At 47.2% G+C, this 144,179-nt stretch overlaps 1 pseudogene; it reads right to left on the bottom strand.

Moving 5' to 3' along the window:
• Window positions 1–71,961: 71,961 nt before the first annotated feature.
• Window positions 71,962–134,490, bottom strand: LOC142431687 (purine nucleoside phosphorylase pseudogene; annotated as a pseudogene).
• Window positions 134,491–144,179: the final 9,689 nt, after the last annotated feature.

Genomic DNA, 144,179 nt, shown 5'->3' with positions numbered 1-144,179 from the left:
CAGTGAATAAGACTTTTAGGTTGGGATGGGCGGGGGGAGTTGTTCTTTGCAGAGGTGCTTTTTAAGTTAAGATCAGAATGAAGTGAAGGAATAAGTGATGGATTCTCTGGGAAAGGCTGATCCACAGCAGAGACCCTGACAAAGGAGCGCATCCTATACATTCTGACAGAGCCTGCAGGTCTGTGCAGTCAGCTTGGAAGACTGAGGGAGACAGCAGAGAGGAGAGGAGGTCAGAAAGAGCCCCCAAGTCCCATCATACGGGTCCTCAAGCCACAAAAATGACTGGTTTTTACTTGGAGTGAAATGGCAAGACATGGGTCATTTTGAGCTGACTGTCATGACATCTGTCTTCTGGTTGAAATGGTTCCGTCTGCCTACTGCATGAGGAGTCCCAGTGGTGTAGTGGTTAGACACTGGGCGGCGATCAGCGTGGTCAGTAGGTCAAAACCACCAGCAGCTCCACTGGAGAAAGACTGGGCTTTCTATTCTGGGAAACAGTTACGGGCTCAGAAACCCCCAGGTCTTCGCTCTGAATCAGCACTGACGTGATGGCAGTGAGCTTGGGTGGGCTTGCCCAGAGAAAGGGTGGTGAGTGGTGTGGGGCGGCAGCAGGGGGCTCGCTAAGGAAACTATGGTGGTCGCTCTAGGCTTGAGATGGCAATTGTTGTACTTTTATAGTAGTCGCAGCTTCCACTGTAATCTAGTAGTAATAAGGTGGCGTTATCACTTTGGGTCCACTAGCTCAAAGGCTGGAAGTTCAAGTCTGCCCAGAGACACCTCGGAAGCAGGCCCTGGTGCTCTCTTGCTAACAAGCCAGACACTGGAAACCCTGCTGAGCCCAGTTCTGTTCTGACACACGTGGGTGACAGTAAGTCTGAGTGCACCGAACAGCCACCGGCTGATTGGTTACAGGAGCGAGGGCAGAAGTTGCGGTAGTTGGAGTAGTTGGAAGGCGGAGGGAAAGGAGGTCTCTTTCCTCCTACTGCAGCGTTTGCAGGCAGCTCATCTGCATATAGCCATCTGTACAAGGCCTCCCAGGATGCAGTGGGTGTGTCTGAGCAGACCGCTAATGATCCCAGTCAGACACATGTAGCGGATCTCATCCCTCGGCTATACACACGCCAGCCAATCCCTCCATGGACAGACCCTGGTCTAGCTTTGCTGATGTTTATTTCATCTGCCAGAACGTGTTCCTACCCACTCCAGCTGCCCTGCAGTCGGCCCCCTCCCAGATGGCACAGCTGTAAAGCTTGCCCCAGGATGTGGTCAGGGAGGAGCCTGCTCCTCCCTCTCCAACTCCTTCAGCTTCCCTTTCCAAGATCCCTCTTGTCTGGCCACTGGCGCTACAGCTGGTGGTGAGCAAATAAGGGAAGCCCACTCCGGAGAGGGGACCTGAGGCCCCAGCTCAGGAGCAAATTCCATAATCAACTAGACTGAGTCAGTGCTGTGCTTAGGAGGCCACGGCCGATACTAACTATAATTCACATTCCATGGGCATGCATCTCCATAATAAAGCCTGGATGTCAGGCGGCCTGGCCAAGAGCTAACAGACCTGTTTGAACTAGTCTTCTGCCAATGGCAACTCGTCAGAAAAGGAAGCATCTAGCCAACTGTCTAACGGAGATGGGGTCTTTTCAACCAAATGAAGAGTGATCACCTGTACATGGCCATCGGAGCATATTGACTGTTAATACGTAAAAGAGCGGTGAGTCCCTCTTCTTTGGCATTCCGGAAGGAATGGCCCTGTCGATCAGCGGTTCTCAATCTGTGGGTTGTGGCCCCTTTGAGGGGGGTATCGAACGACCCTTTCACAGGAGTCACCCGATTCATAACAGTAGTAAAATTACAGTTATGAAGTAGCATTGAAAATAATATGGTTGGTGGGGGGGGGGTGGTCACCACAACCTGAGGAAGTGTATGACAGGGTCGCGGCCTTAGGAAGGTGGAGAACCACTGCTGTAGACGGAGGGACACACTTCTAGCCCCACCTGGTTCACCCAAGAGGAACCCTCGTGGCACAGAACATCAGGACTGTGGCTGCTTACTACCAGGTCGGGGGTTCAAACTCACCAGCAGCTCAGAGGGAGAATGCGTAGGGAGTCCCTCCCATACAGACTGACAGTCCCAGAAACCCTAGGGAGCAGCTGCACTCTGTCCTATCGGTTACCATGGCATGGAATCGACTCTGTCGTCGTGGGTCCGCCTTTGGAGTGAGGGCAGGACTGCCCCAGCACCATCACACTGCCGCGTGCGGCGCCCCACCCCAGGATGTTGATGTACATGTAAAAATGTTTTGCCCCTTCTGCACAGAATTAAGAGTTACTCACTTATCCATGACCCTGTTTAATCAAAACTGCCATTGAAACACCATTCAGCACAAACCCTATCAGCAAATTTCCAAATACAGATTCCCCTGGTAAAATAGCCCCGTGGTGCCATTTCCTGCTCCAATACGTATTTAGCCCCCCGAGAAGCCCTTTCACTAAGCCAGCAGCCCCAGCACGCACAGCGGCTTAATCGTATATTGTTCTCTGAATACGAACTCTTTACAAATCATATGACATAAAAAGAAAAATAAGTAACATTGTAAAGACAGTAATGAGAACTGTTGAGCTAAAGTGCCTCTTAAAGAAATCCTAATAAATTCCAGAATTTCTAGTCTTCTGGCAAGCTTTCCATTTAGAAGAAAATCACTGATCAATGGCTGCCACGAGCCAGCATTGGGCGCGCATGCCCCCGGAGCAGGGAAACTCATAGACGAAAGATGACATTTAAGGGAAAAAAGCTGACATTGAGTCCATCACTGTCATCACTTCTGCCATAAAGCAGCTTCAAATATTAAAACATTTTTCATCTGTGCTGCATTATTGGCACCAGAAATTGTTTTCTCTCTGTCTGGTGCGCACTTGAACTGCAGCAACGCTCCCCGGAGACTCCAGATTGTTACCAAGGCCTCATAACATATTGGCAGTTGACGTGGTGCTGTTCACGTACACTTGCCACTCACACAGAGCCGCCCCTCCCCCGGCTGCAGGCGCGGGCGCGCTGGCCTGGGGCTCCACTTCAGCGCCCAGACCCCAGAGCTGAGGCTGCTGCCCTGCACCTTGCAGGCATGCCAGTGGCCCGGCTCCAGGTCACTCCCACCTGGCCCCTGCCAAGTGCTCAGCCTGTAGCTGTCCAGACCCACCCGCTGGGGGCCCTCCCTCGTTTTCCTTTTGTCCACCTGGCTGTACTTCTTGCACGCCAGCGTCTGTGTGAGGATGGAAAGAAATACAGTGCTCACAGCTCCCTGACAAGACAGAGGCAGACCGCGCCCTGAGAGATGCACAAGCTCCCCTGGCAGGAGGGTCCACTGCTTGGGGGTGATCCAGCAGAGGGCAGTGTTTGCACTGGGTGACCTGGTCATGCAGAGGGACCAGGGAGGATCACTTTGGGAATATGACTTATTGGGGGGCCCTTCTACCTCCCCCAGCATGGAAACCAGAGGAGGCCAGCATGCACTGAGTTTAAAGAAGAGATGTGACCGGGGTGGGATGGTTAATTTTAGGTGTCAGCTTGCCTGGATTATGGTGCCCAGATGTTTTGTCAAACACTAGTCTAGTGGCTATTATGAAATAATTACATGTCTTTAAATTTGTTCGTCTGTAGCTGAGGAGACTAGCCATCGTCATGTGAGTGAGCTTCATCCAACCAGTTGGAAAGTCTTCAGAGAGAGTAAATTAAAAGGCATCTCCGCTGAGATGTATTCTTGCCTCCAGCCCACAAAGAGATGTTTTTGCCAGGGTTCTCTAGAGAAACAAGCCTAGGGACACGTCCATGTCTATAGAAAGAGATTTATATCAACTTGTAGAGTTGGTGAGCCCAGTCTGGTCCAAGTTCTTCTGGTTCACTTAGGGGCTGATGAACACGAAGCAGGAAGATGAAGCAAGAAGACCACTGGTTTGTGGATGCCAAACTGAATGGATCTGTGGTCCTTAATCCACTTATGGCTCCTTGGATTGACAGATCTTATAACAGGATGTCGATGAGCCAGATGTAGAGTTCAGAATCAGCAGTAGACCCGAGATGGCTTCCACATGTGGTCAGATTGAGAGTAGGCCACATCTTGAATGAACCGAAGGCTGTGACCAGATTAAGGAAATCTATGCCCCCCACAAATGCTTGGCTGCTTCATAGAAGATCCCATCATGGAGTTGACCACATTATGTTAGAGGACATCATGACAGAATCCTGATCCACCTAAGTTGACATAAAACCTAACTATTACATCGCCTTTCACTCTAGGGATCAGGTAATGGGAAAGTCAGAAGTCAGCAGCCAGTACCAGACCTAGGGGGTTGGGACTTGCCAATCCATCCTGATAATTGGACCAAATAGGTAATATCTGATAAATGGAGACAAGATTAAAATTGTCATGAATTTTCTCTTGCTTGGCTATAATCAATGCTCACAGAAGGGGCAGCCGAGCGATCAATGCATTGCATTAGGGAAATCTACTGCTCACGAGCTCTTTAGGGTATTGAAACAAAGATGTTGCTTTGAGGATTAAGGAAGGCCTGCCCCAAGCCATGGTATGGCCCATCGCCTCATACGCATGTGAAGGTTGAACACTGAGTAAAGAGGATCGAAGGAGAATCGATGCATTTGAAGTGTGGCATTGGGGAAGAACAGTGAAAGTCCCATGGACTGCTTAAAGGACAACCCAATCTGTCTAGCAAGAAGTACAGCCAAGGTGCCCCTTAGAGGCACATACTGCCTGGCGAGGCTTCATCTGGTCAGGAAAGACCAGTGCCTGGAGAAGGACATCCATCGTGCACGGTAAAGTAGAGAGGCATTTCCAAAGAGGAAGCGTTGATGAGACCAACACACTGGCAGCAACAATGGGTTCAAACGTGGAAACCATTGTAAGGCTGGTGCATGACAGGACAGGATTTCCTTCTGTTGTTCATAGGTTGCTATGAATTGGAACCGACTCAATGGCCCCGATCAACAACAACCCACCCCCAATCCATTGCCATTGAGTAAATTCTGACTTTACTGACCCTATAGGGCTGAGTAGAACTGCCCCGATAAGGTTTCCAAGGCTGTCATCTTCATGGAAGCAGACTGCCACATCTTTCTCCCACACAGCAAAGGTTTATATTGCTGACCTTTTGATTGGCAGCCACCAATTTAACCACTACACCATCGGGGCTCCTTTAAGATTTGCCAAACTGAATTCCAAATCTACTCTGATTATGTGGATTCCAACTCATAGCAACCCTCGAGGACAGAGGTGCAGAGGCTGGAAATGTTTACACAACCAGACTGTTTCACCTGTCTCCCTCACAGCCTCGGTGGGTTCAAAGCATCAAGCTTTTGCTTAGCAGTTCAATGTGTCATCCTAGGGCTCTCTGAGACTCGCCAGCCCCCACGATTGTGGGAGCCAATTCCATAAAATAAAACTCTCAGTGTGCATGTGTGCATGCGTGTGCATGTGTGTGTTTCTGATTGTGTGAAATGCTGATTCAATTTCTCTTGAGTATCCTGCTTCTAGAACAGGCATACAAATACAAGAGAGGGACAGACATGGAGGGACTGACCAAGGCCCTTTGTGTTACATCTGTCTTTGAGGACAGGGACCTTGAAATTGAAGAGCTTGAGTATTTGTGCGGCTGGTGACTTTCTCAACCAATCGCATGCCCGCATCTTAAAAGTTGACCAGGAGGTACTTTGTATTTTCCTTAGGAGGGATGGAGAACGCATCAAAAGAAGAATGCACACAGTCACTGTACCAAAACAAGAGAACTAGTTGGCATCCCATTTCAGGAGGTAGTATAAGAGCAAGAAGCAAGAAGTCCAAGCTGTACTTACAGCATTAGCCAAAAACAAGGAATTGATAAAAGACCAATGGCAATATTTCAGCAAGCTGATGAAGCGCTGGAAGCACTTATTCATCTGTGGCAGGAAAATTGGAAGACAGCTACTTGACCGATTGACTGGAAGACACCCATAGAGATGTCCATTCGCTGATATCGTATCACATGCAGCAGGACATGGACAGGGAGCTGACAGAGGTTCAGGCCGGACTCAGAAGAGGATGTGGAACGAGGAATATCATTGCCGATGTCAGATGAATATTGGCTGAAATCAGAGAATACCAGAAAAATGATTTTTTTTGGCATTGTATTGACAATGTCAAGGTGTTCGATTGTGTGGATCATAGCAAACTACACTACGGGTAGCCTTGAGAAGAACGGGAAGTACAGAACACTTAACTGCGCTCATGAAGAACTTGTACATGGATCAAGACGCAGTTGTGCACCCCAAACAAGGGACAACTGTATGGTTTAAGATCAGAAAAGGCGTGCATAAGGATTGCATCCTCTCACCGCACTGCATTCTTCTCCACACAATCCATCTTCTCTGGTGATGTTGTCGGCATGTAGATTGAAGACGCGTGCCACATCAGGGTCGGAGGAGGGGTTCTAACACCATGCTCTATGCAGATGACACAGCCATTCGGTTACTGAAAGTGAGGAGGACTTGAGGCACTTGCTAATGAAGACCAAGCATTGCAGCTTTTATGATGGATTACAACTTAATGTAAAGAAGACCAAATCCTCACAGCTGGACCAATGACTAACATCATGATCAATGGAGAAAAGGTTGCAGCTGTCAAGGGTTTTGTCTGGCTTGGATCCACAATCAATGTTCACAGAATAGCAGTCAAGAGATCAAAAGATGCATTGCCTTCAGTAATTCTGCTATGCAGGGGCTCTTTAGCTTATTCAAAAGCAAGACTTTTACATTGAGGACTCAGGTGAGCCTGCCCCAAGCCATGACATTTTCAGTTGCCTCATATGCTTGTGAAAGGTGGACATTGAATAAGGAAGGCCGAAGGAGAATCGATGTGCTTGAATTGTGGCACCTGGGAAGACTATTGAAAGCCCCTGGGCTATTGAAGGATAAACCAATCCATCTTGGATGAAGTACAGCCAGAAGACCCCTTAGAGGCCATGATGGTGAGATTGTTGTCTTACATACTTGGGGCATGTTGCCAAGCAAAGCTGGTGCATGGAGAAGGACGTCATGCTCGATAAAGTGGAGGGGCAGTGAAAGCAGTAAGTCGCTCGAGGAGACAGATTGAAACTGTGGCTGTAGCAAAGAGTTCCAGCATAGGAGCTATTGTGAGGCTGCAGCAGGATTGGGTGGCATTTCACTGTGTCTTGCAGAAAGTCGCTATGAGTCAGCACCTACTCAATGGCACACAACAACAACAGGAGGGACGCCCGGGCCCCAAACAAGATCCTTCCTCCTGACTGCAGCAGCATGTCGGGGCATGACCTGGACAGGCCGATTACTCTGTGTTATGACCTGGACAGGCCGATTACTCTGCATGGGGAGACGGGGCTGGAGAAGGGTGCGTGTGAAGTGTGAAAGGACACCTGGTCTCCTATTGTAACACTCATAGAACTTTGCACCACAGCACCTCAGAGCTCGACCAGGAAGAGAAGCTGCTCTGGACAGTCCAGGTGGGCAGACCTTGCAGACACAGCCCCCTGCCTGGATCTTAATGGGCAGAGTTGATATCTGAATGAGGTACAGTGTCTCGGATCCAATGCTTCTAGGAAGCCTACTACATGCTTCTATCACATTTAAAGTCTGAGAAAAATCCCAAGATTGTAGGGCTGCTTGTTCTATTAACTATCGTAGTAGAATTGGGCATGTTGTCTTAGTGTGTGTGTGTGTGTGTGTGTGTGTGTGTGTGTGTGTAGGAAGACGTCTAGACAGGTAAACGTAGGAAGACATCCGGACAGGTAAATGTGCCCAGGGCTTTAACAGAGGGTGCTGAAGGCAGGCACTCATCAGTTGGTTTGGAGACTGGCTGAGGCCAGAGCCATGGTACAGGTCGCAGAAACACCTGGGCATAAAGATCATAGAATGAGCCTGGGTGCTTGAGCACCAGGGAGGCCAGGGTGGAAACGTTGTGTTGGCCTCCTCGATCAGATAGCTTCTTGTTGATGTCCTCCAACAATGACCTATCCCTGGCCTGGTCTCTCCCTTAGGGATTGCCCCTGCTCCCCAGACTTCAGTGACTTCTACACGCTAATATGTTGTTATTGTGGCGGTTCACCACCCTGGAGACAACCTCCACCCATGACACCCCAATATAACAGAACAACTCTGCCCAGCCTCTGCCATCCCCTGATAAGCTGCACACCGGAGCTCTGAGAGCTATAAGGACTTCATTGGCTGATCTTCAGAAGTTGTCCATCTTTCTTCCTCATCCATCTCAGTCTGGCGACTCCAATGGAATCTGCTCAGCATCATAACAACATGTGGCACCTATTGACCAAAGATTGGTACCTGTGCCTGAGAAGCATTGATGAGAAGTTGAACCTGGGTCTCCCACATGAAAGGTAAGAATTAGTGGAGTAGAGAGGGGGAACCCTGTATTACAGGGGTCTACATATAACCTCCTCCCTGGGGGATGGACAACAGAAAAGTGGGTGAAGGGAGATGTTTGGCAGTATAAAATATGACAAAATAATAATTTATAAATTATCAAGGGTTCATGAGGGAGGGGGAAGCAGGGAAGGAAGGGGCAGGGAAAGAGAGGGGAACAGGAAAGGAGTGGGGGAAATGAGGAGCTGATGCCAGGGGCTTACGTGGAGAGCAAATATTTTGAGAATGATGAGGGTAATGAATGTACAAATGTGCTTTATACAACTGATGTATGTATGGCTTGTGATAAGAGTTGTATGAGACCCCAATAAAATGATTAAAAAACAAACAAACAAACAATAAAAGCAAGGTAAGAATTCTACCCCTGAACCACCAAGGCTTCACAACCGGACAGACACACAGTGCCAACACTGATTCGTGGTAACCCCACATGTACCCCCAAAAGAAAGGTGCTCTATGGGATTTCAGGGCTGATGTCTTCACCAGATCTTTCTTCGGAGACGCCTCTGTGGGTCTAGAACCTCCAGTCTTACAAGTTAGCAGCCGAGACTGCTAGCTGTTTGCACCACCTGGCACGTTGGTGCTGCTATAGGTGCTGTTAGCGCCAGTCCCAGCTCATAAAAATGCCATCCTCACAAACGGTGCTATGGCTGAGGCTCAGTCTGCAGCCGTTGGGTCAGGCCACCTCCTTGTCTTCTTTTCCACTGGCCTCTACTTCCCCAGCCATGATGAGGCCTCTTCCAGGGGCTAGCACGTCAGGTGGGCTTAATGCATACTAGCCACTTTAGGAAAGTGCTGAGCAAACCTCTGTAGAACTTTCCACTGGGCTGCTTTCTAACACATGGTGTAAGCTGGCCTGCCAGCCCTGCCCCTGTAAGCCTGCAGAAGGTTGCTCCCTGGGACCACCTTACTTCTGTTTCTGACTGACACTTTCCCCTAAGTTCCTGACTCTCCCAGAATCCCCAGGAATCAACTAAGAAGAGCCGTCCAAATGCTGAGATGAGACCCACTCCCCCGAGGCAGGTGTGTGGGTTCACTCATCCGGAGGCCAGCCAGCCAAGCAGGAGGGAAGCTGAGGAGCCTCCCCAGCCATCAGAGTCCCCAGGGGCAGAGTCAGGGTGGAGGTGGAAGCGCATTTCCCCAGCCAACTCACCTAGACCAGCCTGCCTGGATCCCCTGGCCTCTTGTACTCACCTGATAGTGGGCCATGCAGAGTTCACCCTGCAGGTGGGCCAGGCTGGGCGTGGCTGAAGCAGAGGAGCAGAACCAGGTGTGCAGGAGGCTGGCGCCTGGCTCCCAAGTCCGCCTGAGCACGTCCTGGCTTCCCTGCTTTTAATAACCACCCCCACAACAGACGAGCAGCGGATAAAAACCTGCCGGCTTTGGCAGTTCTGGCGAGGCTGGATTATCAGGGCATTTAGAAGACAGGGAAGGGAAGGGAAGGGATGGGAAGGGAAGGGAGAGTGCAGGAGACAGGGAGACCACACAGGGAGACAGTGCACAGGGCCGCGTGGCCATCTGCTGTGACTGCACATGCCTCTGGAAGCTGACAGACCCTCCTTTAGCAAGGCCCAGGCCGTCAGATGAGTCAATCAATCAAACACATTCTTATGAAACTTAATCATAGAGGGTCGTGTTAGGGAGTGGGGAACAGATTAAATTACCACGGTATTAGATACGGGAAATGATTTCTGTCAAAACCATCTTTACTGCAATTATAATATGTTAATTATGTATTTCATTAAGTAAGTGGATTAGAGTCTGCACAGATGAAATCATGTGGAGGCTTTGAATCATTTGTGGAGCACAATGGGAGGACTCCCGCAAATGGAAGGCTTTCACACTCGCCATGTGAGTGGCGTGACAGCCTGGTGTCCCACACCTCCATCCCTGGAGTAGGAAGCCCACGGGTCCCTGGGCAGAGAGGGGCACCCAGGGGTGGCCTCCCCGGTGCTGGGGTTAGCAATGAGGTCAGTGTGCTGAGAGCCTGCTCTGGGTCTACCGTGGACAAGACACAACTGAGGGTCTCCTCTGTGCCTGCTGTCGCCTAACATGTCTGGCTAAGCCCTCACAGGTTCACAGCCCAGGGAAGTTGGTGCTGTCGGAAGGCGACCCAGGCAAGGACACAACTTGGTGTCTGTGTATACGTAGACCAAGTCACACCCCATAGATCTGTAAGCAGGGTTTCATCTTGCTGACCTTTGGGGTGGTGGCCGCCAGCCTAGAGGAAGACACAGCAGGTGTTAGGAAGTCCCCGTATTTCAGGTCAACTCATTAAATCCTCCCCTCCTCTCAGGCCCTGCTATTGTGGGAAGCCACAAGGAGAGGACACGGCTGAGGGCAAGCCACTGTCCGCTACGTGCCCCTGTCCACCATTGGTGCGTGGTGCCTTCTGTCCCCCAGAGGTGGACTTCCTTGTCTCAGCCCAATCTCAGAAACTGGTTGGTGCCAAAGCCATTGCCCATCTGAGCTCCCATTGCATCCTTTGCTGGTTTGGGAGGTGCTGGCAGTTCAGTCATAAAGAAAGGGAAATACGCGCTCATGGTTATGTTTCTGAAAGAGGAGGTATGCAGTGCACATAAATTTCCTGGGTCCCTGAGTATTTGGTTCTCGGTAATCACACGAGGGGAGGAAGGAGAGGAGGCCGGCCGGTGGGTCTGCCTAGAGTGCATGGCAGTGCAAGTGACGGGAAAAGGTTGGCTGATTTGATGAAAACCCCATCAGCCTCTCTGGGGAGACATTACTTTCCTCATTATTCCACTGATTGGCCTTATTTCATCTGAGGAACGCTGCACATTCCTTACAGGCCTGGCAAGCCTCTTTAACAATATCCAGGAAAGAGGGGGGGGGGAAATCTACCACCTCCTTAATCGAAACAACAAGGAAATTAACACAAGCCATCGTCCTCCTTGGGGATGGGGGAGAGACACACCCCATCGCTCCCTCTTTTCTTCCCCAGCCACCCACTCTTCTACTTAAAAAAAAATGGAAAAAATGAAAAAACCCAAATGCATGGCTCACATGTCCACACACTGGAGGGCTGGGGAGGAGTTTGTTCTCTGAGATGGCAGCGGCCCTTTCAGAAATTCTCTGCAAAGAACCAAGGCTCAGCCTGGACCCCAGGGCCCCCGGCACAGCAGTCAACCCCCAAGGTGACGGTGTAGCTCAGGGAGGGCGATCTCTTCTGTCCCCATGCCTGTCACCCACCGCAGAGGGTTCTGCTCCCCAACACAACAACACGGAGAACACAAACACACTTGTAGCATTCCGGCTGAGACTGGCATTCTCAATGGCCTGGAGCTTGCCATCACTGCTAATTAAGTGCATTTTTTCATTATTCTGCAGCAAAGAGGTAAGATTTAATGATGCTAAGTTAACAATGGAGGATAATTTAAAGTCGTGACAATAGTTTAATTATTCGCACACATACAAAAGTTAACTTCATAACTTATTTCTTTGTAAGAACAAGTTCATTTAAAATATTTTGAACTGCGCAGGCAATTATCACAGAGACGCTTGCCTCCTTCCTGACTTGGCTGAGACAAAGAGTCAATTCTCCCTGTAAATGCCTCCTGAGACAGGTCTACAGAAAGAGAAGCCGGCCCCACCCCCTAAAAGCAAAACCTCCTGCAATTGGGTTTTGCCCAAAAGTTTCTGAAGATACAGGATTTGGATGGGTGATTCTGTACTACTGTGTCTTATGTTGTTCTACTGGATTAAAAATGAAACACCCAGAGGGTAAGCAGTGTGTTCAGGAGCTGTGGGGGAGTGTTCAGAGTGGGGGGGTGGCGGGAGATGGGGGGAGGGCATGGCTGGACTAAGGCCCAGAGGCGCAGCTTCAAGGGCGCCTAGAAAAATAAAAAGAAGGTGAATAAATTTTAAAAGGAATTTGGGAAAATCCTATGAGTTTCCATGGTTTAGCGATAGTTTAATTCTGATCTGTCAAGCCATTGAACCTTACCAAGATCATTCAAGTACACCCAAATCTTACTTCTGAGGCTTCCAGATAGGGCTAGCACCCTAACAGGAAGCTAGATTCTTGGTTAGGGGGGAGTTACATCTCCACAATTAGTCAGTCTTTCCTGAGCTAATGGATTAGGGAAATTCAGACTTTGACCCAGCGCAGTGCCACGCCTACTTCCTGTCTCTCCCCAGCTCCCCAGCAGCAGTAGACCACCCGCAATCACAATCTGACAACAGCTCCAGGAACTTCCCAATCCCAGAGGAGCCATCCCCAGCCCTACTTAGGCATGCCCCTGCCTAGAACAGAAACAGCTCAAGTTCCTGCTGGGGAAAAAGAAGTGAAAACGGTATGGCGGAGTTTGCAGGTGGCCAAGCACCCAGGTGAAAATTCAGTAGCATCATCAGATACATAGGTAAAGGTTTCAAGCCACCAAATGCATGAATGATTTTGAGCATTTTGATAACAGACTAGGGCCACTCTGGTTAGTCTCTCTTTTTGAAGATTCTTTGCTTCGCATGGTTATCTCACTGGGCAGTTTCATGGAAGGAGAACTCTTGTGAGACTACAAACCTGCCGTAGACTGGTGCGGCAGTTTACCGTGATGTGATGTCACTAAGCAACAGCTGGTAATGCTGTCTGCCATAAATTAGCGATGTCATAAAGGTCCACTTTCTAAAATGATTGCAATTCGTGAAGAGATGTCTATGACAGGACAATAAGGTAGTACTCAGTATTCCTACTTAAAAAACAGAACCATAACGTGGTACTTAATATTCCTACTTAAAAAAAAACAACTTTCAAAACCCGTGGGGTGGGGCCTTTCTTCAGAGAGGGCAATTACTGGTTCAGTGCCTTCCATGCAGGAAATTCAGCTGCAATTCCTGGTCAACTGATTGGATTGTAGTCACCACCCATGAGCCAGTGGAGACTTGCATGTTGCAATGTGCTATAGATTTCAACAGTGTTTTGACCATTGTCCCACACAAACCAGGAAGCAGGTGTGCTCCTCTCAGAAGGCAGCCCTATGGGCTACAAGAGTGCCATCATGGAGCTGGTGCCGCTTCTGGCAGGGTGTGGTTCCCTTGGCCGAGGCCATCACGGGGGGGGGGGGGGCGGGGGGGAGTGGGGGGAGGGCTGACTACAGCTGACAACAGTAACAGCACATTCGTCCACGAAGAAAGGCCGTGCATAGGATTGACTTTCCTATATCTACTCTCAGCTCACTTACAAATAGAAAGGAAGGCGTGGAAAAGACAGTCATTGGAGCTGAAAATGAAATGTCATTGCGGCCTTTGGGAATGTGGTTGTGTTAGTCTGGGTAGTCTAGAGAAACAAATCCATGGACACACATATGTGGATAAGAAAGAAATTTATACACAAGAGCAATTGAACATTGAGAAAATATCCCAGCCCAGTCCAGATCAAGTCCATAAATCTGATATTAGCTCATATTTCTGATATTAATCTATAAAGTCCTCTTCAGACTCACGAAACACATGCAATGACACCGAATGCAGAAGATCACAGGTCAGTGGGTAGAAATTCTTTGGATCCAGTGTCATTGGAAACATCTCAGCACTGGCAGGGGTCTCTCTGTGGCTTCTCCAGCTTCCAAGGTCTGGTTGGGTCCATGTATCTTGTCTTCTGCAATGTCTCCCAGGGAGTAGCAGAGAGAGAGGTCTCTTCCGCCTCCAAGGAGGAAGTACCAGATTTTCCATCATTCTCAGGAGAAGGCCTTGCCCACACAGAAGTCTCATTGGCTATCTCCAGATTGACAGCCTAGACTCCATCCCTACACTCTTACTCCTTAAACTGACAGCAGATTAGGTGACTGCCACAGTGGTGATGATGGTGACCAAGGGCACAATGATTAGTGATGCCTGATTGATGCACAAGTATCTTCCATCATTTGAATAACCAGGTACGTCCTTGCTATTTAAATTGCTACCATATCACGAGCCACTTTATCACTATCCATTGACTGGCTTCTGTTTCATAATTACCACCAACCAACCCTCTTTTGTTTGTGTGTTTAAATTTTGCTTCTTTGTTGTCTGTCTTCCCTCCCCAAATTTGCGCACTGTGAGTGTAGAGACTTTGTCCGGTTCCACAGGGCAGTATGAGCCCAGGACCATGACTCTCCCAGAGTAGACATTAAATCAATATATGCCAAACAAATGTCAATTTGCTTTGTTGATTGTTGGCCATTTTTTTTGCTCCCTTAATCTGGTGGGTAGACACAGCTCCACGGGTGAAGGCTTGCAAAATCATAACTAGGGGCGGATCTCATTTTTGCATTCATCCTTGGCCCCTCCTTGTATTCGGCCCCTGGTTTCTGTTCCTCCCTGCCAATGGAGGGAATGGATTTCCCCACCCATTGACTTTCTGTTTGACCCTAGACTCTCTTTGGCCAATAGACTAAGGCAGAAGGGCAGTGTGCCAATGTGAGTGTTGGTTCCCTCTTGCACTTTTGCCTTCACCGTGGCAGGAGCATGCCAAGCTAGCCTGCTGGCTCCAGGAAGAAACTGACAAACACCTAAACCAGAGACTCTCGGCAGAGCCCAACCAAGAGGGACTGACCCCAGCTGCCATTGTGCGCTATGCAAGACGGGAAAGTTGATACATGATCCTCCTCTGTTTTAGCTGCCCCTGAGATGCTGAGCTAGCCAATTCAACCCAGCCAACCCTCCCCAGGTTCCATGTCAGAATGGCTTCCCTCAGCCCACCGAGAACAGCAGAGGGGGGAAGAAGAGGCACCCAAGTAGACTGCACCCTGACAAACAGTCAGGCGCAGTATGCTGCTTACCAAGACTCTCTCCCTACACAGGCACAGATGCCCGGGTCGCTGAAGGAAAGCCCTGGCCCCTGGGCTCACCACTAAGATGAGAAGACCTGCAAGGAGTCTTTCAACTGTGGTCCTCAGAACTCAACCCCCAGAGAAGGACCGCGTCTATTTGCAATCAAATGGGTAGAAAAGCTGAGCTGCCTGTCAGAGGAGCCATCTCTTGCACTCCACTCACTCCTGTCCCCAGAATGGTCTGAAGGAGACGGGGACTTTGGCCTCACTCAGGCATGCTTCAGACCTCTCCCAGAAGCGATGCAACTTAGATGAAGAATTTGAGTGTTTGCGCCCAAGCCCTTGCCTCCCTACCCTCCTATTTGACTTAGCTAATTGCCTCCTACAGGAAGTAGCCCGTGACAGGAAGAAGAGTAGAATTCTACCTCCAAGGTGGGAGCTTGTTGTAAAACAAGGCTCTTCCCCGCTGTCTTGTAGCACAGTAACTGTCTTCGCGGGGATGAGAGAGACCCTGTGACTTGTGGACTCGTGTTTGAGGAGGCATCTTTCTGTCTCCTCGGACTCCTAGTTAGTGTTTGTCAGGCCCCAGGACGTCTGCCTGGCTGATGCATCCAGAGCTGTTCACTTACAGAGCGTGAGCGGTACTTAGAGAAGTTTGGGCCAGAGAGACTACCAGGAGCACCAGGCAATCTGCTTGGGAAAGACCAGCCATGCACAGCCCCCTGGAGCACATATCACTTCCGCCATGCAGAGAACCCTCAGGAGTCAGGGACCACTTGACCACCACTGTTTGTTTGGTTTATGGTTTGGGGATTGGTTTGGTTTTTCTTTTAGAGACATTTCAGAATAATTTGTCATATTGGTGTCTGAAGGACTTTAACTTTAGCTTTCTGACAGAAGATCAACTCTCCGCCTCCTTCTGCCCCTCAGGACTTAACATCTTCCCTGCTTTACAAACCCCACCGATTGCCGCATTGCCTCCTTCCTTCCCATCAGGCCTCCTCCATGAGGCTCTGTTTGGGAATATTATCATTTTCTTCAAGACTCCAAGCATCTTAAAGTCCAAAGGGCCTTCTCCAGTTCGGTGAAGAGAAGCTATCACAACTCTCTCAGTGATGTCACCATGAATACAACACACCGTGTTGTACCTAAGGCAAAACACAATGCACCCACCCCACAACCCACCCCCTCGCATATCTAATTAGCTGATTGGCCTGCAGCGGGATGCAACGTTGCAAACGGTGTGGGGCCAGGCGGCGCTGCCTAAACAGACTCCAGGGCACCTGACAACCTGGGAGCAAACTGGATGGCAGTCCTTCCACTTATTTCCCCTCCTGAACTAGGGTCTCCTTTATTAAGTATGTAGCTCCTGGCACACATGGGTATATTTTCACATACAATAAAAACCAGTGAGTGTTTTTGTCTGTCCACTAGAATGCAAGCTCAGTTGTACTCATTGATGCAATATTTCGAGTACCTGGGACAAGGCTCCAGCGCTTCATATCAAAATGAAAAACGCACTGCCATTGAGTTCATTCTGATTCCTAGCAATCCTATTGGACTGGGTAGTTGTTGGAGTCTGAGACTGTAACTCTTTATAAGAGTTAAACGTCTCAAATGCCCCCTTCCCCGCTTGGAGTGGCTGGTGGTTTTGAACCACGTAAGTTGTGGTTAGCAGCCCAACACATAGTTTACTATGTCACCAGGGCTCCTCGGAACTTAATAGGCACTTTAAACATGTTGCTAACTGAACAATAGCTGGGAGCAGAGAGAGTCTTCCGACCTGGGGAAACAACCGTCCCAGTCCCTGGATGCCAAGGGTCTGCCGAAGGGATCTCTCCCATCCAACAGTCACTGATGTGGAGACAAAACAAAGCAGGCTTGTCCCAGTATGGCAGGGCCTGCCATCTGTGCCGGTCTTGGTGGACGGGGAGCTGGGAGCAGGTATCGCACAGCTTCCAGGTTGTCTATTGAAAGTGAACGCCTTGGACTCTTGGTTACTTTCCACCTGCAGAAGCACAGGATCTTCATGGAACAGCCATCCCTTCTGGTGTCATGCCCTTGGAGGTGACGTTACCAGGCTAAAAAATTGATTTCCCACATTGCAAAATCATTCGAGAGGTTATCAGTAGGAAAGTCACGTGGTTCGTAGATTTTCTTCTTTTTTCCTTCAGTTTTATAACCAAGTGCAATGTTTGTTTGTTTGTCTTTTTGAGTTAAGCCTATGGAGATGTGAGAACATTAAAGTTTATTCATTGGTGGCTTACCCTAAGAGGCCCCTGGCCCCTGCCTTATGCATGGCCCACATAAGGAAGCCTTCCTCCTACCTCACTGCAGGTAGCCACTGTGCCCCCACTGCCCCCCTGAGTGACCAGGCCAAGGAGTCCTGCATGTAATGACTGCCGATTGAAGTGAAAACAGGCACTTTCCTGCCTGGGGGCAGGGTGGCAAATTGGTAGGAGCATTTTTGAGAGCAATCTGCCTCTAGGTATTGAATTGAAAATATGCTGACACCCTAACCCAGCAATTTTCTTGTAGGAATTTAACACTCTTCCTGGTGTCCAGGCAGACCAGCGTGTGGAAATGCATTACAACAGTGTCCGTGATGCGGTGGGGGGACACCCAGCAATTTGTGATAGTAAGTCAAAAAGTATTGCTACAAAACCTAGAAACCTTTATCAAACAAGGGCATCAGAATGCAAGGCGATTGTTTCCAGATATGCCCTCCATGTGGGTCTCCCTAGTCCTAGTGGCGGTGTGTCCATCTCTCTGCCTTTCCCTGAAGACTCCTGCCCTTCCATTTGCATCACATGGAAATGACAGTTAGGGTAACCTTGTGGAACACACATTGTGTTCCTTTTAAATGTTTTGAGACTGGAGAACAAGACGTTTGAAGGGACAGGATCAGGGCTGTAGGGCAGATGGACTAACTTTTCCAACAAGATTCTCCTAAGGCCACCCGTGCTATCCTCAAAGAGTAACCAGGTGCCTTGTCATAATGGAAACAGACAGAAATTATGGCTGTAATTTACTTGCCCTTTTTCTCCCTACCTAATGCAGGTTTCAGTTTCTTAGCACCCATGAGCACTCTGTGTTCTTATAGAAAAAGTCTATCAAGATGACCCTTGGGAAGCCTAGAAAGGCAGTCTCCATAGCCTTCTGAGCTGACCCCAAATGGCATATCCCTTGACAGCCAGGCACCACCAGCTTTCTTCATCTCATTTGCTTATGCACCCATTCTGTCTTCAGTGATCATGTTGGGAAGGTGAGCATCACAGAATGCTGGGTTATTAGGGAAAAGTGTTATTGCATTGAAGGGATACTTGATTAAATGGACAGTTGAGAAGCAAGTATCTGTCAGAAGAAATGATAACACATATTTATCTTTCAAAAGGAAGGGAAAATCATTTCTTCACCTACCAATATTCAACACTTGCATGGAAGAACAGGTAAATGGGAGATGGCTTTTCACAAGATTTCACTCTCTCTCTCTCAAGATCATTTTATTAGGGGCTCTTACAGCTTTTATAACAATTCATACATCAATTATATCAAATACATTTGTACGTATGTTGTCATCATCATTTTATGAACATTTACTTTTTATTTGAGCCCTTGGTATCAGCTCCTCTTTTTTCCCTCCTTCCCTCACCCTTGTACTATTGAGAAATTATAAATTATTATTATTTTCATATCACCAACCACTGTCTCCCTTCACCCACATTTTTGTTGTTCATCCCCCCAGACCCCAGAGACATGGGGTGTTATGAGTCCATTCTTGTGATCAATTCCCTCCCTCCCCCTTCTCAACCCACCTTCCCTCTACCCTCCTGGTTTTGCTACTCCCATTTCTGATCCTGAGGGGTTTACCTGACCTGGATTTTGTGTGTCATGAGCCCTTATCTGTACCTGTGCATATGCTCCAGTCCAGCCAGAACTGAAAGGCAAGACTGGGGTCATGAGAGTGGAGGGTGAGGAAGCCTCAAAAACCAGAGGAATATTGTGTGGGTTTGGCAGTGCTATACTGCGCCCTGCATGGCTCCTCTCTTCCTGGGGACCATTCTGTCAGGGGATGTCCTATTGTCTACAGAAGGGTTTGGGGTCCCGGCTCCAGCCCCACTCATTCTCAACAATATGTACCTTTTGTTTGGGGTCTTCTGATACCTGTTACCTGATCCAGTCAATACCTCATGATCACACAGGCTGGTGTGCTTCTTCCATGTGGGCTTGTTGTTTCCCTGTTAGATGGCTGCTTGTTTAACTTCAATATCTTTTAATAGCCAGACATCATTAGCTCTCTTCATCACATTTGTTTATGCACCCAATTAGTCTTCAGTGATTGTTTTGGGAAGGTAAGCCTCACAGAATGCCAGACTCAACCTTTCGCTTATCCCTCTGGATTATGAAGACCTGACAGGTTTTGCTTCCTTCCCTCTTTCATTCTCACATCCATTTTGATCATGTCGTCTCATTACCACTGAGCTCATATCAAGTTGCAGAATCAGTAGTAGCCCCCCCTCTCTGAGCAGTTTCCCACAACTGGTCAGAGTTAACCAGTGTTCCAAAGCCACTTTGTTATCCGTAACCCAAGTGATTGTTGACCACCTACTATATGCTCAGTATAATTAGCTATGCAAGATTAACCCAAAATGGTGATATGACACAGAGCGGTGACATGGTCAGAATGTCAAGTAAGAGACACAAGATGTGGAACTCTTGGAAATATAAGAGCCTCCTTTCTTTCAGCACCACTCAGTGCAGAGCAGGTGCCTCAGTCTTGTACCTGCCCCCCGACAGCAGCCAGTGGTTGCGGGGTGGGGTGTGGAAAGGGGTAAGCCAGTGGATATCATGGAAAGGGAGATTTCTGTGGAGCAGAATGCATTCCTAGGCCTACTTGGGGAGCAGTCAGATATAATGTGGTGCTCATGTTTAAACCAAGAAATTCCTGAATGGTATAAGCAGTTGCAGTCAAGCATTTGACCCCTAACCAAATTGTTGGTAATGAGAATTCACCCAGATACATCTTGGGGGAAAGGCTTAACGTTCGACTTCTAGATGCTCCGCCCTGAGAAGCCTGCAGAGCACTGTTCTGCTCTGACACACGTGGGTTTGCCGCACGTCAGAATGGACTCCATGGAACTGGCGTTCTCTCTCTCTCTCTCTCTCTCTCTCTCTCTCTCTCTCTCTCTCTCTCTCTCTCTCTCTCTCTCTCTGGTGTTCTGGATTGGTTTGGTGATGTTTGAATGAATGAGTTAGGACCATATTGGCTAAAGCATAAGATTGGTAGCGTTAAGTCTGACAAGAGAAGATTGAGCCCAATTATGAAGGGCCTTAAGTGGCAATGTTCATAATTTGGACTTACTCTGCAGTAAACCCAGTGGAGGAACCGTGTTGGTGGGCGCGGTGGCTCAGCTCTCCAGCGGCTCTGTGAAGGACAAGACCTGTGCATTTCTTTTACGATTTTGACCTTGGAAGTGTGATGGGCAGTTCTACATGTTGTCTTGTCTCGGAGGTTGGTGCTGTCTAATACGGTCATTCACAATGTCACCCACACCCACGCAATAGGGCACTTCCACATCCAGGTCACGCACCATTCTTAATAATGATTATGATCAATTCCAGGCACGGAATGATATGTGATCGATATAGTTGCAAACGACTTAAATGTAATATTTCTTAGATCAGATGAATGCTAACAACAAAATTGTTTTGTAAAATCTTTCTGCCTTGAATTACATTATCATTAGGAACTGAGAAGAAGCCTTATTTAATTTTGTTCCTTTATCTTTAATTACTGCTTCATTCTCCCCAAAAAAAAGTTATTGATATAGGTTCACAAACACTAATTACCACAATATTGTAGCTAAAATGCCAGAAATCTTGACGAAATCAGCAAGCATAAAAACACTGGCAGCAATGAGCACAGCTGTGTGTCACAGAGCAAGCAGAGGGTGCACAGGAGAGGAAGCAGTGTTGTCATTGGGTAAGAGTGACAGCCCTGCCCAGACCACAGTGAAAGACACAAAAGCAAGGAACTGCCCGCTGGAGTGGAGACAATTGCAATTCACAAGACCCCTTACGCGGTCCAAAAAGCAAATTAACATAGCGCTTTACCTTTGCAGGTCTATTACGACATAGAAGCTCGGCTTATGAGAATGTTTTTGTTGTTATCACTCACGTCAGGAAGGTTTTTATTACAAAGTGATACCTTTATAAATGTCTGCTGGAACACTGCACAAGAAGTTTACCGGCAGCATGAAGTTGTCCCCTCTGACAGTGCCATGTGGTGCGGTTCACTAGTGACATCCCCTGAGTGACACAATGCCTAAGGGGACTTTTTGAGTCAGAATGGGCTTGACCGGTGCTGGCTTGAGTTGAGCTTGGGAGAGTATGGAGATGTGATAGTGGATCAAAGAGGGACATTGTTGGCTGAGACTGGGCAAGATGCGGCAAGCAGCCCGGAGACGGGGCTGCTTGGGACCCAGTAATCCTGGGACCAGAAGAGCTAGCCACTTTGGGGGTTGACTGCACTGGGCACAATCCTATGTGTTTTCTGACCATTGGCTCATGTGGTTGTCACATCCACCCTAGGAGAGAAGTGTATTTTGCCCACCCTTCCCTGTTCCTGGTCAGCCAGATTCTCTGCAGACCTCTGCATGTCCGCTCCGCCCAGCGAACAGGAAAGCACGCCTCTGTGGCCGGGCTCCTTCAGGACATGTGCAGAGAAAGGCCTGCTTTCCCTGCAGAGGCAGCTGTCAGGTGAAGCAGTCTTTGCAGCTGCCCCAGCACAGGGCCGTATTCTTGGCCACTGTCACCAGGGACAGGCAGACGCCCAAGGAACCAGACACTGTCCCTAAGGGGCCACAGCCTGGAAACCAAAGGGAGATGCATTTCAAAGCAGAAGTGGTGTTGGACTTCCCGGGCCTCCATCAACAGAGAGAACCGAATTGGGCTGCACTGGTGACTCCTGTGTCTGGCCGCGTGGTTCTGGGCTTCTTGCAATTACAAGCAGGCAGAGACGAGAATTGTCTATGGTTCAGTATTGCACCCATGCTAGTTGCCCGCCTCGGGCACAGGTTCTCTTCTCCACTGATCCTGAGAGTTGCCCAGGACCCACGAGACACCCTTCTTGGGTGACCAGAACCCCAGTGGGAGATAAATGATCTGTTCCTCAAATGGAGGAAGCGGCCGGACAAGCAAGACTGGGTGTTCTCAATGATGAATGCAGGTAAGTGCTTGCCTACTGGCCAAAGGCTGGGACTTTGAACCTACCCGGAGATGGCTGGAGAGGCAGGTTTGGAAATCTGCTTCTGTAAAGCAAATCCTTGCAAATTCTACGGAGCAATTCTACTCTCCACACGGCGCTGCCATGAGTTGGGATCAACTCAAAGGCAGCTAACAACTACGACAAAACCAAATGTCCAACCACCAGGTGTGGCCAAAAGAGCCCCGATGAAAGCGAAGTGCCAGTCACATCCTTTTCAAATGTGTCCTCGGCAGCCTGGAAGACAGTGCAGGCTGCTGCACAGACAAGAGGCTTTCAAAGAGCTGGTGGGACAACTCCCATTTAAGTTCGATTTCCCACGAACCTTTGGGAATGCCTCAAACTGGTCACAGTAAATATTTCTGGACAAAAGAAGGAATGAACGAAGGAGTGAAGGGCAAGACACAAGGCTAAGCTCCTTGACCCGGTTCAAGTTCTCCCATCCCTTGGTTGAGTGATCTCAGGCAACCCATTCGGTTTGGTCTCTCTGCACCTCTGTTTCCGCAGAACAAAGGGTATGCTATAAGTGATTTGCACTTTGAAGAACCCCCCCTCTTTAATTTAGCTAAGTGTCCACTTTCATGTAGGCTGCTGGCCTCTGCAGCTTGCTGTCCAGGTTCGAGGCCGCGCATGCCCAGGGTTTCCACTAGAGGAGGCCAGCGCGGCCCAGCCCCCTTCCCTCCTCCACCACGGCAGCTGTGGTGGTGTTTTCCCTCCTTGCAACCAGACACCGAATAGTTAACGCACCACCCATCGCCTCTGATTTATGGAGTGGCCTGGTCGACCAGGAAACACAACAGAGACAAGCCTGCTCCCTGGCAGGGGAGGCCCCAGAGAGCAGTAATTCTGCACGCACAAAGGGCGAGTGGCAGCGCGGGCCTCGGTTCTGCCTGCAGCACCCACCCGGCCGCCTGCCGAGCCCATCTGGGGGACAATACCAGGGCCAGCGTTTGTCCCTGCTCTGCGGAGGGACAGGCCAGCCTTGTCACCTCGTCTCTGCCGTGCACCCAGCCCAGGGACCTCAGCTGCCCACCCTTGGCCCTGGGAACTGAAGTGCAGCCCTGCCCCGGTCACCGCTTAGCGGTTCCTTTCAGCATCTGCCAATCTATCAAGATTCAGCTACCGCTGTGAGCCCATCAACGCCATGGCGAGGGGAAAGGACCCTCCCTCGCCAAAGCAATTTATCCTGCCCTGAACTCCGCCTGACCTCTCCGGCGCCACTCAAGTTGCAATGGGGAGCACCTTGGTGGGGATGGGGTTTTGAAAGCCCCCTTTCCATTTAAAAAACACTTTTTTCTTTTAACTCTTTGGCAAAATTCCCCTTTGAAAGAATAACAACAAAAAGATATTTAGGTGATTCCTAAGCCAGTGTAGGGGTGCAATGTTGCCTGGCAAGAGAGCAGATTTTCTGGGGGGCGGGGGGGGGGGGCGGGGGGGGCGGGGGGATACTAAATTTTTTAAAGATTGTTTTTGGCTCCTGGAGAGGCTTGGGAGAAAGAGGACCAGTTCACCCACCAGCTGGCTCCTCCCTTGGAATTAGAAGAGGGCAGTTCCACCCTCAAGGGTAGATCCAACCCGGTCACTCCTGGGGCTGTGTGTGTGTGTGTGTGTGTGCGTGTGTGTGTGTGTGCGCGTGTGTGTGTCCGTGTGACCCTGAGTGGGAGGATACTCTGGGCTGTAATAAGGGTTAGGCAGGGTGTGACTCCCTGGGTAAATTTAAAGTGACCTAAGGGACATAATTACATAAATCTCATCACGAGACAATATACTTTTTATTTGTTTGAATTTTATTTGTATTGGTAAAACTGACCTGAAACTGACACAAGTTTATTAGAAAAAGGACTCTGGGAAAGCAAGTGGGCCGGTCTTCTTATTTAAGATGGATGTGCCAACTTCTAGTATGATTAGAGAAATGGATAACTCACTAACATCTGTGCAAACTACAATAAAAAGGGATTTAGTGTTACCCCAAGGATGGCAGGCGAGGCTGTCTGTCCATTAAACGCTTTATTACAGTGCCAGCAGCTTTTCTCTAATTCAGTTATTCCTGCACCGTGTTCAGCACTCTGACTGCCTGTCAGCCCAGCAGACAGTGCTTGGGGCGGGGAGGTTCTGTGCAAGGTAGGTGACAATCAGATGAGCCACTGAGAAGAGAGGGGCGCCTGACCCTCGTGAAGGATTAACTGCAGAAAGTGAGTGTGATCATGTCACACCATTACTTAGAATTTTCACAGTCAATTTCTGAAAATATGAGATAAGTTCTTAAAGAGGCAGTTTTCTCTGGAGCCCAGCAGACCCGGCAGGGTTTTGTTACATGCGGCATGGCAGGGAGCCTGCAGAGAGAATGGGCCTGCCAGGCTGGGCCAGCGGCTGCATTGTGCCTGCCCCCTTGTGAGCTGCGTGCTGGAGCCAGGCCCTGGGTGCAGTGCTTCCAGGAAGGCGGCCTACGGAAAGATCCCTCCTGGAACTAACAGGCCCTTTCTTCCTCCATCCCCGGGGGGGCTGGTGCCCAGCCACCCCTGGGGACAGACCCATGGTCCTAAGCTGAAGGGTGAGGCTGTAAGGAGCTCTTCAGATCAGTTACCCAAAGGACGAGAGTCTCTGAGGGGCCAGAATACAGTGTCTGGCTCTCCCTTCTCTTTCCCACCTCCTGCAAATACCACTACCAACATCCCGCTGGTCCATCCCCGCACAAGTGCAATCCCATTATAGTCCCAGCGGCATCAGAAGACTGTCGATGCCTTGCTTCTAGATAGATGACCTGAACACAGAGGAGGTAAAATCAAATAAAAAGTAAAACTAAAGAAGTCATGACCACCCAGTCACTGTTTTACTATATTACTGTGGGGTCCCAGGAACCCTAATAAGCCAGCTGTGTTTGCGAACTTCTGAGGTTGTAAACGTCTAAAGGAGCAGAACACCTCATCTTTCTCTTGAGGAAGACTGGTGGATCTTAACTGCTGACCTTGTGGTTACCAGCCTAAGCGGCCAGGCACATGGACTCCAGGGATAGAACAGGACCTAGAGCCCATGCCTTCCAACGCAGACCAGCTGAACCGCTTACAGGCGCTCTGCACAACGTGAGATATTTGTCAACCTGGACTGCAAATGGGTAGGCCAAAAAGTATCGCTACTGGAATTCCGGTTGATACATGTGTGGGTTTATTCCAAACAAGACATATTTCAGCAAGCCCCTGCCATCGGAGGATGGCTGCGGATGGGTTCTCTCAGCCAGCCTGGGTTTCAAAGAAAAGATCTAATCCAATAATGCCTTCCAAGAGGATCTGTTGGGTGGTTAAAATACCAGGGAGAGAGGCCGGCTCAGAAGGTTGCTTTTTGGACTCCAAAGTGGCTAACTTCCACAGAAGCTTCTGAAAGGACACAAAGTGACTGTGGCTGGGGGAGGGGGGGTTATTAGAAAGGAAGTTGCAGAAAATGAACAACTGTGTTGATGAGAAAACTGCTGGGAAAGCGATGCTGTCCCCTCCCCCGCCACTTCCCCCCCTTCAGGATGATGTGCCTGTTAGATCTTCAGAGGTGGGAAGGGCTGTCCTATGAGGCTGTCATTGGGAAACCTGAGCCCGCCTCCTGACAGTGCAGATCACCTCCTCCCCCCTCCCCCCATGAGACTTTCCTCTGCTTCCCAAACTCCAAGAACACAGAAGAGGAACGCAGTGTGGGTCCCGCTGCGGAGCCCCAACTGCTGTTTTGACATGATGTCGCTGTAAGAGCAAACATTGTTTAGGGAAAGGTGGAGGGATGGAAACACCTTCCTCAGAAGAAACCTGCATGGGGGAATGTGTGGAGAAACAATAGCTTCCCCCTCGGCTAGTTTTGTTTAATAAATATTGCTATGATTGTGTAGCAATACTTTTTGACTCGCTGTCGTATATATTTAAATGAGAAAAGTAAACCACAAACCTCTGAGCTTGGTTCTGCTAAAGTAATTTAACATCTGCTGCCACCTGAATCTAATTGAAACAATTCATTATCAAATTTACTGATCTGCTTAATGATTTTGTATTTCTCTTTCAAAATCACCTTCCATTGTCACCAGCCTAGGTAAACGACTCTTCCCACAGAAGCGGGAGCTGAAAGAGCCCTGAACCGACCCCCAGCACACACCTTCATGTTCAAGCGGCGTCACAGAGGCCGAGGGGCGGCGCTCTTACCGAGGTCACAGTGTGGGTCAAGTCGGACTTGAACACGGGCCGCTGGACCCCAGGACGCATATCCCTCTCACGCTCCTGCCACTCCCAGTTAACAGGGAGGAGGGGAAAGGCAGGAAAACTAGAAAGAGGTGGTGAAGAAGGGAAAGATGGGAGGAAACCAGGAGAACAAGGGACAGGAAAAGAAGTGACAAACAGCAAGCTTGCTTTCCAGAAGTGTCCATTTTTTATGTTTTCGCCATGATACCCTGCTACCAAAATACGTCATCGTCACTGAGCAGACTCGTTAAAGGCACCTTGGAAATTTGGACCCTTTAACTAGAATCAGGGCTTAAATAGCAACTTAATTGATGACCCTTCTGGAGGCTGATGGCATTTTTGCTCCAGGTAAGGTCATCTGAGTCTGTCTCCCTCGGCACTGCCCACTCAGAGCGCGTCACCGGAGGCCAGCGTCCCCCTCCACTTCCAAGCCGCGGATTAGTCACTGCTGACGTGGAAAGCCCACAGGTCTGTGGGCACGTTCGATTCCATGGCGGCTTCTGAAAGAGAACTCCTTTATAGCTGCATGTAAAAGAGTGAAAAGTGGAAGGGGGCGGGGGAAACAACCGCCCACCACGAATAAGCATGTGAATAATTAGATCAGCTATAGATGCCACCTTTTCTCCGTGTTGAAACTGCGAGGGGGGAAAGTACTCGCACATAATTGACATAATTGATCTAGTCTTTTCCCCCTTTCTGCTGCAGTAATTTTTATGCATGCCATTGTTGCTGTTATTACCCAGGATGTGATCTTGTGCGGTTGATAATACAGACTAGATATGAATACGTGCACACACCAGCCAATCACAAATCTATAGTGTCTATTTCTGCATCACCAGGTGCTATCTCATGGGAAATATCCTCTTTTTTGGCAGGCACACGGAGCGCTGCATTATCTGTCATTTTCATTAGATTCAAGCTACAGCTGAGCCAAAAAGACTTAGTTCTAGCATATGTGCTCAAAACGGCCAAGCTGCAATTGTCCACATTCACTCTTTCAGGGTTGCATTACTCAACAACTGGAGCTAAAGCTGGAAATCAGAGCAGGCTAAGTGCCCGCGTTCCATTTGGGGAACCGCAAACACTATAAGCTCCCAAGATTTCAGCTCATTATTAAGATCAGCTCCGAGGATCAGAGGAGGAGGGCTGCCCTCGGCAGCCAGTGTCTTTCAGCACAGCTTATGGAGGAAAGGAGGGAGGGCTTAGCCTAGGTTCCAAGGCTACTGAACAAAGAAAACCCCATCTCTTACACACACACGCCCCTCACACGCATGTGCCTCTCTACAAAGTACAGCCTTCTGGGAGCCTGGGGCTCCCTCCCCAGGCCTTGCCCTGGACCAGCCAACCTTGATCTCTGTGGAACTCTGTCCACTGCCTGATAGTGGACATGTTAACACAACTGGTGAACATGAAAGCTCACATGTCTCAGGGGCTGGAATGAGCCCACAGCAGTGAGGTTGGGTTTGCAGGCAAGTTGAATTGTTGCCCCTACCTGGTTTACAAATCTAGACCTCACTTTGAACATGCACAGAGGACAGGTCTGAGAACAAAGTCCCCGACATCAAGATAAGGGTAAAAAATTCCAATTCCAGGGTGCCGGACATAGAGAGACACGGGCTAAGGGAGGTTGGTCGTTCTGCCCGGGGCTCGATGCTGTTTTCAGAGGAAATTGAAAAACTTTAGAAACCAGAAGAGAAAAGGCTCAACTCGGAGTCCATGCAGAAAGTGGGCTCTCCGAAGACCCAGCAGGCTCAGCTCAGAGCCTCAGAACGCCTTCACTGCGCAGCCCCAACAGGCAAACTGATATCGCCTCACTCCCCAGAAAGTGCCTGGTTTGGGACAATGTGTGAGCAGAAAGCAAGCATTAGGGATGAAGATTTCCCAAGAGCTGGCCAATCAAACACTGGGAGGAAATAGAGTGATCATTTTATTTTTCTATAAATTTGGAAACAGGCTAGTCTCTTTTGATTCAACTACTTCCGTCAGTTAATAAGCACCTCTGTTCAGTGATAAAGGGGGGGCATCTCTGACCCCTTTGCCAAGGCCACCATCCAGACCACAGCCTCGGGGAGTCTGAGTGTAGCTCTGCCCTCCCTCCCCGGGGTGGCGAGTCCATGGGCTCAGCTCCTGTGAGCTGGTGATTGTCCCAAAGAACACATCTATGGTTGGTTATTAGGGTGCTTGCTGCCCCAGAATCCATCTGGGGTTTTAACCCAGGCAGAAATTTGCTGATGAAAGCTTCACCATGGACGTACATGCGTTAGCATCTTGTCCATGGCAAGTAGTTCCCAGCAGCCCGTCTGCACTGCTGATAAAGGCTGGCTGACTAGCCAGCAAGCACGGTGCAAGGAGCCATGGACATGCTGAAAGCTGCAGAGCATTTTGGACCCAGGAGTGGCACACCAGCCAGCACTTCACCCCTGCGGAGTGGGAGGAGACCGGAGGACCCGGAGGACTTGTCTTCTCTGCCACCCCATTCTTCTGGAACTGGGAGAGTCCCCGTTCTCCCACCCACTCTGCCTTTGGGCCTGGCCCTCTTGGGGCTCTCACCTCCTGCAGTTCTGTGTTCCCTATTTCCTTCTGCCACTGTTGCTAGCTGCTGTCAAGCCGCCTTAGGGAGACTGCACGGGCAACGGAACAAAGCACTGCCCAGTCCTGACCATCCCCCAGACTGATGGCTGATCAGCCTGGTGGAGTCACAGGTCTTTCACTGGCCGACTTCACCAGGCCGTTCTCGCTAGTCTCTATTAGTCTGGAACCTGTTCACTATCTCAGCTACACACCAGCCTCCACTAACAGGCAAGTCGTGGCTACCCAATGCAGCCCACTGGCTGGGAATCAGACCCAGGTTCCCACATAGAAGAACATTCTACCACAGGCCCACCCAGGCCCCCAGGGCTCCCTGTCCCTGTCGAGTCCCGGGCTGTGAAGTTCATTTGGTGATGATGGGCTGCCACGCTCTGATAAAAGGGCCTGATTTTGAAAATCAGTTCCCTTTCAGAGCCCTGTTGTCCATTCATTGCATCGTGTTTTAAAACAAAATAAATATACTTTTTTTATTAAGATAAATTTTCTCCTCTATTTTCCTTCAATTATCACCATGTTAATGCAAACGAGGTAAGACAATCTGAAAACATTTGAGTGAGAGAACATACAAACAAACTTTCAAACTGTCTTTCAGCAAGAGAGGCTAAAGTTATTGAATATGCAAATTGCCTTATTAAAAGAAGAATGATGTCTTTTTCAGCAATCACTTTAATTACAGTAGAACCCTTCAATAGAGAAATCAACTTGTTTCTTGGAGTTGAAATTCTTTAGAAAGGGAATTTAGGTATAACAGATTAAAATTAGAAAATGTACACTTAGTAGAAAGAAAGAAAAATGTTCTATGAGGCAGCTGGAGGAGGGGGGGTAGTAGGGGTGTTCAGAAGACTGCCTGTATCTGGCTGAGCCCCACTCTCCCCGCCTCTACCCCTCTGACCACCATTCTCCTGCTCTACGTATCAGAGGTGGCCCATGGAAGTTATTTATCCAAAATGTGGTAAGGCTCTATAACTTAGGCCGCAGAGCCCAGTGCAGGCGCACAAACGAAGTGATGGTCACTTGGCAGAACTTGTTCATTGTGTTCCAGGCTCTGCCCTCGTTCCGCAGAAACCAGCGCACTAGGGGCGTTCTGGCGACCAGTGAAGACCACTAAATCCAGTTCGGATCAGACTCCTGGGGAGACGAGCCCAGAGTGGCCTTCAGTCCACGACCGACTGTACTCCATGTGTTCAGATGATCCAATATGACGGTGCACCGGCTCTACGGTAGAGGAAAGGGGGGGAGGGGGAAGGGGTGTTGGAATAAGAATAGCAGAAGAGGGTTGGAGTCAAAGCCCAGCTTCGCCAGGATGCATTCCGCGACCACAAACAAGTGACCGCCCCTTTGTGCCTTCGTTTCCTTATCTATTAAATGGAAGGCTACCCCTGCTCACTCCATCAGAGATTTGAAACCTTTAATAAACACAACAAAGAAATAACTATAAAACAGGCAATGGCTTCATGTATTGTGTGGCTTATTACCCACAGCAAGCAGTTAGATACTGGGAGGCGGCGGCAGTAGAAGCAGAAACAGCAGCGGCAGTGGCCACGGTTTCCTCTCTTGTGCTCAGTGTGATACTTTGATACCTGAACTTTCACACAAATCTGCAATGCGAAACACGAAATTCACACATGCACATGCAAATGTTCCCTCGGTGAACAACTAATTCTCGGAACACCTACCATATGTCATCAGTGAATCAAGCTAGGGGGAAAACAACTCCTGTCCTTTTACATGTGAGCAGAAAGACAGACAATAGATGCTAAACATAAAAGGTGGAGGAGACAGTCAGGGTATAGCTGCAGCATCTCCATTGAACAAGACAAGAGAGCAAAGAAAAAGAAAGGCAGACCAGGGGACCAGAAGTCAGGGAGCAGTTGCGATTTAGGAGAGGGTTGTGGTGGCACAGTGGTTAAGCACTGGGACTGTGATGCATGTGGGCTGCAGTTCAAAACCAGCAGCCGCTCTGAAGGAGGAAGGCTAGGCATTCTACTCCCATAAACAGCCAGTCTCAGAATCCCACAGGGGGTCGCTATGAGGCAGCATTGACTTGATGACGATGAGGGGTTTGTTTTGCTTTTAATTAACCACAAAGTCGGTGGTTCAAACTCATGAGAGGCCCTGCTGGAGGCGAGGGTGCGGTCTGCTCCCATAAGGCTTTGTAATCTTGTAAACCCTACATGAGACAGAATCAAGCCCATGGGAATATGTTTACATTTTTTATTTGACGTTCATAGGGCAGTTGAGGACATCAAGGAGCCCCCTAAGAACGCAGAGACAATGCAAAGCCCAGGGGTAGATGGGAGCCTGGGATGCTTCAGAGCAGCAGTGAGTAGGGGGTTGAGTGGGGAGCAAGGGGGAGAATTAGAACTGGGGCCAGGGAGAAATGGGCCGGAGATCACAGGGGATGTGGGGTGGGGTGGGGGTGGGACACTCACCTTCAGGAGCTCTGGTTTTACTTGGAGTGAGTGGGGAACCCGCTGTGATGCATGTTCTGAGAGGAAGAAGGCGCTGTGGACCGGCTAGTGGCCTGGGATGGGGGCTCTGTGTGAGGAAGCTGTTGCCCTTGTCCATAAAGGACAAGGAGGAAGAGTGAGAGCCTGGGAATATTCCCATGGACCACCCAACCCATTTGTCTAACAGTGGGAACCAGTGGGTAGACAAGATAATCCTAAAGGTTGTCTAAACAGTGTAACCTGGTTTGTAAACAAGGAATCCTTTACTCTATTATTGCGATAGACGATTAATTGGGATTTGGTCTAAATTGCCAAGGTTTTCCCTATAATTTAACTCCTAGCATTGCTAAAAAAAAATACATGCCACTAGTATCAAGTCATTCCTGAGTCATGGCAACCCTACAGGACAGAGGAGAAGGCCTCCACGGGGTTGCTGAGACTGTCAGTCTTTATAGGAACAGATAGCCTCATCATCCACTTGCCCAGTGGTTAGTGGGTTTGAACTGCCAACCTGTGGTTAGCAAACACAGGCTCTACCCACTGGGCCACTAATACTTCTTAAATTAACAAAGGCATGTAAAAGGGGAGGCCAAGTTAAGCAAACAGCATCCACATGCATTCTTTTCATATGAGGGTTTGGACATCAAATGACAAATGGGAGACACCCAGATATTTTACTTCTGTTTGTTTCTTAAACACACCAAACTTGCTTCTACCTCAGGGCCTTTACACGTGCTGTCCCTCATTTCTATAATGTCCTTCCCCCAGACATTTCCAAAACTTTTCCAATCTCCTTACTGCTCCCACCTTTCCAATAGCCTCTCATGCCGGTCACTTTCTGCCACAGACTTTTGTCCCCAGTGGCTTTGTCATTCTATGAGTTTATATATCTGAGTAGGTCGTTTGTTCATTTACTTGTCTCTGTACTGGGCTATCTATCTATTCATTATATCCATGTGTGGTCTTCACTGGGAGAAGTTAATCTCTACCAGTTGTGTTTTGAGTGAATGACCTGGTGAATAAATGAAGGGAGAGGATTTCCTCCTGTGATTTCAGACGTAGGAGAGAGAGGCAAAAGTGACGGTGGTAAGAGGAGGAGATGGTCCTTCCTGAGAACCAGAGGAAACTGATCGGAGATGAAAAGGAGTGGGGCTGGGGGCAAGACTGGGGAGGAAGTCAAAGGGATGAGACCAAGCCCGGGGCGGAAAGAAAGTCTCTCTGACAGCCCAGCCCTCCCTACAGGCCTTCTGGCATTGACTAGTAATCCAGAGTGAACCGAGCCACGACCCGTCCTCCGACTGAGAGCCAAGGGAACTAAGCAAAATCCCGAGCTGGGTGTGGCGTGGGGACCACACGGCATTGTCCTCTGGAACTTAAGGGGGCATCGGGAGGGAAGCGGGTCTGGAGTCCTCTCTCAGCCCTGGATGGCCATTTGTCCACAGCACTGATGGGCTGTCCACAAGGGCCTTGCTCACCACAGTGGATGTGGCTGTGCTTCAGGCCCAGGCCAGCCAACATGCCCTGCAGAGCTGGGCAACTTGCAACCAGAGTGTTTCCAGCAGGCTGTCCCTTGGGCACAGTGGGCGGAGCCGGGAGGGCAGGTGTTTTATTGATTGATTACAATGAAAAGGAAGAAAGAAAGAACAGAAAAGCTATTTTCAGTGTTATGTGCACAAATGTGAGCAAAACTGAAGAACAATGCCCACGGATGGCGTGAGTTAAATCATCACTCTAAAATGGCATGGGATTTAAAAAAAATCATTTTATTGGGGGCTGGTACAACTCTTATCACAATCCATGCATGCATCCATCGTGTCAAGCACATTTGTACATTTGTTGCCATCATCCTTTCAAAACATTTTACTACTACATGAGCCCTTGTAACAGCCCCCTTTTATTTGTTTTCCAAAGCTAGCATGATAAGTTTTATGTATGGAGTCTCTTCTTCAGGAGTGCTCTGTGGACACGCTATGCAGAGACTGAGCTGTGTGGTCTCAGAGGCTCTTTAGGAATCGAACATGAGTAGTCCCCTTCTGGTCAGGTCCATTAAGAGGAAGCCCAGGCTAGAAAGGTGCAAAAAGGCCCTGACTGGAGCCCTGGGGTGGGGTGGGGAGTGGCCAGAGTGCTATAGGGTCAGACTGGTATCAGAGGGCGGACTGCAGCTGCAGCATCAGCAGTCTACACCAAGCCATCTGTCTTGAAGCATCCAAGTCGGACCCCTGTTGGGGCGTGGGCCAGACGGGTGCGAGGGACCCCCAACCACTGCAGGCCTGGCCTCCCCTTTGCTTGGACTCCGATGTGGTATCCATACCTCTGACAACGCTCTGCCCATGGGAGCTGGGGTCATGAGAGGAGCCGCCACCAGCTTTAAGAGGAGGGAAACCAGGAAGAGGGTGCAAGCAGGGCCCTTGAGGAAAAACAAGGCAGGGAAATGTCTGTACAAACTGAAGGTGGATGGATCCTTCCAGGAGCCAGGAGCACCTAAACCCACTTCCTCCAGGTGGCAAAAACAGAGGGCACTCCAGGAAGGGGCCACAAAGTAAGCTAAGGTCTTGGGATGAGAATGGCCTACCTTCAGACAATAGAGACCCCTCCACTGAGCTTACAGAAGTCTGGGTGGCCAATGGGAAAGCGGTAACTCATCCGTCAGAGCTGGAAATCGAGTGTCTAACTTCTAAAATGGCTTTGGAACATAGTGCTGGAAAAGATCTCAGAAAAAATCTCTTAATAGCAAAAGTGGGGCAAAAGACTTCAAAAGTCCCTCGTGGAAGCACTTGTTCAAATAGCCACACATGCAGGAAATGTGCTCAGTATCATCAGGAATTACCAATTAAAACCATTGCACAAAATGGCACAAATAAAGTATGGGAAGTGGGGTTTGATCAAGTGCAATGTAGCTGAGAAAAATTACTGAGAGCCAAATGAAGGTTGAACATGATAGTGAGACAGAGAAAAGTAAAAGGAAAAAGAAGGGGGGGGGAACTAGGAGGCAAAAGATATTTATAAAGGTATAAATACAGGCATGTAAGTATGTAATTATATATAATGGTATGGATATAGGTCTATGTACATATATTTATATATTAAATATTAAGGTAGAAGACAGATATTGAACCTCCACTCAAGTACTCCCTCAATGTAAGAACACTTTGTTCTAATAACCAGGCACATTCCATGAGGCTCACCTTCCTGACGTGATCACTGAAGACAAAATGGGTGCATAAGCAAATGTGGTCTATTAAAAGATATAGCATCTGGGGTCTTAAAGGCTTGAAGTTAAACAAGCGGCCATTTAGCAGGGAAGCAACAAGCCCACATGGAAGAAGTGCACCAGCCTGTGTGATCATGAGGTGTTGACTGGATCAGGTAACAGGCATCAGCAGACCCAAAACAAACAATCATATCGATGTGAATGAGGAAGACTGGAGTGGAAACCCAATACCCATCGATAGACAATAGGACATCCCCTGACAGAAGGGTCACAAGGAAGGGATGAGTCACCCAGGGTGCAGTACAACACGAATGAAACATACAACATTCCTCCAGTTCTTTAATGCTTCCTCCCACCCCCTCCCTATCATGACCCCAGTTCTACCTTACAAATATGGCTGGACCAGAGCCTGTACACTGGTACAGATAAGAGCACTTGGCATACGGAATCCAGGGCAGATAAACCTCTCAAGAACAGTAATGGGAGTAGCGATACCATGAGGGTAGAGAGAAGGTGGGGAGAGAAAGTGGAGAAAGGGGAAACTGATTGCAATGATCGACGTATTAACCCCCTCCCGCAGGGAAATGAACAACAGAAAAGCAGGTGAAGGGAGAAAGTGGATGGTGTAAGATATAAAGATAATTATAATTTATCAAAGGTTCACGAGGGAGGGAAGGTGGGAGAAGGATGAGGAAATAAAGAGTAGCTGATACCAAGGGTTCAATTAGAAATAAAATGATGATGGCAACATATGTACAAATGTGCTTGATACAATTGATGTATGGATTGTTATAAAAGTTATAAAAAAGAGCCCCCAACAAAATGATGTATTGAAGAAGAAGAAGAAGAAGGAGGAGGAGGAGGAGGAGGAGGAGGAGGAGGAGGAGGAGGAGGAGGAGGAGGAGGAGGAGGAGGAGGAGGAGGAGAAGGAGGAGGGAGGTTGCAAGGATTGCCATCATTCAACTGCCACTCTGTCCTACTGGGCGCTTGTGTGTTGCTGTGCCCTGCTGGTCCTGCCGGAAAGGTTTCAGCAGAGCTTTGGGACGAAGAAAGACGAGGAAGGAAGAAGCATCTGGTAGCACGCTTCTTCAAGACTCGGGCAGTCAGACATTGACACGGTGTCAGAGGATGGCCCCCTTAGGTGGTCAGGCTCCAACTCGAAGTGGAGAAAGCTACCTCATCAAAATAGTTTACTTTAACAACGTGAACGGATGGAGGAAATCTTTTTGGACCTTCATTTGCTGCGATGGCTTGACTCAAAACAAGAAGCAGTTGCGTGCATCTTTTAGTGATCAGCATATGAGAGGTACAAAAATATATATAAATCTAAAAAAGGTGGAAGTCATAAAAAATGCATAAAGATAAAAATTCTAGGCACTATGAACGGAAATGGACTGCTATTGGCCATGGTTAGGCAGACGAACCTGTGGGGAGTGATGCAGTGGAGAAGAACAGCATCACATCATGGTCAAGAAAAGCATCCTGAAGCCCAGTGCCCTCAGCAAGAGGATGCGATCCACACAGCTGCAAGCAAGACTGTCATTCAAACTCACATGCCAACTACCAATGACAAAGAGGAATAAATTGAACGTTTTTACCAACGTGTGCAGTCTTAATTAGTCAAATATGCATTCAAGACATATCAATAAGTGCTAGTGATTGGAAGTAGGAGCTGGAAAAAGAAAGCTCTGTCTTTGGTAATTGAAAATGCTGCAGGAGATCACATGATTAAAATTTAGCAAGACTGATGATTTGTTCATTGCAAATACATTTTCAACAACATAAGCAGCAATTATACACATGGACCTCATCCAACAAGAATCAGATCAAGCATATCTGCATACCTGTGGAAAGAGACAATGAAGAAGCACAATATAATCAGTCAGAACAAGGTCAGGGGCCACCTGCAGAACAGACTCTCAATTGTGCATATACAAGTTCAATGACAAGCAGAAGAAAATGAAAGCTGGCTCATGAGCGCCAAAGCATGACCTGGAGCATATCCCACCTGAATTTAGAGAGCGCTCCAAGAATAAATTTGAAATATCGGACAATAATGACGGAGACCAGATGAGCTGTGGGGTGACATCAAAAACATTCTAAAGAAAGCCAACGGTCTTTTGAAATGTAGGAATAAGAGACAAGACCAAAGTGGGTGTCAGAAGAGACTGAAGCTTGCTCTTGAATGAAACAAATGGGAGAAATGATAAATGATAAGATCTGAAGAGGAGATTTCAAAGGGTGACTTGAAAAAGCCAAGTATAATTTAATAATGAAATGGACAAAGACCTGGAAGTAGATAGCCAAAACAGAAGAAAATGCTCAGTGTTTCACGAGCTGAAACAGCAGAGGAAAACATTCAAGCTGGAAGACGCAATACTGAAGATTCTATGGGCAAAGTTGGTCAAGAGCATGGGAAGGAGATGGAAGGAATGCAGAGTGTCTCTGTACTACAAAGAACTGGTAAGGAAGGGTTCCACCGGCTCAGGAGCCTGGCCTGCATGGCTGCTGCATCTCTGACCCTTCACTTCAGGCACTGGGCACGGCCACCTTGCTCGTGCCAAGGTCACTCCCACCTCTGGTAGGTTCCTTGCCCCAGATCTTTAGTCATGGTCTGAGTTCAAATGGCATCTCGTGAGAGAGCTCTCCTGACCAGCTCAGAGCCACTGCACATACCTCGGTAAAACTTGAGGGGGGCTTCAAATACCAATGTCGAGGTGAACAGTACCCCTCCCCACGGCGACGTCCACAGAACCCATGCCCAGTGCCAAGAAAGAGCTCGTGGTTCTGTCCTTTATTCATTAATCCCTTTGCTCTGTTGCCGTGGAGGGTGTCAGCACTGTCTGAGATTCTTTCCTCTCCCTCCAACATAAGATGCTTGCGGGGAGAGCCTTGGGCTTCCTTATTCGAGGTGCAGCCTCAGCAAGGCCTGTGCTCACTGGACACTTCTTGAGTGACTCCATCCATGAAAACGCTGTAACGGATGCCACAGAGCTTCAGAGGGGCATCTCCAGGAGCACTCACCTCTCGGGCTTCTGGCAAGATTCACCTCTGCCCTTTCCATGTGGGAAAAGTGAGACTGGAGAAGAGACAGTTCAGGCCCCCCAGAAAGAAGACGCCGGACAAGATTTAAGCCCAATGTTGCCCCACCCCACCATCACCACGGCACACAAACACGCCCTCTCACCCCTGCTCAGAGCCACCTCGTCCTCCGTGTGCGGAGCAGCCTTCTGGGCTCTCTCAGGTAGTGAGGTTCTGGAGCAAAGCAGGGAGGCAGCAAGGGGCCCCTGCTGCGGCCACAGTCCAGGTGTGTGCGGAGCCCAGTGGGGACCAGCCAGAAGCCTGCCTCCCTCCCCTCTTCCCATCTGAGACTGATGCTGCGGCTGTCACAGTCCACTAGCCTCGGCGACTGTTTGTTTCATTGACGGCGACAGTTCCCAAGGCAGTCGAAATGGAGCTTCAAACCACGCTGGCAGCGCCTGGCCACAATGACCAGATCGAATTTGAAGTTTCAGTGCCTGACAGGCACCGGCTGACTCAATTAGGGGAACTGCTAGGTCGGATTTTCCAGCCTTCTCCACGTGGAAGGCGGAGGCCACCTCATCACCCCACAACCCCGAGCTCCTCCATCCATGCTGTGGGAGTGCCTCCTGAACATCCAGGGATCCTGGGCGTGGTGTTTTCTCCATCCTGATCTGTCCTCAGAACACACCCCAAACCTAGATGTGCCTCGAGGAGACGGCAGCGCCCTCTTTTCTCTCCCTCATGCTTGTAAAGGAGCCCTGCTGGTGCAGCGGATCAGGCTCGGCCGCTCCCCGAAAGGTCAGCAGTTGGGCCCCCCCAGCTGCTCCTGGAGGAAGGTATAGCACCCGGCTTCTCCACGATTCACAGGTTTGGAAACCCAAGGGACCCTGTGAGTCGGAATCAGCCCCATGAGATTAGATTTGCTTGGGCCTTTATTTATTTTGCTTTATTTGGGGTTTGGAGTATATTATAAAGTAGCCATGGCAGCGCAGTGGTTAAGCGCTCAGCTGGCACCAAAATGCTGGCCAGTTTCCCCCACTGGCAACTCCACAGGAAAAAGATGTGCGAGAAACCCTACAGGGCGGTGAGGACTCAGAACTGTACAGGACACTTTGCTGGAGTCTGCAGGTGGAAAAGCACCGATGGCCGAAGCTCTCAGTGGGAGGTGGGGGATCCACGCCCACCCAAAGGTGTCTCAGAGGAAAGGACCGGAGATCTCCTTCTAAAGATCGGTGCCATTGGACACCCCGCAGAGCCCAGTTCTACGCTGACACTGTGGGGTCTCCAGGAGTGGGAACCGCATCCAACCAGTTTCTAGTTATTGCATCCCTGTCTCAGGAGCCTGGCGTCAAAGCGTTTGTCCCCACGTGTCCTCTCTCAGATCCGCCCCCTCTCCCCCGATGCCCCCGAACACACACAGGGCCTGGCTGTCAATGATGTCCTTCAAGTCCTTCCAGTGTCCTTGGAAGCTGTGACCCAAATGACAGCTTCGCCTCTCATCCCAAGCCCAGGTCCCGACTTGAGAAAGGCTTCCTCCTATTTTCTAGAAACCCTGGGCAATCAGAGGCCGTGGCCATTGTGACTTCCACCAGACCTCACTTGCACGCAGATGAGCTTTCACAGAGAGGCTAGGACAGGGCTGGAGGTTCGGGGCACGTCCACTGGCCTCTACGGTCACAGGCCTGCTTTCTTCCTGTGGACTGTGTTGGGACAAGGTGGGGGTTCTCCTGGAGCAGGGCAGCAGGGCTTGAACAGCCTCCACCCCTGCAGCCTCTCGCCTCCCAACACTTTGACCTGCCTCCCAGGAAGGCTCCTCCACAGGCGTGAGTAGCATTCCCTGGCCACAGGTATAGGAGTTGGTTGGGAATGTCGGCCCACTGGGATTGTGGGCACAGTGAGATTGATTCATTTTTACTCTGTCAAACTTTTGTGACAGCAGACGCGATGTGGTCGATGAAGCGATCCATTATCTCCGATGCCAGCCTCTTATGGGAGGTTGTGGGGTGCTGTCCAGCTGGTTCTGAGTCACAGAAAGCCTAAATACAAGAGAACCAAACTCTGCCCCATTCTGCAGCATCTCAAAACTCATCATTTCTGAGTCCACTGTGGCAGCTGCTGTCAATCCATCTCCTTGAAAGCCTCCCTCTGTTTCATTCACCTTCTACTACACTTAGCAAGACATCCTTTCCTAGGGCCTGGCCTCTCTTGACATTCCCAACGTGTGTGAGATGAGATCTTCCCCATCCTCTCTTCTGAGGAGGATTGTGGCTGAACGTCCTCAAAGACAGGTTTGCTTGTTCTTCAGAAAGTGCCCATGGTACTTTCTATGTTCTTTGCCATTGCCGTCATTCAAATGCATCATATTTTGGGTAGTCTTCCTTGGCCAACTTTGACATGAATATGGGGTGAAGAAAAATGCCATGACCTGGGCCAGGGGCACGCTCCTCCTCAAAGGGAAAGCCTTGTTCTCCCACACTTTGAAGAGGTCTTGTTTAGCAGATTTATCCAACATGTGCGCGATGGTTTCTTGACCGCTGCTTCCACGAACCTTGATTGGGCAAAAGCAGCTGGGAGAGAAAACCTGTCCCGCAGGCCTGAGTCCTTCACGGGAGCCCCTGAAACATGAGGGGCACCCTCGGCAGCTTCTCTGAAGGCTGAGCCCTGCTGCATGCTCAGCTCCGCAAGGGCAGGGCCTGTGTCTTGGTCATTCAATTCTTTAGTTCTTTACAAACCCACTCCCCATCCCCGGGGTGGGCTCCGGTCGGCAGATAAGCATGAAAGGGCTACTGATATTCGGTGGACGCTTGTATTGGTTTCCTGAGGCTGCTATGGCAAATGACCGCTAGCTTGGTGGCTTAAAACAACAGAAATAGCTTCTCTTTCAGTTCTGGAAACCAGGACTCGGCCATCCAAGTGTTGGTAGGGCTGTGCCCCCTGAGAGGGATCCACAGGAACCCCATTCCTCATGTCTTCCACCCCCTCGTGCCTGCTGACCTCACCTGGCTTGTAGATTCATCTTTCCCCCTAGCCTTTCCTTCTGCGTGCCTCTGAGTGTGATCACCCCACGTCTCTCTTTACACGAATAAGCATATACGTGGTTGCATTTAGGGATAATCTAGGACAAGTCCTTCTATCAAGGTCATTGCTTTCGCCTTCCACAAAAAGTTACTGCCTTGGAAACTCACTTGGGGCAGTTTTACTCTGTCCTATACAGTCACTGGAAGTTGAGATTGCTGCTGGAAGTGAGGTTGGGTTTTGATTTTTTTATCAAGATTATTGACTTCATCATGAGGGGGTTTCAAAAGTTGGCGGGGAAATTCGGTGATCTTTCATTCCGTTTCTCCAGGAGCATTTTGAAGCGCCCTTCTATTCGGTAATATTTGCAGGTTCTGGGTGTTAGGAAGTGAAAGTGTCTTGGGGTGGAGACAGGGTTCTGCATCCCACAGCTATTACGTGGTAACCTGAGGACTCCATGCAAGAATCTTCCCATCCGATGCTCCTAGGAATGGAATGAAGAGATGTTTTCATTTCCTCCTTTGTCAGTATGCAGGGCAGAGCAGGTCTAGGGTACAGAAAAACAAAGAAGAGATGTGGTATAAATTTGATGTTGGTGATAATACTGATATTGGTGATATTATCTGTCCATCCTGTGGCTCCCCCAGCCCCTGCCACATCTCTCCTTGGAAGCACAAGCAGTGGCCTGGGTCTTTGGGGTCAGAAGTGCACCCACTAGAGACTCGTGGGTCTGGGATTCAGCCTGCTCTTGCTTCTGTTTCCTCGCCGTGCTGGTTTCAAAGCAGGGCTATTCTGAGTATTCAAGAAAATGATATATGAAAATACTTACTCAGGAATTAGCAAATACTAAGCATGCACTCAGTGGTAGAGAGGACAGCTATTTTTGTTTCATTGTACAAATGTTTCTTAACACCTCTCCTGTGCTAAGCGCCGGGTAGTAGTCAGAGTTGGCAGGAAGGGCTGTCAGCCTCACCGCATTACTGGTCGTAGCAGGGAGAGCAGTGCTCTGGCTGCCCTGTTGAGCTGAGTGAGTTGACCGTGACTCGCCGTGCCCTTATTGAACAGAGCAGAATGGCTGCACAGGGTTTCCTAGGCTGCGGCCTTTACAGGAGCACATCGCCAGGCCCCTTCTCCCCTTGAGCAGAAGTCCTGGTGGTACAGCGGCTACACATCCTGCTGAGAGCTGCCAGGTCAGTGATTTGAGACCATTAGTGGTTCCACGGGATAAAGAAGGGGCTTTCTACTCTTTTAAAGCATTACTGCCTCAGAAATTCACAGGCTCACATCTACCCAGCCCTAGAGGGTCGCAGTAAGTTGGCATCAACTCAGTGGCAGTGAGTTTTTCTCCCATGGAGCGGCCGGTGGGTTCAAATCACCATCCATCTGTTTCACAGCCAAGCACTCAGTCACTGGACCACCAATTTAAGAAGCATAGTGTTCTGTGGCGAGTACCAACTGCTCCTCCTTATCCATGCCCTCCTATGTGCCTAAAGGCCACAGACCTGCCAGGCACATGTTGTGGCAAATTCTGGGGAGCAGAAGAGGACACAGGGCCTCCCCTTCTTCCAGAAATCTGCGGGTCTGTGTCTTTCTAGGCTTGTCACTGGGCCTCAGAGAAGCTCCCAGGAAGGAGATAGGGAGACACCACCCAGACGTGTTTGATCTGAGCCCTGGAGGATGTGAGGATCTCACACATGAGCTTTCAGGGCAAATAGCCAGAAGCTTGCTAAAAAATGTGCCTCTTTGGTCTCCGGGGAAGGCGGGAAGATTAGAAGGCACAAACCCTGAGGACGCACAAGAGACCCTGTCTGGTGAGACCCTGAACAAGCACTGATGCTGCTGCAGAACCTGCTGATTGATAACACAGGCCTGGCCGGGAGTCCAGCGCCGACTCCAGAGTGACTGGGGAATGTTTAATAACAAGCCTCTCCCAGGGGTAAGAGGACCAAGGGGGAAAGACAGGATGAAGCCCTCCAAGGGTCGTTTATGCCAAGAGAAGCTATTATGTTCCCTAGGTTTTAAAGGGCCAGGGAAAGACAGGGGCACTCAGGGTGAACGGCATAGGAGAAAAGGGTTACCTGTCAGGAGCAATGAAATTTGGCAGAAGAAGGCAGCTACTGCCAATCTGTGGCCAGAAAGAAGGCCACCGGCGCCTCCTCATTGGCCATTCCCAATGGGAAGCCAGAGAAGCCAGCTTCTTGGGCTATAGAGTAAGACAGACAAGGATGGAGAGTAGACCTGGAGAGACAGGCAGCGAATCCACCTAGACTGTGGCGGTATTGAGGATGATTGCGGCGGTGAATATGGGTCGGCCCTACTTGGTGAGTAGCTGCTCTGAAGGCTTTCCATGTTCACCAGAGTCCAGAAAGTCAGGCAATGGATGAGGAGAGGAGTTGCGGTGCCAGCGGGCTCACAACCATGGCCTTCGTGGAGCCATCCGGGCCAGGGGGCACGACATAGTGCACAAAGACAGTCTTCCACCTCCTACTTGGTGAGCAGTGACGGCCACCGCTATTTGTGAGATGCGGCTCCCAGTCTCTCCTCACCTGGAAAAAAGAGTACAAGAAGTCAGAGACGAAAGGAAGCAATTCATCCAAAGGACACAGAGAGCACAAGAACTCCTACCTCGCACTGCTGAGGGACCTGTAGGTATGCACAGCCATGATGGAAATCGATTTGGCGATACCTAAAACAGATGGAAATCGAGCTACCATACGACCCAGCAATCCCCCTACTACCCAGAAGAGGCAAGAAACAAACTACGGTCAGACATCTGTGCTCCAATGTTATCGTGGCACAGTTCACAATTGCAAGGAGTTGGAAACAACCCAAATTTCCATCAACAGACGAGTGGATCAAAAAACTGTGGTACATGCATACGATGGAGGACTACGCATCCCTAAAAACCAGCGATGAGCGCATGAAGCGCATTGCCGCATAGGAAGAACTGGAGGAAATTATGCCATGCGAAATAAGCCAAGCACAAAAACACATCCTGAGTTCACTGAGGTAAGCTTAAAAATGGGGCACAGGGAAAGAGCTACTATAAACATACATCCCTGGGGTGAGGTCCAGCAACAGCGGCAGGGGCCAAACCCAATCCAGGGATACGAACATCAGCCAACTAAATAGGATGGGGAAAGAAAGAAAAAAGATACATGGGGTGGGGGGATTAGGGCACTAACCCCCAAGGGGAGAGTATTGTTTATATCTCCACAGGAGAGGGAGAGAGCAAGCTGCAACCCGGTGCTCCAAGCTGCAAGACATGAATACACCATACTGGCATGTACCAAGGAACTGATAGAGAGGTCTGTGGGATCAGCCCAATACCAACTCTGTGGACATCCCCACCACCACCCCAGAAGAATGCACTCAGAGAACAGCACTGAAGCTACAGCTTGGGGAGAGGGTCTGAGTAGAGCACACAGGAGAGACAAAGAGGGATGGAGAGGGAGGGGAACACATCCTGGCCCACCAAGCCCCAAGGATGATATTCCTGCTCAGAGCAGACAATGCCAGAGAGGACCTTGGGGTTGGTCCCACCACATGACACAATGCCCCTCACTGAACCATAGAGCTACGGGGGGGGGGGGGGATACTGCAGACACAATGTGGGAACTGTGCCCAATCTGACCCCATCACATTGGCAAAACACTAAGGGCATGCAAAAGAGTAACAGGGGGAGCAAAGTGATGAAATCCCTGGGAAATACCAAAAATAGACTTTAAACACAGAGCGTGGGACCCCATCAGACTCAACTATTTATAGGCCTTTCCATTTTTGTCAGTGGTTTTATTTTTGTTGTTATTTTGTTTTTGTTTTTTGTTGCGGTGTTATTGTTTTGTTGGTTTTGACTTCCTCTGTTGTTTTGTTTGACTTTGCCTGATTTTTTGTGCTTATTAACGTCTCTGCATGTCTATCTAAATAAGATAGGCAGGATAAACAATTTGGAGATGATAAGAATGGAACCGATGGTTCTGGGGGGATACAGGACAAGGGGAGGTGGGAGAAAGGAAGGTGGGGTGGGGGGGAACCAACCCAGGGACAAGGGAACTAAACTCAATGGAGAGAAGGGCGTAGGATGCCTAGTGGGGCTTAGTCAAGGGCAATGTAGCAGTGAGGAACTACTAAACCCAATGAAGGCCGAACATGATGGTGGGACAAGAGAAAAGTAAAAGGAGACAGAGGAAAGAACTAGGAGGCAAAGGATATTTATAGAGGTCTAACTACAGGCATATACAACTATAAATATATTTATATATAATGAGAGGGTAATAGATCTGTGTACTTGCATCTATATGTTAAGAATTAAGGTTGCAAAAAAAAAAGAATTAAGGTTGCAGTAGGACATTGGGCCTCGGCTCAAGTACTCCTTCAACACAAGAACACTTTGTTCTCATACTCCAGCATTCTGTGATGCTCACCTTCCCAACACAATCACTGAACACAAAGCAGGTGCATAAGCAAATGCGGTGAAGAAAGCTGATGGTGCCCAGCTATCAAAAGAGATAGTGTCTGGGGTCTTAAAGGCTTGAAGATAAACAAACAGCCATCTGCCTGAGAAGCAACAAAGCCCACATGGAATAAGTCTGTTTGGTCATGAGGTATCGATGGGATCAGGTATCAGGCATCTAAGACCCAGAACAAAATCATACTCAATGTGAAATGGGGGGGGTTGGAGACCCAAAGCCCATCTTTAGACAATTGGACATCCCCTCATAGAAGGGTCACAAGGTGGAGATGAGCTAGTCAGGGTGCAGTATCACACCGATGAAACACACAACTTTCCTCTAATTCTCTAATGCTTCCCGCCCCCCACTATCATGACCTCAATTCTACCTTACAAATTGGATTAGACCAGAACATGCACACTGCTACAGATAAGAGCCCATAACTAACACAAGGAATCCAGGATATATAAACCCCTCAGGGCTAACAATGAGAACGAGATACCAGAAAAAGGGGAAAGGTTGCGGGGAGAAAGGGGGAATTGATCACAAGGATCAACATACAACCCTCTCCCAGGGGGACAAACAACAGAAAAGTGGGCAAAGGGCAACAGAGGATGATGTAATAACCTATAACTTATCAAGGGTTCATGAGGGAGAATGGGCAGGGAAGGAAATGGAATAAATGAAGAGCTGATATCAAGGGCTCAAGTAGAAAGAAAATGTTTTGAAAAGGATGATGGCAGCATATGTACAAATGTGCCTGACACAATGGATGAATGTATGGATTGTGATAAGAGATGTAAAACGTCCCCAATAAAAGGGTTAAATTTATAAAAATGAAAAAATATATACAAAAAAAAACCCAAAAGAACTCCTACCTCCATAATCCTCAGACCAATACTAGATGCTGTCTCACTACCATTGCTAACTGCCCTGAAAGGGCTCACAAGAGGAGACTTGAGACGGAGTGGAAGGAAAATGTGGAACAAAATTCAGAATAATAAAAATATTCCAGGATTATTGGTATGATAAAAACTGGTAGACCCCTGAGGCTATGTTTTCTAGACAACCTTCAAGCCTGGAACCGAACTGAGCCTTTTGACTCCATTTTCATACACACAATAGAGAAGCCTGAAAGGTGACCAATAACCCCAGCGAGGTACACACTCCTGAGAACAAGCAATCATAGAAGATGAAGAGGGCAGTCTTTGCTGGGGATGGAGCTCAGAAGGCAGGGAGACGTGGGGGAAGAGGAAGAATAGAAACGGTCAACACCAGGAGGAAGTGCAGAACCTCCAGAGGCCGGCTGGGCACAAAGCAGGAGCTTGGCTCCTCGTTCCCAGAGCTCAGTGATGGAAGAAATGGCACGCAGGACGGGGCCCTCCAGCTTGACATGGAGGTTTGAACCAAGCTGGACAGTAGAACACCAGAGCCACTTGCTAGTGTTTAAAGGACCGAGTGACCCTGTGGGGATTGCACTCCATGTCACAAAACAAAACCTGTATGAATCGTTGAATCACAAACCTATTTACTTTCTAAGCTTTCACCAAAGTCACTTTTTTTTTTTTTTTAGGCTAAGGCAAAAGAGATCCCTGAAGACTTGGGAAACTGCCAGGCAAGGGCTCTCCTGTGGAGCTCTCCCCAACTCGCTGTTTGGTAAAGGCCCTGGCTGTCCTGGTGACTAGTGTGGTAGTGATGTAGACGGCTATCTGCCGAACTGCCGGTGGAATTGGAGGCGTGGCGCAGTACCCACACTCCATGGTCAAATCAGTGATGAGGAAGGAAGGAAGGAAGGAAGGAAGGAGGAAGAGAAGGAAGGAAGGGCAGGGGAGGGAGGAAAAGAGCCTTCAAAATGCCAGGCCCTGACATCAAGGCCCAGCCCTGCCTCGTGACGTCCACAGAGCGGGGCTGTCCTGGGCGTTGAGCAGGTGTTGAGCTGACACAGCAGCTCAGTGACGATTCTGGAAGGAAAACACTCAAGCTTGTGGGAAGTATTAAGGCCCCGTGAAAGCTCCCAACGCCCATACTCTGTTCTTCCAGAGAGCCCGTGTTTGTGCTGCAGGTGGGAACCGGCAGCCCACCAGAGCTCCGAATTGCTAATCACCTTCGGATTGTTGTGTTAATAAGTGAAAATACAGAGAAACACAAACCTGTCTGGCTGCTAATGTTAATTTTGGTCGCAAATAAACCGTTTGCTCAGACATATTGCCGGGCCTAGCACAGAAGTTGCTGCTCACATACGTGCACGATATGGAGGAGAGCGGGCCGCCTTGACGGCGGGCGTCCCTGTCGCTTGGATGACAATTGTGGTCAGGTCATTTTCCTAGCACTTGAGCCTGTCGCTTTATCTGACCAAGCTCCTTGTGTAGAGGTTCAAGTTGGGGCTGGCATGTCATCCTATGTATACCGCCGTCACCTGCTCAATCGGCTGATAAAAGGAAGCAATTTAAAGAAGAAAGTGAGCCGTGTCATTGTGTCAACCTCCTGCTAATTTAACTCTCTGCAGAACCTCCAGAGGCCGGCTGGGCCACAAAGCAGGAGCTCGGCTCCTCGTTCCCAGACTCAGTGATGGAAGAAATGGCACGCAGGACGGGGCCCTCCAGCTTGACATGGAGCCTTGAACCAAGCTGGACAGTAGAACACCAGAGCCACTTGCTAGTGCCACTGAACTTTGTTCTCCCAGCTTGTCCGAGTTTATCTGCCATGCACAGGGACTATTTTTAATAACCAGAGGGATTGAAAAGAGGAAACCCACCAGGGAAACCCATCAGCGGGCGTTCTGCAGCTCCAATGCCCTTGCCTTCCCATGCACGGAGCAGATTGGAGTGGACAGGAGCAAGGGGAGGTGGGCGCTGGAGGCATGGCTGCCTGGCAGGATTCCCACCTTCCCAGCAGGAGGCTAGGGCCTGATTCAGGCTCACCAACACAGCCTCATGTGCAGCCCCCACCAAGGGAAAGTGACATGTGGCTATGAGGCTAAGGGGACTTCAGTGGAGCCTCCAGACTGATGGAGAAGGAAGAGAAACCTCACAATCTACTTCTAAATGTCACCCAACGAATGCCCATGGGTTACAATCGTCCTACCGGTAACCTATCCTGGAGAGGCGGCAGGGCCAGGCAACGTTCCATTACACTGTGCATGGGATCACCTGTGAGTGAGCAAGGACCTACTTGATGGCAGCTAACATCAGCCTTAGCTCTGGGGGCTACAAATGGTTAATGCATTCTACTTCTAACCCAAAGGTTGGTAGTTTGAAGCCATCCATAGGCAGCTAGGTGGGAACAAGAATTCCTAGTGAAAAAGCAGCCTTTGAAAAGGTGGGCGAGCTTGTGGGGGCTCCTGGCACTTGGTGTCAAATAGGACATGGGCCATGTTGCTTGTGTTGGGAAACTATACCTCGCTGGGGCAGGAAGGATCCTTCCTCCCCACCTGAGAGCTCTTCTTCAGAATGTATCTGCAGTGTCAGGGTCTGTCGCTGAGTGAGAAGAGAGGGAACGAGCCCAGTCCAGGGCTAAATTCAACGCAGGGAGAGAGAAAACAGGGAGCGAGGCTGACTGACTGACTTCAACTGCTGTGAGAATGCCGGGGAAAGAGCGGCATGCACGCCTGTAGAACTGACCAGAGAAACCCCAAGAGGTCGAGAAAGTGGGGAGGTGGAGACCCAGGCCCAGGCCGGAGAACTGTGAAGGGAGCTTGGTTTCGTTCCTCTGCGTTTTCAATCTTATCTTCGGACAATTCCATCCAGGGAGAAAGAGCCATATGTTAGAGACTGCACCACCATGAGTAGTAGCTTGGAGGTGCAGCTAAGTGCCGGGGCCAGTGAGAAACAGGGGGCACTGGAGCCCGGTAGGAGCCCTTGCAGGAGAGTGAGCACAGCATTACCAGGCCAGGCTGTTGCCTCCTACATGGGTTAGAGGAGTCTGCATGGCCTCGCGCACTCCATGACGTCATTTTTATTGTGCGTGGAGTGGGGGGTATGGACCTGGCAATGCCCCCAATGTGAATGTCATCTCAGTCCCTGCCCACAATCAGAGCAAGACCTCACACCATTGGAACCTCCTCCTCCAGAGGCCTTGAGCGCAGGCTGGAGTCCACGCTGGGTAGACACCTTTCCAAATGAATAATCACTCCGGCCCAATGCCGTGCATCCCTACATTGGTCAGTACATATGTTTGCCACACGCAAACTCATTTGCTCATATTTCAGGGATCACTGGATCACCCAAGATTCCCCTTGCTGGGGTTCAGCTGCCTGGGAGGTTAGGGGACGTACTTTTCCACTCTTATGTCGAACATCCATGGGCCACTGCTGATCACAGGTCAGTCCCACAAAAGCACACAGTTCACGGAGATGAGGTCAGGCCCCGAGGACATCTGACAACTGACTCCAACTCTTCACAGGAATCCAAGCTCCTCATCCCAAGCATTTCCAGGGAAAAAAGTAGAGGTTCCCGAGGAGAAAGGGGCAGCTGGAGTTTGCTGAGAGGGTCAGGTCCCCCATTAATTTACCCTTCGGAGTGACCTGCCTTTGCATCTGAAAGTTTCTTCGTCGCTTTAACTCCAAGTCCCAAACCAGGGCAGGACCAACACATGTGCGATGTGATCCTGGAAATTCAGTTCTTTCTTAGGCAAATCACTCATGTAGAAGAAACTGCTTCATGAGGATGTGTGAGGGGAAAAGCCTAGACTCAAAGAAGATAGGGCCCTGGAAGAAGGAAGGCCTATTTGTAGAGGCCAATCAGAGTGAGAAGACTCTAGCTACTAACAGAACACAGATGTTTTGTCATGATGACAACCTATTCAACACATCCCTTTTCCTTGCTCAGCCTGAAGGGAGGACGCTGTTTCCCGCGTGAAAAATATGTTGCATGAGAAATAGAACAGAAAGTCTTGCCCTCCTCCAACAAGGGATTGCCTGAAATGGGAAAATGAAATGCTAGCCGGCCATAGCCAGAAACCATCATTTCTAGAATTGCCATTGAAATCTGCCTGCCACAGAATTGCCTGGCCCTAAAACAGGAAGGCCCAAAGAGCTTGTTGGTGTGGAGAGGTGGCCTCAAGTCAGTGCCAACCCATGACAGCCCTGTGTGCAGCGGGAGGAAAGCATGTCCAGCTCTGTACCCCCCTCCCAACTTGGGTTATGCTTCAGCCCGTGGTGCCAATGCCTTTCCTTAAGGGCCACCCTCTTTTTAGATGATCCTCTATTTTATCAAGCAGGATGTCCTTTTCCAGGGACCAGTTTCTCCTGGGAAGAAGTCCGAAGTACATGAGATGAAATCCCGCCGTGTTGAGGATCATTCTGGGTTGTACTTTTTCCAAGACAGATTTGTTTGTCCTGGCAGTCCTTGGTCCTTCGGTCTTCTTCTCCAACATCATGAGTCAAGGGCACCGATTCTTCTTTGGTCTTTCTTATTCATTGCCCAGCCCTCACAGAAGTATGAGGCTGTGGAAAATACCGTGGCCTAGCTCATCTAAGGTTGAGTCCACGAGGGGACACCTTGCTCTTTGACCCATGAAATAGGTCTTGTGTAGCAGCTGGGCGCAGTGCAATGCGCCATTTGATTTCATGGCTGATATGCCCAGGATTGTTGATTGTGGATCCGAGTAAAATGAAATCCTTAATGGTGTCAACACAAAGAGAACCAGGTGGAAACCCAGTGTGCTCAGGGGTTTGCCTAACAAATGGGAAAATGGCAGCGAGGCAGGCAGCCACGGGCTCCCGGAAGCTTAGGTGAGGGTCGATGGCAAGTCCCATCCCATTGCTTTAAAGGCACACAGGTCCATCTTCATATGGCTCGCCCTTTATTAAGGGAAATCTAAGAGGTCAGCTAGCTCCGCAGTAGGGAGCTGAGGTTTCCGCTGCTCACATTTTGATGAGCAAGACATTGTGCCTTCTCCTCTGTTTCCACGCCCTGGAAGGAGGCGGTGGGCAGGCCCCTGAAGTGTCGGGGCTGAAGTGTCTTTGGGGTTCCCTTTCTAATAAAGGGCCATATATTAGTGCCCGACAGTCATTTTTTTGAGCACCAGGACTCTCGTTGCTCAAGAAACTGCTGAGCAAAATCTTCCAACAATGTGTCTCTCTGGCATTCTTTAACCCTATTGACAATGATAAAGTCTCATAAATCTAGGTAAATCTTTAATTATGCCTTCGGAACATGACGATATTATGACTGTGACATAGTCATAAAGGGCACATTCACAATTAGCTCCGTATACATTTTATGAATCTGTAAAAGGAAGAGTGGCTAGAGTTAAAGAGGGAAGCCAAGAAGGAAAGAAAGACATTGGATTTTTTTTTTGCTTCTGTGTTGCAATCAGCTCTTTAACATTGGATTAATAACAATAATAATAATAATAATTTGGGGGGAAAACCTCTATCTCTGGACTTCTACCCTTGTCACTCAAATCCATAACGTGAACTTTTACTGTTGCCGCCTCAGAAACTCACAGGGCACTTCCACCCTGTCCTTAGGGTCACTCTGAGATGGCATTGACTCTGGGGCAGTGAGGTTGGTGTTTGGGCTGCGTGTTACACTGTGTCATTGGGCTACTAGTCACAAAGTCGGTGGTTTGAAACCACCAGCTACTCCTCTGGAGGAAAAAGAGGCTTTCTACTCCTGTAAATAGTTACCGTCTCGGGAGCAGTTCAACCCTCTTTTATAGGGTTGATACACATAGGAACCAACTCAAGGGGTAAGTTTGGCTTCGTTTATTGCACGTTACAGAAAACACGACGCCTAAACCCTGTTGTCCCTGCTATGTAGCATGTGCAAAGCAGGCATGGCAGCAGGACACGCACTGCTTTCTCGAGGCCCTTTTAGCAAACCCCAGAGTTGGTCTCATTCCCGGATCGGGGTGGCGGTGTCCACCGCAGCATCCTGCCCCCACCCTCCATGGACCCGCCTGTGCAATTCATGTTGATCTCCAGCCACTGCATATCGTTTGAACTTGTGTGAGGAATAGGGAGAAAGATTAAGCTCTTTTATTTTGCTAATTAAATGGCATTTTTCAACATCTGGGGAGGTAGCAAGTGACAGGATTAACAAGGGCCCTTTGTGGCGGTTTGCTGTTTTCCTGATTAGATTAGAGGCATTGGATATGGAAGCACAAGCTGATGAAGTGGTTTCCTGGATGTGAATGAATGCATGACCCTAGGTTATCAGGGCGGCTTCCTAAAGAAGTCTTCCTTACTACGGAGAAGCCCAACCCAGACTGAAAATGACATTAGCAAAAGCTAAGCAAAAGGTCAGTAAAGCAGAATGAAAAGGGAAGGAGGAAACAACACCCGGCTTTGCCCCCTCCCCCAAAGGGTTAAAGAGAGCCAGCTCAGTCAGAGCCTCACCACTGAGCAGACCAGGAGGGAGCCTGTCAACCGGAGCCCCCAACTGGGTTCTCTGGACACACAGGGACGCCTTACTGAGCCCCTGGAGTTTAAAGGTCAAAGTTTGGGGTTACATTTTAAAAGAAGGAGGGGGGGAGACAAATGAGGAAAGCTTCAACTTCTCCTCCTTCCTCCCCTCACTAAGATTTGCAGATTAATTCCCACGAACCTCTGCAGACCCTGTGGGCTCCATCCTCAGCCACCTCCCAGAGGTCTCCACTGCTGGCCAGCTCGCTGATGGCTTAGGAGAGGCCACGCGCATAGACTGAGTAATGGCGAACCAAGAAGCAGGGGGGAGCCAGAACAGAAGTGTGTGGGGGGGGCAAAAGGGAATAAAACCATTTACAACAGGGAGGAGCTCAGGTCTGGAGTTCTGGCAATGACTGGCCCAGAGAAGGCCACTCTGTGGTTCATCTCCTTTATGATGGTGGCCCTCTCCTGCTGGTCCATCATTCCATCTCCACTGAAGGCACACAGGATCACCGTGCAACCGATAAGAAGGCATCCATCGTAAAGGTAGGATCAATGAATTGGGGCAAATGCATGTTGTTAGGGGTCCTCTAGTTGACTCCACCCATCAACCCCCACCCCCAGTGATCCCTAAGCACAACAGAAGGAACCAGTCCTGCTCCATCCTCACCGTCACCGTTGTTTGAGCCCATTGTAGCAGGTAGAATGGCAAGCCTTCTCCTTGAGAGATCCTCTTTTCTGGTAACCCTCCACCTTACCAAGCATGTGTCCTTTTCCAAGGACGGGCCTTGCCTGATATTATTTCCAAAGGCCATGAGGTATGGTCGCACCACTCTCACTCGAAGGGGCACACGGCTTGCTCTTCTCCCAAGACTGATTTGTTTGCTCTTCTGGCAGTCCATGGTACTTTTAATATCTTTGCCAACACCACAATTCAAATACATGAATGCTTCTTCAGTCTTCTTGGCTCCAGGTCCAACTTTCATATGCATACGAAATGACTGAAAATACCATGGCTAGGGTCAGGTGCATCTTAGTCCTCAAAGTGAAATCATTGTTCTCCAACACTTTAAAGAAGGCCTGTGCTACAGGTTGGCCTAACGCACTACATGCCTTTTGATTTCTGGACCGCTGCCCCCAGGTGACTTGGTTATGGATTCGGGTAAAAAGGAAATGCATACATATATATCATTTCCATCCCTCTTAAAAGTTAGAAGAAAGCTCCGTTAATCTACTTTCCAAAAAACCAGCCACTTTGAATCCCAATGATTAGATACAAAACTGATCAGGGGGATGGCACAGGGCCAGGCAGCATTGTATCCTCCTGTGCATGGAGTCACTGTGAGTTGGCCAGTGCAAAAAAAAAGACCCTCTAGGAGATGAATGGAGACAGTGACTGCAACAATGTGCTCACACCCAGGGATGGTGGGGAGGCTGGTACAGGGGCCTGCTGCACACGAGGTCATCATGAGTTGGAACCCCCGTATGGCACCAAACAACAGAAACATTGGACATGCAAACTTATTTCTTCTGGAAATACCTGTTCTTATTGATGAGAGCATTTTGAGTTGTACAGCACCCTGCCCCACCTTTAGTTCTCCATTCATGTGCCATCTTTCTTTTAAAATTAATATAAAGTAAATGTGACATTTTTTACTGAGCAATTCTATGAATATTAAAATATGCATAGTCATGTAACCCTAATTACCATAATCAGAACACAGAGCAATTCTATCCCTCCCTACAAGTCTTCCATTGCTTCCATTGCTCTTCCTTTTTTTAAAAAAACAATTTATTAGGGGCTCATACAACTCTTATCACAGTCCATACATATACATACATCAATTGTATAAAGCACATCCATACATTCCCTGCCCCAATCATTCTCAAAGCATTTGCTCTCCACTTAAGCCCTTTGTATCAGGTCCTTTTATTTTTCTCCCCTCCCTCCCCGCTCCCCTCTCCCTCATGTGCCCTTGCCATTGCTCTTCCTTTGTAGTAACCCGTTACCCCTAACTCACAGTTTTCTATGACTGTGCTTTTTCTCATGAAGAACTTCATATACATGAAATCATAACATATGTGTCATTTTGAGTCTGACTTCCTTCACTCAATGAGTGTCTAAGGTTTCTTGAAGTTGCTGTGTTTACTTCATTCACTTTCATTACTGAGTCGTATTTCAGAATACCCATTTACATTTTATATTCTCTTTCCCTAAGATTTTCATTTGAATGAAATCCAATGTATTAATGATTATTTATGGTTTACATGTTACATTTGAGGTATATTGGAGACTCAGAGGTCATTGAGATATTTTCCTAAGTTTAGCTCTAAGATGTTTCTTTTTGGCTTTTATATTTAAATCTAAGACATGCTCCCCTTCTGCCTCTTACTGGTAATGCGATCCCTAAACAGCGAACCTCCTAAATCAGAGGAAATTGTACTATCAGAAGAGCAGCAGCATAACAGGAGCAAGAGTAAGGAACTGCACGATGGACTTCCCAACCTCAGAGCAAGTAAAGCTGCGTGCTTTCGTGCTGGAGACTGGCTTGCAGAGTAGGGTGCCTCTGAGCACTTAATTGGGAAGTTAGACTTACTGACCCACAGAAATGGGGCTAAGTTCCTTCCAGCTGACAGAAGTGAGATGCACTTAATTCAGGGAGCTGAGTGCTGATCCAGGGAGCTTGCACTGAATGCCTCGGGTGGAGGCTTTCAGTGGAATGATCTGCCCCCCTTTGGGCATTTACTAGAGGAGCTCACAGAACTTTGTAACATATCCTGATATTAACAACCCAACCCTGAGCATCTCTCACTGGCATTACAACTTGTTAACTTCCTTAATAAACCCTTTATTCATGAATTTTGTCTGTGAGTTCTACGTAGCCATTGCAGTGCAGATTAGAAGCCAGAGAGGTGAAACAGAGAACAGTAATTAAGACTTTATAGACTGACTGTTAGACTTTTTCTCCTTTATGTTCATAATTCTGAATGAATTAGATTAGTTTTAGATTTTGACTTGGATCCACAATCAACATCCATGGAAACAGCAGCCAAGAAGTCAAGCATCAAATTGCTTAGAGCAAACCTTCTATAACAGACCTCTTCAAAGTGTTAAAAATCAAATTGATCACTTGTGAAGACTAAAGGGTACCCGGCTGACCCACATCGTGGGTTGCTTAATTGCCTCCTTGCAGGCAAACGCTGGGAAGACTGGGGGACTGCAGTCTTTAAAGTGCAGTGTGGGTGAAAAATAGTGAATGAAGCTTGGGTTTACAGAAGAATGATCAAATATGTCCTGCAAGAAGTACAGCCAGAATTCTCCTTAGAAGTCATACTATTGGGACCTCATTTTGTGTCATTTAGACATGAAAAAGAGTGAAACCCTCAGCAAGATAGACTGACACAGTAGCAGAAATAACATCCCAAAATTATGAGGATGATGCAGGATTGTCAAGTCCATTCTAGTGTACATGGGATCACTCAGAGTTATCTGTTAATTTCAGACATGTTGATTTTAAGACAAATGTTTTTAGGAACATAACCAAGGGAGTGATAGACCCAGAGATTACAGTTACTGAACTTCACTTGGTGGGGTGGGGGGTGGAGTGTGTGTGTTTGTGAGGGGGTGCTATATAGCTCTTGTTATGGATATAACACTTGGAAGACACCGCAGAGCGTTAGAAAGTATAAAAAGGAATAAAGTTGAAATTATTGAGCTAAAACAAATATAATAGATGAAATAATGCAAAAAACATCAATGAGTGGACATAAGAGCAGATTGAACAATTCAGGAGAAGTCAGTAATGTTTAAGGCACTTCGTGAGGACCTTCCTTCCTGAAGCACGACAAGAAAAAAAATGACCAAAAAAAAGTATAGACCCAGAAGCTAAAATGGATTAATCAAATGGCTTAACATATGTGTAACTGGGGTATCAGAAGTAGAGTTAAATTAGAGAGAAAGCGTTAGTTGAAAAAAGTACAAATATAATTCCAAATATGATGAACAATATCACCGCAAAGATCCAAGAAATTTTCCAAACTACAAGTAGCCTAAGAACAAAGAAAAACAGAGGTCGACACGTCATAGTCAGATTATTAAAAAAGAAGTTTAAAGAGATTCAAAGTCAGCCAAAGGTCAAAATGTCTCTTTCACAAGAGAATAATATACTGAATTTACCATTAGAAACATCGATACACCAAAACCAAAATTTTCACAAGAAAAGGAAAAGAGATCAATATCCTCTATGTATATAGATGCTAAATTTTTAACAAAATATCTTCAAAAAGAATCCAGCAGCACATTAAACAAATGATATGTTATGATTAAGTGGAATTTATTCCAAAAGTGTAAGATTACCATTCTGCTACAGTTTGCTTAGGCCTGTGTGTATCAGGGTGTGTCTCACACATGTCCTACCACGGGGGCTCAGCCTCTGGGCCGTGTTACTTGTTTCTCTGTTTTTCAGTAAATGAAACCCAGAGATGTTGAGCCTATGGGGAAAGAAGACATAACAAGGGCTTTGGGGGAGGAGCGATGTAGAGGGGTGGGGAAAACAAGAAGGAAAACAAAGGTGTAAAATCACATGACCATCTTAATTGATTAAAAAAAATTTTTTTGGAAAAAACATAACACAGTTTATTGATAAAAACTCTTAACAAGATAGTAATACAATGAAAGTTTCTCATAATGATTAAGGACACTTAAAGCAAACAACTAGCATTACAATCAATAAAGAAAGATGGAGAATTTTTACTTGAAAATGGGAAATAGACCAGCATGCCCACTCTCATTAATCCTATTCAATACTGTACTGCAATCTAAGCCAAAGCAATAAGGCTGGAAAAAGCGATAAAGGGTGACCAAATTGGAAATGAAAAATAAAAGTCTCCCTGTTCATACATTACATGACCCTAGTCATATCTAGAAAATTTCAAAGGATCAGCTAGAAAGCTCGTTATTATAATAATCATTTTAGCAAAGTTGCAAGATATAAGGTAAACATACAAAAATCAGGTGGGTTTCTATACACCAGCAATGAGAAATATGAAAAATAGATTAAGAAAACAACTCATTTATAATATCTAAAAGAATAAAACATTTAGAATTCAATTTACCTTGGTGTCTTTGGCTGATTCCGATAGAAAAGTCAGACCAGTGGACCTTAGGTAGGTAGGTAGGTAGAGAGAAAGAGATAAGAATTTATATCAAGTAAGTTTAGTCAGATTCCAAGTCAAATGTTGGTCTGGAGGCTTCTTCTGACTCACATAGCTGTAGGGCCTAAAGAACCCAACATTGAGAAGAAACACCAGTCTGGTGGCTGGTGGCTACAGAGACAAATGAATCAAGTTCAGCAGATCAGGCTTATGGCTGCAGAAGAGAATGAATCTGAAGTCAAAAAGCCAGATGACAGGCCACTTAAAATGGTTTCTTGTCTCAAAGGGCATCATGGCAGGATGTCGGTTCAAGTCCAAAGAACCAAAGATGGATGAGCCAGATTTAGGATCCACACCCAACAGAAAACAAGCTAAATTTTCCACAGTGTACAGTAATATTGGACGCAGACAACACCTCCGAGGAAACTTCCTTTCTATTGATTGCATCAGGGCTGGGTCTGAATAAGATTGTTACATCTCAGTCTAATCTTCTCAAAACCACCTGCTCATCGCATATTCCATGATGGAGTTAAGTGGGTTGTGTCAAGTCTCACCGTGAGGGATTAATAAATCTTAGCTGCCAAATAACTGAGAATCCTGACCAGCCAAACTAACACAAACCCTAACTAACACATTAGGGATATGAAAGATACTGAAAATTACAAAACACGACTAAAAAAACCTGAAAAGAACAGAAACATTGAAAAGATGTCCCATGATCATAGATTGGAAGACTTAATGTAACCAAGGTATCATTATTATCCCCCTCAAAAAAACAGAAGCAAAAAACTCATAACCATCAAATTGATGCCAACTCACAGCAACCGTACAGCACAGGGTTTAACCGCCCCGTGAATTCCACGACTGTAACTCTGAGTGGAAGAGAAAGCCTGTCTTTCTCACCACGAGTGACCGCTGTTTGAAATGGCTGTGCTTGCAGTTAGCAGTCCAGTGTGTGACCACTATGCTGCCTGGACTCTTTAACGTGGTCTACAAAGACTACCCAATCCTGATCAAGACCCCAACAGCATTCCTTACAGAAATGGAACAATGGGTCCTCAATTTTATGTAAAACAATGAGACACCAAAGAGTCAAAGCCATTTTGAAGAACCAAGTAGGAAGCTTCCGGACTCCAAAGGAGGTTACAATGCTACAGTACTCTAAACAGTCCAGTAGTAGATTACTGATAGACATAGAGGCCAAGGGAATAAAATTAAAATCCCAGGGGGGAAAATCTAAACACCTACGATCACACTATTTTCCACATGAGTATTAAATCTATTCGACATCTGTTTAACAAATAGTGTTGGCAAATTAGATTTCCACATGAAGAACAATGAAACAATATCCATACGACACAACATACACAAAAATTATTCACAATGGATCAAACCTAACATGTTAAATCAAAAAATACAGAAGCAAAGCTTTGGGATCTATTAGTTATCAATGGCAGATTACCAAATACATGAGAAACAGAAAACAAAACAGATAACTGGAATCTCATAAAAGTAAAATACTTCTGTTCACCAAAAGATTTTATTGAAAGAGTAAAGAGACAACCTATAGAAGGGAAAACATCTTTGGAAACAAGATAATTTCTAAGAATCTAACAGGGTAGAAAACTTCTACAGTTTAACAACAAAAAGTCAAAGAACCCAGTCAAAAACTGGGAAATTGACATGAATAAACCATGTTTTATGATTACCCTCAAAATACCAAACAGAACATTAAAATGTCCCACAGAATAATGAGAAAATGCTTACTGATATCAGAGAAATGCCATCACAGAGATGCACATCAAAATCACAATGAGATACCATTTAACTCCCACTAGGGTGGACAAGATTTTTTTTTTAAGGAAAATAGCAAGTACTAAAGACCCCAAATTTATGACAAAATTGGAGTTATCAGTCATTGCTCTTGGGAACATAAATGGCAGAGTCATTGTGAAAAACAGTCTGACTTTTCTTTTAAAAATGATTGGTAAACCTACCATATGACCTAGTAATTCCATTTCTGCATGTACACCAAGGGATCTAAGAGAAATAAGGAGACCTATATTCATCATAAATCTATTCATATAGAAAAAGATGGAGTCAACTTAAGCATTCCTCAACAGAGTGCATAAGCAAAATGCAGTTTATCCATACAATAGAATACTGTACTATGATAAAGAAAAATAATTTCCAAAAACAACTTGAAAACTGGATGAACCTGGAAGATATTATTTTGAGTGAAATAAGTCAATCACCGAAAAGCAAATATTGTACATTCTCATTTTTATAAAATGACTTCAATATCATTACGGTTGTGTATCACATAACATCCATTCAGACAACATGGATTCTGTAGTCCCTCTGTAGTCCTATACGTTTATAATAAAACCAAACTCACTGCCATCAAGTAAATTTGAACTCATAGTGACCTTGTAGGACAGGATAGAACTGCTCCTGTGGGTTTCTAAGATAGTAACTCTTTACAGGAATAGGACGCCTCTCTTGTCTATTGTATGCAAACAATGTGTTGCCAGCAACATACTGGTATAGCACATGTGTGGTCTCTGATATGTTTGTCATCTTAGGGATAATAAATGTTGCAGAAACTGTTGTGACGTTGATGTTGAACACAACTCATGCAGCCATCTCAGTGCGCCAATTTTGGCACACACACCTGACTCACCTGACCGCACTCTGTGCGACTTCCTTTTGCTTCCACAAATAAGCAGGGACATGAAAGGTCAGTGATTTGAAGACAGAAGAGATGAAGAAAAGAAACAAGGCAGGTACTGCCAACCATCCAAACAGATGAATTTGAAACTGTTTCTAAGAATGGAACAGCAGATTTGACAAATGAATTAAGTGTAATGGAGAGTATTTTGAAGGTGGTAAGGTTGTTTTGTAAAAAAATATATATATATATATATATATATATATATATATATATATATATATATATATATATATATAAAATACAGGAGCACAGTTAGGATACTTCTTAAACATAATGAAATGTCACACCACATTGGATTTCTGAGTTTGAAGGATTAGGGCCATAGTCTTGTGGGACATTATGGTCAATTAACATAACATAGTTCAGAACAAAATTGTAATCAACATCTTAGGACATAATATAGAAGAAAATGATGTTCTATCGTTTAATTTGTTCAGTATTGTCTAGGTCTTAAAGGCTTATAGCCTTCTAAGTAAGATACAACTGTTGATTGCTACTGGTGCGGAGCAAAAGGAAACAAAAGGATTAAAGAAGACAAATAGCTACACAACCCATAGCTTCTTATCTCCTGAGATGAGAAGAACTAGATGGTGCCCAGCTGTGTTAGTCTGGGTACATTAGAGAAACAAATCCATATAAACTCATGTATAAGAGAGAGTTTTATATAAAGGTTAAGTGCGCATCAAGAAAACATCCCGACCTAGTGCTGCCCGAGCCCAATATTAACCCATTAATCCATATGTCCAACACCAATCCACAAAGTCCTCCTCAATCTCACAAAACACATGCAATGATGCCGACTGCAGGAGGAAAGCCGAGTCAGTGAATGTGTAAGCATCTCACGCTGGCAGGGGTCTCCACACGGCTGCTCCCAGCACCCAGGGCTGCACTGAAATAGGTCCATGTGGCTTCTCCTCAGGGATGTCTTGCAGGAAGTGAGCCTTGCCAGCTGAAGCAGGGAATTGGCTAAGGCAGCTGCACCCTGGTCCAACCATCAGAAAGCAAGGGACCTGAGATCTAGAAAGGCGAGGCTCACTGAGCCAATTATCCCTCTGTCCTTCAATTAACCCCACATGTGTTTATCGGCCAGGTTGGCACAATAAACTAACTACCTCACCAGCTATCAGTACTGACCATCCTAAGCTGGGCCACAAGACGGTAGCCCTTTATAGAGTGGTCAGAAGCATGTGAAATAATCTCAAATTCTGCAAGAAGAGGAAGGGGAGGGAAGGAAAACAAAGTCAGCTTCTGTACTGACTGAGACGGAAGGATGCGTGGAGGCTCCCCGAGACACTTCGCACTTGGAACCACAATGAGCCCCAGAAGACACCTCGTAGCGAGAGAACAAATTTACACCACTCAAAAGTACTGCTAACTGTGAAACATCCCTTGGATGAGATCGAACACCTAACGATTATGTCAGAACAAACATGAGACTCTAAGAGGGCATGGAAAATACATTAATAAAAAAGAAATAAACTGAACAGACATCCTGAGAGTGCTTACACATTGTGAAGATGTAACCAATGTCACTGAACAGGTTGGTGAGAAATGATTCAACGGGAACCTGAATTGGGGTGTAAACCTTTACCCAAAACACAATATAATATTTTTTAAAGAAAAGAAATAATATAGGTCAGGATACAAGAGAATGGTGTATTTAAAATACCGAAATAAAAACAAACCAACCTAGACTAGAATTCTAGAAACCGATGTCAAGTGAAAATATTCTTTGAAGATGGTGAAATAAAGGCATTTTTAGATAATTAAATATTGACAGGATTTAACCCCAACAGATCTGCTCTTAAAAAAAACAGAAGGAGAAAGAAACGTCTAGGTAGAAAGGAAATTATACCAGATGGACACTTAGATATCACTTTTTAAGAAGGAAGAAAGGAAAGGGGAAAAAAACATTAATTTAAAAGACATTCTGCAAAGGAACTTTGAAGGAAAAGATATGGACAGGTTTCAACAACCTGAGTTCTGGACCTCCCCTGAGGAATGGGAAATTTTGCTAATTAGGTGTCAGCATCTCCGAGGGTGGGATTGACACAAGCATCCTTGAAAACACTGAGAACTTTGTGCTGCCTGAAGGACACCTGCAGAGCGACTCCTCTTCCTGGCTTTCTGGACTTCAATGGGGAGCTGACAGCACCACTCCGTCTTATCTACCTCTGAGGACACTAACTGGGGGAAGACTGAATCGAACTTGGGTTGGAAAATTCACCTGCTTCTGTGTCCCGGCCTTCTTGCTGTATTTCCGAGAGATAATGCAGATTTAGGTCTGCTGCAAGCTGTCTCCCGATGCCTCCTTGAAACTCTTGGGGACTGGACTGTAACAACTTTCCCGAGAGGATGGGCCAGCCCCGGGAGACGCAGAATTAGGTATAAAGAGAGAAAATCCGTGTGGCAGGGATTTGAGCATGTCTCTGTGGGTCCAGGATTCACAGTACTATCACCTGTTGGCCCCTGCCCAAGCAGAAGTTAGGCCCCACTCTGCCATACAGGGCCAGCAGGTATGTGGGCATTGCCTCAGGTAATCTCTTTCTCCCTTGGCATGTTGTGTATGTTGATTATGGCCTGGGACTCCCTGGGGACTTAGGAGCCAGCTCCAAACCTGGATTTTGACAGAGGCAAAAGTCAATTGTGTTCTGTCTTTGGCTCCTGCTGGGGTTAAGCAAGTGCCTAACTGCCTGGCCACCTTTGATGATCTGGTTCTTTAATAAGTGTTTGGGGACTTTTTTTTTATGTCCAGTGACAAATTAAATGAAACAAGACAACAACAACATGCTATGACTTGAGAACAACAGTCAATGTGCACATCCAGAAACAGAGAAAACAGCTCAATTAAACATAATGCATACAGATGTAAACCCAGAGGTGGTCTTGGAGGAGGAAACTTTGGATTCTCCCATGAGGGAGATTAGGACAATCATCTCCAGCTACTTTAAACGAGTGGAGGAAAAAAGCTGTAGAAATTCAGAAAAAACAGAGGAGAATCTACAAGAACTCAAGAAGAAACTACAAGACTCATCCAAAAAAATTCACAAAGAACCAATTCAACAACTCCAACTAGAAATTCAAAAGGCCAGCACTGAAATATTAGAACGGGATGACATTTTGAAAAAACAAAACAGAAGAATTGAAGAATGGAATCAAGGAACCATGATCTCAAAGACAAATCTATTGGGACCAAAATACCACCCCACACACACACAAAACAAACCAAAAATGAATAAATAACAATAATCAGTTTTTTTAAAAGACCCAAAAAAGCTGAAGAAAATCTGATAATTCTATGAGACACTATCAAAGGAACAACTCATGTTTGATAAATATCCCACAAAAGAGAGAACAAATATTAACCACAGAGAAAATAGCTGAGGAAGTAGTAACGGAGAATTTCTCTAATATTATGGAAGAACACAAAATAACTATTCAAATAGTCCAGAGAACTTCAAACAGACTCAATCCCAAAAGAAAATCATCATGGCACATTATTAAACTTTCTAATATTACAGAAAATGAAACACTCCTGAAAGCAGTATGGAGAAAAGAGTAATCACATTTAAGGCAAGCCAAGCAGGGTGAACTCAGATTGTTCTACAGAAATCATGTAGACAAGAAGGCAATAGATTCATATATTCAAAATTGTGAAAGAAAACAAAATCTCTCCAACCAAGAATCCCATATCCAACAAAATTCTCCCTCAAATGTACGGGTGAAATAAAGTCATTTTCAGATAAAGAAAATCTAAAGGAATTTGTATAAACAAAAAAAACAAAAAATATCAAAAGACGTTCGTTGGCCAGAGAATCAACAACACATCGAATTTAAAATTACAAAAAAAAAACCCCAGTATTATGGAGAAGAAAACATCCTACTTAAATAATACACACCATGAAACAGCTAGACAAACCAAAATAAGGGATTACAGATAACAAGTCCGCTTTGAAGACAACAGAAAAATAAATAGACCATAATACAATTCTAGGAGATTTCAATACATCACTTTTAAGCAAAGATCCATCAACTAGAAGGAAAATCAACAGATACAGAAAAACTAACACACAATTAACTTGATCTTTGAGCACAGGTGGTGGCCCCCGAGGTAATTTTTGTGGCCCTCGATGCTCTGAATAAAATGAAAATAGAAAGAATTGTTATGAAGAAAATAGCGCTTAGGTGAGATCGAGGCAATATCGCACACACAATTCCATCGTTAACCCTTTAACTACTGGAGACGAGTAGACACGTGGCCCAGTGCCTTCCCTGGGGGCCTGGGGACGTGTCTAAACACGCTGACTACGTTCCCACGACGACGTTTGGAAGCGATATGTCTGCCACTCTCAGCGTCACGTCATGTAAACAGATCCCAATAGCGAAAAGGTGAAAAAGAGCGCGCTGGGCTGTGCTGTTATGAAATCTACCTAGTGGCAGCGCTGGTTCACATTTTTAGAGGGAAGCCATTATGATGGTGCATCACGTTTGTCAGCTGTCCAACGTTCTGTGTTTTTATGAGTTACTTTATTCGGTTTTCCGGTCACAAAATACTGTCAGAGGTAAGAGAACTTAACAGGTAGGAGGAAAGCGCTGGCAAGTTTCAGGTAAAAAAGAATAATTTTAGTTTTATGAATGCATTAAATTAAATAAATGTTTACATAAAAGCTATTATATAGTGTTTCAATTATCCTATCCATAATCTTGAATCCTCACTTCAAAATATCAATTGAACAACGTTTGTAAATGTGATGTGGCCCGTGTGAATCTTGCCCGTTGCATCAAATGGCCCGCGTCTTCCTTGGGTTTGACCCCCATTTTAGACACTCACAGAACACTTCAGCCAACAAAGCATCTTTTACATTTTCCTAGTGCACTTAGAACCTACTCCAAAATAGATCACATTTTAGAATATTAAGCAGCCATAAACAAGTTTGCAAACATCAGAATAAAACTACCCGCATTTTCAGATTGCAATGCTGTACAATCATAAGCCAATCATAGAACAACTAACTCCCAAAAGCCAAATACATGGACTGACCATCACTTATTGAAAAGCCACTGGGAAATTGAAGAGAGAAAGAGCGCAATAAAAAAGTGTTCCTAGAATCAAATGTAAACAAAAATACAGCGTCGCAAGATCTCAGAGACATGGCAAAAGCACTGCTCAGAGGGCAGTCCGCAGCAATAAGTGTGCACAGCAAACAAGAAGCAAGAATTAAAATCAACACTCTGATACATTAACTACAGCAATTAGAACAATTACAGCAAGCAGATCCTCAGACATGAAGAGAAGAAAAGAAATAATAACGATCAGAACAGCAATAAGTGAATGAGAAAGTTTAAAAACAAAATAAGGAGTTAGGTCTTTTAAAAAATTAACAAAATAAATAAACCAATGGCAAACCTAACATTGGGAAAGAATTAAATATGTGTATGTGTGTAAACATGTATGTGTGTGTAAACATGTGTGTGTGTGTGTGTATCCCTGCTCACAGCCGTCGCATCAGTGCCCACTCCTAATGACCCTTGTGGGTTCCGAGGCTGTAGCTTGTTTAAGGGAGTGGAGAGCCCAGTCTCTCTCTCATGGAGCTGCTGGTGGGTTTGAGCTGTTGACCATGCAGATTGCAGCCCAACACATGCCTGCTGCACCACCAGGGCAGTCCAGACAGAGAAAACGCCAGAGTCCAAATTAAATTCTTTTTAATTAATTGAAAATCTGGGCAACACAGTAGGCTGTAAGATCAATCTAGAGAAATGAATTGAATTCTTGTACATTCAAGATGACACTGAAAAAAGAAATCAGAAGAACAATATAATTTACAATAACTACCCAAAATATAAAGTATCTATAAATAAATCTTACTAGAGAAATAAAAGACTTATACAAAGAAAACATTAAAATATGTCTATGAGAAACTACATAGAACTATGTCCCATATTCCCCGGTAGAAAAACAAAATACAATGAAAATGTCAATATTATCAAAACTACTTCATAAATTCAATGCAATTCCAATCCAAATCCCAAGACAATTTTTCAAAGAAATGGAAAAATTAATCCCCAACTTTATCTGGAAAGGGAAGAGACCCAGGATAAGCAAAACCCTACTGAAAACAAAACAAAGTGGGAAGGAGACCTTTCCTCCCAGATTTTAAAACCTACGATATAGTCATGGTAATCAAAACAGCTTCATTATGGTACCACAATAGACACGAGGACCAATGAGTTAAAATTGAGAACTGAGTATTACAACCAAGCACCTACAGACAACTGATCTTGGATAAAGCACTAGAACACATTATTTTCAATAAATGGTATTGGAAAACTTTAATCTCCACCTGCAAAAGATTGAAACAAGACCCATACCTCACACCATGTACAAAATGAATTCAAAATGAGTTACAGGCTTAACTATAAACCCTAGCACCATATTGATCTTCAATTTAAAAAAGCAAGGCAAACTACATAGGGACCTAATACAAGGGGTGCATACCCTACTGGTCATGATGAAAAATAACCACACTCCAGGAGAAAAGCAAGGAATAAGACCTAAAAATACAAAATTTATGTACATCAAAAGACTTTATCAAAAGAATTAAAACAGACCCCACAGATGGGGCAAAATATTTGGCAATGATATATCAACTACAGGGAAAATTTCAGAAAACTACAACACCATAATTCAAATAACAGTCACCCCATCAAAAATATATGCAAGATGTGAATAGATAATTTACCAAAGATGACATTCAGGCAGCCAACAACTATATGAAGAAATGCTGTCATCCATTGGCAATCATTAAAACAACAATAAAATAGCACTTCACGCTGATACTCTTAGCAAAATTAAAAACAATGATAATAATGAATGCTAGAGAGGATGTGGAGAGATTAAAATGCTTATAGATTGCTGTTGGGATTGTAGAATTGTATAACCACTATGGAAAATAGTTTGGCACTTCCTTAAATAAATGAAATACAAATAAATTATGATGCTGAAATCTCTCTGGGGTAGTTACATTATCTATTGTAAACTATTAAGAGTGAAGGGGTGGAGTTAAGCCTGTCAATCAGGTCGCAGCTTGATGACCTAGTTTGGAGGTGCTAAGGAGATAAGTAACTCATGGGAGGCAGGCCAGGAATGTCCCTGCATGAGACATTCCTGTTGACAAGCCATATGGAGCTATGCTGATGGCAGTCAGAGGCTTGGATCTGGAGGAGCCATGTGGAGACCTGAGACAGTGCTGAGATGCTTCCACCACCATTGGATCAATAAGACTTTCCACCCTCTGACCTGTGATCTTCCTGCATTTGGCATCATTGCATGTGTTGTGTGAGTCTGAAGAGGAAATTTTGGACTGGTATCAGACATAGGGGCTAATAATGGATTTATGGACTTAATCTGGGCTGGGCTGGGGTGTTTTCTTAATTATACAATTACTCTTTGATATAAAGTTCTCTATTACATACATATGAGTGTCTGTGGCATTTGTTTTTTTAGTCAACCCAGACAAACACCACCTCTAATTGGTATAAGAAGAAACAAATAAAGAATAAAACATGAACAGACATATGTACACCTATGTTTATTGCAGCAATCTCTATAATAGCAAAAAGATGGAAACAGCCAAAAATTGTTGCTATAGAGAAATGGATAAACAAAATCTCTGGTACATTCATGTAATAGATTATTATGCATCCTTAAGAAAACAATGACAAATTTGTCAAACCCCTTAAGACATGGGAAATATTTTATGACATCATTATTATGAACAAAAATTCAAAAGAAAAATGGTTGAGCCCTGGCATCAGAGGCAGGGGTGTGAGTGGACAGAGGGGAGGGAGAGGAAACTGTGGCGGGAGGAAGGGTAGGGGGTGAAAAAGAACAACATACACAGAGGCTTTCATGGAATACTGTTCCTGGTTGGATTTGATGAGATAGGCTGTGTAACAACCTCATAGAACATGTTTTACTTATAAGCAGTACAACTCCACAAAGGGGAACAATTAAAAATATATCTCAATATATAAAAACAGAAGTTTTTTTTAACATTTTATTAGGGACTCATACAACTCTTATCACAATCCACACATATACCTACATCAATTGTATAAAGCACATTTGTATATTTTTTGCCCTAATCATTTTCAAAGCATTTGCTCTCCACTTAAGCCCTTTGCATCAGGTCCTCTTTTTTCCCCCTCTCTCCTGACTCCCCCCTCCCTCATGAGCCCTTGATAATTTATAGATTGTTATTTTGTGATATCTTGCCCTATCCAGAGTCTGCCTTCACCCCCTTCTCTGCCATCCATCTCCTAGGGAGGAGGTCACATGTGGATCCCTGATATAGCTCCAAGCTTTAAAAACTCTGCAGACTGTTCCCCATCACATCTCAATGTTGGTCTTTGTGGCTATAAAAAGGGGAAAGTCAGACGGAAACAGAGTTGGATTCTTATATGACATACACACTCATTTCAAACAAGCAGACAGGAATGGCTATTTTTCTCCTTTTATTCCATTAGACACTCCCCTGGTTTGATTACAAACAATTACACTGTATGAAGGTGTATAACACATAGAAATAAAATGTGCGACAACAATGCTCCTAAAGAGAAATGACGGAAGTGTGCTTTGGGAAAGGCTTCAGCCCAGGTGAAGTGCTTTAGTATGTTAATTCACGGCGCTCTGGGATAAATCCAGAATGCGCAGTCTCATCTTTAGGTCACCATCTACAATAATGAATCAAAGAATCATAGATAAAGACCAAACTGAGAGATAAAATGGAACAGTAAGTTTATTAGACTAAAAGCAGGTTAGGGAGTAAGGAAAAAGGGAACATGACAAAATAATAATGAGTTATAAATTATCACGGGTTCAAGAGGGAGAGGGGAGCAGGGCAGGAGGGGGAAATGGGTAGTGATATCAAGGGCTTAAGTGGAGAACAAATATTCTGAGAACGATGAGAGCATCAAATGTACACATACGCTTGACACAATTGATGTATGTGTGGATTTTGATCATCGTTGTATGAGCCCCCAATAAAATAATTTAAAACAAACAAAAGATGTTTAGAAAGGAGATAAAAATGAAATAAGGTTAGCACCTTGCTCAGCTAAATGGTCATTCCATGATACCCACCTTCCCGACATGATCGCTGAAGACAGACGTGTGCATAAGCAAACGTGGTGAAGAAAGCTGATGGTGCCCGGCTATCAAAAAGATATAGCATCTGGGGTCTTAAAGGCTTGAAGGCAAACAAGCAGCCATCTAGCTCGGAAGCAACAAAGCCCACAGGGAAGAAGCACACAAGCCTAAGTGAACATGAGGTGTTCAAGGGATCAGGTAGCAGACACCAAAGAACAAAAATCATCATTGTGTGATCACCTTCCCCACATAAACGCTGAAGACGAATGTGTGCATAAGTAAGTGTGAAGAAGAAGGCTGATGGTGACAGGTTATTGAGAGATATAGCATCTGGGGACTTAAAGGCTTGAAAGTAAACAAGCAGCCATCTAGCCCAGAAGCAACAAAGCCCACATGGAAGCAACACACCAACATGTGTGATCATGAAGGGCCAAGGGGACCAGGTTTCAAGCACCAAAGGCGCAGGGGAAGGGGGAGGGGGCGGAATCATATCGTGAATGAGGGGAGCGCACGATGGGGACCCAATGCCCATCTGTAGACAACTGGACATCCCTTGCAGAGGGGTATTATGGAGGAAATGAGTCACTCAGGGTTCAGTGTAGCAATAATGAAACTCACAACCTTCCTCTAGTTCTTAAACGCTTCCTCCCCACCAACTATCATGGTCCCAATTCTACCTTGCGGACCTGATTAGACCAGAGGATGCACAGCGGTACAGTTGGGATCTGGAAACACAGGGAATCTAGGACAGATGAACCCCTCAGGACCAATGGTGAGAGTGGCGATACCAGGAGGGAAGTGGGGGTAGAAAGGGGGAACCAATTTCGGGGATCTACATATAACCTCCTCTCTGGGGGATGGGCAACAGGAAAGTGGATGAAGGGAGACGCCGGGCAGTGTAAGATACGATAAAATAATAATTTATAAATTATTAAGGGTTCATGATGGAGGGGGGAGCGGGGAGGGAGGGGGAGCAAAAAAAGGAAAATGAGCTGATTCCAGGAACCCAAGGGGAAGGTGAATTTTGAGAATGATGAGGGCAACAAATGTATAAGGGTGCTTTACTCAATTGATGTATGTATGGATTGTGATAAGAACCCCAATAAAATGATTTCTAAAAAAATGAAAGGCTTCTAGTATATGGTTTTTCTGAGATCTCAATAAAAATTCCTGTGATGTTGACAAAGTTCCCTCCCATCTTGGCTGGTCCAAATACCTGACGTCTCTCATTGTGTCTCTTTTGCAATTGTTTTTTGGTTTCATTTTTTATCTTGCAGATTTTTCAAAGTCATATCCTATAGATGTCCAGATTACAGTCTGTGCCTATGGCAATTACATAATCTAGTGTCAACTTGAGATTGTTAAGCGCAAAGGGGTGGAGTTTGGCCTGTCAATCAAGTCGCAGCTTGATGACCTCATTTGGAGGCACAATGGAGATGAATAGCTCCTTAGAGGTCAGCCCCAGGCTTTCTCTGCTTTGTCTTCCTGCTGAAAAGACATATGGACCTACGCTGATGGAACCAGAGTCCTGTAGTTGGAGGAGCCACTTGGAGACCCACACCATAGATAAGAGCTTCCACCGCCACTTGAGTCACAAGACTTTCCACTCACTGGACTGTGATCTTCCTGCACTCAACAACATTGCATGTGGTTGCGCGAGTGTGATGAGGAATTTATGAATTGATATTGGACATATGGGCTAATATCTAACTTATGGACTTGATCAGGACTGGACTCGGATGTTTTCTTTTTTTTTTTTTTCCTTCTTTTTATTATTCAAGCACAATGTTAAAAGTCATAAGAGGTACTGGGCTGGTTCTTGTGTGGTCTCCAGTGTTTTGGGGATGACAGAACCCAGCCCCTAGGAATGTGAGAGCATTACTCCAAAAAGTGAGCGCTAGTTACTGTGCCAAGTTCAAAGGCCCACGTCAGACCCTGGGCACACGCACAGATGGGTTAGGGGGTGGACTCCAGTGTGGGAAAGATCGGGGATGGAAATGGATTCAGAAAAACAGCTGAGCTAAAGAGAATCTGGCACCAGAAGGGTCTTGTGGGAGAAGTGGAAACGATCCTCTCCTCTCTGCGATGACCTTAAGGACAAGGAAGGTGACCTCGCAAGAGGGACAAAGTGGGTAGCAGCTAGTTGGATTCCATAAGGCAGCGGCTGGTCAACTGGCACTGTGAGGGGGAGGGATGCAGGACATAAGAAGGGAGACGAACTGTTCCAATTTCTGTGCAGCTTGTTTGCCCGCTGCTAGGACTTCCTCGTGATTGGCCTTTTCCAGGCTCTCGTAATTCAGGACCACCTTGTTGGTGATGAGGGAGAAGCCAAAGACTCGAAGTCCACAGTGCCGTGCTACTATAACTTTGGGGACCGTGCTCATGCCAACAGCATCTGCCCCCAACTTCTGCAGGAGACGAGACTCTGCCACAGTCTCAAAGTTAGGACCCGCCAACATCACGTAGGTGCTTTCCTGTAGTTCTCGTTGTTCCCCCATTTGTTTCCAGGTTTTGTGAGCGATCTTTCTCAGATCCCGGTCATAGGCATCAGACATGGGAGGGAAACGAACTCCAAACCTCTCCTCATTGGGGCCTATCAGAGGATTCTGGCCAGAGAAACCAGGCATGTTGATATGGTCACGGATCAGCATGATATCACCAACTTGAAACTTGGGGTTGAGTCCTCCAGCTGCGTTGGTGACCACTAGGGTGTCCACACCCAGAAGCCGGAAAACCCTCACTGGGAATGTGACCTTCCAGAGGGGGTAGCCTTCGTACAAGTGGAATCTGCCCTGCATCACCACACAGGCTCTGCCATTCAGGAAGCCAAACACCAGCCGACCAGCATGTCCTGGAACTGTACTTCGGGGGAAGTTGGGAATCTCGCTGTAGTCAAAGACCTGGGCCTGAGTTACTTTCTCAGCCAGACCTCCTAGGCCAGAACCACAGATCACTGTCACTTGAGGTCGGTGCTTGGTGTGGGACAGAAGCCATTCAGCTGTCTTCTGGTAATCTTCAAATGTGAATCTGTTTCCCAACTCATTGGCTCTCCATGGTCCCGGCGATGCCCTCGGGATGAGTCCGCGTGTCTCCGCTCGGATCCGCTGCGCTGGATTGACATGCGAGCGCTGAGCTCTGGCAGGCACACCGGGATGTTTTCTTAATATACAATTACTCAGGGCGATCACGAGGTGCCCAAGGGACCAGGTATAAGGCATCATGCAAAAAAAAAAGAGATATAAGTGTGTGTATGTATGTGTATATATGTTTATATGTATATATGTATGTGTATATATGTATATATATCATATTAAATGAAGGGGGAAGTGCAGAGTGGAGACCCAAGGCCCAAGTGTCGGCCAATGGAGATCCCCTCATAGAGGGGTTTAGGAGAGGAGATGGGTTAATTAGGGTGTGAGGTAGTATCGATGAAGAACACAGCTTTCCCCCAGATCCTGGATGCTTCCTTCCCCCAACTACCATGATCCGAATTCTACCTTGCAGGGCTGGATAGGACAGAGGCTGTACACTGGTACATATGAGGGTTGGAGGTACAGGGAATCCAGGGTGGATGATACCTTCAGGACCAAGGGTGTGAGGGACGATGCTGGGAGAGTGGAGGGTGAGTGGGTTGGAAAGGGGGAACTGATTACAAGGATCCACATGTGACCTCTTCCCTGGGAGAGGGACAGCAGAGAAGGGGGGAAGGGAGACTCCAGATAGGACAAGATATGACAAAATAACGAGGTATAAATTACCAAGGGCATATGAGGGAGGGGGGAATGGGGAGGGAGGGGGGGGGAAAGAGGACCTGATGCAAGGGGCTTAAGTGGAGAGCAAATGCCTTGAGAATGATTGGGGCAGGGAATGTATGGATGTGCTTTATACAATTGATGTATGTATATGTATGGATTGTGGTAAGAGTTGTTTGAGTCCCTAATAAAATGTAAAAGAAGAAAAGAGAAAAAAATGATTAGGGCAAAGACTGTACAGATGTGCTTTATACAATTGATTTATGTATATGTATGAACTGTGAAAAGAATTGTATCAGCCCCAATAAATTGTTAAAATAAAAAATATATATATATACAATTACTCTTTTATATAAAGCTCTCTCTTACATATATATAAGTGTCCTGGATTTTTTTCTCTAGTCAAACCAGACTAACACAGTTCCCTCTGTATTCTGCCTGTCTTCCATTTATATGTACTCACTTGTTGCTTGATGCACTGCCCTTGCTGAATAATGCACCAGCCACAGCCTACCCCAGAGTAAGACAGAGCCTGCCCTCCCCTAGACCTTTCTGAGGGCACTCTTCCACAGGAGGGAGTTAGCACGTGCTTTTGGACAGTTGGATGCTGTGGGTTTTGTCATCATGAGGCAGCTTTGATAGAGCTCAGCTTTCTGAGCAGTGTAGCTGTGTCCTTCACAGTTTCTGGAGGTAAGCCAGTAAAATTTCATTCATAGTCTTCCTGGTCTTCTCTCTAGATTGTTCTGAACACGATTGTCCTTCCATGATCTCAGTTATTTTTTATCATTTTATTGGGAGCTTGTAAACTCTTATCATAATCCATCCATCCATCCATTGTGTCAAGCACATTTGTACATTTGTTGCCTTCATCATTCTCAAAACATTTGATTTCTGCTTGAGCGCTTGGTATCAGCTCCTCATTTCTCCCTCCATCCCTGCTTCCTCTTATTATTTTATCATATCTTACACTGTCTGACATCTCTCTTCACCCACTTTTCTGTTGTCAATCCCCTAGGGAGGAAGTTATGTGCAGATCCTTGTAATCGGTTCCCCCTTTACACCCCACCCTCCTTCCACCCTCCCGGTATCGCCACTCTCAGCACTGGTCCTGAGGGGTCATCTGTCCTGGATTCCCTGTTTCTATCTGTACCAGTGTACATCTTCTGGTCTAGCCAAATTTGTAAGGTAGAATTGGGATCATGATAGTGGCGGTGGCTGGGGGAGCAGTTAGGGACTAAAGGAAAGTTGTATGTTTCATCATTGCTTTACTTCACCCTGACTGGTTTGTCTCCTCACCGTGACCCTTCTGTAAGGGGATGTCCAGTTGCCTACAGATGGGTCTTGGGTCCCCAGTCTGCATTCCCCCTCATTCAGGACTTAACTTTTTGTTCTTTGATGTCTGATACCTAATCCATTCAGCACCTCATGATCACATAGGCTGGTGCACTTCTTCCATGTGGGCTTTGTTGCTTCTCAGCTAGATGGCCGCTTGTTTACTTTCAAGCCTTTAAGACCCCAAATGCTATATCTTTTGATAACTGGGCTCCATCAGCTTTCTTCATCACATTTGCTTATGCACCCGCTTTGTCTTCAGCAATCGTGTTAGGAAGATGAGCATCATGGAATACCAGTTTAATTAAACGAAGTGTTCCTGCATTGAGGGAGTACTTGAGTGGAGGCCCAATGTCCATCTGCTACCTTAATACTAAACCTATAAATATGTGCACACAGATCGATTTCCCCACCTTCATATATAAATATATTTGCATATATACATGCCTTCATTAAGACCTCTCTAAATGCCCCTTGCCTCCTAGTTCTTTCCTCTATTTTCTTTGACTTTCCTCTTGTCCCATTGTCATGCTCAGCCTTCATTTGGGTTTCAGTAATTCCTCTCGGTTACATCACCCTTGGTCACACCTTTCCAGGCCTCCTACACCCTCCTCACCTCCAATTTGGATCACCTATTGTTCCCTTTTCCCTGGGTTTGTTAACACCACTTCCTTTCTCCCCACCTCCCCCTCTCCTAGGTCCCCTAGAACCATCGTTCCCATTGTTTTCTCCTCCAGATTGTTCATCCAGTCTATCTTATTTAGACAGATCTGCAGAGATAATAGCATGCACAAAAACAAGACACAACAAAACAAAGCAACAAAACAACAACAAGCCAATGACCAAAAATAGAAAGAAAAGCTTGTAGTTGGTTCAAGGACTGTTTGTTGACCTTTAAAAGTATTTTCTGGTTGAGTCTTATGGGGTGCCAAGCCTTGGCCCCAAAGTCTATTTTTGGTATTCCCTGGGGACTTCATTGCTCTGTTCCATTTGCTGTTCTGTTGCATGCCTTTAGTGTTTTGCCTTGGTGTAGTGGGATCAGATGGAGCGCAATTCCCACATTGTGTCTCCAGTGTTGTCCCCTGTAGGGCTATAGGTCAGTTAGTGTTGTCGCGTCTCATAGTGGGGCCAGCCATGTGGTCTTCTCTGTGGATTGGCTGCTCTGAGTGGGAATATCGTCCTCAAGGGTTGGTGGGACACGATGTGCTCCACTCTCCCTTTCTCCCCCTCCATTTGCTCCCGTGTGCTCTGATCAGACATGTCTTTCTCCCAGAGCTGCAGCTTCAGTGCTGTCCTCTGAAACAAACTCTTCAGGGGGAGGGGCAGCTGTCCACATAGTTGGGATTGGGGCCCATGATCTGTTATTGAGCATCCCCAATTTGCAAGGTTTTTTGCTAAGTGCCTTATACAATCTGCCAACGATGCAGAAATTATGATTTATCACCTACTGTTTCCTCTAATCCACAGCTTCCACTACCCCTTTTCAGGAGAAAAAAAAAGTTGTCAGCAGCCCCTTGCAATGACAAAATGCTGACGTAGAGCCCAGAATCCAGGATAAAGTGTGGGAATCTGCTTTTGCAGCCCCCTCTGCATTATGCCAGCACACTCCGGAGGGTGGTGTGCTCCACTCTGGAAAACACTGCTGTGGATCTTAATGGCTTTCCCTGCTCTGGATGGGCATTGACAGGTTGATCATTTCCCCCCACCTCCTACGCACCCCAGAGATCAAGAGGAGGGACTCAGGTGCTTCCACCAGCAGTCAAGGACCTTCTATTCTTTCTTAGCTCCACAGCAGGCGCTAGACCAAGACCACCACTCAGAGAGCAGCCTGACACCAGATGTTCCTGAAAATGCCAGCCCAGTGTCTGCCTTTTGTTTCCAATCCAGCTCTGCCCCGTCAGAGAGAAATGACTTCCAGACCCCCAGTCTGCAGCAGACTCCACCCAAAACAGAAGCTCCCAGGTCCCCAGTCTGGCACCATCTCTCTACCTGACCACCAGACCCTCAGGTCTCTTGCCCCTCTTAATGCAACGGCCCCAAAAGAAAGAGGACTGACTAGGAGTTGTCTCATTTGGAGATAATGGTCACATGGTCTGAGGACCCAGAGCCAGTTCCATGCAGTGTTCTTAGAGAAACTGGACAGAGAGGGGCTAGGATTTGCATATTTTCTCACGGACCTGGGCAAGGAAAGAGAGAACAAAAGCATGGTGTTGCGTTGATTTGGAGAGGTCAGGGGTGCTTTGCAGGGACAAGACTGTGCTCCCGCGATCTTTGGGATTCTAACATTACTGATTAAGAAACCACAAGATGTCCCTAAGCTCTCTGTTATCCCCTTGCCTAGGTTGGACATAAAAGCATGATAAAAATTAAGATAGGAGCCAGAAAATTTTAAGTTACTCTTTAAAAACTAGCTATCTAAGACGGTCACTAGATAATGGTAACAGGCTGGGTAAGAGGGTGGCCTCGCTCTTTGGCGTTCATTCAGGCAAGACCTCCCATGCTCAGTAAGCCTTGCTGAACACAGACCGCACGGCTGTGCAGTGAGAGAAGTCCATCTCTTTCCAGAGGAGCATTACAAATGGAGAAGCACATTCCTCTCTTGAATTTCTGGAGCCAAGTGTGCTTACCAGGTGACCCCTGACATAGGGTCCAGCTCTATAGAAGAACTGGTATTGGGGAAATGTCCTAACTTCCCATTAAAAAAAATTTATCCTTGACACATTTACCAACACGAGTTTTCTTGAAAAATTGTGTGAATTTTAATTTAAGACTAGTAGTTAAGAGCAGGAAAAAGAGTCAACTCTAAAAAGTTCAAACATAAACGTGGAGCAGGCAGGAGACGATTATTACTGGTGTCTATCACCAGCCATAGAATCATTAACATGAAATGCCTTGTGATGAATGCATAGAGAAAAAAGTGATTATATATTAAAAGTATAAAAGTCTCTTCCTGCATCATTTAAATTACTTTACAATGCTGATTGAAATAACAGAACATTATAGCTTGCTTAGCTAAACATTATCTCTCCAAATCCAGTTCCAATTGTTTCCCTTCAATTTGAACAATTTTTGAGCAATTTTATTGCTATTCATACCTGCTTGATTTTTTTATTAGAAGCTAAAGTACACACGTTTTTGTGAATGCTGCAAAGTGCGACAGAGCTTAACGCTTTCTGTGCCGCTCTGGACACTCAGGCCAGGTGGGGGAGCAGCTTTCTTCTCTCTCGCCCCAGGCCTTCCCCTAGACAGAAGCTGTTTAGAAAGTGTGAAAGCAACAGGGACCTAGAGATGGTGGGGACAATTTCCCAATTAGCATGAAGTGAAACCACGATTTGGAGAGGGGGGGACTGAATTGCCTAAATCACAATTGAATCTTGTGCTCAGTGAACTAGGTCAAATCTCTTGACTCACCATGGGCTTCTCTTTGGGCTTTAACCAACTACTCTCACCAGGTCCCCAAGGATTGGAAACTGGATGGAGACATTTCTGAGGAAATGGTTCTCCTGCACCCAAGTTTCGGGTCATTATACAGTTCAGGGCAATGAGCGGAGAGTCCATTGGGCTAAAGCCCAGGCACGCTGTGGAGAGGACCTGAGGTCTGTGAAAGGCAGCGCAGCATGTCCTCGGGCAGTGGAGCCTGGGCCCTGGGAGGTGCAGCCACTGAGCTTGTCCACCTGGAGGTGCCAGAACTGCCTGGCGGAGAAGGCCTGGTGATGTGAAAAGGGTTGCCAGGCATTGGGGTTTTGATCGTGAAGCTAAGAGAAGCCATAGAATGGCATTGCACATGCCCGCCCACAAACGCCATGCTCTAACACACAACCACAAGTGTGACGAATGAATGCCCGTCTTGGCTGACGAGAGAAACTTGCTCTATCCTTCTCTCAGCTGAATCCCTAGCTCAGGGGTAAGCCTTACTCGGAAAAGGTGCTCAGTAACTCCCTGTCAGATAACCTCTCAATCAACTAGGGATTTGGGGTTCTAAGCAACAGAAATCAACTGTTTAATTTAAGGGGGGAATGTATATTTAAGGGGGGGAATGTATATAGAAGGGTATGTATTATCAGTGGTTCTCAACCTGTGGGTCCCGACCCCTTTGGGGATCAAACGACCCTTTCACAGGGGTCGCCCGATTCATAACAGTAGCAAAATTACAGCTGTGAAGTAGCAATGAAAATAGTTGTGTGGTTGGAGGGTCACCACCACATGAGAAACTGTGCGAAAGGGTCATGGCATTAGGAAGGCTGAGAACCACTGGTTTAGGGAATTAATGCCAGGGGGACATTTCAAAAGGGCAAGGACTGGTCAACTTCAAGGCTCTAGCTTCAGCAATTCATGCAGCCCCTGCTAACACGGTAATGGAGTGAATCTGTGCCAATCATCATCCATCTTACTCTCCCTCCGCTCAACATTTAGGATCCTTAAGAGCAAGTCCAGTTGGCCTAGATTTGTCACCTGCCCATATCTTAGCAAAAGGAGGACTCGCAACCAGGAAATGAAGTCAGCTAATACTGTATGCATGGAAAGAGGACCTAGCAGGGGAAATCAAGGTCCTATGACCAGGAGAAGCAATTGATTGAGTGAACAAATGCAACAACTACGCCCTAGACATGTGAGTGTCCTTTTCCTCTTCTGCGGCATTAGGACAATCACATGCAACATTCAGGGTTGGTACGAATACTGGAACTGGGTTCGCTGTGCCTGGAGCATAGGAACCCTTGTCGTGGGCTGACTGCCAGAGTGGGGTTAGTGGCAGGCAGTCGAGGCACAGTCTGCAACCACATTGGGTCTCCTGATGGTGGGTGCATCACTGGGCTCATGACGTCCCTCTCCACGTGCCGTCTGACTGTCTGACCTCAGCCACTGTCACGACACACACCAGACCAGGACCACACTCAGGGCCGATAGCCACTGGAATTGCTGAAGGCCCAAGGCAAGCCTGGAGTCTAAGGTGGCTTCGGGTTCAAGCTGAGATGGTCATAAGCACCATGGAAATGAGAGGACACTCCATAGACAGGGACAGCCAAGGGAAGGAACCCGATGCGACCTAATTCTGCCATTGACATGGTGGCAGCTGGCTGGCTGTGCTCCAAAGAGCCTTTGTCCACGGAGCGTCTCCTCCCTTGGCCTTTTCACGGCTCCTCTACACGTGGTTGCTCCCTACCAAACTTGACTGAAATGCCCCAGGGAATCTTTGTCTGTGCCAACTAGGCAGACCTTCAGCGCCAGCCTGGTCACGTGGAAAGCAGCCCACAACAAGCATGAGTGCCCCCAGTAAGGCCTGCCAGGCCAAGGCCAGCCTCCTGTCCCTTGAATGCTGGGGTGGGGGGGGGGCACGGACCTGCGTGACAGAGGCAGTGTGTTTGAGTCACCGATGCTGCTTCCCCTACAGTAGCGATGTCCATCCAGGGACCCAGGCAGCCTCTGTCCCTCTCCTTGGAACATACTCCAAGTGTCTCCAGGGACTGACTCTTCCAGGGGAAAAGCTTTCTTGCTAAACAATATATTGTGGGGATGGATTTAGCCCAATGCCTGAGAACCCTGCAAGTCATACTGGAAGACCATTCTGCGGGCAAGGCGCAGGAGGAATGGCCTTTTCTGTGGTGAGAAGCTTCAACAGGCTACAGATACATAGTTTGAAAAAAAACAACCTAAGTAATGCGCCCCTCTATTGAGGCTTAGATTCACATTTAAAACAATATTATTCAACTAATTAAAATGGAATTAAATGAATATAATGTTAACTGTGTCTACTATTTAGCATAAAAAGTTGTTAAATAGATCATTCTCTGTGTTCCAAACCGGCGGCAGATTTTAGCAATGTTTAATTGTAAGAAATAGCTATGTACTACTTAATTGCATAACTAGGTGGAACATAAAAATCACAATACATGAATTATATTAAGTAAAATATGTTAAAATAGTTTGTTTTTCTCGATGGTGGAATTTTATGGACACCATAATGAAACTGAAGTACATTTTTAATTACCTAATTATTGCTATTTTGAAAGTCCATTTACACCATAATTGTTCCTGTTTTCATAGTCCAAAGAGTCCTTGACAGAAAAACTCACTTGGATCTAAAATAAGGATTCAATCTTCAGGCATCGCTGGCTTACGGTTCCCTCAAATCTGTTCCGTCTACCTGCGGTGCTTTCATGGTTTATTCCCTGGGGATGAGAGACGCATACAGAGGTGGGTGGCGTTCCAAGCCCTCAGGCAGCTTGCAGTCTAACACAGAGGTGAGCGCTGCCACAGGGGGAGAGCATGAAACCAGGGTCCCGACTTAGAGCCTCACAGCTGTCCCCAAGCTCGGGATGGAGAGATACCTGGGGCGGGAGTGGGCAGGACCAGACTGGGATCCGGAGACAGGTAGAGGGGTCAGCAAGCGCATGCCAGGTTCCACCTGAGGAATTCTGGCCCTGCAGCAGAGCCCACAGGAGGGGTGAGAGGGTTCCCTGGGAGCTCATCCTGGGGCGGAGCCGGAGCTGGGCATCAGGTGGGGGGGAGGCAACAGTAACTGCAGGGCCCTGAGCGCTGAAGAAACGGAGACTCAAGAGAGACCAGGCTTAGTGAAGGGCCAGGAATTTGCGTCTGGGCTGAGGAGCTTTGAGGCTATGAAACCACATGATGGCAAGTTGTCTCAGAACAGCAAGGCATTTAAAACCTTTCTTAATTTTTAAATCTTGAGAGATTTTTGAAGTGATCCTTCCGGGGACAGGAGGACAGCTACAGATAGAATGGGGACGTTTTGAGATGCAACCACGAAAGGTGGGGGCAGTTCCTTGCCGTGTGTATTGGGTTTCTGTGAGCTTTTTGTCTGAAAAGTCATGGAGGATACAACCGAATTACAGAAACAGGAGGGTGTGAGAACACATGACTGGCAGTCCTTATGCTGCTCCACGACCCTATCCTTGCCCCTCCACCCCCTCCGTCCCTGGAGTTAGTTCAGCTAATCATCTTCTGTGAGTACAGATACTTAAGAGAATTTTTTTGTATGTTGTACCATGGCCCCTCCTCCTTGCGCCTAGAAGTGTTAGGATGTACTGGGCGCTGCTGCTGGGCTGTCCATGCCTGGCCCCGAAGGAGGAATTCTTGGCAGTAGTCTGAGAGTATCTGACCTGACCAGCCCTTCCAATGCTAGCGCAACCTGGGATGAGTGTGGGAAGTTCTGGTTGGTTATTCCAAATCTTTCAGAGCCCTCGGAGACCTTCCATCACTCATGTAATCATTTAAAATATGTCTTCCTGTTAGGGAAATTTGTCCCAGACGCAGCGTGCCAGAGACTACATGAGTCACCGTGGTTAAGATGGAATCACTGAATTCCCAGCTGAGCAGACTTCAGAGCCGGAGGCCTTGGCGCTTTGGACGGCAGCCACGAGGAGCAGTCAACCCTGGGGGTGGCCTGGCCTCAGGAAGTGCCTCGGGGCCCTTGACACCTGGGCCCTTGCCACAAGTAGTAAAGTGAGTGAGGGGAGGGCAGGGGACAGAGCCCATCAAGACAGCAGGAATACTCAGCCCCATGGAACACTGCCTAATGATTCTCCAACCCTATTACAGTTCAAGGAAAGGAAAGCAACTTTGTATTCACAACTGGAGAAGCTATTTCTCCTGAGTTGACTGATCATTTTTATTCCAACATCCGAAGTATAGGCTTGTGAGTCCCTGAAGACATGTCTTTATTTCCTACTCAAGATGCAGGAATTGCACAATCACCCAGAAACCATTCCCTCTTTGCCAGAGTTGAACAAAGCATACGAGGATTTATAAAAAAAACCAAACAAAACTGTCAGCAGGTATCAAACATCAGTACAGAAATTAAGAAATCCAGCTACTTGGTTGAGTATTTCCAGTGTCTGGATGTCCAAAGCCGTCTCCTGAGCATTAGTCATCCACATGCCACATGCAAGCTTCTCCTTATATTCGTGTGATGTCAGTGCTACTGCTTAGTCATTTTAAAGACATTTCTCCATAAATGTGCATTAAAAAGAAGACTCTTGATTGCTGCTTTAAGTAGAGAGTCAAAACCCTGTGCTGCAGATTGTGAATTAAAAAAATCAGTCCCCAAAGGCACAGTGAATAAACTAGAGGTGTTTGCCACGTGTTCCCTACAATAGTCATCAATAGTATAACCGTACTGGAGATATATCAGAAATTGGGTAGAGTTGTAAACTATAAAAAATAAATTAAATAAAGAATGGCGAAGATAGTTTGTCACAGTTACGTTGTTTTAAGCACAAAACGAGAGGGTTTCTTTTTGCACGAGCAGAAATCTTTATGAAAAAAGCCTAATATTTTTCTCTCTCCTCCACACATTCTAAAATAAAACACGCCTGTGTTGTGTCTAAACCAACCCTGTACAGGCAAAATATTCACGATAGTCTCGGCTCAGAGACTGATCCTGAAAGCCGCTTAGAATAGAACAGGCAGTATGTTTTCTACATTCACCACCTCTGTCTCTGAGCGGTTGTCACCTGGAGCTAGTGATTGAATTTAACTCAAATACCAGCATATGGAACCCTAGCATCCTCTAAGCATCCCTATTAGTGGGGTAATTATGCAATTAAGTTGTATTAATACTTTTATGAGGGAGTCATTAATTACCTTTGAAAGTTGATGTACACAGTGTGACACTCACAAGGTTTTACCCCCTGGAAGCTGAGTCAACAAATCAATAGTCCTCAGATTGTCTCATGTAGACTGACATTCATAGACTTCTATATTCCCCCCACAAGAGACATGGAGGAATTGCTATGTACTTTTTTCTAGTTATGGAATCTATAGTAGAGTTTGCTAGTATAGATAAAAATCGACCCTAATATCAAAGGCAAATGTTAGAATTCCCAAAGAAGAGTAAGAATATGTAACTAATGTTGACTCAGATATATGGGGGTGGGGCTTTAAAAAGTTTACGGAAAAGTAGAATGAAAAGGCAATGAAACTTTCTGCTAACCTTTTGAAACTCCCTTGTGTATGAACACACATGTCAGGCCATTCGATTATTTTTAGAACTTTAAATCATCTACTCTGAGGGAATATTCATAACATGTATTCAGCACATCTCTGGAGAATCTCCTGCTCCTCACTGCTTCTGAAAACAAGGCTTGCCCCTTGTGAAAACAGAATTCTTGTGTAAAAAGACTTTAATGGCCACGCTAAGGAGACAATGATATCAACATGAAGTCATCCATTGGGCGATCAGCAGAACTTCCTAAAGAAGTGGAGACATGAATAGCTAGGGGAGATTAGCATGTGGAAAATCAGTATGTGTGTATGTGTAGGATGTGGATGGAAGGATCGGTGATCTCAGGAGACAGTTCCTTGGGACATCAAGGGCAAAGGCTCACCAATGGGACATAGCATGGTAACTTCGAGGAACCAACAGAAAGTCGGTGGGGCTGAACCGTGGTGACTGTATGAAGAAAGGAGAGTGAGAAGAGACGAGTGTGTGGAGGGTCAAATTGTGACGGTCCTGAAAGGAGGTCACTCCTTATTGGCTGGACGAATTCTGATTACCAAGGAGAAATTTAATGGGGATGACATAATGAAGGTAAACATGAGTTTGTTTGGAAACTCGTAGGAAAACCTGTAGTATGACTTAGCATTACCATGCACTGTGATTAAAATCAATAGGAAACTTCAGCAACCCAATTCTGATATGACTAATAATGGCCCAGACATTTCAGAACTGAAGGTTTGGCTGCCTTACCAGGCAAAGAAACATGACTAACTTCAGCGCTCGCTGAGGGCCAGAGGAATGCAGAATGAGTGGTGGGACAGGAAGTCAGGAAGACCAACCATGGACCAGTGGGGAAACTGAGGAGTGTAATTGTTATGAGTATTTTTCCTTGTTTTATTATACGCCTTCAAATAGTACAGAGGGATACTGCATGACTCACATTCAGGAAAGGCAGGAATCAATGTTGTCTATTTTTTTCACTGTCTCATTTAATTGTCCACTGAATAAATAACCCAAAAAGCCAAGCTAGTGAAGAAGAATGCAGCATCCGGAAGGTAGGAAGGCTAATTAACAACAAGTGATATGCAGGTGGTGTAGCCTGCCTTCCTAAAAGTCAAGAGTATCTCACTTATTAATGAAGATCAGAGACTACAGCCTTTAATGTGGATTTCACCTCAACACAAAAAAAGACAAAAATTCTCACAACTAGACCAAATAAACAGTATCATGATTAATGAAGAAAAGACTGAGATCGTTAAGGATTTCCTTTCTTGTGGATCTACAATCAGCACCCATGGTAGCGGCAGGCAGGAAGTCAGACTACATAGTGCATTGGGCAAATCTGCTGAAAAGACATCTTTTGTGTTAACAGCAAAGATACCACTTTGAAGAATATATACATATAGGTATAGTTACAGATAGAGACTAGAAAGGATTTTTTTTAATTCAAACTTTTGACCCCCCCCCAAATGTATATAAAAATATATATTTTTATAAATATAAGCTTTAAATGGTGCTAGTTTGTTTTCAGTTGGATGCCTGCTAATTTTTATTGTGTTAGGCTTGGGTTAATCTTCATAATTGTCTTTATTTGGAAATTATGTATGGTGTGTACAGGTGCCAAATTGACAAGGGGTGGACTGTGATGGTTAATGTTATATGTCAACTTGATTAGGTCCACAACTCCCATTATTGTGTGATTATCCTTTATTTTGTGATCCTGTGTAATTGTCCTCTATTTTCTGGGTTTAGGAGGCAAAATTGATATGGGTGTATCTTGGGACACAGTCATAAGAGAGGGTATGATTCAAGTCACACTTTTACTCAAGCCTACCCTTATCCTAGTCCTACCCTTATTCTGCCAATTGACAAGTTTCCTTGAGGATGTGACTTGCATCAGATGGATAGAGAGACAGGTAGATAGATATACTCTGGCAAGGCTCTCCCTTGCTCTGGAGTCTGCATGTGACGTACCATCATGTGCCCTCCAGTGCGTGTGACTTTAGCTAGCACAATGTTTGCCTGCTTTTTCTGGGATTCACCAGCTTCTGCAGCCCAGTGAGCTAACAACCTGGTATGTGAGCTGCTGATTCTGAAATGTTCAACCCCTGCAACTATATGGGTCAGGAGAACTTCCAGTCTGACCTCTGACTTATGAGTTTGAGGCTTGCCAGCCTCGATAATCAGGTGAACCATTTCTTTAATTCTCTCTCTCTCCCTCTCTCTATCTCTCTCCCTCTCTCTCTCTTTCTCTCTCTTTCTCTCCCTTTTAACACTTTATAGACATCTTTTGCAAAAGGTTGACACAATGCATTTTCTTGACTGCTGCTTCCATAGACATTGATTGTAGATCCAAGAAAAATGAAATCTTTAACCATCAGTCTTTTCTTATCTATCTGTATGTCAGTGGTTTGACTTCCTTAGAAAACACAGTTTAAGACAAAGCAACATAAATTAGAATGACAAATGGTAAAAGTGTATACATGTCTGAAGGATGTATGTGTTCAACTATATTTATTCATTAAATATTTATCACATGTATACACAGTACTACACACTATCCAGAAACAGAGAATGCAAAAAAATATCATTTCATTTACATGTGACAGATGTCACCTTCAAAGTAAGGATAAGGCCAAATTAAAATGTAGAGAAAGACTACTGAGTTCACCTGGGGGCAAGTGGAGGGAAGGTTTAGACAGATTTCAAACAGAAGTATGTGTGTAGCAGGGAAGCCACACACACACACCCTATAGTAATTTCTTGGAAATTAATGAGAATTAAGTAAGGAATGGTAAAGTGTCTCCAGTGAACCCTGGTGGTGCAGTGAGTTAAGCGCTGGGCCACTAACCCGCTGCTCTGTAGTAAATGATGAGGCAGTCTGCTTCATGACAGCCTCCCAGAGTAGTTCTACTCTGTCCTATAAGGTTGCTATGAGTTCGAATCAACTTGATGACGGTGGGTTTGGTTTTGGGTTTGGAAGCACCTTTATCCCCAAGTCAACAGAAAAGAGAGGTGAGTTATCCTCAGTAGCTGACCTGAATCCCATCCTGGGTTCACTACGTTATTGCTGTTTTGGTAGTGACTCACGGCAACCTGGTGCGTTACAGGGATAAGTGCTGCCCGGTTCGGCTGGTCTTCAGTATGAGCTCCTCATAGTTGTGGATCCTCATAGTCTCTGACTGAGCTCAGAGTTGTAACTATTGTCAGCCCATCTCAATGCGGGCTTCCCTCACTGTAATTAACCCTCTTCTCTGCCAAGTATGTTAGAAAGGGTTCACGAGAGAATCAAAACCAGGATATTACTCATTATATATATATATATATATATATTAGATAAATGGATAATATAAGAAATAAACAATTAATCTATAAAGCAGTACAAATGGCTCCATGCTACTCACTCCCGTGAGACAGTTGTGAGACACTGGCAGTCCTTCAAGTCTTGAAGGTTGCAGGCTAGTCCTCTGTAGAGCAATTCAGGCTATCTGGCCACAGGCAGCAAACATCAAGGCAGGTCGCCAACAGTCAGCCGATGACAGGGTCCAACAGTCCCCAGGTCAAGAGATGTATACTCCAGTAGCGTGGCAAAGCAGGTCTTGAAGGAACCTCAAATTACAGCAACACAGTCTACGGGTTAGGTGTCCCACAGGGAGTGTAGTTTGCAAATTGAGGCACCGAACAAGCAAGGTAGCCGCACACTGGTCTGATGATCAAAGAACAAGAGACAAGAAAGGCGAGACTCACTGAGCCATTTATCTCTCCGCCCATGTGTTCATTGGCCATGTTGGAGCAATAAACCTTAACTATCTCTTCAAGCATGATGTCCTTTCCTAAGGATTGGTCTTTCCTGGTGACATGTCTAAAGTAAGCAAGACAAAGTCTCGCTATCCTTATTTTTAAGAAACATTCTGGTTTTATTTCTTCTAAGACTAATTGGTTCATTCTTGTGGCAACCTAGAGTATATTTAATATGTTTCACCTGTACGACAATTCAAGCACGTCAGTCAGTTCTGCTTATCTTTGCCCTTGTCCTGCTTCTACACGCATAGGAGGCGGCTGCAAAGCTCTCAGTGCCTCTTCGTCACGAAAGGAACATCTTCTTTTCCTTCCCGCCAACTTTGCAGAGCCCTTTGCAGCAGATTTGCACTTCCCTTTGGGCGTCGCTACGATTCCATCCTAAGTTTAGATGAGCACTTTGCGCAGAAATAGGACTCTTTCTTGGATTTCCCTGGAAGCAACGTCTCCAACTCTCCAATCCTGTGGCACATTTTCTTCTTCCTTGTTTTGTGACAGTTATTTACATGTACACTTCCTACGGCTGGCTTCCATGCCCAGGGCTTGATTGTGTTGGCCTGAATCATGAGTAAGGTGGGCTCCTCGGTGACTTGACCACTGGGCATTCTTTCACCTGACATCTGATAACAGCTTCCTGACTTCCTTTGGGGAATTTACCACTCTCTCCGACTTGGGTCCTAATGAGGCCATAAGTCAAGGTGCCTAGAGTCGGGGCAATCTGCGTATGGAATACCGTGGTGTCAGATCTGGAACGCAGTAAGCCCTCAGCTCCCTAAAGCGAAGACAGTGTCCTGAGAATGTGTGCTGTCCGGTCTACCTGGACCGCAGGCATGCTTTGGTGCCTACCAATTTTTATGCAGTTTCCACCCTTCCCATCGGTTTATCACCCTCTGAAAGATCTTCCCCAAATTTCCTTCATCTACAGCTATGAATTCCAGTTTATAGAATGTACATCTGTAAATGCATATGGAACATGTTACTAATGAAAGTCACATAAGCCTGAATGTAAAATTCCTCTTTATGGGCTAGGATAATCTGTTTTGCATAGAAGCAAAATGAAACACATCCAATGTACATTGGAGTCCACGATGGGGATGGGCTTAGGCAAATGCATGAGACCAGATGTTATTTTCAATATACTTTGAGATATTTTCATTAGCCTCTTGAGATGAAAAGAAACAAGTAGGATTAAGACCTGGAAAATACCCCTAGCCTGTCTAGATTTGAAAACACTTTTGCCTGCTGTGAAGGAAGATTCTGGTTTCCACCTTTCTCCTCTCTCATGCTAATCAGAGTTGATTCCTCTCCATTTCAGACTCACATCTCCCTCCCAATGCTGCCTTCCTGTTAGCTTAACCCAAAGCCTCTTCCTTTCTAGGTTAGAGTTTTAGCACAACAGATTGATTCCTTTTCTATATTTTCTTCAAGGCTCACACAATGACATCTTTCATGGGAGGTACTCCACACAGATCTGCTGAGTCCTATGGGATTGTTGAATCCAGGAAAGTGTCTCTGGGAAGTCCATTGACTTTGCCCTAGGAATTTTGGCTCTAGTCCTACCCCATTTCAATTTGACCCGATTAACATGACAGAGAGTGATCGCTGGTCTCCCTTATTCTTGTTTGAGGGCTGAAAATACACTGTAGAAATGACAGTCAGGGGATATGCCAATATACCCATGTGGGGCCAGGGCAGGAGGGTTTCCTGCTGACCAACCTTCACAAGAAGGGAGCTGTCAAAGTCACTTCAGTGGATCTTACAGAAATTATTTGGCTCGAAATAACCACGTTTTTCTGAAACTTGGACGTCAATTGAGAGGGCATTGGAGAGTCAGTGCACCTGTCACTCACTACTCTTGGAAGCCCTGCTTCCTTTGGACTTTTGTAACGCCAGATCATTTTTCTGCCCATGTGGAAAAGAATTTGCTTTTTGTGTCTACTTAAAACATTCGCAGCTAGTGTTTTAATCATAATACAATTCTTGGCTAATAAAATAATAATAAGATCCACCACTTGTCTGTCCATGTGTCACACTGTGGCGGTATGTGCATTGCTGTGATGCTGGACGCAGTGTCACTGGTTTTCCAATGCCAGTAGGGTCACCCAGAGTGAGCAGGGTTCAGCGGCGCTTGCAGACCAAGAACTGACCATGAAGAAGGAGGCCGCTCCCACGCCTGAGGAAGACGTGGTGCTGAAGACCTTGGGCAGCACAGGGTCCCGACGGGCAAGTCAACTCAATGGCATCTAACAGCACAGTATAATAACACACCCCAAAGGCTCGTCATTGTACAACACCCTAAGCCTTTAGTTTTAAGGTTTATTTGACAATGTATCAGCCCTGTGGGTGATAGGCCTATGCTTAGTTTTTATAAAGTGTGCGCATGCATGGCGTGTTTGCATTGCAGTGAGAGAGGGAGAGGAGATTGAATTGAATAAGTCTGATACATCTGAAAAGTCAGCAAAGACAAGAAAAAATGTAGGTATATATTTAGCCGAGTGTTTTGTGGATTTCCTTTTTTAATTTTTAAAAATTCCAATACCAGTGTTCAAGCCAAATAGGAGCCTTTAAATGTGGATATGTATTTTTCCGTCTCTCGTTTGTAAGGCCGTGCACATGTATTGTGCAAAACAAGCATTGTGCTCCTTATTGTCAGACAAAGTTTATAAGGTTCATGTGTCAATGATGAGGCCAAGGACCTCACACAGAAGATTTCCTGTCCTGGAAGAATTTCGCATGGACGATAAAGTATGGGGAGTGAAGGGGCCCCGCTCATACATGAAAAAGAATCAGCCCACTCCTGAAGTGCTCCCTGGGGCCGGATGAGCTCCGTCCACCCGAGAGGGGCTGCTTCTCGCAGACGGGGGCGAGGCTTAGAGAAGGGGAAGGGCCACAGTGGCAGTTGCAGAGAATGCAGGCTTCTGTGTGTAAGCCCAGGCCTCTTTGATGTCCAGATACGTAATGTGTCAGCCCTCTGGGGACCTGGGCAGTGGAAGCAAGGTGAGGATGCATGCAAGGCATTCTTTGAACTTGGAGCACACAGGCGTGCAAGCCAATAGGAGTACAGTCACTATTTACAGGAAACTGGCACAGAGTTATAACTTTTCCTAGACAAGTTGGTGCCATTGTGTTCTGGCACTCTGAAAGGCATTAAATAAGGCTTAGCATTTGTCTAAGCCGTGCTGTATGTGCGATACTTTCTGATATGTATTGCCTTCTCTGACGGGGAGTTTCACTAAAGTCCCTCCCTGGGGAGTAGAGAGCAGGAGTTAGAGTCAACCATGGTTAATTTGCGCTTTGTGCTTTGTTTATTCAAACCATATGTCTAGATGGTTGCAGTGCTGTGTCAGTGGCTGTGCTAAGAGGTCTGTACATAGCAACAGCTCGATGCATCACCCGTTGGCATTCTGAAGTGGGGAAAGGAAGCTTCAAGTGGTGCTTGCTGTGGAGTCAACCACCCTCAGGATGTTTCAGCCCATGTCGTTGGGGCCCGCTCCCTTGTTTTAACCAAGCCTGGCCCTGTGGACGGCAGGGTTCAGTGCCACCCCCAAATATAACTGACTTGAGAACCTTCCCGCCATCAAATCAGCTCATTGATAGTTTGTGCACTTAAGATCAACCCTTTTATTTCAATGCTAAAATTAACATCAAAAGGTGGATTCACTATTATTTCCTGTTAAAACATTTTTACCTGGAATGTTCCCTTAATTTAACAAATGTCAATCATGGAAGACCGCAGGAGAAAAAACCCAGGATTCATTTCCTAAGTGGCAAACAACCAGTTAGGATGAAAACTGGGATCCATGAAGAGGCTATAAACTCCGTGTAGCTAGATTTCGTTACCTGTCAATCAGGCCAGAAAAAGTTCCAGAATGCTCCACACTCCTGTGCACAAATACTTACTAAGCACCTTCTTTGGACCAGGCAAGAAATTCCTGGGCAGTGCAAATGGTGCATGCCCTGGATAGGAAACCAACAGGGTGCAGGTTGCAGTCACTGAAAACACTCCTGTGTACAGTTTTCTTCGGACATGTGTGTGGGTGGCTGATGACGTTGAAAGGCTATTTTAGAAGTAGGTTTAGGGGACACCAGGGTAGGGTAGAACTTCTCAGGGTTGAACTTGGGATTTGTAAATACAAGCTCTCTTGGAATTAAGTGACAGAAACCCACTTCAGAATCTATTAAACGAAGCAGAGGGGCGTGTGTGTGGGCAATAGATAGCCCGCAGATACAACAGCTTCTCAACGAGTGCTCAGTGCCAGCACACAGAACCTCAGTCTCTGTCTCTGTGTGTGTGTTAGACCTTTGTCTATGTCTGATGCTTTCTTCTGTATTTCTTCAATTGTCTGTGAAGCTTTTACCAAGTGTGGTGGGAAAGCTGGCCCAATTACCTTACTTCTCCTTGCTTAACAATTTTAGTGGGGAAATGAGATCTTTCCCCCCAGTACCACCACACAAAATGTTGGGCATGATTGTTTTTATCTACTTTTGGCCAAATGTCTCTCTAATGTAAATCTAGTTAAAGCAGTCATATAAATAAGCCGTACGGAGGATGTATCTGCAAATGATGTCTCTCCAGTGAAAAATTAAATGCTGGAATCTTCACAATCCCCTGCCGCCAAAGCAGAAACAGAAAAAAGAGCGGACAGAGAAATCACAGGAGGGCATTATTCCCCAATTACAGGTGACCTTATGATTTATTATCCCAGAGAAGCCTTGGAGTTTGAGAAGGCATTATGTAAATACTTCTATCATGACCACAATGGTCCACAGAGGCTTTCTTGAGAAAAAGCAGGCATGGAACCATTCTGTCAACAGGGCATTGGAGAGAAGTTGGCCGTTGGTGGGCTCTGTGTTTGGTGTTCAGATCAAAGGGCTGGGGTGAGGCAGGGCCTTGGGAGCAGTTGGAAGAAGTTCTGATGGGGCGGTGGGGAAAGAAGGCAGGTTCTAGTAAAGATCCAAAGGAGGTGAGAAAGTGAAGACACTGTTGGACACGGTCCCTGAAACTAGACTGTGAAGAGCAGTGGAGGGAGGGAGGGAGGTAAGGGGAGGAGGGAAATATGGGAGAGCTGGGGAAGTCGTGCTTTAAGACTTGAAGAGTTAGAGGAATCTTAAAAGAGCAAGAAAGGAAGGACTGGAGACATCATGGGGAAAGCTGGAGGGAAGGGTTTTGTAGGAAGGGTGGGGGAGGATCCACAAGTCTTCTTGTGTCTCCCCAGCCAGTATGTTGCCCCTATCACAGCTGCTCCTGGCGGCACCATGCAAAGCAGGGTGCCGGTGTTTACCGTGCATCTCCAGGGCACTGACCTTGTACCTGGCCAACTGAAAATACAAAAAACCCAGTTGCTGTACATTAGACATTCTATTGCTGTGTCTCCTCGACCAATTCCTAATCCGGACTTTCAGCTTCTCCCCCTTTATTCTACTCCTATCAGGATTCCTATTGATCTTATCACCAGAACACCTCATCAGCACTGTCCCCAGCCTGGCTGGTCCCCATGACTCTACTCTCGCTTCCTGCGGCATTCTCCATGGAAAAGGAGTTTCTGAAGCTTAAAATTGCTTTGGGCCTTGTCCACCTTAACCTCTGAGCATCTCCACCCATTGCCCTTGAGATAAAGTTGTCATCACGGAGCAGAGGGTCACCTGGAAGGCATGGGTGTGGGTGGGGACACCTTCAGTACGCTGATTTCACAAAAACTTTGTATTAGAGTTAATATTGATAGGGTCACATTTTTGTTATTACTTGTTTATACTTTATGATGGTTGATATCTGCCTTGTGTTGGTTCAGTCAGCAGCTGAGAGCCAAACCTCCTTCCCTTAGTTGGGATGTTTCCCTATGAAATGTTACCTGCCCCTGCCTGTAGGCACTTTACATAGTGTGATGATCAGGTTTCAAACTACAGTCTTTAAGGAAGCTACCACAACACCCGGCACAGCCACTGGCCACAGACTCACCTATAGACACAGTCTCTCTTATAGACTCCGGGGGGTGGATGTCCTATAGAACTTTCCTGCAAAAGAAACGGCAAGTGCTCTTGAGGGAGAGGCACAGCCAACCCTCTACCCGGTGCCAAGCTCCAGCCTCTCTGTCTTCTTCCTCAAAAGACCTGTGGATTCCAAGCTGGATGGAAGGAAGCTGGATCCAATGATGGCAGTTCTGCCTGATGGGGAGGCGGCCCTCAGCCAGTGGTTTGGAGCAGGAGGTGGTCCACCGGGGCTGGTGCAAGAAGGTGAAGTACGAAGGAAGGCAGCTCACCTTCCTGGACGAGAGGACGGAACGTTTGTACAGGTACAAAGGCATGGCAAGCCTATTGTGGTCTCAGGAAATTTGAATCTTTTTTTTTCTGTGAAATATGATAAAATCATCCTAAATGTTATCTGAAAAAACTGTGAATAAAAACATTCAAGTCAAATTTTCACCAAAGAGGAATATTAGGAACATTTATACAAAGATTTCAAAAGGATGCTAAAATCCTCCCTGTTGTCGCTGTTCGGTGCTGCCAACTCGGCCCCACGTATCACAGTCCCATGGACCGCAACGCAACAAGCCACCGCCTGGTCGGGCACCATTCTTGCAGGGCGGATTTGGAGCCCTGGTGGCGTCGTGACTGTGGGTTGTGCGGCGATCCACGTCCAAGCAGCTGCTCTGCGGGAGAAAGACTGGGCTTTCTACTATTCCTCTAAAACCGCAGTCCTGGAAACCCGCCGGGCGCGCCACGGGCAGCAAGAACTCGGTGGCAGCGAGTTTTGTTCTGGTTTGGTTTCATTGTTAGAGCTCCTAAGTCAGGTCACCTCACCGAGTCCTCCTAGAAGTACAGTGATTTGAATGAAGTGACGCTACACGAGGGGTGCGCCAGCACAAATAACATCGGAGCAGTCAGCACGTGGTGGAAGGGACCTTTCACATCTTTGAGAGGTGATAAGGTGATGATTCAAAAAACACTAAAGATAGACAGATGAATCCCTACTTGATATCACATACTAAAATGAATTTCAGATAGACTAAAATTTAAAAATGTATAAACAGGAGGAAATACCAGTTCAGATGTATCTAATTTGGGATTAGGAAAATCTTTCTAAGCAGTATTTAGCATAAAGTCAAATATTGATAGAATCAACCACCTAAAATCTCCCAGAAGCAAAATTTTAGGGCAAATAACAGACAGAGAGGGAAAAAATCATACTTGCAACATATGTAAGCAAAGGTTGCTATCTGTAATGCTCATTGATGCCAACCACGGACAAAAGACACAATTGGTAAATTCACACAAGAATTACTAATACAAAGATGTTGAAAATGTTTAACTTTGCAAGTTGTCAAAGATGTGCAAACTGAAGCACACTTCTTCAGTTAGTACACTGACAACTTTACAAACACGGAAAGCAAAGCAAAGTGTCTCAGCACGGGGAGATGGTACCCAGGAGGTTCACCGGATACAGCCTTTCCGGAGGGCAACTTGGAAAACTTCTTAAAAATGCACATAGCCTATCTACACAGCCATTTCTCTTCCAGGAATTTATCCTCGGAAAATAATCATAAATAACAGCAGGGATTTGTGTAAAGGATGTTCACTGGAAGGTTGTTTATAATAGCAAAAAAACTCAAAACAAAATAAATGCCTGACAATATGGAACTGGTTTTAAATAAATTGTAGTGCATTACAATCCATGGTCATAAAAAAATCATGCTGAGAACCGGTGACTTTATAAACTATACCCGATACATTGCTGAGTAGAAAAGGAAAGTTGCAAAGCAACCTGTACAACATGGTCCCATTGTTGATTTTCTACGTGGATGTGTGGACATACAAGGGTGAGTAAAAAAAGCACTGCTATTGGGGTTTCCAGTTTAAACGTGGCTCTGTAATCACGGCTTGTCCGCAGTCAAGTTCTTCAGGAAGACACCTGCCTGGGCCCTATTAGGATGCCTTCCCAAAAGCATCCATTCAGAATAGTGACTTCCAAAGGGATCGGCTGGGCCAGTTCAATTCAGGGCAGAGAAGCCAGGGCGGAAGGTGATGGCAGCTGTTGCCTGTAAGGGAGGCCGGATGGCTGTGAAGACTTATTTGGGAAAAGGTATTTAAAAATTTGAAAACTGCATTGGTAAGAAAAGTACCAGAAAAGTTGGAGATTGGGAACTACGTGGGCACCTGCCCCTCCCCGCAGAAGAATTTATCTCAGAGGACAGCACTGAAGCTGCAGCTCAGGGAGAGGGACATGTCTGATCAGAGCACATGGGAGAAAATGAAGGGGGAGGAAGAGAGAGTGGAGCACATCCTGGCCCACGAGGCCTTGACAGATGATGTTCCCGCTCAGAGCAGCCAATGCACAGAGAGGACCATATGGCCGCCCCCACTATGAGACAGGACATCCCTCACTGACCCACTGCCCTACAGGGGCCAACACTGGAGACACAGTGTGGGAATTGCAACCACTCTGATCCCACCACACCGAGGCAAAACACTTAGGGCATGCAACAGAACAGCAAGGGGAACAGAGCAACAAAGTCCCCAGGGAATACCAAAAATAGACTTGGGGGCCAAGGCTTGGTGCCCCATCAGACTCGACCAGAAAACACTCCTAAAAGCCAACAAACAGTCCTTGAACTAACTACAAGCTTTTCTTTCTTGTTGTTGTGTTTTGTTTTGCTTTTTGTCATTGGCTTGGTGGTGTTGTTTTGCTTTCTTTTGTTGCTTGGTTTTGCTCTGTCTTGCTTTTGTGCATGTTATTATCTCCGCAGATCTGTCTAAATAAGATAGGCTGGATGAACAATCTGGAGGAGAAAACAATGGGACCGACAGTTCCGGGGGGACATGGGAGTAGGGGAGGTAGGGGGAAAGGAAGTGGTGTTAACAAATCCAGGGACAAGGGAACAACAAGTGATCCAAATCGGTGGCGAAGAGGGTGTAAGAGACCTGGTAGGGTATGACCAATGGTAATGTAACCGAGAGGAATTACTGAAACCCAAATGAAGGTTGGCATGATAGTGGGACAAGAGGAAAGTAAAAGGAAATAGAGGAAAGAGTTAGGAGGCAAAGGGCATCTATAGAGGTCTAAATATAGGCATGTGCATATGTAAATATATTTATATATGAGGATGTGGAAATAGATTTATGTGCATATATGTATAGGTTTAGTATTAAGGTAGCAGATGGACATTGGGCCTCTACTCAAGTACTCCCTCAATGCAAGAATACTTTGTTCTATTAAACTGGCATTCCATGATGCTCACCTTCCTGACACAATTGCTGAAAACAAAGTGGGTGCATAAGCAAATGTGGTGAAGAAACCTGATGGTGCCTGGCTATCACAAGATATAGCATCTGGGGTCTTAAAGGCTTAAAGGTAAACAAGCAGCCATCTAGCTGAGAAGCAAAAAAGCCCACATGGAAGAATCATACCAGTTTGCATGATCACGAGGTGCCAAAGAGATCAGTTATCAGGCATCAAAGAACAAAAATTCACATTATTGTGTGCTCACCTCCCTGATACAATTGCTGAAGGCAAATCAGGTGCATAAGTAAGTGTGGTGAAGAAAGCTGATGGCACCCAGCTATCAAAAGATATAGCATCTGGGGTCTTAAAGGCTTGAAGGTAAACAAACAGCCATCTAGCTCAGAAGCAACAAAGCCCACATGGAAGAAGCATATCAGCCAGTGTGATGACAAGATATGGGATTAGGTTTCAGGCATCAAAGAACAAAAAATCATATCATTGTGAATGAGGGGGAGTGCGGAGTGGACACCCAAAGCGGGGAGGAGATGAGCCGGTCAGGGTGCAGTGTAGCAATGATGAAACATATAACTTTCTTTTAGTTCCTAAATGCTTCCTCCCTCTGCCCCCACCCACTATCATGATCCCAATTCTACTTTACAAATCTGGCTAGACCAGAGGATGTACACTGGTACAGATAGGAACTGGAAACACAGAGAATCCAGGACGGATGATCCATCCCTTCAGGACCAGTGGTGAGAATGGTGATACCAGGAGGGTAGAGGGTGGATGAGGTGGAAAGGGGAAACCGATTACAAGGATCTACATATAACCTCCTCCCTGGGGGACGGACAACAGAAAAGTGAGTGAAGGGAGACATCGGACAGTGTAAGATATGACAAAATAAAAATCTATAAATTATCAAGGGCTCATGAGGGAGGGGGGAGCAGAGAGAGAGTGGGAAAATGAGGAGCTGATGCCAGGGGCTTAAGTGGAGAGCAAATGTTTTGAGAATGATGAGAGCAATGAATGTACAAATGTGCTTTACACAACTGATGTATGTGTAGATTGTGATAAGTCGTATGAGCCCCTAATAAAAATGATTTTTTAAAAAAGAAAGTGAGAAATTGGGTCCCCCTTTATTACCAGGCAAAGGCTTTCCTTTGAGAATCTCCCTGGAAGACCGTAACCCTCTAGACTTTCACCCTACAGAGTTGGCCTTGCCCCTTTACATGTCTGTTGTTCTTCAAGCACAAAGGGCATTGAAAAGGCAAGCGGGTGGAGTGCCCCTTGAGGATGCCCAAACTGCAGCTCTGAAGTGATGCAAAGGAAAGATCCCGGGTTCTCAGGGTCGGGAGTAGGGGGGGGGGGGCTTAGAAAGATGGGAACCCTGCCTTCAGAGCTGTGTAGCCCTAGATAGAGGTTATGCCAAACACTAGTACGCCACTTTGTAATATCTATGTTTAATGAAGTCTTCTATGATTTTATAATGCAGCTATTTACACACATACATATATATATATTTGCTTACCCATCTATAGGCATAGAAAAACACTAGTCAGGGAACCAAAAAATTATTATATCTGAGAGAGAGTATACTAATGGTTTTCATTATTTCCCAAATACATGTAAAACCTAAAAATGTATGACATTTTGTAACAAATGTTGAAACATAATAAACTCTTTATTGTGAATTAAATGAGGGTGACAGAGCAGGCTATCTTTTTTGCACTCAACAACGTATCAAACTTCCCAATGGCTCCCCCTGTTTCCACCGTCTTTTGCCCATCTTGCCCATGGTGGGTAATATCTTCCCCTTCACCAAAGTTAATACCTTTGTTTCCATTTCCCAAACCAAGGGGTTACAAGCCAAGGGGACTTCAAATGCTGGTACAATTCACTCTATCCTGGAGGATGGGCCATAGTACAACCTTTTTCACGGCCATGAGGCTGCTGAGTAATGTTTTGCTGGAAAGGGTGCAGTAAGCTAAGTAAGTGTGGGAGCCCCTGACGTCCTCCTTTAAATACATCTACTTTCTTTAAACTCTGTGTAGAAATCAGGTCTCTAGAAAGAACTTTCCCAGCCAATGCTTGCAGGCAGGGGTGGGAGGATACCGCAGGAGGGAAAGCATCTCTCCAGCTATATCAGGATGGATGAGGAAAGCTTAGCATCCTGCAGCTGCTGCCCTGGGATCTAGAACCCCATCACCAGCCCTGTTTCTCAGAGTTGTGGGATGGTAAAATGATGTAGATTGAAAATAACCGTGATGATTATGATGATATGATAATATATCAATAGCTTACAAGATGTATTATCCTACTCGCCTGTCAGTTGGTCTTACTGTCAGTTTGTGGTGCTGTGATGCTAGAAGCTAGCCCACTGATATTTGAAATGCCAGGGGCCTCACTCACAGTGGACCAGTTTCAGTGGGATTTGCAAACAAGCTCAGTATAGAAAGGCCTATGGACCTACTTCCAAATATTATCCCAGGAAGCCTATGGGTCACAGCAGATCTCTGTCTAACTCACTAGTTTAGACATGCCACGCGAGAAAGACAGCATGTTTGGTTAGTGGAGTCAAGAGAGGCATGGGAAACCCTAGGTGCGCCACAAGAGTCCCAATGATAGACTCTTGTCGATGATGCCACAAGACCGTTTTAGTCTGCTGTGCGTACAGTCACTGTGAGTCCGAGACAGCAACAACAACAACTCACCTTGAGGGGCTTTTCAGCCCTGAGCGCTGCGGATAACGCACCCTTTAACGCTCACAGAGCTCCTTCCATCCAGGTGGTATGAACTGTGGCTTTGAGAGGACTCAGCTGGTGGTGTTGCCGCTCACCCACCTCCACTGATGAGGGCAGCCGCTCCCCTCCCCGAGCCCACCTGCTCCCACCACCCAGGCCTCCATTCTCTCTGTGCTTCAGCTCCGTATTATGTAGCCTGACTCCGGTGTGAAAGATTTGTGGCAATTGCATGATGTATGAGGTGCCATTTGTAAAAATATTATTTAGTGTAAAACATGATGTTTTTTTCTCCTGATTTACAAGTTGGATTTATAAATCTGCACTTCTCACTATCTGAGTTATATATCTTGCCTCTGATTTATAAAACTTGCCTGTAAATCTTCCCAGCAAAGTTTTGATTCAGAAATCATTATTTTAAGAATTAGATTTTCTTAAAACATTCAACTATTTTAAAGGGAAGGCAGTGGGTTTCCATAACTCTAACTGGAGCTTACCAACCCCAATGTTGCTGCACAAGGCAAGGCCAGGAATTCCTTTAAAAATACATATTTTAAAAATGTTTAGATGGAAGGACATTCACTTCATACTTCAGTTACAACTGACAGATTCGTACAGCTGAAGCCAAACAGTGGTGATACAGCGGTGAAGCCTTGCAACCAGATTTATACAACCTTCCTTAAACCAGAACCCAATTTATATGTCCTGACTGGGTTTTGTGTACCGTGACATTGTGACACATGTCATCGGCTCCCTCACCTCAGAGATGGTCAGGAGCCTGGGGATGGTCAGAACTAAGAGTGAACTTGCTTTCTTGATCTGGGACTTTCATCTCTCTCCAAAAGAAGCAAGTATGTGTTACAATCCCTCTGGACCCAAAGCAGCTAAACCTGAAGGGGCCTAGGAATGTTGCAGGGCCACACTCTGTCCCTGCTGCTCAGAAGAAGAGGGGTCAATGGGAAGCAGAGGGAATAGGTGTATTCTGGCTCAAGCCAAAAGGACTTGATGAATAATTGTTGGCTAAATAAAATCAATAAACAAATGAATTAACTTGTTTTGTTTTCTTTTCTTTTTAAGAGCAGAAACCAGAATTAGTAACTTGCCAGATGAAATTAAAAGAGACAGGGGACCATGAGGACCTAGAAAGAACCCTTGTCCCATCGATATTAACAGCCTTAGAAACCCTATGGGGTGATTCTGCTTTGTCTATGCGATCCGAACAGGGTCACTGTGTGTTGAAGTCCATCACTTGTGTGTCTATTTGTCATACTGTGGTGAGCTGAGTGTTGGCATGCTAGAAGCTATGTCATTGGTATTTCAGATGCCAACAGGCTCACTCAGAGTGAACAGGTTTCAGTGACTAAGACCAGATTACTAAGAAGGCATTGGCTGCCCATTTCTCCACTCAGAGAAAGTAGCTGCTCAAAACCTTATCCAGATACTGAAGGCCTCGTGAAAGCAAGAAAACACTGTGGGAGACAATGCCAGAAGATGAACCCCTTGGGTCAGAAAGGACTCGGAAAGTGAATGAAGAAAAGCTACTTTCTCAAAGCAGAGTGGACCAGGGTGACTTGAATGGAGTAAAGCCTGTGGGAATGAAGCCTTTAGGATCGCCGCTTGCTGATGGGGCGAAACTCAACATGAGAAGAAACAGCTGTAAAAGCCTATGAATAATCTGACCTTGGAATGGATGCAATATGAATCCATGAAAATTGGAAGTCCTCAAAACTGAAATTGAATGCATAAAGAAACATGTCCTAGACTTTGGTGAGCTGAAATGGACTGGTGTTGGCCATTTTAAATTCAAAAATCATTACTCTGGCACAATCAAAAGGAATGATGTTGCATTCATTGTCAACAAGGACATTCCAAGAACTGTCTTGAAGTACAATGATGTCTGTGATAGGATTATATTTATACACCTTCAAGGAAGTCTAATCAACACAACTCATATAAATTTAAGAATCAACCACAAAAACTAGTGATATAGAACCGAAGAATTCTATCAATGTCTTCAGTTGGAAATTGATCAAGCATATAATCAAGATGCATCAACAATTATTGCCGATTGGAATGCAAAAGTTGGAAACCAAGAAGGAAGGAATAATGGTTGGAAAATAGGGTGCTGGTGATAGAAATGAACTTGGAGTTATGTGATAGAATTTTGTAAGACCAACGACTTCTTCATAGCAAATATCTGTTTTGCAGCAATCAAGCAGCAACTGCACACATGTGCTTCTCCAGATGGAACACACAGAAATAAAATCCACTACATCTACAGGAAGGGACGATGGAGAAGTTCAATATAAGAAAATAAAATCAGGTCAGGGGCTGACTCTGAACTAGACCATAAATTGCTCATATGTAAATTGAAGCTAAGGAAAGTTAACAGAAGCTCATGAAAGCCAAAATATGACCTTGCGTCTTTCCCACCTGAATTTTCATAACATCTCAAGAACAGATTTGCTACATTGAAAACTAATGACAGAAGACCTGATGAGCTATGGGAGGACACCAGGAGTATCATTCATGAAGAAAGCAAAAGTAATTTAAAAGAGCAGAAAGAGAGAAAACATCAAAGTGGATGTCAGAAGAGATTCTGAAACTTGCTCTTAATCATAGAGTAGCCAAAACATATGGAAGAAATGATGAAGTCACAGAGCTGAGCAGAAAATGTCAAAGGGCAGCTCAAGAAAACAAAGTAACATTTTATCATAGACAAAGACCCAGAGTTGGAACACCAAAAGGGAAGAACTTGCTCAGAATATTTTAAAGTGAAAGAACTCAAGAAAAAAGTCAAGCCTCAGTCTGCAATCCTGCAAGGTTCTATGGGTCAAATATTGGATGATGCAGGAAACATCAAAAGGAGAAAGAAAAAATACAGAGTAACTGTACCGGTGAGAAAGAGCCAATGTCACTGAAGGAAGAAGTTCAAGCTACACTGAAAGTATTCATTAAAAACAGGCATCCAGGAATTGATGGAATACCAATTGAAATGTTTCAACAAGCTGATGAGGCACTGAAAGCATGCGCTTATCTGTGACAAGAACTTCGGCTCACTACCTGGAAGAGATCCATGTTTGTACCCAATCCAAAGAAGGTGGCCCAAGGGAAAGCTCAAATTATAGAACAGTATCACCAATATTACACCCAAGTAACATTTTGCTGAAGATCATCCAACAAAGGTTGAAACAGTAATTCAGAAATTCGGTCCAGATTCAGAGGAGTCTGGATATCATTGGGTTGTCAGGGATATCATTGCTGGTGTCACATGGATCTTGGCTGAAAGCAGAGAACACCAGAAAGATGGTTACTTGTATTTCATTGACTATGTGTGGATCATAATAAACTACAGATAGCCTTGAGGAAAATGAGAATTCTAGAACATTTCATTATGTACATGCAGTACTTGCATATGGATCAAAGGACACTTGTGCAAATAGAGCAAGGGAATATTGCATGGTTTAAAGTCAATAAAGGTGTGTCAAGGTTATATCTTCTTGCCATACTTATTCAGTCTCTACACTTACAAATTATCAGAAAAGCTGGATTGAATGGAGAATAATGTGGTACCAGCTTTCAAGGAAGGTCTATTAACAACCTGTAATATGCAAACGGCACAGCCTTGCTTGCTGAAAGTGAAAAGGACTTGACACACTTGTTGATGAAGATCAAGGGTTGCAGCCTTCAGTATGGATTACAACTCAATGTAAAGACCACCCAAATCCTCACAAATCTAATAGGTAACAAGGATTTTTGTCTTGCTTGCATCTACAATCAATGATCATGGAAGCAGCAGTCAAGAGATTAAATGATTCATTGCGTTGAGTAAATTTTCTGTACAAGACCTCTTGAAAACCACGGATGTTACTGTGAGGACTGAGGTGTGCTTGTTCCACGCCATAGTATTTTCAATTGCCTCACTGAATCAATTGAATACTGAATAAGGAAGACCGAAGAAGAATTGCTGTTTTTGAATTATGGTGCATGTCATGTGAAAATATTGCAAGTACCACGGACTGCCAAAAGGACAAACAAACCTGTCTTGGAAGAAGTGTGGCCAGAGAGCTCCTTAGAGGTCAAGATGGTGAGACTCCATCTTACATACTTAGGACATGTTGTCAGGAGAGACTAGTCCCTGGAGAAGGACATTATACTGTGCAAAGTAGTGGAGCAGCAGAGAGGAGGACGGCCTACAATGAGATGGATTGACTTGGTGACTGCGACCATAAACTCAAATGCAGGAACCATGGTGAGGTGGGTGCAGGACCTGCAATGCTTCTTTCTTTGGTGCATAGGGTCATTATGGGCTGAAACAGACTGGATGGTGCCTAGCAACCACAACATATTTTGGAATAGCATCACTGTTGGGAGTCCACTGATTAGCACCGGTTGTGTAGACCCAATACCGTGTTGAGTTTTGATGAACCAATTGTTAAAATGGTACTAGCAATCAAAGTTCTAGCTAAGGTATGGAAATCAACAAATTTACCTTCCTTACCCTTTCCTAATGTTTAATAATGGGTTTCTTTTGTTTAATGTTTTTTAATGCACAACAGCATATTCTGACATTGCGATGTTCATTCCATCTATCGATATAAAAAGTTAGATGAACTATGCTGTAGTGCTTATTCATTAAAAAAAACTCATTATCCTTTTGATGAAATCCTACATTTTTATTCCCTTGAGTTTGTTACTTCAGTAAACATATAACATAAAGAAAAAAGTGGCAAACCACCGGGGGGGGGCGACACCCCATCTTTCGTTTCCGCTTTGGGTCACACCGCAAATTCCCACGAGGAATTCCGAGTGAATTGTGCAATTTCTGAAAGTGTTCAAAGAGCTAAAAATGTTGTGAGAACAATTGCTTTAAATTCAGCAGAAGCAAAAAAGGGATTTGTCACAGATGGGGATCATTTGTTTCTAATCTGTCAAGCACAGTGACTTGAACTGGCCTGCGCTAAAGGAACAGGATCCTACTCCTACAGTAAAAAGATGCGTAACGATAAGTCACACATCCGATGAGGCTCAGATAAACGTGAAGGACAGTGCAATGATGATGCCAATCAAGCAGCTACATAGAAATAGCAGTTTTATTGTTTTTGTCAGGTATCATTGAATATTTTTCATTAATATTTTTTAAATCTTTCTTATAATCTAGTATTGCATCTCTTTTACTGTTCTTGCTTAACTATGAAAGATATGAAACCATATACTACCTTTCGGTATATCTTTTTTCATACTTAAGCCAGTCATTATGGCAGCAAATCAGCTGTTAAATTATTTTAATCCCACCATTGAATAACATGTAGTGGAGTGGATTTGGCATTTTATTTAGTTTTTTACTTTTCAGAAGAAAAGCATCAGTCCTGTCTTATGTCTTATCAGCCACTGGATGGGGTCCAGTCACCATTATTTTGACTTGCAATCAAGCATTTAATCCAGGGACTCAGACCAAAGACCCAGGCAACCCCTACCTCAGTCATGACATCAAACGTTTCCATCCTCCCAGAAAGCTTCCTGTTGTGCCTGAAGTCAACCTCCTCCATACCACCCAAAGCTCCAGTTAGCCATGGATCTGTCTCTGTGTCTACAAGGACCTTCGTAACATGCAACCATACAGAATGCATTACTGTCTGCCCAGTTTCAGTCAGCACAATGTCTGTGAGATTTATCTAAACATGTGTGTAGCACAGTTTGCTCTTGCTTACAGGTGGCCAGTGGTACATGATCTAAGCGGAGTGGTACATGATCTAAGCGGATCACCTTCATGCATTCCCAGTTGGTGCACATTTTAATCATTCCCAAATATGGACTATTTTGAATAAAACTATGATGAACATTGCTATACAAGTCTGTTTGTGGGCATTTGCTTTCATCTATATTGATTATTAACCTAGGAATGGGACTGCAGAGTCACACAGAAAGCGTATGGTAACTATTGTTGTTAGGCTCCCTCCGGCCCATTCTTAGTCAGAGGAATCCCAGGAACAATAGAGAAAAATAAGATCTGATCCTGTGTCATCTTCATCATCAGTCCTATACTTGAACACACAGTAGCAGTTCTGATCCATCTCATTGAAAGGCTTCCTCTGTCTTCTGATGCTCGGCTCTACCAAACCTGCAGTCCTTTTCCAGGGACCAGAACCTCAAGATAACATGCCTGAACAAAATACCTGAAATGAAGTCTCACTGTCCTCGGTGCTAAGGACCACTCATTGTGCTATCTCCAACACCGCTTTGTTCTGGCCATCTGCGGTCGGTTTAATGTTCTTCACCAACATCCTTGGTCAGCGTCATCAATTGTTCTTCAGTCCTTACTCACTGTCGAGCCTTTGCATGGCTATGAGAAAGCAAAAATACCATGGTGTGGATTAGGCACACCTCCAGTCTTCCGAGTAACATCTGCGCTATTTGATGCTTCAATACGCTGCTTTGCAGCAGATTTTCCCACTGCAGTGTGTCACTTGACGTCTCGACTACTTCTTCCTTTGGTGCTGACGGTGAGTCCAAGGAAAATGAGATCCTTACCTACTTGGATGTGTTTCTTCATTTACCAGAAGGGTGTTGGCTGGTCCACTTGTCAGGAATTTTGTTCTCTTTGTGTTGAAGTATTTATTTATGATGAATTTTTTTTTATATTCAGTAAGTACTTCAAACCCTCTTCAATTCCAGCAAGTAAAGTAACATTAGCTGCATATCACAGGTTGATAATAAGTCTGTCTCCAATCTCATGCCTCACTGTTCTTTATATAGTTCATTTTCATGGAGTATTAGCGCAGCATCCAGATTGAATAACTATGGTGAAAGGATACACCCCGATCCACACTTTGGCTGATATAAAAACATGCAGTATCCCGTGGTTCTGTTCAATCGCCTCTTGAGGAATCACTTGACGTCTGGGATGGTCATTCTTCCCAATCTTATCCACACCTTGTTAGGATCCACCAGGGAAATGCCTTTGCATACTTAAGGAACCACAGATAACCATCTTTCTAGTATGTGCTGCTTTCCACCCAAACCAATCTGCTATCAGCAATGATAGCTCTCATTCCACATCCCCTTCTGCAGCTGGCTTGCTGTTCTGAAGTTCCCAATTGATAAAATGCTGCCGCTGAATTTTAATTATCTTCAACAAGATTTACCTTACTTGTGATATTAATCGTATGGCTCAATGATTCCTTCATTCTGCTGTTACACTTTTCTTTGTAACAGGCTCACATTTTGATCGCTTCTACCTTCATTGTTGTTGTTGCTGTAAAATTTGGTCCCATTGCAGCTAAGGTGGCCTTCCACTCTTTATCAATCACCACGCCCTCTTTCAGGGGCTGGTTTCCCCTGACAACAGGTTCAAATTATGTGAGAGCAAGTCTTGCCATCCTTGCTGCTAAGGAGCATTTTTCCAGGACAGATTTCTGTCCATGTACTTGCAATATTCTTCCCCAGAATCATAATTCAGATGCATCCGTTCTTCTTTGGTCTTCCTTATTCGTTGTTCAACTTTCACATGTATATGAGGCGATTTCAAATACCCTGGCTTGGGTCAGATACACTTTGATACTCAAAGTAACCTCCTTGCTTTCCACTACTTAAAGAGGGCCTGTGCAGCATTGCGTTGATCCGATGCTTCCCTGAGCATTGATTGTAGATCTAAGAAAGACAAAATCGTAGGCAATGTCTATCTTTTCTCCCTTATCATGATGTTACCTATTGGCCCAGTGGTGAGGATTGTGGTTTTCTTTACATTGAGTTGTAATCCATACTAAAGGCTGCAGACCTTGATCTTCAGCAGCAAGTACTTCAAGTGCTCCTTACTTTCTGTAAGCAAAGTTGTGTCATCTGGATAGGTAGCTTGTTAATAAGCTTCCTCCAATCCTGATACCACTTTCTTCTTCATTCTATCCAGCTTTGAGATAATTTGCTCAGCATACATATTGAATAAGTATGGTGACGGGACGTGACTCTGATGCACACCTTTCTTGGTTTTCTACCATTCAGTAGTCCCTTCTTCTGTCCCCACAGCTGCCTCTTGATCCGCATACAGATTCCACATGAGCACAGGTAGTGTTCTGGAATTCCCATTCTTCTCAAGGCTCTGTATAGTTTGTTATGGTCCACACAATCAAATGTCTATATTTCTGATACTCTCTGCTTTCAGTCATGATCTGTCTGACATCAGCCGTGATATCTCTTGTTCCATGTTTGTTTCTGAATCTGGCTTGAATTCCCTGTCAAGGTCCTACTGAAAACCTTTGTTGGATAATCAACAGCAAAATTGTACTTGCATATGATATTAATGATATTGTTCTAGACATTGTGAATTCTGTTGGGTCACCTGTCTTAGAATGCTTACAATTATAGAGTTCTTCCAGTCTGCAAGGTCAGCAGACCTAGTTTTACATTTCTTTACGCTTAATGAATATTTTTTTCTCTTTTTAAAAATAATTATACTTCTGATTTTTTTATGGCTGTTGTAGGGTCAATAATAAGTATCTATGCCTTACCAGAAGAAAGATGGACTTTCTACTCCTGTAAAGAGTGGCAGGTTTGGAAACCACAGAGGCCATTCTGTCCTGTCCTACAGGGTCACTGAGTCAGAATTGACTTGATGGCAGAGATACTTTGAGTTGATAACTTACCAGAATCTACTTAGAGTCAATATCCTTCTTCTTCCAATTTTATACTTCATATTTGATACATTACACTTTTATTTTACAAGAAAATAATATTATATGAAATAGTCTTCTGTTTCACATTCTTTCTGCATTCATTGTCATATCGTTCACATCTACATATATCTTAAAAGACACTCCACAATCTTGTTATTTTGACTCTATAGAATCAATTATCTTTCTTTCAAAAATATTGTATTGGGGTCTCTTATAGCTCTTATAACAATCCATACAACAATCAATTCTTTTCAGGTAAATTTAACTAAATTAGAAGTAATAACACACAGACTTTTCAGTTTCCATGCTCATTTCTAATTTCTGGTGCCCCTTTCCATCTAATAAAATTTTTGCTCAGCCAGAATAACATCTTTTGTAATTTCTTATAGTGGAAGTCTCTTAACAAACATTTCCCAAACTTTTGCTTACTTAAAACTATCTTTATTTCATATGTTATGAATTAAATGTGTTCCCCAAATGGATAAATTCCAGTCCTTATACCTGTGATTATAACTTTCTATAGAATTTGGCTCTCTTTGTATACTAATGGGATAGCATCAGAGTCTAGTCTATTTTTTTAGACAAAATAATGATTGAGTAAGCAACCAAGGAAAAAGGGAGAGATGAAGGATGATAGAGGCCCTGTCAGATAATCACCGAGAAGTGGAAACTGAAGAGAGACAAGAAACTTCCCCCGGGACCTGTACAGAAAACGATGCCTTGGAGGCAGACTTCTAGCCTCCTGGTCTGGGGAAAATAAATGTATGCTTGTACAACCCGCCAACGTGTGCCATTTCTGCCACAGTAGTACTCAATAACTAAGCCACCATCATAATTTTTGTAACAATTTGATTGGATATAGAATCCTGTTCCAACAAGATAGCTATTCTTTTATCACGTATGAAAATAAAAATTAGCTTAATGTTCTAGGTTGTAACTTGTCCCCAGATAAAGACGTGGGCAATCATTGGCCTCTTCTCATGGCTTGTGGCAGTGCAGTGAATTATTTAATATGTCTCTTCTAGCCACAGTCTTTGTAATTCTCTCCAAATGACTGCTTCCTGATGAGCCTTAGTAAGAGCAGGTGGAGGAAGGACAGTGGCGGAGACAGCATTCAGTGGCGAGTGATTGTTAATAAGTTTAATTATGATTTTCAAAACATGTAACTCTAACGTGAAGCTTGACTTCCAGCTGGGTATAAAATAAGTCATTTCAGAAGCATGTGGGGTAGCCCCACCACCACAAGAGAAATGAGTCAGGAGTGGAGTTTTCCCTTTGGATGCCCTGAGTGCTGGGCCTTGAACGTCCTTGACCTTGGTGACACCAGTGACATCCAAGGAGTGGCAGAGAGGTGGCAGCAGAACAGACTAGGAGACAAAGTGGTGAGGTTCCTGAATTGACGGAATGGGTAAACCTTTGGGTGGGGGCCTTGCTGGTGGAGTGAGGTTCCCCCAGGCACTAACTGGAGCAATGAGGAGGAATGAGGCAGCTGGCCATGAAGCCAGAGCTGAGCCTCTTTGGGATGAGGTTTATTCCAGAGTGGCGGGTCCTGAGGGCATTTATTGGCAGTTTCTAGTATTGCTAGGATAGAATTGAGGCAAAGCCAAGAGGCTACACACCAGGGAGAGACTTGCACGAAGGCACAGAAAAAAAGAGACTGTCTTGACTGAACAAGTATATCCTAAGCACTTCTCACCTAAATTATAACCTGTTAAATTCCTTAAGAAATCCCATAATTATGAATGTGTTCTATGAGCGCTGGGTGGCCAATATGATGAAATATGAAATACAGCGGAGAAGTCGAGAGTACTGCGGGAGAGACTGTTGGTGTCAGCACTGGCAAGACTGGAGACAACCGTCCAATCGGACCTCAACCTCAGAGGAGTCAGCCTCGAGCGGCTGATGCTGATGACGGTGACTCTCTTTCTCTGCATTGTGTGGCTGGAGGAGGTCACACGCCGCCCCACGTTCCCACACGTTGCTGTTGCTGTGGTCCTTTCCTCCAGGGTTCCTTTCTTGTGGTTTAGCATGTATCTTCTAAAAGCAGTTGTCATGTACTGAGTTTATGTTTAGTGTGGTTTGTGACAGGAAGACCACGCTGATGTCAATAGCCTCATCATAACTAGAAGTGAAGGTCCTCCATATGATTTGATATTGGCTAAAACTTGAACCAGACATTACACACAACCAGACACCATACAATAATAAATATCATTCAAAACCTGTCTGTGATCCTATATAGCCATCTGATTGAGCTCCCAGGCTGGTATGCACTCTTGACTTTCTGAGTGTGGTGTTTAAGAGGAGCCGTATCAGCACCCTCTGGGTGTTTACAGGGCAAAATTCTGGACACCGGGCAGACACAAAGATTTAAAATCTTTAATGTAACAAAATTTCAGGTGATCTGTATGCTCCATAACATTTGAAAAGCTCTGGTCAGAAGTTTCTGAATTAGCTGTTCAGTATTTCCCAAAGTGAAGCTAGCTATTGACTGAAGACTTTCTAACACACATTATGTCCATGCAGCGTTCTGACCTACTGAGTCAGAATAGATAAAGAAGAGACTGCATTCAAAAAATCATTTTATTGGGGACTAGTACAACTCTTATCACAATCCATCCATCCATCCATCCATCCATCCATCCATCCATCCGTCCATCCATCGTGTCCAGCACATTTGTACATTTGTTGCCATCATCATTTTCAAAACATTTTCTTTCTACTTGAGTCCTTGGTATCAGCGCCTCATTTTCCCCTCCCTCCCCCAATACTCCTGAACCCTTGATAATTTATAAATTATTATTATTATTTCATGTCTTACACTGACCAAAGTCTCCCTTCACCCACTTTTCTGTTGTCCGTCTCCCAGAGAGGGGTTTATATGTAGATCATTGTGATCAGTTCCCATTTTCTCCCCTTACCCTCCTGGTATCATTACTCTCATTATTAGTCCTGAGGGGTTTATCTGTCCTGGATTCCCTGTGTTTCCAGCTCTTATCTGTACCAGTGAACATGCTCTGGTATAGCTGGATTTTTAAGGTAGAATGGGGATCATGATTGTGTGTGTGTGTGTGTGTGTGTGTCTGTGTGTAGGAAGCATTAAAGAACTAGAGGAAAGCTGTATGTTTTATCATTGCTATACTACACCCTGACTGACTCATCTCCTCCCCGTGACCCTTCCATAAGGGGATATCCAGTTGCCTACAGCTGGGTCTTGGGTTCCCAATCTGCACTCCCCTTCATTCACAATGATTTGATTTCTTTTGTTCTTTGATGCCTGATACCTCATTCCTTTGACACCTCATGATCACACAGGCTGGAGTGCTTCTTCCATGTGGGCTTTGTTGCTTCTCAGCTAGATGGCCGCTTGTTTACCTTCAAACCTTTAAGACCCCAGACGCTATATCTTTTGATAGCCAGGCACCACCAGCTTTCTTCACCACATTTGCTTATGCACCCATTTGTCTTCAGTGATCATGTCAGGAAGGTTAGCATCATGCAATACCAGGTTAATAGAACAATGTGTTCTTGCAGAGGCCTGCCTTTAAAATAAACATCTCAGTTCACTAAACCTATTGATTTGGGAGGAAGGAATGAAGTAGGATGTTGAGCTTTTTCACAGCCTGCAAGATTTGTTGAATCCATGTGTTCCACTCCCATTACATAACTGCCCTCTGCTACCACGCTGACTTCAAAGGAGACTTGAGCACATAGGTAATGGCATCACTCACTCTTGGCCATTGAGTAGATTCCAACTTCTAGTGACTCCACGGGGCAGGGTAGAACTGTCCTTGCGGGTTTCTGAGGTTATCAATTTTTATGGGAGCAGAAAATCTAATTTATTACCCATGGAGCATCTAGTAGATTTGAACCACTGACTGTATGACTGTTTGAACCAGCTGCCCAATGCCTAACCCAATACAGCACAAGAACTGTTTAGAACATTTTAAGAAAATCTTCTCTGCTTAGACAGTGGTAAGAGTGCTCTCCTCACACAAATGGAAACTTTTGTCTTTAAATCCTCATGCAAAATATGCTTCTTTCAGGGGGCCCTCTTCATCCCACTTTCCGAAGCTTCAATAAGAGCAATAGTGAACACAGATGTCTAGCCAATGAGCGATATGCCTGTTCACGTCCTATGACTTTGGAATACAAAACTTTATGGTCACTGATGAATCTTTCTCCACTGTGTTCAGAGTGCTTAGAGCATAACCTCTGTTTCCTCAGTCTGCTCTCAGAGCAAGCTCCTGTTTGGTTCCTAGTATGACCCTCATCCATGCCGTTAGCCTACGATTGCTTGGTTACTCACTCACTGACATCACTTGAAACAAGATTGTGACATTCTTGCCATTGTCACTCATATCATCTATCCACTCACTCCAGGAGCAGGCTGCTTAGACAGTTTCTCACTATATCCTGTATCCTCTCCAGGCATCATATTCTACATCCTACAGTGCCCTGAACTTCCCCAGGTCAGAGAGAGGTGAGCACTAGGGAGCCGCTACCACGGAGGTGACCGTTGTGCTGCCTGCACACAGGATGAAATATCTCAAATAGCAGAGGCAAAGATGGTGAGGCCGAGGCATGTCCAACCGACACAAGACACCACCCTCGTGGGCTCTGGGCCTCCCTTGCCAAGGTCAGGTTTGTTCAAATGATACGGGGGAGTATCTGACTCATGATCACCAAGAAATGGGAATCGGAGCTGAGTCTCCCCACTGTGACCTTAGGAAGCTTATTTAACCTTGATAACTCTGCTTTCCTTATATACATTTGGAAACTTGATGTGCCTATATTCAATAATGATCTTCATGTAGCATGGCATTCATCTTCCCCCAGACCTGCCTGCTCACTTGCTTGTTTAATCTCTTTTATATCTCAAAAGAGATTGATTTAAGACACACTCTACATGAACCCTGCCTCATGAACATAACAACATAAAAAATTCCAGATGGGATTATAGCCACAGGTATAGGGATAAAGATTGCCAAAATGTATTTGGGGGGAACATCATTGAATCTGCAGCACTAGGGTAATTAAACTTCATTTAAAAATACAATTGGAAGAGCCAGCCAAAAGAATTATAGGTAACTGGTAATTGAGCAACTGAGCAACTAGATGTGGACAAGAAAAGTCCTATTTCTCACTGTTGGAGACGAGAGAGGATTAGGAGGGAGAAGGGAGTTGCAATCAATGCTGTGCTGTCAGATTAGGACCGGAGCGATCTGCATTAGCTCATCGTTTTCAAAGAGGAAGGAGAGCGCAGAAAGAGAGAGAACAGTGTTGTCCACTGCAGTAGCAATGGGCACACCTGGCACCCAGATCGTGGTTTCTAAATGCCGTTCTCCTTCCGATGCAGGGAACCGGACTCCTTATTGTGAGGGCTGATTTCACACCTGAGGCAGGGGAAGCACAAGATGAGCCTGGGACATCTTCCTGCGTGCAAACCGTGAGGAGGTGTTCAACAGTGTTGGAGGTAGGACCCAAACTCCACAACGCCAGCTTGAAAGAATGCACACAATCGTCCCAAATACGGGACCATTGGAGCATCAAAATACAGAGAAGTCTCGCGGTCCCTGGGAAGAAGAGCCTGTGTGCCACCTTGAAGCGCCCCGGGGGGGAGGAGGAATAGACTAGAATAGTAATTAGCACATGGACACAGAACAACACCAGGAAAGCTATCCTTTGGCAATCACTGCACCTGATGTGGTTTTCAGCATTTTCTGTAATTTTTTGTTTGCTTGCTTTTTATTTGCTGCGTATTCGGGTTTATCTCAGAGGTGTTGTATCAATGGAGGTCTCTCTCATGAAGCTGTGCCACATGTGTTTCTGTGTTTGAGTATGTGAAACCCAGCATCCATGAACCTATAGGGACAGCAAGTAGCATAAGGGTTTTTGTTTGTTTGCTTTTGGCAGGGGGGGGTGGTGGCCCAGTGCAGTGTTGGTGGGGGTGGGGTGGGGTAATGGGAGACAATGGCAAGGAGTCCAGGAAGGAAAAGGATGTTTGGAATTGATTGTGGTAGCGATTTTATAAGACTGCTAGATGGGATTGAGCTATGGAATGATATGATATAGGTATTAACTCCCAATTAAGAATAAATTTTAAAATAAATAAAATCATAATTAAAAAAATTAATCTACAGATGCAAAAACGAATGGATGGAAGTTTGAAGAGTACCAGCATATTTCCACCGTTCTGTGGTGGCCCAGTGGTAGAATTCTCATCTCCCCGGAAGAAACCCCAGTTGAATCCCTTCCATCTGTAGTACAGCTGCCCTTGACTTTCAGGGGAGGGCCGGCACCTGCTGTGAGGCTGACCAGGTGTCATGGAGCTTCCAGACTAAGATGAACTAGTGGGAAGGCCTGGTGCTCTATCTCCAGGTACATCAGCTAAAACCCTGTGAATTGTAAAGTTTCTGTCCCACTGTAGGGGGGTTGTTTTGAGCCAGGGAACAAGAGGGCAGCTAACAACAAAGCTACCCATCCATAGATACTTCCTAACTACAAGAGAACAAGTGGTAACAATGGAGGAATCCAGCCACACTACCCTACCAAGTGATCTGTGCTCAGAAGAGGAGGCATAAACTCCTCTGGTCTTCTGGTTGCGTACACAGAGAACCTAACTGCACGGAGAGATACCACGTCGAGGGTATGACTGCCAAAAGTGGGTAACCAGCCCACCCCACGCTGAGGCCAGTCAGCAAAGAAACTAGCCTGCTGTCCTAAAACGCATCTCTGAAACAAAGCACAGAGGAGCCGGCGAAGAGCGCCTGGGCTGGCAGAAGAAGCTGGTCTGTCTTCAGAGAAGTGCAAGCGAGGATGGCAGCCTTCACTTCACAGACTGTGACATGTCGCCCGGACAAAGCGATTCCTGGGGAAGAGCATCTTGCTTGGTAGAGCAGAGGGTCCGTGGACAAAGAGAAAGGCCCGCGATGAGACCGATTGCCACAGTGGCTGAACGATGGGCTCAAACATCCCCATTGTGAGGGTGGCCAAGGCCCGGGCAGGGCTTTCTTCTGTTCGGCAGGGGGTCCTATGGGTCGGCACCGACTCGATGGCACACAGACATTTATATGTGCTGCAAATACATCCATGTACATAATAGTATCTGTGCCAGTCTGGGTAGACCAGAGAAACAAATTCATAGACACTCTTAAGTGTGTAAGAAAGAGCTTTGTATTCAAGAGCAATTGGATATTGAGAAAACATCCCAGCCCAGTCCAGATCAAGTTCATAAATCCAGTATTAGCCCATATGTCTGATACCAATCTATAAATTCCTCTTCAGACACACGAAACATGTGCAATGATGCCAAATGCAGGACGATCACAGGCCAGTGGGTGGAAAGTCTTGCAGATCCAGTGGTGGTGTAAACACCTCAATGCTGGCAGGGTTCTCTACATGGCTCCTCCAGATCTAAGGCTCTGCTGCCATTTGTCTGCATGTGGCTTGTCAACAAGAATATCTCTTAGGCATTGAGCCAGTGTCTTACCTCCAGCGAGCTATTTATCTCCTTAGTGCCTCGGAAGGAGGTCATCAGGCTACCACCTGATTGACAGGCTAGACTCCACCCCTTCGCTCATAAGTCTCAAATTGACAACAGATTATGTAACTACCACAGTATCCATGAGATAAAGTTATGAAAATGTCTTAGCCATAGCCAAGCACCTTAAAGGAATGAGTCACTGGGCTTGGGGACTTGGACCATAGTCTCAGGGAACATCTAGATCAACGGGCAGAAAAGTCCACAAGGACAATATTCTACCAGCGATGGGGATCTTAAAAGCTGTGTATGAATGGCCATCTAAGATGCAACTATTGGTCTCTTTCCATGTGGAGCCAAGAAGAGTGAAGAACACTGAAGGACTATGGGAACCCCTGGATCTCAGCCTCCACTAATCTGAGACCAGAAGAACCAGGTGGTGCTGGGCTACCTCTACTGACCACTCAGATCAGCATCACAATTGAAGATCGCCTGGGAGAACAATGTGGAACAAAACTCAAATGTTTTGTTTGTTTGTTTGTTTAAGACTATAGCCCTTGGACACTCTTCAAATCAGGAACTGAACTTACCCCTGTAGATCAACCTTCAGCCAACAACAGACAGGCTTATAAAGTGAATATAACACCAGGAAGTAAGGCTCTGCTCAGTACAGTCAACCATAAAATACTTGCATTAAATGAAATAAGATAATAAATAAACTCTAGTTATTAACCCAAGTCCCAGGGTTGGTGGTGAGCTGGTGCGTGGAGGGCAGCTAGCAGTGTGCTGGGCCCCTGGGATACCCCCAGGCACATGTGCTCCGAGCAGTCCCCTGCCGTCATGGACATGTGACAGGGAGTGAGCATGCAAGAATCTATGAGACAAGGAAAGGCACTATGGGCCTTGGGAGGGAATCGCTTTAGGAAGGTAAGTCGGGGTCAAGTTTCACTGTGAGCAACTTTGTCATCAAGTGCTCCAGTCACCTGAAAAAATGCCACACCCTAACCAGAGGTCATCCCTCTTTCGACCAGTAGGCGACCTCTGTCAGGTTTGAAATGCACTAGCCTCTAGGCCCCTTGGCTCTGCTTTGGGAGTCAGAGAAATCAAATCAGGGCAATCCCAGACTACTTTGGCCATTGACATAAGGGCTCAGCCAGGTTCATAGGTTCCCTCATCTTAATGGCTGAGCAGGGATCCTGGGTCAGTGACCAGGGAAGTGGTTTTCAGACGTCTCACACACAGTATGCAGAAATAGCATACACCATGTTCTATCTATAGATTGCTCTATCTATGCACTTGTCTCTATATCTACGTGCCTATCTAAGTACCTATCTATGCACCTGTCGTGTGTGTGTGTGTGTGTGTGTGTGTGTGTGTGTCTATCTCTCTACCACCTACCTTGCCCTGGTCATCAGTGGTCAACAGCAATGACTGTGGTTACTGTGATCACTGTCTGTCCGGGAGAGCTGCCCTCCAGTAACAGCCTCCTCCGAGTCTCAGTTCCCTTGGGCTCAGAGAAGAGGCTGGAGCTGTTCCCAGTTGGAGAACTTCCTTGCTGTGACACCAGGCCCAGGCCGCGTGCTCCCTACATTGACTGAGTGAATGAATGCTTGGACAAGCTTTCCAAAATCTTTTTCAAAGATGAAAGACACTGGAGGAAATTCATCTAATAACATCTCTTAAAAATAGGTCTTCAAAAACATCGGAACGTGGGTTTCCTCGCATCCCCTCAGCAGACAGGGATGATTCTGTCTTCCCCTGGAGTCTGAATCATCCTTTCCCTTTTGCATTGCAGAACCCTCGCCTGACAGCCAACAGAAGAGATTCTCCTTCTAATCGTTGGTTTCCCACTCACAGACGCCGTGGATCTCCACATCTCTAATCCGCACCTGCTCAGTCATTAGCTATCGAGTGGGGCTTTTGGGAACAATTATATTCTGTCCTGCTGTCAACTCCCTTTGTACAGGTAGAGGATACATCCCGACTCCTTACACAGGATGTAAATTACTGCTGGCACGCCAGAACCTGAAGAATGATTACACCCAGCACACAGTTAAATAATGGATGCTTAGCACGATGCATTGTAATAAGCAAAAGATATGAAATATCTGCTATTCTAAGTGGAATGTGCTAAGTATTGTTTTATAATAAAAAACTGTGTGTGAAGGGGGAGACAGGCCCCCACAATAGAGACCCCATGTGTCAGCTCCTCGGCAGACCCCAGTGCTGGGATCACAACTGTGAAATGGGGACAACGGGCATGGGTGGATGAGCAGAGGGATTTCAGGTGAAGGCTTAGCACTGAGCTTGGCCCTTAGGTGGTGAATGGGTGGCCGTGGCCGCTGTGGCCTTAAGAGTGGTCTGCCCTGGCCAGGCCGAAAGCCTGCGGATGCTGCTGCTCCCTGTGAGAGGAATGGATGGCTGGAGCTCCTACCACCTGGGATGGATCAAGTTCAATGTGTGACCCAGGGCAGGGCAGACACTTGCCCTTTCCATAGACCCTTGTAGTTGTGGCTTGTGGAACCACCAAGGCCATGGGAAGCTCGGGAGGGTTGGGTGTTTCTTGACGATCTCCCTCCCCCTCTGGATCTTTGGCGAACTGAGGTCATTAGACCCTATGCTCAGTGCTGAGTGCCTGGGGGCCTTTCCTGAGTGCCACACTTGAGAGGCCTCGTCTCCACTCCTCCTCAGAGGGCAAGGGCTCTGGTCTGCAGACCAAGGCACATACGGGTTTGTCTCCAGCCGGCACCCTTGCTATTTTAGGGCATGTCTCTGGCACTGAAGCTTGGGCCTCTGGACCCCTGAAACACCCACTTCCCACCTCAGGCTCACATGCTCTTCCCACCAGGCCTTTTCTCCTGAGCATGTCCTTAGGCTAGAAGGAGGTTGGGCACTTCTGTCAGGGAGGGTGTGGGTGCAGCTTAGGCTGGCCAGGTACACACAGGAACCAGGTGAAGGGTGGTGGAGACAGGCTTTGAGACCTGGGCTCAGAAGGCATACTCTCCCTTCTCCCTCTGTCTGGACTTGGAGGGAGTTCCCTGGGAAGAAGCAGGGGCAATATTTTAACCAGGACTTTCCATTTCCCATCTGCTCTGCGTGTTTGCATTTGATGGCACAACCCTGTCTTAACCCTCCCCCTCCCCTACCCCCCACCGTAAACACCACACACCCACACACACACACGCACTGCTCCTGTGATATAGGCTCCAGGTCCCTCGTACCTCGCATCCAGTTGCTTATGTCTTCATATCTCCAGATGCTCCCAAGTCAAGGCCACCAGAAGATGCTGCCACATGGTGCGAGAGAGAGAGCTTATCCTGCACTCATTCCTTCCTGGGAAGGAAAGAGGGACTTACTGGAGGCCTGGCACCCCTACATGCCCCACCAGCCACTCACTGCCAAGCTGCCTTTGGTGTACACCTGTCTGGGCTAGTTACATAATCTGCTGTCAGTTTGGGGATTTGAGAGGATTAAGAGTGAATGGGTGGAGTCTAGTCTGTCAATCAATTAGGACAAAGCCAATGAGGTCTCTGTGTGGGCATGACCTTCTTCTGAGAATTCTGGGAATTCCTCCTTGGAGGCAGGAGATACTCTATCCCTTGACTCACTCCCTGAGAGATGCTCTACTGACAAGACACATGGCACTAAGCTAATAGACCCTGTGCCCTGGGAACTGGAGAAGCCAGGTGGAGATCCCTGCCAGTGCTGAGTTGTTTACAACACCACTGGATCCACAAGACTTCCTACCCACTGGCCCGTGATCTTCCTGCATTCGCCATCATTACATGTGTTTCATGAGTCTGAAGAGGACTTTATAGATTGGTATTGGACATATGGACTAATATCAGACTTATAGACTTGATCTGGCCTGGGCTGGGATGTTTCCTTAATGTATAATTACTCCTTATATAAAGCTCTTTCTTATACACATATGAGTGTCTATGAATTTGTTTCTCTAGTCTACCCAGACTAACACACAGCTTCTCACCAGAACACCACCCAGAGGTCTAGAGCCTGGGGGTTTCCTCAAGGCTGGGTGCTCCTGGGCCCTTCTCACACACCTCAGAGCACTAGGGTGCAAGGTCTCCCACTAGGTGCCAGTTGAGCCTCTGGAAGTTTCTGTGCTCTTAAACCTCATCATCTACATTTCTTCTCCAAAGCTGTTCTAGCACAGGACCACACTGTGGTGGCCTAGGACACCATGGATGTACTTGGCCACTGTCCTGGAGTCTGCAGGTCTGACCCACAGTTCAGACTCTGGCTCTGGGGATCCAGGGGAGAATCCCTCCTGCCCCCTGCAGCTGACATCCATACTCATGGCCCACTCCAAACTCTGCCTCTGTCTTCACAGTACCTCCTCCTCACAGTCTCTTGCTGTCACTTTGTTTAGGGAAGGACCCCCAGGGGTGCTGCTGGGTAAGTGCTGGACCGCTAACCACAAAGTAGAGAGTTCAAGCCGCACCCACTACTCTGCAGAAGACAGAAGAGATTGCCTGCTGTAGAGACAGACTTGGAGTCTCTGAACTCGATGGCAGTAGGTCTGGCTTTTTGGTTTGAGCTCAGATTCTCCCAAGTTGACCTCCTCATCTTAAAATGATTAACTTCAACTTGAAGGCAAAGGCCCTTCTTAGAGATCAGGTCACACCCATGGGCTCTGCGGATTTGAATGGCGACAGATTTGTTAGGGAGCCACCCTTTAGCCTCAGCGCTGTGTCCACCTCACACAGGGCCCCCAGCAGGTGCTCCCGGGATGGGTCTTGCAGTACCACCTCCTCGGCTCGCCTGCTCACTGGCAACCGAGGCAAACGGAATACAAAGCGGTGGCCTAGAAAATACCCGTGGGTTCTCAGGAGGACAATTTGGTGGTGGTGATGGTGGTGTTATGTGCCATGGAGTCACAGTCGAATGAAACACCGCCTGGTCCCGATCCATCCTCACAATCGCTCCTATGCTAGAGCTCAGTGTTGCAGCCACAGTCAGAGCAGCTCAAGGCCATGCTGGTGTGGCATAGTTAAAGCACGTGTCTCATCCTTTGTGCCCTGACCCCGTGCAGAAGCTGTCCTCAAGGAAACAGCAACGGTGCACTAATACAGGGGTATGCATCCAACGATACCCATCACCAAACCAAACAACTCACTGCCATTGAGGCAATGCTGACTCACAGCGACCCTATAGAGCAGAGTAGAACTGGTCCCCACCTCCCCACGTGTGTTTCTGAAACTGTAACTCTTTACAGGAGCCGAAAGCCCATCTTTCTCCAACAGAGCAGTGCAACCCGGAGCCCACTACGCAGCAGAGTTCCCACAGCAATGGTTGTGTGGGCAGAAAGAAGGGAAGCGAGGGGGGGGGGGAGGGGCAGAGCAGGGAGGAAAGAGGGACCAGAGGAAAAGGAAGGAGGGAACGGACGGAGGCAGGATGAGAGAAAAGGAGAGGAGGGAAGGAAGAGACAGGGAATAAAGGGACAGGAGAACAGGGAGCCGAAGCAGCTGGCCTGGCTGCAGGGAAGGCAGACCGCCGTGCTGCCCCCAGACCCTGCGCTCCTTTACAAAGGCAGCTGCCCAGGGCGGGGCCAAGCCCAAGGAAGACAAATCAACAACTGCTGTGCCAATAGGTTTTGTTGACCTAAAATGCAAACACCTCCACTCCCTCCAGGTGACTCGCAGCACGTGCTGATGTGCTTCCACATGTGGACAGCCTGCCCTTAGGAAAGGGTGGGAGCCAAGAGGGGGTAACTTTTTCTCTTGGTCCCTCTGAACAGGTGGGTGTTTTCCAGCAAGGCTGGCAGCAGGGCCTGCGAGTGTGCCTGCAGAGCTAAGTGCATCTTGCCCGGCAGATCTACCGGGAAACTCCTGCTCCAGGTGCCATTCCCAGGGCCACATCTCTAGGAAAGAGGTGTCCGCAGCGCAGACCCCCAAGCCCTCCAGCTATGCCGCAGGGCGGTGGCAGTCAGCCAGGCAGGTCCTGGGTACTTGGTAGATTTGATGGGGGGGGACTGCAAGGCTGCTAGCCAGCTGGAAAACCCCAGCTGTCCTCAGTGTCCCAAGGATGTCCTCTTGCACAGGGACAAAGTGGGAGCTGCAGGTCCTCCCTGCTGGACACTGCAGGGCACCAGGGGCGCATGCTCTGTTGGGTCTGTGCCCAGCCGGGCTTCTGGGGAGGCAGGAATGGACGCCACAAAACTGGGCTGAGCAGGCGCAGTGAAACTATGATACCCTGGGAACGGGTGCCCAGGCCCAGCCTGGTGCCCAGGGCTGAAATCTAACCCACCCAGGGACCGGCTGGCCGATCGCCAAGGCTTTGTTTCCCACAACGGATGTAGACGTATTTCTACGCTCCTGTCTTGGTGCAGGGACACCGCGTGGTGAGGGTGGGATTCCCAAGCTGCGTTGGAGCCTCCCCATTCCCACATTTTGGAGAAAGGAGTGGAGTTCCCGTCCAGGTTCTGTCCTGTCAGTTTTCCCTCCCCTCTCTGGCAGCCACAGTCAAAGGGGCCTGCTGAAATTCCAGGACTGTGGAAGCGGAGCCCCCCAGGTGGGCCCAGGTGCACCTCATGGAGGAGGACTGGAGTCTACTGAAGTTCAATTATGTGCTGGTTACAGCGCACGCCCTTCAGAAGGGCCATGTGGGCGCGGCTCAGTAGAGTGGGGGGGTGGGGGTGAAGCCACTTTGATGAGTGAAGCTGGACCGGTCCTGCTTTCTGAGGAACTGTGTCCCCACGTCCCCCTTGACTCTTATTCTTAGGGCCATCTCGAGGCTCCATTCCTCATCCTGGCAGTCTCTGCGTCAATCCATCGGGCCGAGGCTTTCCCCATTGTTGCGGACCAAGCATGGTGTCCTCTCCAGGGACTGGACCCCTAGCAAGGGGGAGCTCTGGGTGTCCTCTCTGGAGGCAGGAACCAGCCTCTTCATGGGAGACAGGATGAAGGTACTTCAAGATTAGCCTTTTCTTACAGGGTGGGAAAAAGCCAAGAGTTCCCACCTCTCGGGGAATCCCAGCCTTCGGAGCAGCCGGATGCAGAATCCCCACAGCCAACTCAAGGTTGAGGAAGGCACTAGAAAAGCCTGCTCCCCTAGTGTCCCGCTGCTGGGCCTGGGCTTGCTGCCCTTGTTGGGGAGACAGGGGGACAGGAAAGTGTAGCTTTTACCCACCAGGTCTGGGTACATCCCTCACCACCAGGACCCATGTGTTTGGAGAAGATGCCTCCCTGAAGGGCCATGGGGGCTGGGGGGGGCTGTGTTTCTCTCAGAAGCACACCCTGGGGGTGGCGGTAGGGGTAAGGCATTCTTTAACCAGCACCCTCCCCTCCTGCCAAGGCCATGCCCTCGCTTCTAAACTTACAGGGCTGCGTGGCCAGCATGTCCCCCATCCCACACAAGTGCCACGTCCTGGCCACCTGTCCGCACAGCTGCGGCACTCACAGTGGTGTGCTGCTCGCCCGCCCAGCTCCCACCCCTGGAGCCAGCACCTCTGAGAGCTCCTTGGGGGCCCAGGGGTGGGTGGAGGCAAGCATGGCGGAGCGGGAGGAACAGAGCCTGGCCCATGGCTGACACACTCAGCTGCTGGCGGGAAGCTGGAAGGTTTACCCGGGCACACCGACATCGAAGAACAGCCTTGGCTGTGGGCATCCAGAAACCCAACAGAGGGCTTCTCTGACCCACATGGGGCCACCGTGGACTGGAGGCCACTGGACAGTGACTTGCAGTGAGGAATCCCATCGCCTCAGCATTCTCCTGGTCTGGGCTTAGTCCAGAAGCCCCCACCCCTAGGAGCAGCAGGCCACCATGGCCCAGTGTGACCCCCACCTCCGGAATCCGGGCACTGGGAGGTGAGTTCCATCTGTCTGAGCAAGAAGCTCAGTTCCATCCACGTGCTGGAGTCGGGATGGCCCGGGCCTGGAGGTGAGCAGGCCAGTTGGGGCGGGGGCTCCAGGTGGGGGAAGGGCCAGGAGGAGGAGGGGATGGAGGCCGACCTGCGTGTGTAGCCGTGCTCCTCCCTCACACGTGTGCTCGGTCTCTGTGAGGGTCAGTTTCCGGCCTCCGAGCATGTTGGCCATGCGCAGGGAGAATGGGAGCTGGGTGCGCCGCACGGTCCTTGCCCACAGAGACCAGAGGTGGTGGGCTGGCCTTGGAGCACGTTTCAGCCAGTCTGTGACCTTCACATACCTGCCTGCCCCCATCAGTGGCTCTCCTGGTTGGGGTGGATGGCGGGGCACAAAGAAGAAGAAGCCGGGAGCTAGGGCAGACTCACCTGTAAGCTGATTGCAACACAAAGTAGTGACAGCTGTTTGCCCAGGGGCCTTGGGAGTGACTGCCTGTGCCTGGGGGATCCCTGGGGCGCTGAGCCAGGCAGAGACACTCCGAACAGTGACAGACACAGCCCACGGGCACCAGGCGCATGCTCATTCTCCACTCTGCTGCCTCTCATCGTCATGTTCCATTCACACATCATTCATGATGACCTACTATGTGCCAGGCACAGAGAAGGGCCCCAGCCTGGCGCTGGCCTGGCATTCAGAGGAAGAGGTGTCTCCTAATAGACACGCCTGCTGGTACAGAGTTCCTGCCTGCAAGGCTGCCACCTGCACCACCTCGGTCCTGGGGCCACTGGTTTGGCAGATGGATGGCCTCCCCGGCCCCTTGATTGACCACAGCGGCACACACACAGTGGGTGCTCAGGGGGCATGTGTTGGAAGTGCATGTGAATAGCCTGGCTCACAGAGGCCTGGGCTTGGCAAGCACATGCTGGCAGTCCTGTGCATGAATGCCCCGCCCCCGCGTGACCTGTGGTGTGGGCGGGGCTGAGGGAGCACACTGCCCCGCTGGACCATCTAAGCTGCAGAGTAGATGTACAGCTTGGCTGGGGGTCAAGGGCGAGCAGGCCCTCCTTTAGGGAGAGGCAACATTGTGAGTACAAGGTGGTGAGTTCAGGAGTGAGGCAGAGGGGTCTGTGTGCCACGAAGCCACCAGACACAGGGCTGGCCTGGTCAAACCCACAGGCAGGCACTGAGAGCAAGACAAGACTGGCTGTAAAGATTGACAGTCTTAATTAAAAAATAAAAATGAATGACAGTCTTGAGCACCCTATGAGCTTGCTCTGAGTGGGATTCATTAAAAAGCAGTTATCTGGCCAGGTGCAAAAGGGTAGAAGTTGGAGTCCACTCAGAGGCACAGTTCAAGAAAGGCCTGGAGATCTCCTTTGACCAATCAGTGATTGCGGGTCCGATGGTGCAGGCCTGCTCTGGCTTGTAGGGTGCTGCCAAGATGGAACAACGGCCTTCCCGGAACCTAGGGAAGCCCTTCAGCTTGGGCCTGGGCTGCCCTGCAGGCAGAGTTCTAAAGGTTCTTAGTCCATCTCTGGGTGGTTGGCTTGGTAAGGTGACCCTGGCAGCAGGCAGAGAGGGAGAAACAAAGGTTACCAAGTGGCAGAGCCAGAGGGAGGATGCTTCGAGGAGGTGGCTGCTGCCTTGAGCGATGGTCACTTCGAATGTCCACAGGCCCTTCTGAGGGACGGCAGGAACTGTCTCTCCAAACGGTTCCCAGGTGGGTAGAGAGACCCCTCCCAGGGCCAGGGCCCCCACAGGCTTCCCACGCCCTGCAGTTCCACTGGAGCCTAGCTATAACTGTAGGCATGCCTGGGATGGGAAGTGAGAGGTCCCCTAGTGAGCCAGCAGTCCTGCTGCTCAGGTTGGGACTGTGCAGAGTGGGCCCTGCAGGAAGCGCTGGGGGATGTGCTGGGCCGAGCGTGCACAAAGCGCAGAGATCTGGGTCCTCCAGGACAGGAGCTGCAAACACAGGCTCAGTGAGTGTGAGGATGGCGCAGGACTGGGCAGCCTTCTCCTCTCTTACACACGGGCTTGCTATGAGCTGGACCTGACTTCAGGTACCCAACAACAACAATAACGTTTGGGGTGTAAAGAAAAGCCCAGGTCAGCAGTCCCATGTGGGTGACATCAGTCTTTGCTTTGGGCTCCATTTATATATATATATATATATATATATATATATATATATATATATATATATATATAAAATCATTTTATTGGGGGCTCTTACAACTCTTGTTACAATCCACACATCAATTGATCCAACATATTCGTACATATATTCCATCATTCTTTTCTAGATATTTCCTTTCCATTGAGCCCTTGGGATCAGCTCCTCTTCCCCCCTGCCCCCCAACCCTTGTGGCCCCTTGATAGATTGTAGATTATTTTCAAATCTCACACCGACCACTGTCTCTCTTCTCCCCTAGTTTCTGTTGTTCTTCCCCCTGGATGGGGGGTGTGGTTATGTGCCAATCCTTGTAATGGGTGCCCTGCTCCTTCCCTCCCTCTCCCTCCCTTCTCCCTACCCTTTTGGTATCTCTATTCCCATTCCTGTTCCTGGGTTCCATGTGCTGTGAGTTTTATCTCTTGCCTGTACCTATGGACATGCTCCCATCTAGTCCAGTGCGGCACTGGGGTCATGAGAGTGGGGCGGGGGGGGGGAGGTGAGGAGGCCTCAAGGGATCAGAGGTATATTGTGTGATTCATTAGTGCTCTACTGCCCCCTGACTGACTGAACCACTCTCGGAGACCTCTCTGTGGGAGGATATTCCATTGTCCATAGATGGGCTTTGGGTCTCTGCTCCAACCCCGCTCCAGTCTCACCAATGCATTTTTGTTTGTTTACGGCTAGTTGTGAGTCTTCTGATGCCCGTTGTCTGGTCTTGACACCTCAAGATCACACCGGCTGTTGTGCTTCTTCCATGTGGGCTTGTTGCTTCACTGTTGCATGGTTGCTTGTTTAACTTCAAGCCTTAAGACCCCAGCGGCACCACCCTCTGCCTTCACTAATTCTGCTTTTGCACCCATTTTGTCTTCAGTGATCGTGGGGGTGGGGTGTGAGCACCACAGAATGCCAATTTGTTAGAGCAAAGTGTTCTTGTGTTGAGGGAGGGTATGAGCTGAGGCCCAAGGCCCATCTGCAGCTTCAGTGTATTGCCTTATAAATATATGTACACAGTCCAATACCACTGTTGTTATGGATTAATGTATTTGCATAAGTGCACACCTCTGTTAATCCCCCTATCTATCTTTGCTTCCTAGAGCTTGCCTCTGTTTCCTTTTGCCTCCACCTGCCCCGCCATCACTTTCCCCCTCTTCCACCTCTTAGTGCTTCCTCTCCACTAGCATGGTGTTGCTCTAATGCTCACAGGATCTCTACCCTCTCCTAGATGCTGGTTCCACTTCCCTAGTTGTTCCCCTGTCCATGACGCCGTCCGCTCACCACACCCTTCTCCCCATCTCCTTCTTCCCCTTCTATCTTCCAGGGTCATTGGCCCCATTGCCTTCTCCCCGGCTTCCCTCCCATGTCCAACCCATATAATTAGGCAACCCATCCATGTCCTAGTCCGAACAATAAGAAAATATACGCCTGAAGAAAGAAAAGGAAGGAGAAAAATAAGACATGATAGAAAGAAAGAAAGAAAGAAAGAAAGAAAGAAAGAAAGAAAGAAAGAAAGAGCCCTACATAGGTCCAGGTCTGTTTGCTGGTCCCTGTGAGACCCTCCCCCCTCGTCCTAAGGGAGATCTGGGGCCTGCCCCTCCTAGCCGGAAGTCCATTCTTGGGGCTCCTCGGGACTCTGTGGCTCAGCTTTTCTCCAATTGCTGATCCGTCAAGCTCCATTCCCACACTGTCTCCCCACCGTGTGTCCCCATTATTGTCCCCTGTCTCTGTATGCTCCAGTTAAGGGACAACATGTCGAGTTGTTAGTAGACCCAAAGTCCTCTCTGTGACTAAGCAAGTCCATGCAGGGACCTCATCCTCTGGGCTTGGTGTGCCCATATGAAGTCTAGGCCGACTGTCTCTTTCTCTTTTTCCTTCTTGGTTTGCTTCTGTCCGGTTATGGTAGGTCGGTTCCTCTCCCCCACCAAACAGTCTAGTGTTGTTCCCTGCGGCACACACTTCCAGGGTGGGGGTCAGGCTGGTTCTGGTTGGAGCCGGCCCTGTAGTGCAGTCTTTCAATGCATTCCTCCACACGGTTATAGATCGGGTATCATCAGCACCTGGTTTGGTGCGCCATGGTGGGTCTGTGTGCACACTCCAATTCTGTGGAGACACAACCAATCCTCTCCCCCTGGGTGGGTTAGTGCCCTGTTCCCCCATGTCATCATCTCAGTTTCCCTCCACTCCCATTCTCCACCCTCCTTCCCCCTTTCCCTTCTGTATGTTGGATTCACATGTACCTCCCTGGGTGTGGTCTGACCTTCCCCCAACTGCCTGTGCCTCCACCCGTCTATTGTGAGATAGTGTCTATTCTTCTATTCCTGCTGTGCTGATTGTACTCACCTCAGGGGGCTCATGTGATACCTGTTCTTGTGAGATTGGCTGACCTCGCTTAACATAATTCCTGCCAACTCTTCCCATGAAACGACATGTTTTGTGTGATCATCCGTACTCTTTAGTGCTTTATAGTACTCCAGTGTGTGTGTGTGCCAGAGTTTACTAATCCACTCGTCTATCAATGGCAATGTAGGTTGTTTCCAACTCTTTGCAATTGTGAACTGCCCACAATAAATGTGGGAGCACAGATGACTGGTCGGGTTTTATTTCTTGCCTCCTCTGGGTATATGCCCAGTAGAGCGATGGCTGGGTCATAAGGTAGACCAATTTCCATTTTCTGTAAGCATCGCCAAATTGCTTTCCACGGTGGCTGTAAAAATCTACATGACCACCAACAGTGGAAGAGCGTTCCTACTTCACCACAGCCCCTCCAACACTTGTTGCTCTCTGATTTTCTGATGTGGGCTTAAATTAGGGGTGTTAGGTGGTATATCATGGTTGTTTTAATTTGCATTTCTCTTATGGTTAATGACCGGGAACACTGTCTCATGTTTGTTGGCCACATGGGTCTCCCCCCCTAGTGAAAGTCCTTTTCAGTTCTTTCGCCCACTTCCTTAGGGGTTAACTTTTGACTCTTTCTGCAGGCCATGAGGGTGTTGTAGATTTTAGTAATGAGCCCTTTGTCTGATCTGCCATTACTAAAAATTCTCTCCCAGTCTGTGGGCTGCCTTGTTACCATCTTGGTGAAGTCTTTTGAGGCGCACAGGTGTTTTATTCTTATTAAACCCCATTTGTTGATTTCCAGGTCACATGTGTGTGCAGCGCTGGGCTCCATGTTTACAGAGGCCGACGCAAAGCCCAGTCCTTGAGGACAGCGTTGGAGTAGATGGTGCTGGGAAGGGACACAGCGGGCTGGAGAAGGCGATCAAGCAGTCAGGAAAACATGGTTAGGGCCAACAGTGAAGGGACAGCCAGAGCTTGTTTCTAAGAAAAGCCTCAGGAACATCTATCACTCAGATTTATCCCACCCAACAGGCAATGATGCTGGAAGATACACCCCTGGCATTTCAATGCCAGCACGATCACCTGTGGCAGCCTCTGTGGAGCTTCCAGAAGAAAGGCCGGGAATCGACAGTGACCAGTGGGCTGTTGAATGGCTCCCAGCCCAAACTTTCCACCACTCATGGGGTTTGTAACTTTGCTCGATAATCAAACCGAACATTTGACTTATAAAGACCTGTATGGAGGACAACACCGGAGACACAGGGTGGGAATTGCGACCAATCTGATCCTGCCACACTGAGGCAAAACATTAAGGGGGTGCAACAGAACAGCAAGGGAATGGAGCTGCGAGGTCCCCAGGGAATGCTGAAGGTGGACTTTAGGGCCAGGACATGTTGCCCCAACAGACTGGACTGGAAAACACTCCTAAAGGTCAACAAACAGCCCTTGAACTCACTACAAGCTCTTCTTTCTTGTGTTTTGTTTGTCATTGGTTTGTTGGTGTTGTTTTGTTGTATAATGTTGCTTGGTTTTGCTCTGTCTTGTTTTTGTGCATGTTATTATCTCCGCAGGTCTGTCTAAATAAGATAGGCTGGATGAGCAATCTGGAGGAGAAATCCATGGGACAGACAGTTCCGGGGGAACATGGGAGAGGGGGAGGTGGAAGAAAGGAAGTGTGTTAACAAACCCAGGGAACAACAAGTGATCCAAATCGGTGGCGAAGAGGGTGTAGGAGGCCTGGTAGGGCGTGACCAAGGGTAATATAACTGAGAGGAATTACTGAAACCCAAATGAAGACTGAGCATGATAGTGGGTCTAGAGGAAAGTAAAAGGAAATAGAGGAAAAAGCTAGGAGCAAAGGGCATTTATAGAGGTCTAAATAAAGGCATGTATATATACAAATATATATATGAGGATGGGGAAATAGATCTATGTGCATATATTTATAGGTTTAGTATTAAGGTAGCAGATGGACATTGGGCCTCCACTCAAGTACTCCCTCAATGCAAGAGTACTTTGTTCTATTAAACTGGCACTCCAAGATGCTCACCTTCCTGACATGATTGCTGAAGACAAAGTGGGTGCATAAGGAAATGTGATGAAGAAAGTTGATGGAGCCCGGCAATCAAAAGATATAGCACCTGAGGTCTTAAAGGCTTGAAGGTAAACAAGCAGCCATCTAGCTGAGAAGCAACAAAGCCCACATGGATGAAGCACACCAGCCTGTGTGATAATGAGGTGCTAAAGGGATCAGGTATCATCAGGACAAAAAGTCATATCACAGTGAATAAGGGTGGGGGGGATGCAGAGTGGAGACACAAGCCCATTTGTAGGCCACTGGACATCCCCTTACAAAAGGGTCGCGGGGAGGAGATGAGCCAGTCAGAGTGCGATGTAGCAATGATGAAACATATAGCTTTCCTCTAGTTCCTAAATGCTTCCTCCTCCCCCCACTATCATGATCCCAATTCTACCTTACAAATTTGGTTAGACCAGAGGGTGTACACTGATACAGATAGGAAATGGAAACACAGGGAATCCAGGGTGGATGATCCCTTCAGGATCAGTGGTGGGAGTTGTGATACTGGGAGGGTGGAAGGAGGGTGGGTTGGAAAGGGGGAACCAATTACAAGGATCTATATGTGACCTCCTCCCTGGTGGACGGACAACAGAAGAGTGGATATAACAAAATAATAATTTATAAATTATCAAGGGTTCGTGAGGGATAGGGGGGCAGGGAGTGAGGGGAAAAATGAGGAGCTGATGCCAGGGGCTTAGGTGGAGAGCAAATGTTTTGTGAATGATGAGGGCAATGAATGTACAGATGTGCTTTACATAATTGATGTATGTATGGATTATTATAAGAGTTGTATGAGCCCCTAATAAAACGATTTAAAAAAAAAGAATGACCTGTATGGGCCCAGAGTGAGTCACCTGTCACATCTTGCCTCAGACACTAAGGACTGACGCTTCAGTCCAAAGGCCATGCTCATTCAGACTAGAACCAGTGCTGATGTTAGGACGTGGAAGCATTCACCATCGTGCTTTTGTGTGTGTGTTAGTAGCGTGAACTCTGGTCACCAGGGCTCCAAAGAAAGCGAGGGATACCAGAGGTAAAGCGAAAGGGCAAGGGTGAGAGCCGCGAGAGAGCGAAAGACAGAAAGCGCAAATGTTTTGAAAATCATGGTGTCGGCAAGTGTACAATTATGCTTGAGCTAATTGAATTATGGTTTGCTGTAATATCTGAAAGAGCTCCCAATAAAATGATTTAAAGAAAGAAAGAAAACGTTGGGAGATTTCAATCAGGTCGCCACTTGTCTTATTTGGTGGCTGACTGCAATGTGGCTAAGTTGACATTATCAACATTAAAAAGAAAGAAAAGTGATGAATGTGGCTAATGTATCAAAAGGTGTGAAATCATTAACCAGGAAACAAAGAACCCAGACCAGGGGCTAAGCGAGGAGGGGTAAAACCAGGCCCAGAGAAAGACCCCAGGGAGTTTACTGCCAGCAGGCCTATGGAAGGAGACCTCCCTTCCGAAGAATCCCATTGCTCCTCCCCTCCTCCAATTTCTCTCCAGCTCCGGGGGTGCCAGGAAGGCTCCAAGTCAAGGTAAGGTACCTGTACAATTTTAAAACATTTTATTTACTCTATTGTGCTTTTGTGTTTAATGTACTGTATTTATTGTGTTTAGATGGTTTAGGGGGTATTTCCACAACCTAGGGCTGTTAACTTGGTGTTCAGGCCCTGGAACAAGGAATTTATAAGGATAATTATTGGTCCTTAGAACCAAGTATTTGGTTTTCTATGATTTCTTATGGGAAATGTATGCTCAGTTCTCTAACTTTTCCGTTTTCGAACACGCATTTGGAACGAATTGAGTTCATCAACAGAGGTACCGCTGTACTCACCTCTTGAAGTGATCCAATGAAAACCTGAAGAGCCGCAGCGGGGCATCGTGGGACTTGCCTGCTTTGGATGTACCACCAGGGATCCATCACTGGGGTTTGGTGAGGCAGAGGGCCAGTGAGGGACCTCATGGTGATGGCTTGGCCCCGCAGCTGTAAGGCACCCAGGTGTGCTGGTGACTGAGGGGACACAGGGCAGAACAGCACTTCATCCTCTTGTACCGAGGCCCCATGAGTCAGGTGATGCCACAGAGGTTCACATTGCGTTTACCGTGGGGACAGTGTGGCTTGCTGGGGTTCTGGACCAAGCTCGCAGATTCCAACTGCTCTATCTGGCAAAGCCATTAACCTAGGTCTCACCTCCAGGGAACCAGGAAGGGCCCGGACAGGATAAGCAATTGCCATGTAATTCATTCCATCTCCCTAGAGGAGCTCCTTCAGGATGGCGTAGAACTGGTCCTATGGGTTCCGTGACTAAATCATTAGGGAAGCAGATAAGCTCATCTTGCTCCCTCGGTGTGGCTGGTGGGTTTGAGCCACTGACCTTGTGGTTAGCTGTCCAGGGCTTAACCCACCAGACCACCATGGTCCTTTAGGGCAGGACAAAGTCCCTTGCAAACCCCTACACAAAACCCCAAGACACGGAAGTGCCCTTTCATTTCCACAAGCACCTGTTGTGACTCCAGCCTGGGACCAGCTTTGTTCTCTTTGCCACCTGTGTCGCTTCACCAGCCATAAAGCCCTCCATGTCTCCCCCCCCCAATGTGCTCAGTGTGGAGGGACAGGGTCTTGGTCTTGCTCACTGTGCTCTCAAGTGCCCAGAACAGTGCCTGGCAGAGGAAAAACCAAACACCCAACTCACCGCCATTGAGTCAATGCAGACTCAGAGAGACCCTATGAGAAGGGTCGAACTGCCTCTGCGGGTATCTGAGGCAGCCACTCTCTACCGAATAGGAAGTGCATCTTTTTTTCCAGCAGTGGCTGGTTGTTTGGGACTGTTGACCTTGCAGTCAGCAGCCCAGAGCATAACCACTACACCACCAGGTACTCAGTAAATAGCCGTGGAATCATGTCAGGAAGGGACCTGTCAGGAGCCTCTTCCAGCCATGTCTTCTATACATGCAAGGCCTCCTGGGGTAAAAGGCAGGCCCCTGGCTCCCCAGGGTGCAGCCAGCTAAGCCCTCAGCTAACAGAAACAGTGGGGCCCAAGCTCATCCAGAGGCCCCTAAGAATGTCCTGCAAGGTCAAAGAAACCCACATCTGAGACTTGTTGCCATCCTTTGACGTGTATCAGCCCCAGAGACTGAGTAGATCTGCCAGGTGCAGAATGCCACATCTTTCTCCCCGTGGTTGCTGGTGGGTTCGAACCATCAACCTCTGGTTTATCAGTTGAGGCCTTAACCAATGTGCCACCACGGCTCCCTGCTGAAGCCTTACAGCCAAGGGCACCCCTGTGGGGCAGAGTTCTGCTCTGACCCACCTGAGGCAACTGGGAGTGGAAATTGACCTGAGACCAACCCAGTCCATTTTCACCTTTGATTACAGCTGACTTTGAAAGTGCTTCCCCTGGGGTGGGCTTTCCCCAGGTGCTGCCCACTGACTGGTCGAAGGGCTTCCTTAGTGGGTCATCACAGCCCTTTCCAGCTGGGTGGGCATCCTCTGTGTGTCCCTGCAGGCCTGGACCCCATGGTCCGTCCAGTCTCCTCCCTCGACTGCCCGTCTGAGGCCTTCCTGCCACATAGCCTGCAGAGTAAAGTCACGGCAGCATTCTAAAGGTTAAAGCAGAGGAACTGTTAATTTTAATGCTTTCTCTAAGCTTCAGTTTTAATAAGCGAAAATGATGTTCTTATTTGCAGTAAAGTGGTGTTATAAAATTCTGTCTGTCAAGCTCATTTTAAAACCATGGAAATAAATGATCTGACAAAATCAGGCTATTAGACAAGTGAGGAAGAGTGATTTCCATAAAAGTAGAGGAGCTGTTCCTTAATTTCACACTTGGTAGTCTTTTGGGTCGACTAAATTTTTAAATAAGTGATAAAATTATATTAGCGCAATTGCGTTTTTATAGATTTTTTTGGTCATTGTACTCTTTTTCAATCCCTTTATTTTAACTCAAACGGTTCTGTTGAAAGGTTGCTCTCAACTTATGTTACCTCGTAACTGTCTCCGCCCGCGACTCGGCCCGGGGCTCACAAATCCTCAGACTCGGCAGGCAGGGCCTGTCACAGCGCACAGCTGGAGGCGGCAGGCCCTGCCAGATGCCAGCACTGTACTTCTCATGGCCCTGGTCCCCCGAGGGCACACCCTTGCAGCCAGGAGGGCCCGGTCTCAGGGGTCTAAGCCCAGGCTGTACTTGAGCTCAGAATCAGCAAGAAATGCCTTGATGGCCACCCCGCCCCACTCCCTGGCGCGGGCTGGAGCTGGAAGCCCCGGGAGGACAGAGCAGGACTGCTCCTCGTGGTTTCTGACGCTGTGCATCTTCACCAGAACAAGCAGCCCCATCGTTCTCTGGAGGAGAACCGACCTTGCTTTACCCACTGCGCCACTAGGGCTCCAGCATTGACAGTGGGTCCCAGACCTTCATCCTTCCTGCTCTGGAGGCTAGGTGTAGACCTCGAGCGGAGGAGCGGGCCCCAAAGGAGGGGGGAGGAAATTGGAGAAAGGGTGAGGGTCTGTGTTCCTTCCCTCAAGCCTGCAAACCATGCTGCAGCAGGGCCTGGCTGTGGGAGGAGCTCAGAGCCTAGGTCCGGCCCCCTGCAGGCCACCTTCCTGCTCAGCCGGGCACAGGGGTTGGTAGAAACATGTCTTCTTGGGTGTACGATCATTGAAGGACCCTTAAAACCTGGACCTGCAGGGTGCACTTGCGTCCTGTCCGGTGCTGGCATCTCCACTTACCTTCCTGCGACACAGACACCTGGCTCTGCAGGCTGAACCCCACACCAGCCTCGCAGGCCACTCAGCTCCAGAGCTGTGGCTGGGGGGGGCTCTCTCCTGTTGCTGCTTGCTGCTTCTGACTGACTTGGAGCCTGCGTGCCTCTCTCGTTCTGCTCCACCTGGGTCACGGTCACATACACACACGGTGACTGTGTCTGGTCACCACGCTCTTGTCCTCAGAGCCCAGCCTCAGGCCAGGGAGGCAGAGGGCACTGTATCAGGTGTGGCAGCGCCAGGTCTAGATCACAACGCAGACCCGGGACCGCCTCCCCAGAGTGAGGCTCCCCTTGCGCATGTGAGGATACCCAGGCCGGCAGATCACGCTCCCTCAGGCTTCGCCAGGGTGCTGTTTGTAGGAGCGTCGATTCGTCTCTAGGTAACCTTCATCCAGAAGAGCAAGAGACTCCCTAGAGACACCTAACAGCAGCAATGAAGGGGACTGTGGGATGGGAGAAAATATGTGTGTGTGGAGCACCTGCAATGGGCCAGGCACAGGGCTAGGCTGCGAGAAGACCATTGCTCTCAGGGTTGGCTGCTGTCAAACTGGTTCTGACTCAGGTGACCCCATGTCCCACAAAGCCAAGGGTCGCCCTGCCCTGTGCCACCTTCACGTTCCTGTGTTGTGGCAGCCCTGTGCCTAGGGCCTCCTCTTCCAGCACTCCATCACAGTGTATGCTGCTGAGGTTCACACGGCTTTCGCTGGCTCAATTTGTGCAAACTGGTCACCAGGCCTTTCTTCTTAGGCTTATCCCGGAAGTCTCTCATGAAGCTGCACATCAAGAATGGCCCTGCTGGTGTTTGAAACAGTAATGGCTCTGCTTTCAATGCCACAGCGACTTCTGTATGACAAGCTGGTGGACCGGGGGTGCGGGACGTGCGCCTGGGAAGTGCCACGCTTGGAAAGGAGCATCCTTTCCCAGGTGGAGAACTGACTCTCGTTTCGGGAGCCCAGGTGGCTGAGGCTAGGAGAAGCAGGCTGTGTTAGCACTTCAGACGGAAGCCGTGAGCTTGGGTGCAAAGGCTTGTGAGGAGACATTTAGGGGAATCTGCTCACCTCACGTATTTGTTAATTTAGCAAATGTTTACACCGCACTTTCTGTGGGCCCTCACCGCCTGGACCCCAATAACAGAAGGCTCATTTCAAGTACAGGATGGGTGTCCCCTGTCCCTCAGAACACTGCTCCGGTTGGTCTCTTGGTCCTGGAAGCCTCTTTGTAGCTTGGTCTTGCCCTCTGTGCATGAGTGCCGCGTGGGCCACAAGGTCCCCCAGGGGTCCCCTGACGTAGTCCACAGGCAGAGAGTCTGTGGACGTTCGCAGATTGTACTGGATGGCTGACACACCATGGCCCTAAAGGTGTGTCTTAATGGCACCCAAAGGAGCCTCTTCTGAGCTCCCAGGTCAGACCACGTTCTCCACAGTCTCTGAGAGGCTGCAGCTGAGCTGGTTGCCCTCCTTGTTAGCCGCTCTCCAGGGAGCCCCCAACTCCTGGCCACCCCAGCTGCACACTGCCTGGCCCTGATCCACCCTGGGACTCATTTCAGATCAGGTGTTACAAGGCGCAGGACTTCCGTCGGCCGATTTGTGGCAGCCCATCCATTTCCAGACGTTTCTTCCTGGTGAGTCTCGGCCCAGAGCTCTGTGGGACCTGCGCGGCGTCTGTCCGAGCAGGACAGGAGCCTCCTGTGACAGACAGGTGGCGGCTGCTCGGGAGAGGCCTTGGCCAGGAGTCAACGCCCGGTTTCTGGCATGAAAGGTGCGTAAGGGCGCATTCAAGTCCCAAGTGTTTCCTGGAAAAGCAGAGGAAGCTGCTGCTGCGCCCAGCCTGCAGGGTGGCCTGGGAGGGGCAGGGCTGTCTCTGCCGACGAAGGAATAGCGACGGAGTCCAAATTAGTCATGTTGTATTACTGCTTTTTATGGCAATGCTCTGAAAGTCTGGAAATGTCAGCATGTTAATTTACTGTCACTCAGTGATATTATTTCATCCTTTCAAAAATGTGTCTCTTGCATTTTCAGTAGCATCCTCCAAGTGTTCTCCATCTCGAAGTTTCTATAGATAGTGTGACTACTTTCACTGTGGCCGCTGCCAAAATGTAGCAACCCGGCGTCAACGGCGGCCCCGTATACACTGTGAGCGGAGCCAGCGAGGGCCGGGGCTGCCTGCGGAGGAGAGCCGGAGGCAGAGGGCCCGGCGCCGGCCCTTTCGCCTTCCCTCGCCCCGCTGAAGTGCTTGCTCCGAGGTGCCTCCACGGGGGCTGCGAGGAGATGAATTTCCCCGCGAAATGTTCCCCCATCAGTCAAGGCTGAGTTTGTATATGGAGGCCGAGCCCTCCTCGTCTCCCTCCCCAGCCCACCCCCTCACCCCCTCAGGCTTCTTCCATGGTGGCAAACTGATTTCAAAAATTCTGATGAAACACTTTGTAAATTTTGTTATTCTGTGATGATAATAAATCATTATAGCCTTAAACACTTCTCTAGCTTGGAGCCTCAGTCACAAATTATCTTGTCATTCTGACCAAAACATTCTCCCAGAAAGCTTGACAAGTGCTAAAACCCAGAACATGAAACCATGTGTTGTTGTGAAAGCAAGACTCAGAAATGTCAATTAATTAGATTAAGAGGCTACTTTTAGCTTTACTCGTGTTGCCAAATAACCCTTAAAATATGCATAGCAATGGAAATCTACCTCCAGACACAGTACTTCTGTGCCGAAGGAAGACAATGGATTGGACTAATGGACAGATCACTGTATCTGTCAGTCAGCTCCAGAGAATGGTCTAGGAGCGAATGCCTTGCCTCTTTTCCCACAGGGTGGCTTCCCCAGCCCATCAGCGCTGCCATTTCTGAATTCCAGTGGCTGGCCCCTGCCGCTGCCACCCCACCCGCCGCCGCCCCTTAGACATCAGCTACCAACCAGGGAGGAGAAGCCGAGCTCTTTCGTCCATTTTGACTACTGAGATGGATTTTTAATGGCTTTCTGGATGTATTTCCCCCCCTCAGTTTCAATTTGCATTTTGAAGTTCACTTTAGGGGAAAAAAAATAGGGAGAAATTATTTCAATGTTTTGTTTTGTTTTTAAATCTCTGTTCCTTGAAAATCTTATCTTTAAATAATCTATATCCTCAATTTTATTTAAGCTATAAACTGTTCCTATATTTTAATGGTCTGTTTGCTTTAAAAGGGGCTGTTGGTTTTAATAGCTCAGTTACTATCTTTGCAAACTGAACTCCTTCCGACGGAATTCTAGCGGCTCATCTCTGCCTGTGTGTGGAAGGCACATTCCAACCCCTGAAAAGGAAATTTGAGCCAAATAAATGTTCTGCCCAAATTAAAATACATAAAATGAATAGTTACATCGGACAAGAGCTGACGGACGGGCAGTTGGGCTGTGGACATGTGGGTGTGGAGTAGTCCGCTGCCAGGCCAGCCTCAAGAGACAGACTCAAATGGAATTCAGTTCCTGTAACCCCCTTTGTCCACTCCACAGGACTAATTGATTGGGGTGTGAGCATCTTAGGGGAGCAGTCTGAAGGATGGCCTGAGGCCACTGCCCTCAGGAAGCTGAGATTCATAGAATCACAGTCCCATTTTCCTGGTGGTGATCCAGCTGCCCCCTGGCAGCTCTCGGGGGTGGGGGGGGGTAGAGGGGGTTGGACTGTAAGCACCCCGGGCCCTGAAGGCAGTTTATGACAAGATATCTCATTAGAGGAAGGGCCACTTTGTGCCCCCACAAAGAACCAGGGTGGGGGCAGTGCTGCCGCGAGGAGGGTGCGGTGGAGGGGGACTGGTACCCCCCGGGGGGGTTCCGGGTGCTGTGAGGGAAGTCCCTTGGCCCTGCCCTGTGTCAGCGCTGCTACCTGCTGTTCCTCCTGCAGGGAGAGGGAGAGCCGAGAAAGGCTGCCCCCCCATCACTTCTGTCCCTGGCTCCCCATCTTGCTGGCCCATAGGACTTCCTGTGGGAGCCTGATGTCTTTGTGGATGGGCCTGAGAGAGGGGTGCAGGGGGTGGAACCCACAGCCAGCCACTAACTTCCTATGTCCCATGTTTCCCGGGGGGGGGAGGGATCACCATCCTTCTTCCCCAACCTGACTCCGTGTCTAGCCTGCAATGAAGCAATTAATGACCTGTGCAGAAGTCCCACATTTTCCATGGAACTAGATGGGTAATAACCACATAAATACATAAATAAATAAATAACTGAATAAAATAAAGTGGATGAGTGAGGCACCCAGGGCCCCAGCCTCCCAGGAATGAGGAGCCCAGGGTGGTGGAAACATGGAGGAGGAAGAGAAAGAGACTGTGAGGATGCGTCACCATGCATCTGTCCCGCCCCCTGGCTGGATTGTGGCCCAGGTCAAAGGGCTAGAAGAGCCTGCCCAGGAACAAGGCCCCGACCAAGGATTGAAGTGTGAGGGGCCTGTGGGAGCAGGGGGCAGACGCTGTTTGTCCCTCCTCAGGTAGTATGCACCCCACTCACTCAATACCGAGGAGTCAATTCCAGTTCACAGTGGCCCTATAGGACACGGTAGAACTGTCCCTGTGGGCTTCTGAGACCATAACTATTTACAGGAGTAGAAAGCCTCACTTGTCTCCCTGGGAGCAGTGGTGGTTTCGAACTGCTGATCTTGTGGTTAGAGCCCAACGAGTAATTACGATGCTACTTAGGCTCCTTAGAGTCCAGTGGTCCTCAACCTTCCTCATGCCGCGCCCCTTTCACACAGTTCCTTACGCTGTGGTGACCCCACCAACCATAAAATTATTTTCGTTGCTACTTCATAACGGTAATTTTGCTACTGTTATGAATCGGGTGACCCCTGAGAAAGGGTTGTTCGACCTGCAAAGGGGTCGGGACCCACAGGCTGAGAACCCCGCTGCCTTAGCCACTCCACAGTCTTCCAAATGCAAGACCTGTGCCCGTGTCTTTGTGTCCATCCGCAGAAGCTCAGGCTCCAGCAGGGAGTGCTCAGGAGAGACAGGCAGCAGTGGGTGGTCCTTCCCCTGAAAGGTGCCACCCAGAGCTGTCCCCTCCAGCCCTCCAGGGCCCCCAGACTGAGCCCCCAGTGGCCCCAAGTAGAGGCTGCTCTGGGTGTAAGGAAGGCGCCTTTCTTCCTCCCATCTTCCTCTTCGTCCCATCTGTGCTTTGAAGGGTAGCCTGGCAAGTGAGCTACCCGCCCTCCACGCCTCACCTCAGGGTCTGCTGCTGGGGCAGCCTCGCCTACAAGGAGTGGGAAGGAGCAGGGACTGTAGCCAGTCTGTGAGCATGCCCATCTGAATCTGCCAGCCGCTCCCCACTTTGGGCCACCTGCTGTCATACAAAGGTGGCATCTAGAGATGCCAGAAATCCAACTGCTGTAAAAAATCTCCCAGCCTCCCCACCGTGGCCGATGCAGGCAAGTTGCTAAAGACTCTGTAGGTCAGTTAGCCCACCGTTACCTGCAACCGTGCCATGTGAAGAGTCTCTATGTAGCTCAGCCACCTAAGGGCTGGGCTCTGAGGATGAAGGGGACGGGCGGGTCTCTTTCTAGGAAATTCTGCTCTGTAGTCAGACCAGGGTCTAGGACGTGGCAAGGAAAAGGACCCACAGCTGTGGGCAGGAAAGCACACTCTCCTCTCAGATGTGTCTTGGGACGAGAGTGGCCCGGAGGTGCTCGGGGTTGGCATTGTCCCATCTGATGCATTTCTAGCCCCAGAAGACCCTGCCCTGCCTGCCTTGTTGGACCTGCAGAACCCTGAAGAAGGCCTTCCTTCTCCCTGTCCTTCTCCCACTGCCCCTTAGAAGATGGAAGCTTGCTGCCTGGGGTGCCGTGCCCCAGGAAGTGGAAAAGGGCATGCTGGGACTTGCGTCTCCTCTGGTCCCACTGGGGCCAGGTGTGACTGGAGGCAGGCGGAGAAGCACCAGGCCGGAAGGCTAAGCACACAGCCCCCGCCTGCCGGGGCGCTGGGAAAAGGCCTGTTGCTGCAGCCTGGCACTGGGCAAGCCCAGGGGGTGTGGTGCTTACACTGCCATCTACAAGGTCGGCAGCTTCACCCACCAGCCGCTCTGTGGGAGAAAGATGAGGCTTGCTTTCTACCCCGTCAAGTTCCGGTCTCTGAAACACTCCAGCTCTGCCCTGCCCTATAGGGTTGCTCTGAGCCAGTTTTGACTTGATGGCAGGGAATCTGGTGTTTGGTTTGGGCCCCCAAGTGTTCACTGATGAAGCTTCATGACCTGATCCTGCCATGAAAGCAGCACAGGACTCTGGTTCCCACCAGGGTGGCGAGAAGCTCTTTCCCGTGCAGTCTGCTGAGCCCAAGGGGGACGTTCCTCAGTTGCATGGCAGTCTGGGGCCTCGAGGGGGACAGGACCTGAGGCTACAGGAGAGAGAGAAGGAAGGGCATAATGGGAAGTGAAGATGGCCGTACTCCTAGTGACTCACTCACCCAAAGACACCGCGCTCTCCCTGACGCCGGGCCCTGCAGTGACATGAGCCAGCTGTCCTCTCCACGCAAAGCTCCAGAACCAAGATGGTTCTGCGGCTCACCACTAGCAGCAGCTGCAGAAGCACACCCACCCAGCCCCCACCCTGGAAAGGAGCAGGAACGCTAAGGGTCAGACCTTTGGGAAGAGAGGAGAGCAACAACTGGCTCACGGGAAGCGCCCACGGAGGCCTGTGAATGAAGCTCCCACGGAGGCCGCTAACATCCTAAGCAGGCTTCTGTACCTGCCCTCAGGAATGCTGTCCCGAGCAGTGTCTGCTCTGTAGTGGTCAGATGCTGCGGCCTGAAATGCCAGCGAGGCGCCACAATGAGAAGCACTTCAACAGCCCGAGAATGAACAGCGTCTGCCCCTGCACAGGCCCAGGCAGAACCTGGTTTCTGAAGCTGCATGAGACGGGGCCTGCCAGCGCCCATGCCATTGCAGGCGATGGCCAGAAGGAATGCCAATTGGCCAAGCCTTCATGTGGCACCAGACCATGGAGGGACCCATCCTCCTTTGCCCTCTGTCCGGAGCAATCTCAGCTTCTGCCCATCTTTCAAGGCCCAGCCCAGGCCCACCTGGGTCCAAGGAGCCAGCCCACCTTGAGTCTTAGACTTTGAATTTAGTAATTTCTTCCCGCCCAAAGCCATTCTTCATGATACACTGTCATGTCTTCATCACTGCTGCTGTATTTGTACACTTTGCACCTGTCCAGATGGTCTCCAAACTCATGCCTTAGGCATTTGCTTTTTCCCCAGGTGTCACTGGTGGGCAGGCGGAGCAATGCCCAGATCTCCTAGTCCAACCCCTGCAGATGAGAGCTCACCCTACCTAGAGACTCGGTCGTTGGAGGGGGCCCAGTCAGGGCCCCGGGTCCATGCCTCAGCACTTAGGAATTAAGTGAATAATCTCTCCAGACAAAATCATAGACCCCATGTTCACCAGCTCCACTATCGCCAACATGGGTCAGGCTAAAAATCTTTGGAGACCCTGATCTTATCACACTTCTGGGGCTCTAGAGCCTCCTTAAGCCTTCCTGTAAGTAAAACTCTCCCCAAGGCCTTCAACTGCCCCATGCGTGAGAGTGCATCCCCTCTATGCACCAATCGCTCCCCGCCCCCCTCCGTTCCCTGATGGTTAACAAGAGACCACTCTCTGGAGAGTCCATCGCATCTCACCTCACTTCATTCGGATGGAGGGCAGGGCCCACCTCTTCCCGTGTCAAGGCTTTGTTTTGTTTCTTTGCTTTATTCCTAGGTGCAGAGAGCAGAGGAAGGGGTCAGGCTCAGGGAACACTTTCCCTGTCACCATCAGCAACACTAGGTCATACTCGGCCCCTGTTCTTCATCTCAATATTGATAGCATTTGAGAAGACTCCAGTAGGGAGTTGGAGGGAGTGGTGGAAATAAAGGGCTAGTCACTCAGAAATCAGACCTTGAGGAGCGAGGGAGAAGGGAGACCAAAGGAGGCATGCCTCTGCCCCCACCAGCCTGACCTGAGCTCACCTTCTCATTCCTTCCCCACACGCACCCCTCCACAGGAGCAAACGGGGGTGTGTGAGAGCCCCCAGCCGCGATGGATGAAGCGAGAGCCCAGGGAGACCCCAGACCCAGTCTCTATGGAAACGCAAGGCCCACAGCCCACACTACTGCCAGACCCCTTTGGAGGTGGGGCTTCTCGGGAAGCTGGGGACTAGGTGAACACTTGATACGGTCTCTGGGTTCATGAGCAGCCTCTGCCTCGCTACTCTTCTGCAAACAGACTGCCCTCCTGGTGGGCACTGGGAGGCCCTGCGCTCATCACTGCTTGTGCCGGGCCTGTTCTCCCAATAGGCCCCCAGGGCCCAGCCCACTGCCTTCCCAGGATGATAGAGAGGTAAAATGTCAAAATGGACATCCAACCAGCTGCCCCTGATCCTGCTCACGGCATTGGCAACTGCTCCGTGTGCATGGGACAGCTGGACGACGAGTCCGGAAGATCAGAGAGGAACTGATGCACTTGACTTGTGGTGTTGGCAAAGCCGATGGGAAGTCCCATGGACTTTCAGAAGAAGGAACACATCTATCTCGGGGGAAGTATACTGGGAATGCTCTTGAGACATGAGGATGAGGATGGTGAGATTTCGTCCTGGGGACTTTGCACATGTGATCAGGAGGACTTCATGCCTGCTGAATAAAGGGAAGAGGAGAGGACGTCTCACCGAGGTGGACTGCCACCACGGACTCACCCCTCACAACTGTGTGGCTGGGGCCCCGCAGAGGGCTGTCCCAGCAGTGCTGGGCAGGTTGCTATGAGTCAGCACCAACCAACCGCTGCCACGGTCCCGAGCACGTTGCCCAGAGCGCACAGCGCAGGAAACCGTCATTTCTTTAACTGAAAACCGCATGGGGAAAATCCTCTGCTTTCTTGGGTCTCCAGAAAGTGAGGGTTCTTTCCACTCCCTGGCGCTATAGCGGCAGTCCTGGGGGCTTGGTGGTTACACACTGGGCCGGTCATTGAAATGTCAGTAGTTTAAAATTAGGGGAAAAGATGACGCCTTCTAGTCCTGAGAGGATTCGCAGTCTCGGAAACCCACAGGGGCAGTTCTACCCTGTTCTACAGGGTCCCGAGGAGTCAGACTCCCCTGGAAGAGAGTGCGGCTGCCTTATTTCAGAGTCACAGTATCCGGCTGCTAACAACGGGGTCAGCAGTTTGGAACCACCAGAGGCTCTGCAGGTGAACGTCGAGGCTTCCTGCCTCCCAAAGGTTTCCAGCCTCTGAAACTCTCAGGGGCAGTTCTCCGGGGCAGAATGGACTCCAGGG

This window comes from Tenrec ecaudatus, chromosome 18 (genome assembly GCF_050624435.1).
Source record: "Tenrec ecaudatus isolate mTenEca1 chromosome 18, mTenEca1.hap1, whole genome shotgun sequence".
Classification (NCBI taxonomy): Eukaryota; Metazoa; Chordata; class Mammalia; order Afrosoricida; family Tenrecidae; genus Tenrec; species Tenrec ecaudatus.
This window is presented reverse-complemented; position numbering and strand designations above follow the sequence as displayed.